General features: G+C 34.4%; 7 protein-coding genes and 1 pseudogene across 18 annotated transcripts; 3 read left to right on the top strand and 5 right to left on the bottom strand.

Moving 5' to 3' along the window:
* The first annotated feature begins 1201 nt into the window (after positions 1–1201).
* LOC117908745 (cyclin-T1-5-like) lies at positions 1202–19925 on the top strand. Of its 9 annotated transcripts, none has more exons than XM_034822443.1 (10): positions 1202–1296; positions 2548–2617; positions 2806–2857; positions 3230–3291; positions 4329–4651; positions 14953–15034; positions 17110–17244; positions 17818–17993; positions 18075–18226; positions 18470–19925. In XM_034822443.1, exons 5-10 carry the CDS (start codon positions 4425–4427, stop codon positions 19567–19569), a joined length of 1872 nt encoding a protein of 623 aa, XP_034678334.1. In that variant the 5' UTR covers positions 1202–1296; positions 2548–2617; positions 2806–2857; positions 3230–3291; positions 4329–4424; the 3' UTR covers positions 19570–19925. The 9 variants fall into 9 exon arrangements, with proteins under 9 accessions (XP_034678334.1, XP_034678329.1, XP_034678337.1 ...); XM_034822438.1 differs by having other exon boundaries at positions 2803–2857; XM_034822446.1 differs by lacking the exon at positions 1202–1296 and adding an exon at positions 1345–1540 and having other exon boundaries at positions 3233–3291.
* A 569-nt stretch (positions 19926–20494) lies between these two features.
* LOC117909181 (peptidyl-prolyl cis-trans isomerase CYP59-like) lies at positions 20495–39226 on the bottom strand. 3 transcript variants are annotated; one of them, XM_034823091.1, is made up of 16 exons: positions 39090–39226; positions 36695–36736; positions 33191–33403; positions 31804–31908; positions 31377–31494; positions 31182–31232; positions 29788–29879; positions 29588–29687; positions 25490–25612; positions 25303–25380; positions 25072–25118; positions 24927–24982; positions 24294–24334; positions 22029–22134; positions 21544–21679; positions 20495–21477 (listed from the first exon to the last, which is right to left on the bottom strand). In XM_034823091.1, exons 3-16 carry the CDS (start codon positions 33286–33288, stop codon positions 20751–20753), a joined length of 1878 nt encoding a protein of 625 aa, XP_034678982.1. In that variant the 5' UTR covers positions 33289–33403; positions 36695–36736; positions 39090–39226; the 3' UTR covers positions 20495–20750. The 3 variants fall into 3 exon arrangements, with proteins under 3 accessions (XP_034678982.1, XP_034678984.1, XP_034678983.1); XM_034823093.1 differs by having other exon boundaries at positions 21544–21673; XM_034823092.1 differs by lacking the exons at positions 36695–36736; positions 39090–39226 and having other exon boundaries at positions 33191–33447.
* Positions 39227–40714: 1488 nt separating this feature from the next.
* On the top strand, positions 40715–50569 carry LOC117909529 (uncharacterized protein At4g15545-like). Its single transcript, XM_034823570.1, has 10 exons — positions 40715–41521; positions 42611–42679; positions 47375–47428; positions 47589–47652; positions 47799–47873; positions 47969–48226; positions 48449–48494; positions 48590–48668; positions 48770–48902; positions 50103–50569. Exons 1-9 carry the CDS (start codon positions 41231–41233, stop codon positions 48860–48862), a joined length of 1029 nt encoding a protein of 342 aa, XP_034679461.1. The 5' UTR covers positions 40715–41230; the 3' UTR covers positions 48863–48902; positions 50103–50569.
* Positions 50570–51308: 739 nt separating this feature from the next.
* LOC117909530 (probable disease resistance protein At5g47260) lies at positions 51309–52883 on the bottom strand. The gene is made up of 2 exons (XM_034823571.1): positions 51832–52883; positions 51309–51435 (listed from the first exon to the last, which is right to left on the bottom strand). Exon 1 carries the CDS (start codon positions 52792–52794, stop codon positions 51934–51936), a length of 861 nt encoding a protein of 286 aa, XP_034679462.1. The 5' UTR covers positions 52795–52883; the 3' UTR covers positions 51309–51435; positions 51832–51933.
* On the bottom strand, positions 52827–54722 carry LOC117908352 (probable disease resistance protein At5g63020). Its single transcript, XM_034821939.1, has 2 exons — positions 52900–54722; positions 52827–52832 (listed from the first exon to the last, which is right to left on the bottom strand). Exons 1-2 carry the CDS (start codon positions 54715–54717, stop codon positions 52827–52829), a joined length of 1824 nt encoding a protein of 607 aa, XP_034677830.1. The 5' UTR covers positions 54718–54722.
* Positions 54723–65815: 11093 nt separating this feature from the next.
* On the bottom strand, positions 65816–69608 carry LOC117908532 (probable disease resistance protein At5g63020). Of its 2 annotated transcripts, none has more exons than XM_034822167.1 (2): positions 66786–69608; positions 65816–66006 (listed from the first exon to the last, which is right to left on the bottom strand). In XM_034822167.1, exons 1-2 carry the CDS (start codon positions 69471–69473, stop codon positions 65926–65928), a joined length of 2769 nt encoding a protein of 922 aa, XP_034678058.1. In that variant the 5' UTR covers positions 69474–69608; the 3' UTR covers positions 65816–65925. The 2 variants fall into 2 exon arrangements, with proteins under 2 accessions (XP_034678058.1, XP_034678059.1); XM_034822168.1 differs by having other exon boundaries at positions 65816–66011; positions 66786–69607.
* Positions 69512–93123, bottom strand: LOC117908350 (probable disease resistance protein At5g63020). The gene is made up of 5 exons (XM_034821938.1): positions 93040–93123; positions 92485–92583; positions 92305–92356; positions 74697–77232; positions 69512–69596 (listed from the first exon to the last, which is right to left on the bottom strand). Exons 1-5 carry the CDS (start codon positions 93121–93123, stop codon positions 69512–69514), a joined length of 2856 nt encoding a protein of 951 aa, XP_034677829.1.
* Positions 93122–106534, top strand: LOC117909535 (annotated as a pseudogene).
* Positions 106535–113716: the final 7182 nt, after the last annotated feature.

Genomic DNA, 113716 nt, shown 5'->3' with positions numbered 1-113716 from the left:
CAATTTTTGCCCGACCCTAAACTCTTAAACCTTAATAGGACAAGTTTTAAATGATAAACGAGTTAAAGGAGGGTTTGACAAAAAAATTTTAAACCTGTGTTGGGTTTGTGATGAATTCGGGATTATTATATTATCCTGTTTCACCCCTTTATATATAAAATTAATAAAAAAAAATTTCAATTTAATATATTTTTCATTTTTTTTACCACATATATAAAATTAAAACAATTATTATCTATCTTGGAATAGAGATATTTTTTAAGAATAGGGGACTTAACCCATTATCATCATTAACTCTTCCAATCATTAATACCTTCATAAAAATTAAACCTCATTGTCATTCCTAACTCTTCTAATCATTAATTCAATGATACCTCCTCCTTCATAAAAATTAAATCTCTATTTTTCCTTTTAAATAAAAACCAATTCTTAGTTTTGCCTCTTATAGTAATTACAATGTGCTACATTTTCACCATATTAATTTCTCTTTTAAAGTCCTTTTTTTTTATTTTATATATATATATATATATATATTAGATATTTTTATATTTAAAAATTAAAATCAAATATATTAGTTCATATATATATATATAATTTTTTTTTCTTTAATAGAATTATTCGATATAGTCTAAAACAAGAAATGAAACGAGAATGAACAATAAGGATCTGTATGATAACTTTTTTCAAGAACAATTTTTATTATTAAAAAAAGAAATATGTTTGACAATTAAAAATTATTTTTTATTTACATGGTATTTTTATAAAATATTTTTTAATTGTTTTATATTATTTTCATTTATTTTATGAATATTGTTTTAAAAAATAATTACACAAATATGTGAAATAATTAAAAATAAAACATTAAACATAAAAAATAGTTTTCAAATATTAAAAATAAGTTAAAAATATTTTAGGTTTTAAATAAACTTTTGTTTCACAAAAATCAAATAACAATTTTTAAAAATTATTCTTAAAAATTAATTTTCATAACTGTTTTAAAAAATAATTATCAAACATATGAGCTTCTTTATTTTGATATAAATAAAATGAAAAAAAAAAAAGCAATATTTTCCCATATATGATTATTACCCGATTCAACTCAACTCGAGCTCAATCCAAACCGGTCCGACCCTAATAGGATCCTATCCAAGTCAAGACTGGATTTTTTTAATTTTTACGTATTTTTGGAACGGGCAGTCTCTTTTACATTCAATAAAACCCTAAAAATTGAGGTAAGAGAAAGAGCCCTTTTCCTTCTGATATCCCTCTCTCTCTCTCTCTCTCCAGTGTCGAAAGGTGAGTCTCTCTCTCTTCTTCGCTTTTCTGATTCAATTCCCATTTGCTTTTCTCTCTTCCATCCCATTTATTTTCTTCAATTTGTCGTCTTTCTTCTTTCTTTGATTTCCTTTCTTTTCAATTTTGTATTTTCAATCTATCCCCCGTTTGGTTCTCGAGAAAATTGGGGGCAGAAAATGGAAACGAGAAAACCCTTTTTGCCATTATGATTTTTGGGTTTCCAATCCTGGAAAGCGAAGCTCGAGTAAGTTTTTATTTCTTCTTTCTGTTCTTTTTTTTCCCGCAATTTCCCAGCAGCCAAACGCCCCCGTCGTTTTACCTAATTTCACTCGGATAGTTGTTTTAAGTTCATTTTTTTTCGATTCAATTTCCAGTTGCTGTTCTCTTTCAATTACATTCGTTTTTCTTCTTCTTTCTTTGGTTATCAATCTCTTCCCGTTTGGTTCTCGAGAAAATCGGGGCAGAAAAGGGAAACAAGAAAACCCTTCTTTTCAATTCTGATTTATGCGTTTCCAATCTTCAAAAGTGAAGCTCGAGTAAGTTTTGATTTCTTTTTTCTGCTCTTTTTTTCCTGAATTTTCACAGCAGCAAAGGCCCCGGTCGTTTTACCCAATTTCACTCGAGTAGTTGTTTTAAGTTTGGCTCTTTTCGACTCAATCGCTATTTGCTTTTCTCTTTCATTCGCATTTTTTTTTTCTTTTCTTTTTCAATTATCGATCTATATGCGTTCGGTTCTCGAGAAAATTGGGGGCAGAAAAGCGAAAGGAGGAAACCCTTACCAATTCTGATTTTTGGGTTTCAATCTTCGAAATGGAAGCCCGAGTAAGCCTTTATTTCTTCTTTCTGTTCTGTTTTTCTTGCACTTTCTCAGCAGCCAAACTCCCCGGTGCGTTTCCCCAATTTCACTCGTATAGTTGTACTGAGTTCGGTTCTTTTCGATTCAAATTCCCATTGTCCTCTTCCTTTCACTCTTCTTATTTTCCTTGAATTCTTCTTTTTTATTTCTTTACTTCTCAATTACTAATCCCCTGCTATCGGGCAAATTTTAACTTCTTTGCTCTCTTTTTTTTTTTCCTGCACTTTCTCCGCAGCCAAACGCACCCCCTGCCCCCTTCCCCTTTTCGTTTTCCTTTTTTCAAAACCAAATTTTACTGAATTTTATTTTCTTCTTTCTTTTTTTTTTTCCTACGCTTTCTTATCTGCCAAACGCAAGTTAATTTTAAATTTATTTGTTGTAATTATCTCTTGCAGGAAATGTGTAGATAATTGTAGTTTGGACCATTGAGGTTAGTCTCTGAAAATTACTAAGAGGAGGAATCAGGTAGGAAATTTCAGCTGATCATAAAGTTTTTATTATTTGTTTAAGTACATTTACTTTCTTTCCTGTTAATTCTCTTGGATTTGGGTCCTTTTCTATATCCTCTGTTTGTTTCTAGGAAAATTTTAGATTCCTCATCAACCAAACGCAAAACAATGTATCTAACTTTTCTTGTTGTTTTTGTTTAGCAGGAAAAAGGGTAGATATTGAATTTTTGAAATGAGAGCGGAGAGCTGCAAACAGGTGTGAATTTACAGCTAACTATGCAAATTTTGAATTTTTTAAAGTTCTTGTTTTTTTAGTACATTTACTTTTTCTTTGGTTTATGCTCTTGGATTTGAATTCTTTAACTTGCATTTCAATTCCTTTTTTCCCCTTGTCCTCTGGTTGGTTTTCTAGGAAAATGGGAGAGAAAAAAAGGAAAGAAAACCCTTCTTTTCAATTTTACTTTTTTGGTTCTAAATCTTAGAAAGCAGAACTTGAAAAAAATTTATTTATTTTTTTTTCCCATGTGTTCTCAGCAACCAATCATGGATGCATCTAATCAATCTCAGCCAAGTAGTATATTTCATCTGTTTATGGTTTTATTTATTTATATATTTCTTTATTTTTCAGCAGGAAGAGTGTAGATATTGCATTTTTGGTACATTGAGGAAGTAGTGTATAAGCAGCATCTGGTATGAAATTATAGCTAATCACAAAAATTTATGATTGAATTTTTTTATTTATTTTTTTGAATATATAATTTTTAGTAGTTTGAAGTAAAATTTTTAATACTGGCATTTACTATTAGACAGTTTCTTTATTTAAAAAAGGGAAGGGCTGTACATGATTAAGAACAAGATAGTAGTTGATTAAGAAAAAGATAGTAGTTGGGCAAATATATCCTATTAGATCACTGGTATTTATGCAACACAACCTAATGAAATAATGATGTTTTGATATGGTTGATAATCTTTCCCCTTGAGTCTCATTATTTTATGAAATGTGGTCTACTATTCTTTTGCCATTGATATGCACTAGATTTATTGTGTACTTTTTAAGTGTTAGACATTACAAAGGTGATCAACAGCTTTTAGCAAGCAGTTAAAGCTACTCTTTACGGGAGATAATCTAATAAAGTTGTTTATGATGGATGCATTTTGTGATGTTTTCCCCACATAATTTAGCACTGTGTCTCCTTAATTGAGAATGAATAATATTTAAGGCCAATCAAAATTCAAATGCTTAAGTTAAAATTGAATTAGTCTAATTGGAATTTAGATTTAGAAGGTAGTTTTGATAGAGACTCTAAAGTAGGGTGGCCAATGCAGTTGGAACATGAATCTCGTTCTTCAGGGATGTTGAGGTTGCCTATTTTCTGAGTTCAAAGCTAGTACTTGGGAAGCCTTTTTCTTTTCTGACTTGGTAGATTCAGTTTTTATCCCAAATCTAGGACAATGCTATATGTTCTCCTGAAGATGTTCTCTTGAAGGCATACAGGCTGTTATGACTGGATAAGGTGCATGAGAAGCTACTGAATTATCACAGGAGAAGAAGATTCAGAATTTGACTTTTAAGGGCTTGGCTTTTGAAGTTCCGGTTTTGAACAGTCTTGGATGCCTTGCTAAAGCTTTTTACTTCTGTGTGATCTCATGTTATTTTTATCTGGGATACATAAAGAATCATCAGTAGAGTCCTTTGTTTCTGACTTATCTTGCTTGTCCTCTGACAGGGGGCTACTTGGTGGATGGTGAAGCAATCATTCAATCAGTGAATAATATAGACCATCTGTACCAACTTTAGATAAATTTGGTGGGAAGAGGTTCATATGGCTGGTCTGTTGCCTGGCGATCCGTCACATCATGGAATGTATGAAGGTGGGTCTTACAAATTTCCTCAGGACAAACCAGAGGAAGGTGGCCGTTGGTACTTATCTAGGAAGGAAATTGAAGAAAATTCCCCTTCCAAGCGTGATGGAATTGATTTGAAAAAAGAGACTTACCTACGCAAGTCATACTGTACATTTCTACAGGATTTGGGCATGAGGCTCAAAGTGTAAGTCATGAACTTGTCAAGCATTGTCTGAATTGCCATGCCTTACCCTGTTTCTTTGGTTACATGCAATAACTCTCATTGTTTACCATTTCAGTACTTTTAATGTTTGTTTCAAAATAGTCATATGGTCACTGAGCTTAAAGTGTAGGTTACTTTTATGTATATGAAGTGAATGTTATTTTCCAGGGTTAGGGTCTTGCATGTGTCCTTGTTCTCCTTGCTCAATTACTCTTTCAAATTTGCAATGATATATTTTTTAAATCCCTTTCAATAGAAAAACATTGTAGATACCTGCTTGTTGGATTCTATTTGATTTTTGGTCTGTTTAAGTTCTAATTTGCAAGTCCGTGATAAAGTAATGTGTTGTGGAGCACGCTATGCTTATTTGGTGTATTTGGAAGGAACAAATAAGGTGTGCTTCTGAATACATATATTGTTTCTGTTGAGAGAGGGAAAGGAGAGTCAATGCCAACAATGATACATTGTTGTCTCTATTGAGAGAGAGGAGGGAGGGGTGGAGAGGGGTTTGGGTTCATTGTTGTCAGGTTTGCTTTTGTGGAGCTGGTTCTTTAATGTTTAGAAGTGAGTACAGTTAACATGCTAGTTAGATAAGCAGAGACTTATCTTTTTCATCCCCTTTTAGATCCAATGTTGAGAATTTTATCACGAAAAGAACAAAAAACGAGACTTGGAGGATGAAAAATCTGTTTGTTTGAATCCAGAGAGACAGAGAGCAATTGTACAGTACTAAAACACACAAACTACATCCACATAAATCAGGAAAGAAACTGAAGTGGGAAAGTAATCGCCAAAGAAATCTCTGGTGTCGAGCTTCTCTCTTGGTCAGCTTATTATAAAACAGGGAAAGTACTTAAATGCATATTTATTAGTATATATTTAACATAGGAAATCATCTTAAAACCAGGTTCTAGTTTTTGTTTTACTCAAATGAATCAAAATTTGCTTTCTCTACTGGCTGGCTGCAACAGAGTCCATGTCATAGCTTGGGAACTATGGAAATCCCTTCTTTTTTTTTGCCTTTTGTTGTTCCCCCCTTTTTCTTTCCTGAGTCTTTTTGTGTGGTTTGGGGGGTTTTGTAAAATATTCTTCTTGCTGTAAGTTTCCAATTTTAAAATCAAATTGTTTCTGCGGTATCCATCTTTAAAATTTTTTAAAGCTTTTAAACACATGGGTCACTTTGACTTTCTGGTTTCAAATGGTGATGCAACTTTGCTATGTATTAGGAAGAAACATGCTTTATGAATTCAAATGATTTTAAACTTCTATGATGTGGAACAACATGGATTATCTTTTGAAGACTTACAAGAGGAGAAAGGTTAGGTCGAATGTGCAAGTCTTAATTTGGGAAACCAATGAGGATTTAACTTTCTCATGAGACTTAACATAGTTAATTTAGGTCGAGTCTATTGGTAAATTCCTAGTTTAGTTAGCGATTAACTTTGTTAAGTTTTTGTTTCTTTTAGCCGTCTTATGCTAAGAAAGTATTTTTTTTTTTTTTGAAGTTTTTAAATAAGATTCCTATTATGCTGAGGGTATGAAGTTTTTCCCCATTCATGAGATTTGGGGAACTAGAGCTCCTATGAGGATTTTTATTCATAAATTTTTTTTGTGTGGAAGGTTGTGAGGTAAAATCTTAACCATATATCTCATCAAAATAAATCTTAACTCATGTGCAGTTTTACAAAGGTTGTGGGGTAAAAAAAAGTATTCATTTTTTTTTTTTTTTTTTTTTAAGTTTTCAAATTAGATTCCTATTATGCTGAGGGTATGAAGTTTTTCCCCATTCATGAGATTTGGGGAACTAGAGCTCCTATGAGGATTTTTATTTATATATATTTTTTTTGTGTGGAAGGTTGTGGGGTAAAATCTTAACCTATCTCATAAAAAAAAAAAAAAATCTTAACCATATACCTTCTCATGAGTAGAGGTTGGTCAAGCATGTGCAGTTTTATAAAGGTAGCAAGGATTCAGCAAATAACATTCTGATTCTCTGCAACGGGACCGGACATTGCAAGATTTTTCATTGAAGTTTTTTGGGCTGCAGTGGTTTTTTTACAAAATCAACCATGGGATGTCTGTTTGGTTGAAGGTGCAAGGCTTGGATAAGCGGAGGAGGAAAGTTTGATGAATGACTCTCCTTTGCTTATTTTGATGCATATGGAGATAATATAACTAACGAACATTTAATAAAGAAGATCATGCAAATCAAAAGCTAAAGGAGACCCTTATAAAGTTCCTCTTGGGAGTAGCTTAGGGTCTCACTTAGTTGGGCTAATTGTACATTGTTGGAGTTAATAGATTGTCTGAATTGTGGATCGGCTCAACAGGAAGGGTTGGAAGTTGTCGAGTAGGTATTATTTATGTAAAGGAGAGGACAAAACCGTGGATCATATCCTCTTCATTGTTCCAAAGCAATCATATTAAGATAGTTAATTTATGCTTTGTTTGGTGTTCAGTCTATGATGCTCTCCTCAGGCAGAGCCGTCTTTCTAAGTTGGCATGAACCCTTTGTAGGGAAGAAGAGGAAGAAAGCATGGAAAGCAACTCTTTTATGTTTATTATGGATCATCTGAAAGGAGAGAAACAAAAGAGCTTTTCGAAAATACCAAAAATACATACCAAGTAATTAAACAATCTTTATGTACATTTGTTGAGGGGAATGGGTTAGGGTGCACATATGAGAGTGTTCCTAGTCACTATTGGAATTTATTGATTGGTTGAACTCTAAGTAAGGCGAGGGTCTTGTTTCTTGTGTTCCCTCTTTCTCATTTAGCCTTTGATGCCTTGTACACATCATGTATACTTTTATGCACCCTTTTGGTGGGGTGCTTGTAATGCAATTGTTTTTTATTCAAAAAAAAATAAAAAAAATAAAAAGTCTTGAATTGCGGACTGAAGGTCTTGCTTTTGTTGTTCCTAGGTGGGCATGTGTTTTGTTCTTTCTTTAGTGCCTCTTGTATACCCCCATGTGTATATTTGGGTGCACCTCCCTTTTGTTAGGTGCCTTTTATATGAATTTTTTGTCCATCCTATCAAAAATAGAAATGAAAAAAAATAAAAAATTATTAATAATAATGCTAATAATAATATTCTTTCTTTGTATCCATTTCTAAAATTTGAAGAAATATAATGAGTTAGGAAAGTTATCCTAGTAGGAAAGAGAATCATAAGAATCTATATATACCTATGTAGTTTTTAAAGTAAAAACAAAAAGTTGAAAATTTTAATTAGGACTTTTCAGCATCTATTATGGCTCTTTGGAGGTTGTGATTATCTTCTCCCATGTGATTTTTAGGAAACCCTAGGTGTGATTGCATAGAAACCTTGGTATAATTGTCAAAGTTTTTTTTTTTTTCCTTGTCTTGTATCCTTTTTTATTTTAATCTTTTATAATCTTTCATCTCATTCTACAACTTAAGGAACTTTTGTTGTGTTCAAATGTAAAGATCTTGCATCTTGAGTTCATTTTACTTAATTAACTAATGTTTCACCTGGAATCCGGGTCAAATATCTTATAAGAGACAATACTTTAGTTTTGAAGCCACCAAGTTTATTGCCTTGGGAATGGCTTCTATTTGGTCAAGTCTCAGAATTTGAAATATTCAAAAATTACACACAAGGTTTAAAAATTTTGAAGTAAATTTCTATATATGTCAAAACTTATTATTGTGTGTTCTATGCATCATCCAATTATCTAACCATGTTCAAATTGCTTTACCATACTATTTTATTAAGGGGTAACCCCATATGAATATGCAACAAATTGCTCAAATACCTATATTAAGATTGAAATAGTAATTGGATGATGTTCATTTTTTTTTTATCAGGGATGATGTTCAGATCTTGAATACTGCCAAAATAGTTAACTAATATATTTATCTTTGTTGGCCCATGAAGTGAGTTGATCCCAATTGAGGGATTTGCTAATGTGGAGAACCAAGCTAGGGTTCTAGATTGTAGGGTGGTGGTACCCTCCCCACCAATTGTACAGGCCTTCTGTTGGGAGCCCCTTTTAAGATCTTCATGGTTTGGGATGTGGTGGAAGGAAGATTTCAGAAACAACTTATTGTATGAAAGAGACTTCACCTATCAAAAGGCAGAGGGCTGATTTCAATCGAAAGCACTTTTTCTAGCTTTCCTATTTGCTTCATGTCATTATTTGTAATCTCAAGAAAAGTAAGCTTAAAGTTTGAAAAGATCCAAAGTGTGATTTCCTTTATAGAAGGGATTGCTTTGGTGAAAAAGTTCCATTTGGTGAATTGTTCTACAATTTGTATGTACAAGTGGAAGCGGGGCTTGGTATGAGAAGTCTATTCAATCTTAACAAGGCTCGACTCTACTCTGTAGATGGTGTTTGAGATTTGGTATTGAGAGGGACTCCTTTTGGAAGAGAGTGATTACAAGGAAGTATGGGGAGGGTATGAAGTGGGAGTGTGAAAGGCTATTAGAAATGGGTGAGAGGCCTTTGATAGTAGAATCGGTTTTAAGGTCAGGAATGGACGAAGGGTGAAAATTTGAAAGGATAGGTAGTGTGGTGACCTTCCTCTAGGCGAGGCTTTTTCCTACATTGTTTGCTTTAGGCACTATTAAAGATTCATGGGTAGTTGAAGTGTGGATGCAAGGATAGGAGGGGGGTTGTTTGATGTTTAACACAACAAATCCATGACTAGGAGCTAAATTGGGTGGAGGCTTCTTCTAAGAGATTGCAAGCACTAACAATTTGCAGGGACTTTGAGGATACAATGGTTTAGCCGAACATGAAGTGTGGAAATTTTCAGTTGAATTTCTCTACTCCTTATCTAGGGGTAGAGTGGAGGCTTTTCCTTCTAATATTGTTTGAAATCCTTGGATTCCATTGAAAGTCAACTTTTTTTGCTTGGAAAGCCACATGGGGAAGGATATTGACTTTGATTAACTTAACATGAAGGAATGGAAGATGTCAATTAGATGCTAGATGTGCTAAGGAGAATAAGAAATGGTTGATTACATTCTTGGTCACTATTGGAAAATAGCCATCTTGTGGTGGCTAATTTACACTCTTTTTGGAATGTACCGAGTGATTGCTTTCCTCAGTAAGGAATGTCTTCTTGAGCTGTCATAGATCCGTTGTTGAGAAAAATAGAAAGGAAGTTTAGACAATTGTTCCCTTATGCTTATTTTGAACCATATGGAAGGAGAGAAATAGAAGGGCTTTTGATAATGTAGAAAACACGGATAAAGCACTCAAAAGATCTTTTTTGTTTAATTTTTTAGATTGGGTTAAGAGTGTATATAAGAGATTACTCTATATTCATGATGAACTTTATTGATTGGTTGAGCTCTAAGTAATACGAAGGAAACATGGATAAAGCACTCAAAAGATCTTTTATGTTTAATTTTTTAGATTGGGTTAAGAGTGTATATAAGAGATTACTCTATATTCATGATGAACTTTATTGATTGGTTGAGCTCTAAGTAATACGAAGGAAACATGGATAAAGCACTCAAAAGATCTTTTATGTTTAATTTTTTAGATTGGGTTAAGAGTGTATATAAGAGATTACTCTATATTCATGATGAACTTTATTGATTGGTTGAGCTCTAAGTAATACGAAGGAAACATGGATAAAGCACTCAAAAGATCTTTTATGTTTAATTTTTTAGATTGGGTTAAGAGTGTATATAAGAGATTACTCTATATTCATGATGAACTTTATTGATTGGTTGAACTCTATGTAATACGAAGGATGCATTTTGTGTATCCCTTTGCTTTAGTTGGCCTTTTGACGCCTTTGTATATGTCGTGTTTGTTTCCATGCGCCCTTTTGTGTAGGCGTTGTTAATATATTAAAATTTTCCTATTCAAAAAAGTATTCTCAATCTCACCTTGTCAATAGACATGTGAGTCACAATAGGATATTTACAGCATGTTATAAATGCACCATTATTCCACCTTTATGGTTTCTAAATGAATCAAATTTGCATTTTTTTTTTCCTTTTGTGTATTGTCTTTAGAAAATGCTTTAAGGTAAATGTTAAAATTTAAATATTCATTTTTTTTGTGCTCCCCTTATGAAAATATCTTCTCTTCGTGATACTTGAATCCAATGGCATTTTGCTACTTTATTCCTTTTGCAAAATTCAAAAGATAGCTCTATCTCGATTCTTGAAAGCATATCCTCAAGTGATTGGACCATTTTCAAAGGTTTGAAGACTCCGATTTCTGTATCCATGGCCCATATTTATGCTTAAGCACACATACATACATACATTATATCTGTGTGTGTGTGCGCGTGCGCGCGCATTCTACTTGTTCATTCCCCTTGGTTGTAGTTCAACAATATTAACTTCTAGCAATGAACCAAAGGTCTTGAATTTGAGCTCTCTCAATATTTAAGGTTGGAATGAACGCCACTTTGTTGTTGAGGTGGATTCCTTGTTACCCCAGAAAAAAACAAACAAACAAACAAAGACAAACGAAAACACATTCTTCTTGTGCATGCTCAATGATTTCTTTTCTGTGTGTCAGTTGGAACTCGTTAAAATTTTCAGTATATTAGTAATGAGTGGCAATTTTTTTGAAACTCTACAGTAATTAGTAAATTTAAAATTTTAGAATGTTTATCTTGCTGGTTTTAGTTATGAATTAATGCTATAAAATGTCTTTTCCATGTCAGAAAAAACAAAAAGAGAAAGAAAGAAGTTTTCTTGTTTAAAAAGGCATCTAACCTCTAGTCTTTAGTTCTTTGTGAATGAAGGATGTGATGGATGCATTTGTCTGTGATGTAATGACAAGGCACAATGTCCTACTTCACTTTAGCTCTAGTCTTGGTATCTTTCTTGAAATTGGTTAAATATTACTGTGTTCCATTATTTCAATATGTGCATATCTTCCATGTATGTCTGCATATTTCTTTTACCTATATTTTCCAACATGTAATTGTATTTCAGAATACATAATAGCAAAAAATTGGAAATGATTCACAGTATGGTATACAAATTGATAGTAATGATTCATGATAGGGAAAATAGCTGATTAAAAAGCACAATTTAGTAGCTGTACAGACTTTGATACAGGCAAAACTTTTTGCATTAGAAAATAATACTCAAAACTGTTGGATGCATATGATGAGCTAGCCATCTCACCAACAACTAAGCAAATAATCATAATTACATAATTGAAACTGGGAGCCCAAGGATTTATCAAACGTTCATCCATGTTTCTTTGTTAGTGATTATCATAAAACTTGAATTCATGACAAAGAGCAATTGCCCAAGATTGGAGAAAGTGTCCAATACCTCCATGGCATCATGTCAATGCTGACATGATACCTATGCTAGCTCCTACTATTTGTCACATTAGCATTTTCTGATTAGATGTCAAAAATTTGTAGTAGTTTTCCATTGAAGGATAACTTTAAAATTTATATTACGTACTATATTATTTTAATATATATATATATATATATACATAGATATTTTCTGTTACATGGAATCAAACCTGAAGTCTCCTGGATACCCACCATAACCCTTACCACTTGAGCTAGGCCTAAAGGACATATTACCGATTGCAAAGTTATCTTAGTTATTCTTAAGTCAAGATAACTTTCTCCTTGCCATATCTTCTAGACATTTTTGGGCAATCCTTTCTAGTAAATCCTTCTGAATGAATTCTCTTTGGCAAGAAAGAACTTTCTTTGGTTCATTGCCAAGCCCGTCTAGCAAGAAAGAGTTTCCTTTATTAATTGTCATAACCAAGTAACGTATTGTTATGTTTAAACACCCTCACTAATCCTCTTTTGTAGACCCTTTCTAGTGAACCTTCTTTAGGGAGAGACATAATGTTCTTGGAACTTTTTTATTCTTTTCTGATAGCTGAGGGCTAGAACTATCATTCATTGGTATTCTTTTCAGGTCATAAAAACTTTGATGGAAATGTTAGTGAGGAAGAAGTGATAGGGAATCTATTAATATCTGGATTCCTGTTATTGTACATCGCTCAAGGGTCATGGGTCATAGGAGATTTGTTGTAGAGACATATCCTTCTCATTTCTTTCTCTTCACATAAAGAGAGACTCTAATAAATGCAGTAGTTTATAGATGGTTCTACTAGCCCATCGTCGTTATTGAGAATGGGGAAGAGTTTGATAATGAGTAAATGGAGTGATTTCCATTCACATAGTACCTATTAATATTGAGGGTGGTGCGTTGCCAGAAATTCACTGGAGAAGGTAGGAAGAGAAAATGGTTGCATTTTTTTAAATGAAAAACCTTCACATTTTTTAATATTTATATTCACCTAACTTATGACAAGTGACAAAACATGAATAGATATATCAGCATCCAGAGATAAGCACTGGATACTTTCTCCTTAAATTGAACTTTGAATCACAAGATGCAGAAGAATGACCCTTCACAATAGAGAAATAAAAATGTTGAGTTCAGGCCACCAAAATGTTTTTTTATTTTTGGGGTAAGAAATAAAAAGCTTGTTAGGGGGTTCATATGTGGAAAGCTATCAGACTAGGAAGCGCCTCTGTTGAATACACATATCACAATAGAGAATAGTTTCCTCACAATGTTTTGGTTTGACTTCTGGTGTGCGATGTGTCTGCTTAAAGACTCTTTTTCAGAACTATTTGGGTTTGTTTTACACAAAGATGCTTTGGTAGTGGATATTTGGGAGTGGGTGGAGATCTTACGCGTTTTCCAATAAGGAAGATTTGGGCTCCTTGGGTGCCTTCTAGAGTCAGTATGCCTACTATAGGAAATTTAATTCCTATATACTAGGAATTGTACTAATGTTTGAATTCCATCAATACCATACATGCTCTAATTTGCCTCTGTTTGGATAAGAAACTTTAGTTGGCGAGTATAAAGGTCAAAGGAAACAAGAAAGGAGTGAAGATGCAAATAATGCGTTAATTGCATTTCTATTGTTACTTGGGACTATTAGTCAATTGAAGAGGTTCAGGGTTTTGGTTGAGAGGAGGCATTGTTTTTACTAACTTCGATAAAATGAAGACATATATGAACAAAGCTTCAATACTTGATAGAGTTTTCCTTATACAAATTTTCTTCTTTATTTTGCCAGAATGTAGTGTTGATACTAGGATGCTTGTTTATTCCTGCTTACTAATTGGTCTATTCTTCATATGTTTCCATTTTAAAATTCTGTAAGTTTTATTTTTTATTAGAATCTGAAACTCTGAGAATCCTGATGATTTTTGGTCCTCCCTGTAGTCTCTGAACTATATCTCTGAGAGGTTATTGTGTCAGCATCATTTAGCTGTCTTCTGTTGAACAGTTTGCTGTTAATGGATTTAGAGAGCAAATCTGAAATTGAAAATTCATGTTTTTGAGGGTGAAATTGTACTTACATAATTGAAAGCAGACAATTTGGCAGGGGTGGATTATCATATTACAATATTTCACAAACCCTAGGGGAGGTCAATGATAATGTTAGATATCTCCTATGGACATTTCCAATGTTTACTCTTGGCCTTCTAAGTTTAACATTTAGAGGCTCTTGGCTTGTAATTTATATTGAATTATCATTATTATTTTATTTTATTTTATTTTTTTTAATAGGAAACGACAAAGGAATATATTGATAAAAAGAAGGTACAATTAGAAGGATGAGGAATCCTCCCACCAAAGAGAAACAAGACTACAAGTAATCAAATATAAGAAAATACAAAGAGAGAATAAGCAAACACTCTAGTTACACACCGCTAACCAATCAAGTTGTAACACGTTAAGAGGTATCCCTTAAAAACCTTAGAACAAAAAGCCCAAAAAGAAGCAAGAAAACGAATAGAATCCCAAAGATACTCTGAATTTCTTGCTTTATCCTCAAAAATCCTTGCATTTCTTTCCCGCCACACCACCCACATTAACGCGATGCACGCGTCTTGCCATAAAACAATCCCTCTCTTAGAAGATCCAAAACCATTAAAATTAGTAGATAACATGTCAGAGATGCTCCTTGGGGAAACCCAATCCGTCTTTGCTAATTGAAATAATCTGTTGTGCCACAACCCCATCGTCAAAGAGCAATGGAGGAAAAGGTGATCTACTGTTTCTCCATGCTTCATGCACAACTTACATATGTCGGGACTAAGTGCTTTGTGGGGTCTTCAAATTATTATCATTATTATTCATCTATATTTTGCTTTCTACTGAAGAATATACATATAGATTTCCTACTGTTTTATTATTTTTTTTATGCCTCAAACATGAGCAAATAGTTTATAATTGTTTTTCCAGCATCACTGTGATTATGAACATTTTAATTGCAGGCCCCAGGTAACAATTGCTACAGCAATCATATTTTGTCACCGTTTCTTCCTTCGTCAATCCCATGCAAAGAATGACAGAAGGGTGAGTCTATTTGATTCTTTTACAAATTATATCAATTTTCTATCTGATTGATATTTCCAGCTGGATGTGACCAATAATTAGAAAGGTCATAGATCATATGGAAAATGTTCCGAAAGAAAAAGCTGCTTATAACTGGTTTCTATTGAATTTTTTGCCAAGTGGATCCGAGTCATAGCAGTTTCATCTCTCCTTTCCCTTTCCTTTTTTTTTTTTTTCTTTCTTTGTTTGAATCCTCCCGTGAGCTATACTGCAACCTGAGCACGCAATGCATGTTATGCCTTTTGCATTCCAGTAGAATTGAAGCCATAAACTCAATGTTGTATGGGGGTACTAACATAATTGAACGAGAAAATTCGAAGTAGATTTATTGATCAAACTAGAAAACCTGGAGATAATTGGGTTGTTGGTCATATTTTGTTTAACTAGCATCTAATTGGATGAGTTTTATTAATTTTTAATTTTTATTTGATGAGTAATAGAAAAAGCTTATTAAATTATCGAAAGGGGATGTCCCTAGAATACAGGGTGTTAGACAGAGAACTGTCAAAAACAGGAGCAAAAAAAGAAAAAGAAAGTCGAAAATTAGCAAAAAGGAAAAACCTGGTCAGTTATCAACATCCACTGGAACCACTCAGCCCAAACCGCCCTAGCAATGAAGTCAACAAGAGAAATATTTCCCTTCCCTAAAGGCATCCATAGACCATAAGAGCCAAGAGTTAAGAAAAATATGTTTGCGCCTCAAAAGTAGAAAGATATCTTCAAAAAATCTCTAATTCCCTTGCCTTCCAAACACAGAAAAAAAACATAACTGGTTGTCCTCCAAAAATTCCTCTTACCGACAAAGCTTCCTCTCCACAGCATCATATAAAATATAGTAGATTTGAAGCCAAGAAATCCTCACACTAGAAGCATATTGCTATGAGATGCCTACACTTATGTAATGGATCCTCACACTTGAACAGGTTCAAAGCCCCCATATTGCTATCATTCTAACATTACATGACTGAATCCCCAATCCGTTGCTTTCTATGCAGTGACAGTATAAATATCCACTAGTTATTGTTGCCAGATACAGTTGCAATTGAAATCTCTTTTAATTTGAGAACATGAGAAGCAAATTATTGTGTGGTGGGATCAATATCTCAACATAAACCAAGCCCTCTTTTGTGGGTAATAGGCGGAAAAAGGTGTGGCGGACAGCTTCTCTTTGCTTATTTTGGATCATTTGGAAGGAAAGAAACAGAAGAGCCTTCGAGACTACAACAACTTATATTGGGAAAAGCCATTGGTAATGAAGACAAAAGTGCCATGAAATGAGAAAGAACCTATAAGCCTTTCTTTAATGAATTTTATACAATGTTATCCATCTTTCCGCACAAACACGCTTTGCATAAGTGGAAGCCTGAAAATTCCCACCTCTTGAATGTCCCAATTATGTGATTACCTAAAAAAGAACACAGATTCCTTTGGTGAAATATATACTCCCTCCGGTAATTAGCCACCAAACTTTCTTTAAATTGATAAAGCATAAATGGTTGAATCTTCAAATTCACCTCCTCACACACCACCTATCAAGCAAGAGCCTAATCCTCCTCCTCCCATCCCAGTAGAGAAAGAAATGAACCTCCCATCCCAGTAGAGAAAGAAATGAACTCTTGAGAAATATCCCAATTTCAAGCTTGGTTCCAACCCCAGTGATTCTCCCAAGCAACAAGCATCATTGTGCATGACAGGCAGTGCATATGACTTGGTTTCCTTTCTTGAATATGATGCTTCTAATCTTTGCCTCAATCTAATTTGAGTCTTGCTTGCCCAACATGTGGCCTGTACATGTATATCTTCCTCTGTCATGTTATTATGCTTGATGGACTATATGTTTCTAATTTTTTGTGTTAATGATTCAATGGATGTTGTACAATGCAAATAAATACACGAGCACACATGCACACACACACAGTTTTTGCTTGGTTTTGCAAAATCTTTATCCTGCACTGAAAAATGGAAATATTTACTTGAGATATGGCTTTATGCAAGCAGTCAGTTTCAGTGCTTAATTCTACTCCTATGTCTTGCAGACAATTGCAACAGTGTGTATGTTTCTTGCGGGGAAGGTTGAAGAAACTCCCCGTCCGTTAAAAGATGTTATCCTTGTTTCTTATGAAATCATTAATAAAAAGGATCCTGCTGCAGTTCAAAGGATAAAGCAAAAGGTACTTCTTCTCTAAATGGTATGCCTCATATGAGGCACTTGGCTACTTTGTTCAGATTTTTCTTGATGATATTTCTCTTAGTTGAGCCTGTTTGTTTCTTCATGATCTATGATAGTTCCATCTCCAATTTGAATTGCACAATGAAACCCCACCTGTTTATTGTTTGGAAAACTTCAATCGAATGAAATGAATTGTTTGTTGCTGAGATTATGTATGTATGTATGCATGTGTATATACAGATATGTGTGTGTGTGACAATGTTATAAACATACCAAGGGGAAATTATCTAAATAAATAAATAAACATGCCAAAGGGATGGTGACCCCCTTGTTATGTCTCTAGCTATTAGTCTCCTAGATTTAAATTCTACTCACTTCGGTTATCTTGATCATTCTGTTCCATTTTAGCTTCTTCTTTTGGTTTTCTCAAGAATTAACTGATTAGTACTGGGATGTCTTTTTGCATCATCATTTCTCAAGGAAATGCTTCATTGTCATTGTTTGAAGGTGGTGGTGGTGGTTTTATTTTTTTCCCCTTCCATGTTTCTTCATATGTTTTTCATCTATCATGCAGGAGGTATATGAACAGCAGAAGGAATTAATTTTACTTGGAGAGAGGGTTGTACTTGCTACACTTGGTTTTGATCTTAATGTGCACCATCCATATAAACCCCTTGTAGAGGCAATAAAGAAATTCAAGGTTGCTCAAAATGCCCTTGCTCAAGTTGCATGGAATTTTGTCAATGATGGGTATGATGGGTTGCTTCTTTTTTTTATGCACGTTATTGTTCTTTCTTCCTTCTCTTCTTGACCTGGGGAAGCGGCATGCAGACTGCGGACATCTCTTTGCTTGCAATTTAAGCCCCACCACATTGCAGCAGGTGCAATTTTCCTTGCTGCCAAGTTCCTCAAAGTAAAGCTCCCATCAGATGGTGAGAAGGTCTGGTGGCAGGAGTTCGATGTCACCCCACGCCAATTAGAGGGTTGGTTTCCTCTCTTATTTTCTGTAGCAGCATTATAGACCTATGATGACAGAGTGCCTTCCCTTTTCTCTTTTTATATGATAAATATATTCATTATCAAATAAAATGGGCAATCTGCAACATAGACCCTTTTTGTGGGGAAGGGAGGGTGATGAAAAGATCCCACAGTGATTAATTGTTTTGGAACTACTTTATGAATATTTATATCACCCTTTAATGGTGGCCATTTGTTTCTTTTAGAGGAGGTCAGTAATCAAATGTTGGAGCTCTACGAACAAAATCGAGTGCCACCTTCTCAAGGCAGTGAAGTTGAAGGAAGTGTTGGAGGTGGGGCTGCTCATCGGGCCACATCAAAAGCTCCAGCTGCTAATGAAGAATATGTAATGAGTAATGCTCATGGTGGGGGAACTCCATTGAAACCTGCAACCTCAAAGCCAGTAGCATCTAAGCCAGCATCTGATCAGCCATATGTTGATAATATTAGTGGACCTTCAAGAACCAGCCAAAATCGAAGTAATGACTATGGAAGCACAGAGATGAGAAGTACTTCAGACCACAAGGCTGATGGAGAATCAAGTGATTATCATGAACATGAACCATCACTTTACCAGGAGAACTTGGGGGAAGGTCAAAATGCATCAAGGCATGGGTCAGAGGGGCCTGGTGAAGATGATCAAGAAAGGACTGGTGGGAGAAGTGAAGCAAGAGAAGCAGGGGAATTGAAGGACAAGTACCATGGTCGAAATCTGGAATATAGAGATGGCCTGCTCGGCCAATCACCCCAGGAAGCTATTAAAAAGATTGATAAAGACAAGGTAAAGGCTGCACTGGAGAAAAGAAGGAAAACTCGTGGTGACATGACTAGAAAAACAGACCTGATGGATGAGGATGATCTTATCGAGAGAGAACTGGAAGATGGTATCGAGTTGGCCGTTGAGACTGAGAAAACCAAGCGGGAGAGGAGGCAAAGCTGGCCCAAACCCTCCAACAGGCCAGAACATGAGAGCTCACACCATGGGAAGCATCAAGATGATGAAGATGGACACCACCAAGGACTGAAACCCCTGTCATCACGAGGATCGGATTTGGAGAATGTGGAGGAAGGTGAGGTATCTGCATTTGATGACGCTGACCGAGCATTTCGATCACCCAAGTCAAGCAGTCGAAAGAGGAAACCGGGAAGCTCACCAGAAAAACTCTCAGATGGAAAGCAGCGGCATGATTATATGCCTGGCTCCCACCACCATAACCATCATGATTTCCCAGAAGATCGGAACAGACTCGGCCGGCTTGGTTACTCAGAGAGGGATCACAAAAGGCATGCACAGGAAAATCATGTCTGAAGCATGTTTCCTGCTTGCTGGAGCATGTCTTGGTATCACAAATAACCTCAGGGGTCCTCTACACACATGAGAGCATAAACTGGGATTTATTGGTATGCTCATAAACCCTTCTAAAACCCTGAGGTTTTTCAAAAGTAATTTGGTAGTTGTTATTGACTTCTATGCTCAGAAAATGACTCTATGAGTATTAAAACCTTGGAACTCTTTCTGGGTTTTTTTTTCCTCTCTTTTTTGGAACCAACTATCCATATATGCCTCCACAGGTTCCCTTCATTTTCATAGGGAAATTTGTAAAAACTGAACAATTGTTGTTAAAGTTATAATATGCATTCATAATGCAAGGTCCATTTTCCCCTGATCACCTTCTTAGATGGTTCCGGGTTGCTGCTGCTTCTAGTGATGGGTATATGATCAAGTTGCGGATTAACATACCCTTGATCACCTTCTGCTTTTTGGTTCTTATATGGTTTGTTCTCGTTTGAAATATTTTGCCTAGAGCTTTGATCATATCAATTGGCTATGTTACATGCCTATTGAAGTGAATACTGTTACCTTAAACTCTTTAAGGCCTTTCAGATTTGGGGATTTGTTCCCAACTTTGAAGTACCTTCTGCAAATACAGTTTCAGGAGCTTTTGGTGAACACGTGTTTCTCTCTATGTGAGGGCTCTCCTCTGTGCATCTGTATTTTTTACTTACGGATGAGGGAACCCTTCGCCTATGTCTGATTCCAGAAGATATTGTGGAAAGAAAATATGCTAAAGAAATGATTCTCTTGTTATAATTAAAATTTATTAGACATTTTGTATTTTTAAATTATTTAATTTTTATATAGAAGACTTGAGTAAAATAAATTTTTAAAAGTATATATTTCTTAGAACAATTGAAAACTGTTTTTTAAGAACTAGTTTTTAAAAAAACAGTTGTTGAAATCAAACAATCCCCTACTTTTTCCCTCTATTAATTCCCACAAAACAACCTTCAATGTAGATTGTTACAAAGGCTTTGCCTAACAAAATGTTAACAAACTTGGGCATTGTTTCAAACAAAGAATGCCATATGAGGGATAAAAACCTGAGCTATCCACTATCATTTGATACCAAAGTCCTCAAATAAGAAGGTAACAAACACCAAAACCAGGTTTCATGCACGTTTTTATCACAACCATTCGTCATCTAGAGCTCACCTCCGGTCACCTCGGCGCCTTCTATCACGATCATCATTGCTTTCCGTGCTATGCCTTTTATGACCACCTCGCTCTTCCCTCCTTCCTCCATTGCCATCACCATCAGCACTTCTCTTTCTGTAGCTTGGCTCGTCCCTCTTGTCCCTTCTGTCTTCATCAGCTTTTGTCTTTCTGTGATCTCTGTCATCCCTCCTATCCCTACGCCCATCATTGTCAGCGCTTCTCTTTCTGTAATCTCTGCCATCCCTTCCATCTCCATGGTCATCATCATCTGTATCTCTCTTTCTATAATCCCCAACATCCCTTCTATCTACATGCCTATCACCATCTGCATTTCTCTTTCTGTGGTCCCGTTCGTCTCTCCCATCCCTCCTCTCTCTATGGCTATCACTATCTGCATTTCTCTTTCTATAGTCCCGCTCATCTCTATCTCTTTTTCCTTCGTCTTGCCTCTCTCTATGTTTTTCTCTGTCAATTCTCTCTTCATGATGATATGGGTCTCTTCTGCTCCCACTCAAGCGACTTGCTCTACTTTCTTGGCCCTTGTCACTCTGCCTATGCCTATCATCAGAGTCTTTCTTGTCATGGTCCCTGCGTTTCCAGTCTTCTGAACCTCGCCTGTTCAGTTTTTCTTTCTCAATTCGGTCTTCAGGTCCATGGTCCTGGCGTCTCTTTTCTCCTTTCGGACTTTCTGAGGTGTCTTCATCAAAAACCATTTCATACCTACAACAGACATTTTACTGTAAGAGAGAGAGAGAGAGACTTATGGCTGCATGCAAGGTTACTAACCTAGAGTTATTATCTCCACCATGCTGAGTGTTGTTGTCTTTTAAGATGTATTTTGGAGGTTGTTGTTGCTTGGTGGGGCTCCCAGTACAATCCTTGGCAATGTGGTCGACTGCACCACATTTGAAGCAACCTGTTCCTACAGCCAATAAGAAATTGAATATTAACAGAATCACTAAGAGCATGGAAAAAAGTTACAATATGAGAAGTTATCTTGGAACTTTTATCTAAATTTTAGCAAAGATCAATTCTGAGGCATGTAGCAAACAACAGAAATCTTTATATAGGAACAGAAACCCAACATCATGAGCATTTTGGCCAAAAGAGGTGATAACTATTGCAGCATGTCGTCAAGAAAATTACAGCATGGCCATATATGAAAATGAACGGAAACAAACAAAATAAAACAATACAAGTACAAGTTGTTATGATGTTGCAACCAACAGCCATATTACTATGCCCTCTGCAGAGCAGCAGTGGTCTTTTACCTTTGCCTGTTTGGTGATCTCTGCGCCTGTATTGGGACCACAGTTTTGAAACACTTTGACTGAAATCCACATGTATTCTCCGGTCATCAATTAACGCATTATCCATCTGACTCAAAAAATTAGGTAACTTACGTTAAGCAAGTTAAGCGTTGCCACAGCCAGACAAAAACATTCAATGGATTTTTTACATGCTTCATGACAAAGAAGTTGTTTAGTTGAGAACGGTGTAATTAGATCTGAAATACACATTCTAAAAAATGGAATGCAGTTAAGCATAAAAATTTGAATCATAACAAGGAAGTTGTCTAGTTGAGAACGGTGTAATTAGATCTTAAATACACAGGTTATAAAAAATGGAATACAGTTAAGCATAAAAATTTGAATTTAAGGAAAAAATAATAACAATTCAAGAATACATGTGGCCTGTCCACACTGATGATACATTTCTAATTTCTAGAGTGCAGAAGAATGGCCTAGGATTTTGATACGGAAACAAAAGCAATATCTTTTTATATGACTAGTCATTCAAGTTTTCACTGATGAAATGCCAAATCTTATGATTCCAGGCAAGTACAGAAGTACTTCCATAGGAACTCTGGCACTTGAACATGATGCACTAAGCAGGAGCAAGCAAGCTTGTCAATTCAGCCAAACATTCATCTGTTGGGGATAAAGATCTGATGGGAAGGTTTTCATTTGGTATTAACAAACAATATTTCATAATTGCAAATGAAACTTCTTGATAAGCAATCATGAAAGAAGATTTCAAGGCTCTAGTGTAGAATTTTTGGAGGAAAGCTAGGCTGGCTAAGGATTTTGAATGTGTTTTATTATCCTTTGTCTGTAAGGTTGATGCAGTGCGAGAAGTTAGAATCACTACCGACCCCACAACACCCGATAAAGAGAATTGTTTTTTCATTAATAAAAAATTGTGAAATGGATATTTTGGTGAAAATGTAGATAAATATTCACCACAATAATTTACTCAGAGACAGGAAAAGTTTAAAGACGCATGTCCCTACAAATGCCACCTATACCCATTTGTACCAGGTCTCAAAACCAATGAAGAAAATTCATTTTCAAATTTGTTGCATGAGTAAAAGCCCATAGATGATGCATGATAGAAGAAGTAACTCATTTGGAATATGACGAAAATAGAAATGACTTTTGACAAATGCAAGTCAAAGAGAAGGGCAATTTACCATTACTTGTAAGAGCTAAATTAAGCCTTTAAATACTTGTTATTCTTGCAGGATCCAATTAATTGATCATTCTATTAAAAATCATATGTATAGGACACATCAAGCCAACCTGAAGTGATTACATAAGGCTTCAGCAAGAAGTACGGCACATATTGCCTATTCCTGGGCAAGTAATGAGGCACAGTTGAAGATAGAATTGCGACTGAGGTTCATTTGTTTGGGTCCTTGGTTTCCTACTAAAATGACTTTTTTGGGTATGGATGGTGATGATCTAATTTGTGCATAATCTTTAAGGAAGTAGCATATTTTGTTGATTATCTATTTCTATATTACAAAGTGGCTTCCAAAGTGTGGGCCAGCAGCACATTCTCTTCTTTGGCATCAGTTAATCCATCCATGTCCCATGTCCATAAACAGACCAATTTACTCACTTATACCCCATTTTCAAGCAAATAGTTCCTGTATCTATACCATCCTTTGGTGTGCCCTTTTTTAGGCACTGTTAATATCTATCCACTTTTTGCCTATTAAAAAAAAAAAATCTACATCATCCTAACCTAGGCTATAATCTTAACCTAAAAACTAACATCCAAAGTCCTACTCTTCAAGTTTCAGCTGCATGAGAAGAGTAGAACACTGCAGTGACAAGAAGGATCCCAGTACAAAGTGCCTCTAAGGCTTGGCTCGGGCAATAAGGAATTGGGATGGGAAATGAGGAGGTTCTAAGTTCAATTCCATGCTTATATGAAAAAATAAAAATAGAGAAAAAAATTCAGTAAAAGGATGATTAGTGTGTGAATTTCAATTCCATGCTTATATAAAAAAATAAAAATAAAGAAAAGAAATCCAGTAAAAAGATGATATATGTTTGTGAATACCCAAGTTAGTTGAACTGCAAGAAGAAAAATAAACTTGTGTGTGTGCATGTGTGAGTGACCCAAGTTAGTTTAAATTGCAGGAAGAAGAAAAATAAACTTGCCTGAGGATTATATACATAAAGTAATCATACAAGAGTAGCAAGACAGGCAGACAGAGAATAGGGAACAAAATATAGTTCCAGTACCTTAAAATATGCTTGTTCACATGCCTCATCGGTCTCAAATTCTGCCACAACAAAATATAGCCAACAAAAATCAAGTTAGATCACCTGAATTATGGCCATATATCAAGAAGGAGAAACGATTAAGCATGTCTATGATCATATGAACATCAATATATTATATATAAACTAGAGAAAAAAACCCAAATAAAGAAAGGGAAAAAATCTTGATACCCAAGATTATGTTATAAGTATGGCAGCTAGTGGTCTACTAGAGGTAATACCCACACCCATGGTCCAAGTCTTCCTAGGAGCTAGGAAAACATCTTCAACCTCTAACTACTGAATATTAACAAGCTAACAACGCACCACTTTCAGCAGGAAAAGAAAAGGAAAGAAGTTATGATTTCCATTGGATAGAGGAAAATTTTTGTGAAATTTTGTTTAAGTACCACTTCAATCACTTCTGGTAGAAATGTCACAAGTAAGGTCCAACACATTCTCCCCACATCTGTTTCAATCTGCATTTCAATTTCTTCAATGGGATGGAAAGCATAGTTACCAATATGAGTGCATTATGCTTTCTTGTTCATGTTAACTTGGGGGAGGGGGGTGGCGGTGTGTGGGGGGTTGGGGGGTAAAAGCGATTGTGCTCACCAATGAAAGCATAGCATAAACTGTCTCCAGTCTTGAAATCACGGATAATTTCCGCCCTGTCATGATTTATTGATGATGAGAAACATGTCTAGCACATTAAGAAATGGAAAAAGGAACAAGACCGTAGAAATATTTATAAACTTACGATATCACAGTTCCAAAACGTGAAAATATGGTATGCAAGTCCTCATCCTGCAGAAAAAAGTGAAAAACAAATAAAAAAGTGAACCTTAAGATGACAAAGCACAGTTACAAGTGATAGGAGTAGTACTTCACATCTAATCTTAGAAATTAGAATAGAAGACAGTAAGATCTTGAGAGCTATAGCCATAGAAGGCATCCCTATAAATGCTATGATAAGAGAAAAAGCACTCACTTCAGTAACTGGATTCAGTTTACAAACAAATAGCACATTGTCAGGAGGCTTTATCTCAGCATCAGGAATGTCCCCAATCTGTGATGCACATAAGACAACTATGATGATCTATGTCATATAGACTGAAGATTACATTCTAATTTGGATATTAAATACTGGAACAAATATAAATGTAGCAGATGCTTACACTCTCAAGTACAACTGCACGAGAATGTGCCTCTTTTGAACGGATAAGCTCCTCAAGCTCCGATGTATCTAATTGCTCATCCAGGGGAACCCAATCATCTTCAAGTCGCACATCATCATCAACCTAAGTAGAGAGTTTAGAAGACATGAGTATGAAGAGAAATCTCTGGCCAAGAAAGCACAATTCTTTTTTTACTAGGAACAAACACTACGTTGATAATAAGTACAATAAGGATGAGCAACGCTTCAAGCTAGTAGTACAAAGTCATAGCAAACACAAAACACAAAAACAGAACAGAAGTTCCATCACAAAGCAGCGTGAAAGCCCTTTCAAAGGGCACCCACTGCAAAGCCCATTGACAGCAAACTAACCCGCTGCTGCTTAGCCAACTGAGATATCCAAGTAAAAAGAGCAACCCCAATCCTCTAGCACTATCAATGATTTTTTGCAACAAATAATCTAACCTCCACATACCTCAGCAAGGATGCCCTATTACAGTCAAGAACCCAGGAAACATCACAAATGTGACTTGAAACTTGACCAGGTAGATTCAATTTGCAACTGAATTTTCAACATGGAAGTGTCGTAATAAGTTGCAGGATTGAACCTATTTTCCTGAAACCATCACAATTAAACCAAGTTCTTTTTTCAATCGCAATTGTCATCCTGTACCCAGCCTGCCATTCCTGACTAAGAAATGGGACAAAGGTCAACCTTCTTTTTCCATTTTTTTTAATTCTTAAACACTTCCTAAGTTCATCTCTCACCTATCAAAAAAAAAAAATTGTATCCTATGCATAACAAACTTTTCTGTAACTTATTCCATTTTTTTTCGATTGATTTTGCCACTTACATCATGCATTGCTCGTCTTATTTTTCTTTTTCCTTTTTTTATGAGAAACAACAGTATAGTATATTGAAGTAAGTAAAAATAAGAACAAAGAAGGATGAGAAATCCTCCAAAAAATACACAAAAGAAAGCAAGAACCTCCAAGTTCAAGAATTTATACAACTATGAGGTTCCACAAGCTATGTCCCAAGTGGGAATATACAAAAGTAATCTATCCTTACTAGCCCACACCTTTGGAACTAGACACCAACATCCAATCAAGTTGGATCAAATTAAGGGGGAACACCTTCAAAAGTTGTGGTGCATGATGCCCAAAAGGAAGCTAAGAAATGAATTATTTCCAGGGACCCTCTGAAGTTCTCGCTTTGTCCTAAAAAATCTTATCATTTCTCTCCCGCCACACAATCCACATCAGCCCAAGACAAGCAAACTGCCGCAACACCTTGCCTCTACTGGAATTTCTCAATCCTCCATATGAAATAATCATCATGTCACATATAGTCCTAGAAGGAACCCAATCCATATGAGCCAAGCTAAATAGTCTGTGCCAAAGCCCCAAACTTAAAGGGCAATGTAAGAAGATATAATCTACCGTTTCACCACTCTCCATACACAACAAACAAAACATCAAGACTGAGGGCTTTGTAGGATCTTCTCGGCAGTAACATGTCATTGGTGTTTACCTTCTTGAGTGTCACTAACCAAGCAAAGGATTTTACCTTAAATGGGGCTAGGGATTTTCAAACAAAATCAATATGGAATGATGGAGTTTGATTGATATGGTTGAATAAGACTGAAAAGAACGACTTTACTATGAATAAACCTGAAGAAGACAGGGACCAAGCTCTTGAGTCATGACCAAATGGAGATAAGTGCAAGTGTGAAATAGAGAACATGAGTCTTTCAAGATCTTCTATCTCGAGATCCGAAAGATTGCGATAGAAGTTTAGATTTCAAGAGAAAGGATTAGAGGACCTAAGAATTGATGAGATAGTGAGGTTTTAAATTGTGACAATTCTGAATAGACCTAGGAATTAAGAGCACAAAGGTCGATCCCCTCACCACAATTCTTCCCAGAACCGAATTCTTGACCCATCTCCCATCCCCATCCGAGTGTATTTGGAAAGACCTATGCAATGGCCTTCCAAGGACAACGATGTGACAACCCAACTGCGGTGTTCGCATCCCCCCATTGGTATGTGTCCCATAAATGCTTAGGATAACCTAATGCCAGAGAGCGTACCTTTCCTCAAGATACCTCCAAAGCCACTTCCTTAATAAAGCATGATTCCTTACAAAAATTTTCCCAAACCCTAATCCCCTTTGCCCCTTAGCCTTACACACTAAGTCTCAACTAACAAAATTGTCTTTCTCATGCTCCTCAAACCCTGACCCTAGAAAATCTCTTTGCAATTTCTCAATTTTCAATGCCACTAAAGAAGGAATCTTGAACATGGAAGGAAAATAGCTAGGGATATGAGATAAGCACGAGTTAATAAGAGTTATCCTCCCACCTAAAGACAAAAAGGCTTTTTTCTACCCATCCAATCTTTGCAAAACTCTCTCAATCACCGAATCCTAGAATACACCTGCCTTTGAGATCCCCCAATGGAAGTCCCAAGTAAGGAATAGGCACTCCAACACCTTGCAATCAAGGACCAAAGCCATTCTATCGAGTTGATCTAGATCAACATTGATGCCAAAGAGGGTACTCTTCTCTAGATTGACATTAAGTCCATAAATATGCCCAAACACTACCAAAACTATCTTACGAGTTTCCAATTCTTTTAGAGAAACTCTTGAAAAAAATATGGTGGCATCTGCAAATTGCAAGTGGGAAATAGTAGTCCCACTCCTTCCAACCCCAAATCCTTCCAGTAACCCACTCTCCACAGCCCTCAACATCAATCTACTTAGCACATCGACTATAATGGTAAAGAGAAATGGAGATAAAGGATCTTCTTGTCTCAATCCTCTAGAAGCTTTAACCCACCTTTTGGCATTACCATTTACTAGAACTGCAAAAGAGACAAAGGACAAACTACCTCTCATCCAAGTCCTCCATTTAGATCTAAACCCTTCCTTTCAAGTGCATGGTCTAGAAAGCCCCAGTCCATGTGGTCATAAGCTTTTTCAAAACCCAAATAATCAAAACCCCACCTGAAGCCCCACAAGCTTGAAGGAAGGCCAAATCCTTATTCCTAACTGACCAAACACTCCCCACAAACCTCCCTTTTTGTTTCTTGGAACATCACAATTTTTGGATTCTCCTTTCACAAAAAATCTTTAATCACCCTTCTTCTATTTCTGGATCCCAATCCTCGAGTATTCCAATTGATGATCCTCATAACAAGACTTCTCTATCCCTAACCTCCAACCAACGGCTCCTAGTTAACCAAGGAAGGCTTGTACTTTTGCCCAACATACACCTTATCCATCACTGTTGTTCTATTAATTCCCAAAGGTGTGATGTTCTGGTGACACTTGACTAACTTGATGTTCATAGAGGACATAATCAAGAGGGCCTTGGCCACTTTACTGGGGGGAAGGCCCTCTAAGAAAAAACCTTATGAAGCAGGCCAATCTGTTTCTGGGCTACGAGACTCATTAGGGATGCTAGTCACAGTCCTAAAGAAGGCACTACCCTCAGACACTTGGTTCAGGCAAGCTAAATGAGACTCCACGGCTTCAGGAATGGGACTGCCAACACCATGCCCATGCAGCACACCGTCCTCATTTGCTTGTCTTATTAAACGCTACCAACTATTGGATAGACCACTCATATTAGCCAGCTTATGCTGAGCCAATGAAAAATAAACTGTAAGGTTTCAAATCAACTCAGTACCATTAACTTCCAATTTCAGGCTTCAAATACTGTTTGAACCACGTCAAAAAAATATTAAATGTATGATGAGAATGCATTTCTAATGAGATGAACTAAAACATATCCATTGATCATGGACCACCTTGAACCACACTAAAAAATTAGGTACTATTTGGAAACTGAATGAAATGAAATGATAAGAATTTGGTTCATGTACCCTTTAATATCCTTTCAATTCTTCACACTTGCTATAAGAAAGAGGTCATTTCAACATTAACCATTTTGAGAACTTCAGTGATTGTATATTTTCACATGGGAAACATGTTCTTTCAAGTGCTATTGAAATTGATTATCAATCATTTTAACTGAGTTTCAACATGCCTCATAAATAAATACATAAATAAAACCTTGCATTAATGATTACCTCATCCTTTGACTTTCCTTCTGGAGAAGCGTCAGGAATTAACTCAGTGAGCTGGGAAGGATCATCAAAAGGATCATCCAATATATAAGTGTGTTTGATTCTGTCAAAATAGGAGGGATTTTTAGTTCATGTCGCATATGATAGAATACGAAAGGAGAAAAAATATCATTAAATTAAATATAAACAAAAGTGAAACAAACCGGATATTTTTATATGGTCTCCCTTTATCATCCACATAAGCTTCATTTATCCTCGTTAGTGTCTCAAGCCCTTCTGCAACCTCACCAAAAACCTACAGTGGTAAACAATAAGATTTCATTAAATTTACTAGAAGAAAGGGATTCTCCTTGGAAGAATAAGAATGATCAAAGTTACAACTTTACATTTTCCATCAAAACCATAATAGTTTCCAACTAAAGTCTACTCTCTTATTTTTCAAAAACTGGTAAATGGTCAGCCCACAAAGAAACCATGTAGAACATAAAAGTTTGTAGAAACGGCTGACCATTCCCAAAATCATCTCATTGAAGTCCTTCAATAGTCCTGTATAAAATTCCAAAACACAAATAGTAGTGGATAGCTTTCCTAATATCCCCATAATATAACCATCCCAAAGATGAGAGCATTAAAAGGGTAACACTCACATTCTGCAGTATATAAATAGAGTAAAATCATCTTAATTTCCTGTAGATGATACGATTATCTATGATAATACTAATGACGATAATGGTAATAGTGATAGTTATAGTAATAATAATAGTATTGATGGTAACAGTAATAGTGATAGTAATAGAAATAATAATCATAATAACAACAATAATTCTTTGCAAGACAATAGGCCAACAATCTAGAAACTCTCAACACCATCATCTAGATTTCTTTTCCTTTTTTTTTTTTTTTTTTCCTTTTTATCATAAATAACCATTTCACTGCATTGAAAGAGTAAGTACATTCAAAACACCTTAAATCTATACTAAGGCACTGCAAACAGGGTGACCAAAATGAACATTTTACATTGACATTCCAAATCCAGGAATTCTCCCTGCTTATGGTATAAAGAAGGGAACTCACTTGCTGTAAGCCTGTAACCACTTTTATAATCTTTAGAGCGATGGTTAGTCATGAAATTTCATTTATTAGGGAAGCAATCATATAGCAGGTAGAAGGGATTATATCATCATCCAACTCTGAATCCTACCTCACTGAAAATCACAATAAAGCACAAAATATACAAGATGTAATGTACATGTGTTTGTCTATCACATGTCATCTCTTTCATCCTTCCACTTCTCAAAAATGTAGAGAATGAGTCCAAGATGCTGGTAGCCAAACTGAGAACCAACCACAAGCTCTTCAAATAACACCATTCAAAAATACAAATCACTAGAACAATAACTGAAAATAGCCTCAGACAGAAATAGTCTCTTGAAATCCATAAGGTGAATAATATAAGTAACAAATGTTGCAAGGATCCCATCAGGACAATCATGAATTAGAACAAGGGAATTGAGACGTGCATCCCTTCAAGGGTTGATATAACAAATATCATTCAGGAATCATTTGATAATGAAAAATCATGGATGAGGAGACTTACAGTATGCTTTCCATCCAGGTAGTCTAGATCATCACGCAGCGTGAAATAGAACTGAAAACAACAGCAGTTTCATGAGTTCTTAACATAACTTCAGAAACATCTACAAATAGGATAAATAGGATACAAGAGGAAAAATGACTTGGAAATTTTTTATTTATGTGGGAACATTTAACAATAAACATGAGCCAATTATACCTGAGAAGCATTAAGATTCTCTCCTGCACTAGCCATGGCAACAGTTCCTGTTTTTGAATGCTTTAAATCCAGATGGACCTCATCATTGAAAAAGCGAGCTTGATCACCATATAGAAATCTGAAAAATAACACATGAGCATTTGAGATTGTGTAGAACCAATTTTACTCACAGAAGTAAACAAAAAGGGAGCAATAAAACAGGGGAAAACAAAAACTTCAAGGATAGAAACAATATGATGCTTTTATTTGAGATAGATTGGTGCAAAACACATCATATCTAGAACCAAATCACTATCAGATGAAACTGAGCAATACAGCACAAAAAATAGTTCAGAGCTATCAATGGAAAATATAGGATTGTGCAACTTCCTCCGTAAGAAATGTAGTGATATTCATCTCATCAACCAGAATATGCAAAGTTTCTTACTTGTAGATAGAATCACCACCAGTCCCCGTTGCAGTCGGGTCACCAGTCTGTGCCGTAAAATCCTTCTGAACCATGTGAAACAGACAACCATTGTAATATTTGATCCTGCATTGCCCACAATCCCAAAAGTCATGATACTGAACCAAAACAATATACATCCAAAGATCATACATATCAGAGTAATTGAGAGTCTCCTCTAGAACACACAACACACAAATATGAGATACTCTTGACTCTGCTAAAGGATTACTAGGGATATCATTATGTCTTTCTGCTAAACAGTTCTAAGAGTATCATTTTTCGGTATATAAAGTTTTACTAATTTTTTCCTACTTGATGTGGCAGCCAATATGATAGCTCTCTAATTTATCTTGTGCTAAATTGAGAAACACGGAAGCTGGAAAAATAAGTAGGTAAGCATAACACTTGCACCAATTAGACACAAAAAAAAAAAAAAAACCTAACTCTACACAAATTTGACACAAACGATAAATTTTCATGTTTTCTTGTGTTATTGATAGACTTTTCTTTTTACTGTCATTAAACAACCAACAGATAGGCACATAAAGAATAATATTTATGCTCTACAAATAAGATAAATGAAATATTTTCTGATGCATTGTCATCTATAATGTTTATACTAGTTCAGCATTTGAAACTCACAACCAAAGTTGTGTTTTTCCATCTAAACCGATTTGAGCATTGGTGGTAAAAGGACAGAACAAGACACCTTCAAGTTTAATGCCAAGGTCCAAGTTAAAATTTTCTTTCTTCATAAATCAAAAACAAAAATAAAAACAGAAAAACACACACGCAAGCCATTTAAAAAAAAAAAAATCATTTCTTGTCCTCCATTTTCAAAGCAAAACACCGCAGACTGAAGATTTTATTAAACCAAATCAGGACACCCACAACAATACTCCGTTTGGCAGCTGAGAAAAATTTACATCCCATGTTTCTCATTCTTTGGGATCCTGGAAAACAAAAGCTTACATTCAGACTGAAACAAATTCAACTACTAAGGTTAGATGATTATGATTCACCGATTTTCAAGGGGGGTTGAAAAATTACAACCCCCACAGTTCCCATTTTTTCCTGTCATTTTCTCAGCAACCACACAGAGCAGAACAATGCCACGGAAGTTTCAGGAAAACCCAAAAAAAAAAAAAAAAAGCCCTAGCGACTAAAACAACACAAGGGAATGAATGAAAGCACATCGTACAACAGGATTCGAACAAACAACTATTCCAATTCGAATAATCACTCTCAGTTGTAATCCAAAAACACCCATAAATTAGCCTAATGTTTTATAAAGGCATAAGAAAAACGAGTGTTTGGGTGCCCAGAAAATGAACAGACATGAAGGAAAAGGGGAAAGCAAGCGTACTTGCAGAGCTTTAAGAAGTTCTTGGAGGTGAGAGGACAGCGATCTGTGTACAAATCCACCACTATGTCCCCCAAACTCGTCACTATCAACACTGACATTGTCTATCTCTTCTCCCTTCTTCAATATTCGCGACCTGACCCAGTATTGCTTCGAGCTATAAAATAGATATGGAAAGGAGCAGAGGCGATGCTACTGTGAATTTCGAGTCCGACCCTGTTTGGCAGGCAAGAAAAATGTGTAGGAAAAGGAATCAGTGATAATAAAATCCAAATTCTGTTGTAATGACTAATAATGTTGTTTGTTTTCGTAATTCGGATGAATTACATCTAGGCCCTTATTTTTTACGATAATTGCATAGGCACCTCCTCTAATTTCTAAAATTACACTAACACTCTTTGAACACTGGTCAAACTTCAAATACATCCCTTGTTGTTATCTTGCCATGTATCCGACAACATAGTTGAATTTATGAAAAATGCTAGAAACGTTCTTATTACAGCAATAACAATAAATTAAAACAGCTTTTCTTTTCTTTGGCAATTTTTTTTTTTATCTTTTTTAACTTTTTCTTCCTCCGTCTCGAAAGATAAAAATAAAATATTTTCCGGGAAAATCTTTTCCTTTAAGGAAAACGTTTCCAACTCTAAAAATGTGATTTTCTTGATTTTTTTTGGTCTATAGACCTTAAATTCCAAATGTTACAAAAAAAAAAAAAAACTCACATCTCCTCAAATTTATATTCTCATTATCATAGACATGTTTTTGCATGTTGTTCCTATAATCGATGTAATCAATTTTGAAGTTGACAAGGGATTTTTACTAGAAGTTTAAGGGTTTTTTAGCATGTATTTTGGTTAAATTCAAGTTCATAACTTTTGGAAGTAAGCCTTAAGGATTTAGATTTTGAAATTAATAATATCATTTTGGGAGGAGAGCAAAGGTTGAGACCTCTAAAAGTTCCTTTCAGTGTTTTTAAAATGCGTTTTTAGACTAAAAAATATTTTTTAAGAAAAATCAGGTGCGTTTAGTAATAATTCTATAAAATGTTTTTAATCTTTATAATATTTAAAAGATAAAAAATTTTAAGTGTTAAAAAATCTAAAAACACTTCTTAAAATCACTACCAAATAAACTCGTAAAGTTTAGAAAACACTTTTTAAAATCACTTATAGTATTGAAAAATCATTCAAATGTTTTTCGGATAAATACATTCAAATGTTAAAAATACTTTGTAGAATCACTCCCAAATACATTCTTTAAAGTGTGATTAATAATGATGATAGTAAATTTTTCTAATCTTTTTAATAGTTTAAAATTTTTATCGTTAAAGTGTTACAAGTGTTAAAAATACTTTCTATAATTATTATCAGAACTCGTTTGATAGTAATTTTAAGAAACGTTTTTAATATTTTTAATACCTCAATTTTTTTTATTTAAATATTAAAAATATTAAAAACATTTTTCAAAATCACTTTTAAACGCACTCTCAAACATTTAAGCTCTTGATCTTTTAAGTGACACCATGTGTAGTTGGAGAAACATAAATCCTTTAAAAGACATCCCTTTGTCACAAACACGAGGGCGACTCTTGTCCTCTCATTCTTCAATTTCTTGTTTTCAAAACCATCCAAAATAACATAATTCCTTAGAACATGCCCAAAAGCATGAACATCATCCAACAAAAGCCCCTTTCTCAATTTGGTTGCTAACACTAATGTCTCCACTCCTACGCATCTAATAACAATCCAAAAATCCAAATTAACTTGTTAAGACTCTTAATTAGAAATCTACTAGAAACAAGGGATTAAGGACTCATCTTTAATCGGTTTTAGAACGCTAAAATTGAAAATACAATTTTATAGTTATCAATATCAATCTTAAATAGCATTTGAATATATTTAAGAAAGGAATTCTTCAAAATTGATTTTAGGTAACAAATAGATCAAATTAAATGTATTTAGAACATGTTTAACAGTGATTCTAGTAAAAATGTTTTTAATTGGAAATGTTTCCTCTTGTAGTGTTTATGTGAAAAACACTTTTAATATTAGTAAATTATCAAAAAGGACATACAATTTTAATTACAAAAAATAGTATGATAAACAAAAAAAAACTTTTCATTATAACAAATTATATAAACATCAATCTTAAAAGAATAATATACATTTATATTGTTAAAAAAAAACTAAAAATAATCTCTCTTTTTTATGATTTAAATAAAATTTTGAAAAATGTTTACAAAAAGAATTGGATTAATAAATAAATATCAATCATGATATAACAAATTATTTGATTATATATTAGTTTAAAATTAATAATTTTTTATAACTATTTTAAAACTTTAAAAAATATTTACAAAAAACATCTAATTCAATAAAAAAGAACATTGAATAAAAGATAATTTTCAAAGTAAAACAATATATAATTACCTATTAATTTCTATAAAAAAAAACATTTTCTAATTAAAAATAAATAAGAAGACAAATGTTTTCATAGCCAAAAAGAGGAAAAATTATATTCTTAGAGTCATAATCAAACATCAATGTCAGATAATTTCCTCCCCCAACAGAACTCAACTTCAAGGCCTGAGGATCTCTGCTTTCAGAACCTTGAGATAGGCTCTAGATTGCATTTCTTAGACCAACAGACCCATAAAGAAGAAACCATATTTCCATCAGATGGCGGAATAAAACCTTCTAGGAATCCGATGCAGGTACTCAATCAAACCCATGTAGATATGGTTTAAATTTTTATACCAGTAACTAATTGAATGCAGCTGGAGAAACATTAGAGAAAATATAATAGATAAACTTTTTAGGAAATTAATTTAAAGAGGGTATTTTTCCCAAATGGGGATGATCTTAGTGTTATCTGATGTACAACTAAAGAATATTACTTGTTACCACTTAGCAGTTTTGGCCTGTCTATCTAATATTATTCGATAATAATTAATGATGCATGGTTAGTGTCACAGTTTACCCCCAATTTTGCACAAAAATGAAAAAATGCCCCTTGTTCCCATCCATGACATTACTATTATTTTTTCAATAACTCAATCCTAGAATGCCTTGACCTTCCTCTTGTTTTTGTACCAAAAATCAGCATTTACAAATGTAGTCTTTAGGTTCTGCTACCATGTGTCATTTCATCTTTTTTGTTGTATGATTTTTTCTGTATGTGCTCAAAATAAGTGGACCATTAAATAGATTGCTCATCCACAAAAAGGTTATCTTTAGGAAAATGCATGTCTAATGCCATTTAGAGTGTATATTCATAGACTTCTGAGGTCATATGGTTCATAACTAGGAAACAAAGATATACTTTTATATTGATGGTATTATTATTATATGAAAAAAAATTATTTTTGACAAGCCTAATTTCACAGATTGATTAACAAATTTCTCTAGCTTGAAGAAAATGTTGCTCCAATGGCTCTAGGACTAGCAACTTTTGTACTTGTTTTTCTCATTATGTTGTTTATACCTTGGGTACCACCATGTTTACCTTAAGTTTGCCTGCAAAGGGAGGTTTCCACAGCAGCAACCCCTGAATATCATACAAACTTCAAATCTGAATCCATTTCTATAAGACTAGTTACCATTAAAAAAACAAGAAAACAAGAAACAAACAAACATGTTGATGTTCAGAAAGGTTTGAAGCATCATACAAACACAATCACAGCAAGCATATAACTACATTGCAGTCAAAAGCAAATCAATCATATGGTTTTACTAATTGAAAGCAGGTCCCCTCACCAGAAACAGAACATTAAGTAAATGATTATTTGAACACAATCATTCAAGTTTATTGCAAGCGTGTAAAGGAGTTTCCCGTGCAATGATCAATAACAGCAGAGAATGGCAAGATAAAATGTCCGTACTGCAGCCAATTAAATAAATCCCAAATATATACTACTCATTACATGGTGTGTCAGTCTCAAATAACACAAAGCCCGCTCTTTTGCATTCAATCTCAAATACCTAAATAATAGTTACACAATCATCTTCATGTCAAAAATACAAAGCAGGGCCTCTGTTTCCTGCAATATTTACGATTCATCTAAGCTTTTGACCTCCTGAACTCAAACCAAATCTCATAATGATTGAAGAGTAAACTATCATGTGTATGATTGGCAACATACTCAAGTCCTAAACTTGCAAGCCTCTTTGTGCACTCCTCTCCTCCCAAACGTGAGCAGAACTTTTTATTTTTGACAATAGAATTGAGATCTTGTTTCTCTTGGAAATGAGTCTAAGACCTGAGCAGACCCCTGCCGACAAATAGCAGACCACTATAAAATAGGCATAGAACTCATGGTCAGGCTCAGATAAGACTCTTCATGGTCTAGAACACCAAAGCAAGGGGGCAACTTCCTATTAGGCAACTTATTAAAGTCAAGACTCTTCAAAGGCCATAGATACGATTAGAGGTTATACCAGAAAGGTCTAGGACATCAATTACAGACTCCAAACTTTTTTCAAATCACTAGAAGCAACTTTACTAGAAGTAACTTTTAATTGCTTGTCGATCATCCATTTCCAATTATTTTAATTTTTTATACACTTCAAATTCCTGCGCACTATTCTAGTTTCTTTACTTTTCTGCACATTTACCTTTCTACTAGTTTAACCTATTATCAAATAGCTTAAATTAGATTTGGCTCTCTAATTTGCACAACCCTTGATAAAGTGAAATTATTGAAGCCCTCTTAGGTAAGTTAGGCAAAGTGTATAGGAGAGGGTTCCCCATTTTTTACCATCACCGGGCATGATCAACCCACATGGTTCAAAGCTCAAATTCTCTAGTTCTAGGCTAATACATTTTCTCAGGATCGCATATGCACTATGTTCATTTGGGAACGAGATTGACTTGGCCAATTTTAGGACTCATCATCTTTAAATTGAAAATTGACCAAGAAATTATTTCAGACCTTATTTTAGCCCGGTGAACTAGTGGCGCTAGTTTAATCAAGGTGATGGCAACAAAGACATGTGGTTGGAGTCAATACAAATAAAACAAGATAAGTTGCAGCCAAAGTCCGCCCATTGTGAAAGAAATAAATTTTCAAAGGAATATATATATATATATATATATATATATATATATATATATATATATTCCCTTTTCATTTACATGTCTTTCCTCTCTTGTGTACTCCCTTGGTAGATATGATTCAAGTTAAATGAAGGTATAGAGACATGGAGAAGGCCACTAAGGTCACCAAGTAAAAACATAAATAGCAAGATGAAAGGACAAGCTTGAATTATGGCGGGACCTATTCCTACATTTTCATTTCTAAAATGCTAAATGCAAATAAATAAATAAAAATGCTAGCAGTGGATATTTATCTTGGAGATGATTCTCTAGTACCCATATGGAATTTTATTTATTTTTGAAATAATAATAATAATAATAATAATGTGAAGAATAAAAATCACAAAATTAAAGACAAATAAACAGCAATGAGACAACAACCATATCAAACGGGCTTTAAATAACAAGATATCACCAAACAAAGTTTTTCTTCCTTAAAAAAGAAACGGACCTGCAACACTTGAACTCAAAAACCCTAAATAGAGCAATTGCATATGTGAACTAGAATAGAGGGAGGATGAGAGTTTTAGAGAGAGAAGTACTGGGAAATGAGACTCGACTGCTCTATTGAAAAATAGATCTAAAACTGTTAAGGCTTGGAAGTAATTCCTGTAAACACATTTGAGGATTTACAGATTTTATTGATACTTGATAGCACTTGTTCATATCACTCAATGAAACCATTTCATTTTCTCATACTTTCCTCCTAATCAAACAATCCTAAAACCCAAAACCCTAACTAACATTTCAAGACAATCAGACATTAAAAAAAAGGAAAAGAAAAACAAGAAAAGAACAGAGTCACCTTCGATCAGATCAATGATGTCGAATGAAAGTGGAGCGTCTTTCCTACTTTGTAGTCTCGGATGGAGAGCGATCGAGGAGGAGAATGAAGGAGAGAGGCATGAGCGAAAGGGAAGGGGAGGTATCGGAATCACTTGGGGCATTTTTGGATTATTCCAAAATTTTTGAAGGGTTTTTTTAAAAAAATGTTTGTCAAGTTTTTTTCAAATTTATCAAACATCTTTCCACTAGAATCACTGCCAACATACTCTTCTGTTTGATGTGATTTTAGTTAAAAAAGTGTTTTTGAAAAAAAAAAATTAGGTGTTTGAAAAAATTCATGAAACACTTTTAAATATGTGATAAATCACTTATAATATTGAAAGATCGTTTGTAATATTTTATGAAAAAATATTTGATAATGGGTTCTTTTAAAAACACTTCCGATACAATACTTTCACTAAAAACATTTCAAGTAAAAATACTATCAAACACACTTTTTAAAATTATGTTTGATTGTGTTTTTACTTGAAATGTTTTTTAATAGAAGTATTTTCTTTAGAAGTGTTTATAAAAAAATCATTATGAAAGTGTTTCCTTAAAACCATTATAAGCAATTTTTTTAGCAATATAAATGATTTTTCATATTTTCATAAAATTTGGCAAATAACTAATTTTTCTCAAAAACACTTTTTAAACTAAAACATTTATAAAAATCACTATCAAACGAACTCTTAACTATTTTAGTGAATCAAAATATAATCAAATATTGTTAACACTGGTATTATATCTTAAAAAAATTATACTCTTCCCTAAAGTTTCAATCAAACTAAATCCTAAAACCAAATCAAGTTATTTAATCACAAATTTGGTTCAAAACAACTTATTTAAAATAATGGTTACAAATTTCAATGAAAAAAACAAAAAATTGAAATTGAAAAACAAAAAGTATCCAAGTGATCACTTAATGAATTATTTATACTTGAAATTGAAAATTTAAGGTTATGTTCCTTTATGGGAAAATTTAAGGAATAGAAATGAAGCAAACTTTTATTTAGATGTCTATAGAAAAATTAAGGGGGAACAATGGTTAAGAAATAGGTATGTTTGATAACTGGTTTTTATAATAGTTTTTCGTCTCCCAAATAAAATTTGAAAAACACATTTGATAACTATAAAAATATTTTCTATTTATTTTTAAATAAAATATGTTAGTTACTTTCATTTGTTTTTTAAAAGCTCTTTCAAAAAATAATTATACAAATATATATAATAATTAAAACTAAAACTCTAAACATGAAAATTATTTTAAAAACACATTTAAAAATATATTAAAAATATTTTAGATTCAATTTTTTATTTTATTTTATAAAACATTAAATAATAATTTAAAAAATTATATTTTTAGAACTATTTTAAAAAATAGTTATCAAACAAATTCATATTTTTCACAAGTCTTAATAACGAAGGGTAAAATTTGTTAATACGTTTTTTTTTATCTATTTAAATATTTTTTAATCTATTTTTATAATATTTAAATATAAGAAAATATTTTTTCTTATTATACATAAGAATTGAAGAATCAATTCGTAACCTTAAACTTGAAGTTTGATACCTTGGTATCTAAGCCTTCAAAATTCCATTGGTGTCTAAGAGAATTCCATATTTCACCTCTAGATCTCATTTTCACGCTCATTGTTTTGAAGTCGCGTTTGGAGGGAAAAGGAAACCCAAAAATTTCAAAACCCTAACAACAGTTGCAACACAAAAATATTCAAACACATTTTCCCACAGAGAGAGAACGAAAGCGAAAGAAAAACAAAGCAGTTATTTATTGCTTTTCATCCTAAATCCATCTAATTCCCCTTTCTGTTCCCGAAACCCAAATCACTATTTGGATTTTCCGAACTTGAGAGAGACGAGAAAAATATAAAATTTTGATCAAACACATTGTTTCAGTGAGTGAAATAATAGAAAAATTTAGGGCGCGTTTTTTTTTTTCTTCCTATTTTTGGACCAAGCCCTTGTTCTTAGAGAGTGAAAAGAACAGGAAAATTTGGGGTTTTTGAACTGTACAACAAATTTTCAGAAGAGGCTGAGGGAAGTTAGGGTTTTGAGAGAAATTGTGAGGAATTTTGGGGCTTTTATTTTGGAGAATCAGGTATGTCGCAGAACAGCAATTACAACTCCGGAAGTGGGCCGGACTTCAATATAACGGATGACATATTAGCTGTGATTCCGACGGACCCGTACGATCAGCTGGATCTGGCTCGGAAGATCACATCCATGGCGATCGCATCGCGAGTATCGAAGCTGGAGTCGGAGGTTGGTAGGCTGCGGCAGATGATGTATGAGAAGGATCGGGTGGCATTCGATCTCGAAGAGAAGGTGTCGCAACTTGAGAGGGCGTATCAGGAGAGCGAGTCGCGGTTGAAGATGGTTATCGACGAAAATGTATGTATCTGAGGTTGTTTGGTTTGCGAGAAAAATGGAGGAAAAGGAAACAGAAAATTGAAGCTTGAATTTTTATGGTTGGGTTATTTTGGGTTTTATAACAATTGAAAAAATAGAGAGATTAAATTAGTTAAACAAAGAGTTGAGTTGGGTTTAGTTGATTGAAACTTTTTATTCTGTCAGCTTCCCAAATAATGGACGAATGCTTGAATTCACTGAATATTTCCGCATCCAAAAGATAACAGTTCTTTCTTTTTTACCGATTTTGTGTTTTATCCTCTGTTTGGTTGCTGGGAAAAGTGTAGGACAGAAGTAAAATATTAATTTTTTTTTGAAATTTTCACGGTTTAGGTTATTTTGATCTATACAAGTGAAAAATAAAATCTGAAATCAATTAAAATGATAATTCAGTTGGGTTATGTTAAGTTCCATAATGATGGAAAGGTGGACCAAATGAAAAAGATTCTTACTTTTTCTGGTGATTTGTATTTAACTCTCTGTTTGGTTGCTAAGAAAGCAGAGGGAAAGGAAACAAATGAAAATTTGAATTTTTATGTTTAGGTTAGTTTGGTTTCTACAAAATGGGAAAACCTTGAATCAATTTAAAACAAAAATTTGGTTTGGTCCAGTTGAGTGGAGGTTTTTGCCTTTGTTATGTTCAAATGATGGAAATTGTATGATTCTATAATTTAATTTGTTTATTGCTTATTCCATTTTTCTCAGCAACCAAATAGAAAATTTAGATTTTTTTTCTTCGATTTATGTTGTTTTACTCTTTTGTTGAATTGCTGAGAAAACTGAGAAAAATAAGACAAAATTGAAAATTTGAATCTTGTGATTCATGTTGTTCTGGTATTCAACAAATGAGAGGCTCAATTAAGTTGAATCAAATTATCAAATGGTTGTGTGGAGGATTTTTTGTTGTTTTGAGCCCTGAATGCTGATTTTTTTTTTTAAATTCAAAGTGATATAAATTTATAAGATTCCTTCTCTTTCATTACATCTTCTCAGTGACCTTGTGGAGCATTAATTCTCTTTTCTTCTTATGATTGTTGATTTGTTGTTGTTTATTATTGTTTTCAATTGAAGACAAGGCTTTCAAAGGAGCGAGACTCATTGGCGATGACTGCAAAGAAAATGGGCCGTGATCTGGCTAAGGTGGGATTTCACCTTTCACAACTGTAGGCTTTTGAAAATTCCATTGAAAATGATTTGGATGAGATTTTAGGCTCACATACTCTAAAATAATGTTATTAAATTTGATTTTCTTGATTGCTAAATTCTTTTATCTCTCTTTATAGATATATGCATATGTCTATAATAAAAATAGGCTTCTGACCTTGAACTTTGTAAAGCATTATTCTTTTTATTGTCCTTTGGATTAGCTGTTCTTATGAGTTCAAAATGTATCTAAGTCTAGTTCTTGTGCCTGAAACTTTTGATTTCTATCATCCCTCTTGCCTTCTGATATAGTAAACAGTCTGTTTCAGAGAGAAAAAAAAATCGCTACTTAGGAAACACAGATACACAATTTTAAGTGCTATGGTTTTTTGTCAACCTTTAACATGCAAACTGAAATATTTATCAATTATTGGGTATGGTCTCCTCAAAAGTTATAAATTTTAGCATCCATAAACCTGTGATGACTTTGGTCTTGGTAGAAATGAAGTTAGAAGAGGAAAACTACAAGTTCATGTTGTCCTCCATTAAATGTTTTATGAGTGTTGGAAGATGCATGCCAGAAAAATTGAGCTACAACAGGATATAATTCTGGAAGCTGATTCTTTGTACAGAATATTGAAATCTTGGAAAACCCTTATGTTTGCATTCAGGTGCTTAAAGTGCTGCCCAGCACTAAAAGAAGCACGTTCGATCATTTTTCTAATAATGTGTGGATAAGCTGAAGTATTATGCACATTCGTAGAAAGCATGTGGTTTGGAAGCTAGTTTCTTGTCACAAAACGTTCTTTCAACGTGCAACAGGATTAAAGCAGATAAATGAAACTGGGATAGAGAAAGAAAAACCCCCCAATTTAAGGCAATTTTTAGATTCACCAACTTCAGGTAACATGCCTTGTACAGAGTAGGGCTGCAATCTAGAGTGAAACATGCAATAACAGTAGCCATGGACAGAACTGTAGAAGTTAGAAATGATGATGCTTGGCCCTGTGAATTTGAAAGAGGAAGATCATGTTAAGATTAAGAAAAGATGATTGTTAATTTGTTAGATGGGTAGGAACTGGAGAAGGTAGAAAGATGCTTATCAAGAGAAAGGGTTCAAAGCAGTCTTTGGATCCTCTTGATTGCAGATTGTGTGGTGTGAAGGTAGTGTACAATCATGCTAACAATTTTCGGCTTGAGCTGACAAAGGAATTGAAGAAGGGAAAAGGACAAGAAACAATATGAAAGATAAATGAGGGCAAAGGAGAAGTAAGAAGAAGATGATGCTACTAAGCAATTTTTTTGTCATTCCAAGAAAACTCCCTAATTAAAACTAGTTTTGTTTTTTGTGGATGATAGTTAGCATTGGCAATTAGTCATGTTATTGTTAAAAGAAATTGCTCATCCTGTTAGTGATGTGTTTATTATCCTGTCATTTTATGCAAACTAAGAATTAGGTGTTTCAGGCTCTGATCATCCTGTAAATATTAAAAACATTATTTTCAATGCAATTGCGTGGGGAAAGCCTAGTCTGGATCCAGTTCACTTATCTATAGGTCAAGTTCAAGTGATTCATAAAATTCTCAATTGAACCCTTTTAATTTGAGCAAATTGGTGGGTTTGGTGGATTATTTCCAGCCTTAGAGAGGGTGTCTGATGAGGATGAATCTCTAAGATATACATCAAGAAAAGGAATTTGTATTAGTTGCAATTAGAGTCAGATTACTATTACTTAGAATTAAATTAGAATTAGTATTAATTGGAATTAAATTAGGATTAGTGTTTGTTGGATGTTATAATTAGAATTAGAGTCATAATAGGTTATTAGAATCTTAGTAAACTTTGGATTTCTTAGAGAAGCCTATAAATAAGGCTAATTGATGTAAATTAAAGGAATGAATTGATTGATATTAATAATGTTATGTTTTTTTCATCACAAATGTTGCAATTCTCAATGATGAGACTCCATTCATTTTTTTCTAGGTGAGATTCCTAAAAGATTTTAGTGAAACTCTTAAGGTTTCCATCTTTTCTTTGATGTTTCTTTTTTTTCTCTACTTTTTTATTTTTATTTTTTAATTTTTTCTCCACCATAAACTTTATTCCTTGTTCCTCTTTTGTTGTCTTACATCAGCGCTCCTTCTGTTGTCCCAAAATGTGAAGGAGAGAATATATTATTAGATTTGTAAGGTTGCTCTTGATATAGTTTTCTTTTTTGCTATCAATATATATATATATAAAATTCTTAGATTTCCATCAGTGTACATTCTTATATCACCATATTCCATCAGGTAAATTATGATAATTTGCCTTCCTTTCTGCTATGGATCTCCTTTATTCTTTTATGATTCAAAACAAATTAAGTCATTGCATTGAAATCAATAAGTGCAAGAAGTGTGGGATATCCTTTTAAGCTTTACAAAAACCTAAGAAAAGTACATTTCTTCTAAGGAAGCAAAACAAATTGCACATCTTAATAAGGTAGCGGAACCAAATACAATCCTAAACCATGTTGCACAGTAGGGCGAGTGAGCGGTGTGGTTGTATCATGTCCACTACAAAGAATATTTGGCCTCATTTAGGTAACCTATTGTTTTTGGTTTTTTTTTGTTAGAAGTTGAAGCTAATGCCAAAGCATAATCTCAAAGAGACAATCTTAGTATAATAAAGTTTGGTTAAATATAAAACTACCTACCTATCAAAAAATTAAATATTAAACAATACATTGTTCTTTGACGATGGGGTTATGACACATTATTTCAGTTAGCCAAGACGGATTGGGTTCCCCCGAGGAGCATTTCCGACATGTTGTCCATCAATTACAATGGTTTTGGTTTATCTAAGAGAGGGACAATTTTGTGGCAAGTTGCGTGCATAGCTATAATTTGGGTTGTGTGGCGGAAAAGAAACGCGAGGATTTTTGAGGATAAAGCAAGGAATTTAGAGAATTTTTGGGATTCTATTCATTTCTTTGCTTCTCTTTGGGCTTTTTGTTCCAAGGTCTTTAAGGGGACTCCCCTTATTGTGTTACCACTTGATTGGCTAGCGGCGTGTAATTCCTTTGGGTTGGTCTAGTCTAGAGAGTTTGTTCGTTATTACATTGTATTTTCTTGTTTTTGTATTCTTGTAGTTTAGTTTTCTTTGGTGGGAGGATTCCTCATCCTTCTCTTGTACTTATTTTTTCTATTAATATATTCCTTTGTCGTTTCCTATTAAAAAAAAATAAAAAATTAAATATTAAACAACTTCCTGCATAAGATAAAAAAGTTCTTCTACAAGAAGCAACATTATCTTGGCTTTCATATTAAACTTTTTTTTTTTTTAAATAAAAAATTCTTTTGGTAAAACTACAAACACATCTAGAAGCTCTTATTGAATAAATGTGATGCCTTGGAGATACAACTCAAGTCATTGGTGATGTCAATGATCTAGTGAAGTCATAGATCATGTTTCCATTTTACATACCCATTTCTTTTGGTCATCCATGAAATAAAAATAGTGGAGTCACTCTCAACCTATAAATCAAAAAGACTTATAGCTTTGCTTGCAAAAACCTTCTAAAAGATTTTGTTTCCCCACCTCGATGCTATACCTTCTCTCTTTGGTTTAGAAAAAGCTCTTAGCACCATATTGCATTGATCTCTAGCCATTTCTCCAATTCAAAGTTGTTCTTGGTTAGCCAAGCAATAACAATCAAAATTTAACCTTGTAGAGCTCACTAGAGGTGGAAACCCTCGGGTTAAGGATCTTCTATGTTGTTTTTAAATTACGACATTCTCTCCTCTCCTTCTCTTGTAGCTTAGAAGTCACCCTTTTTAGTATGATGATATCAACTTTGGATGGAATTTGACAATTTCATGATTTAAAATCTTTTAATATGGTGATGGTTCTTTCACTTCTAGATTCTTATTTGTCCATGTACATGTTCAAATTTGACTTGTACTTTCTTTAATCTTAACGCTATCTTGAAAAAGAAATCAAGGCTGACTATTTGGTGAGTGCCAAAAGTTCAACAAACCATTCTTAAGACCTGATATAGGTCTATCTTTGACCTTTGGTTTTATTACTTTGAGTGGATTTTTTTGATAACTGAGGAACCTACTTTGTGTGGATTTTTGTTTTTTTATGATGAGATATCCAGTCAATACCTTACCTTGAAATTCTAAAACCATTCTTCCACCGTGGTAGGCTCCAACAAATGACAATACTTCATTGAACTGTGGCTCACCTAAGTCATCATAGACAGTATGATGTGTTTTCGTGCATCACATTCTTCCACCATGGTACACTCCAACAAATCACATACTTTCTTGAACTGTGGCTCACCTAAGTCATCATAGACGGTATGATGTGTTTTCCTGTGTCACTAGCAAATATAGAACTCCAAATACTGCAACTAAAGGACTCAAAAACTGACAAGAACATATTTCTTTCCCTTGAACAACAAGCTGTGGTCCTTGAAGCCTAGTTTTATACTTCCAAAGAGGGTATATCTTTTCTAAACAAATTGTAGTTACTATCACCCCTCTGTATCTCCCTGTTTCATTCCCTTCTTTTGTTACAAAGATTATTAGTCTTTTTGTATGCTACTACCAATTTTCTGTAGTGCTGATACCATCTCTTATTTTTTAGTGCTTATGATATTTCTTTGGAACAAAACTAACATGTAAGTTTTTATTTTTTAAATATTAGTTGGAGACATTCAAGAGGCAACTGATGCAGTCATTAAGTGATGATAATTCATCTGTAAGGATTCCATGTTTTCCAAATTTTGTTCATTTTCCTTCTGAAAACTTTTTTGCTGTTCTTCTGCCATAAAAATTTCTGTATGGTTCTTAGAGGCCTTCTGTTCTGACTGGGATTTTCATTAGAAAACTAATTAGTTATTATGTTTTTGTTACAACAGCAAACTGAGACTGTTGATATTGGGACCTGTGACCAGTCAATTCCTAAGGCCTATCCTGATATAGGTACTTATAATCTTGTTGAGCACTCCACTGAATCTGTGTTTTGTTATAATGTGATGGTTTCTACCTGTCTCTTGTCTGCATTCTTGGAACATAGTTTTTTTATATTGCCTGCTTTTGATGGTCAATTGACATTTTTAACATAATAGATGATGGAACAAATAGCTATGTGGTGAATCAACCTCTTAGTGGCTTTACAGAATATAGAAACTCTACTGATGAAGGTATTTGAACCCGTGTCTTCTTTTTGTTGAGCTTTATTCATGCACATTATACTTCTTGTCTATATTGAATATTAAGCTGATTGTTTGGCCTGCAGCTTCGAGGCTTGCAGTGCAAAGATTTTCTGTGACCCCATATATCACACCGCGCTTCACTCCAAGTGGAACCCCAAAAATCTTTTCTACAGGTGGGTCCCCAAGAGGTTATTCTGCTGTAGCATCTCCAAATAAAACTTCTGGTGCCACATCTCCCACAAAATCCCAATATGATGGACGGGGTGCACTATCGTCTTGGTATCCCTCGAGTCAGCAGTCATCTGCAGCTAACTCTCCCCCTCGTGCACGTCCCCTACCAGGTTCAGAAAAGTTATTACTATTCAGTTCAATTTTAAGAATTATAATTATTTTGTGAATTACTGCATGTCCTGCAAACCGACAAGGCGAAGTTTTCAAAAATCAATATCTGTAGTTTGGTCAGTTATGATTGATTGTATTCTCCTACATAGTTTGTTCCTTCCTCGCATTTTTAATATTCCTTTCCCTATCTAATGTACTTCTGCTGTGTTTTCCTTTTTCAGCACGAACTCCTCGAATTGATGGCAAGGAGTTCTTCCGTCAAGCCAGGCAAGATCCAAATGCTCAATTGACATATTTACTGCTTTTTATCTGTAGTACTGGGCTTCTTAACAAAATATGTTTTGGATAAATTTGTAATCCAGGAGCCGTCTGTCCTATGAACAGTTCAGTGCGTTTCTAGCTAACATTAAGGAATTAAATGCTCAAAAGCAATCACGAGAGGTAAATAGTGGTTAAAGTCTTCAGCTATTTTTTAGATTGATGCAGTTAGTATGTTGTGCTTTGAAGACTAAGTCAACATGTTTGTATGTCGTCTATTTCAGGAAACTTTAAGGAAAGCAGAAGAGATATTTGGGACAGATAACAAGGATCTTTACCTATCATTTCAAGGATTGCTTAACCGCAACCCACACTAGAGAATAAATTTTCTTTGTTGGAAAATTTTCATGACAACAGGTATTTCGATCTCCAGCTACCCTCTGAGTGTCTGTGTCTCCATGTGTGTGGGTTGGGTGGTGGTTTGCAAACACCAAGGATTAAAATATTGGAAACTGCAGAAATAGGGGTGGTGGGATTTTACTAAAAATATCAGATGGAAGTTTGGACAAATGATATTGATGGGATGAAAAATTAATCAAAACTGATAAAAATATTGGAAAAGCATTTAAGAAATGATAAAACAAGCAACAATACACATATTGAATTTTGTTTGAAGACAATCTGTGACATTGAACAATAATATGCAATACTTGAAAACACATTTAACATTAAAATGATGATGTACTTAGTTTGGATGTATTTGAGAATATAAACAAATTATGATATATGTATAATTATTTTTTAATCCATGTTGGGTGAACAAAGTTACAAAGCTTTGGTTGGCTTGAGCCTTTAAACTTCATTTCAATTGTGAAAAATTTGATGGAAAGTATAAGAAAAAGAAAATGAATGGGAAAAGTGGAAGAACGGAAATATTAAAGGAAAATAAAAAATAGATTTAAACTTGATAAATATTTTTACATGCTTTTCCAAACCTACTTTTTTTTTTCTCTCTCTTCTATACAAAGAATGAATAATTTAAAAATAGTTAAATAATTTTCATTGTATTTGATTTGCCTTTGCAATTTCTATGGTAAACCAAACAAGAGAATTTAGATTCCTTCCTTTTTTTTTTTTTCCCCTTTTCCTAGTACTTTTCATGATCCAACTAGAGCTTTATGCTGTGTTTGGTTCCCGAAAAGTACTGAGGAAAGAAAAAAAATGCTAAAGAAGATGGTTTTAGTTTTAGTATGAAAAATATAAAAGAAAGTCAAATATAATTAAAATTAGTAAGAAATATATATATGTGTGTGTGTGTGTGCGTATAAATTGTTTAATCTTTATATAAAAGGATTAAATAAGTAAAATGAGTTTATAAAGTGGTATATAAAAATAATTTTTCGATTATAAATTTATTTTTTATTTTCCTTTACTTTCTCTTTATTTTCTTTCCCTTGTATTTTCCCTAAACTTTGTGAGAATTAAACATAGCCTTAGGATTTGCTATATTGCATTTATTTTATTTGTGGTCCTTCAAAGACTAGCAAAATTTTGAGTTGATCTGCATAGAACACTGACTGACCAACCCTCTCTCACACAACTGCTTTTGTTTGTCAGGTTGTGGATGTAACTCGATCCCAGCTGCTTTAAGTGGATAGTCCCTGCATCACTCTGTGCCATATGATCGACTGAAATGCAATCAAAATGCACTTGAGCATCCTAGAATTCAGCAACCTAGAACAGGGTTTATGTAGGTATAATTGTGCCTGATTCCATTCAGGTATGCTGTATAAATGACCGTGCCCATATTTCCAATGCTTGCTTCTGATAAAAAAAGAAAAAATCCAATGCTTGCTGCTGCTAATGAGTTGTAATTGTACCTGTGAGATTTTCATTTCTTGAACTGAACTTGCACATAAAGTGTGAGTTCTCTCTGGTGCATCTGAACTGTTTTATGAACACATTGTGTGTGCTGGATGAATGGGTGATTGATGTGGGCCTGTGTTTTAGAAACTCTTCATGGTTTTTAAGATCTTCATCCTTTGATTTATAGCATTATGGATGCTGTTTTTCAGTTTTCATTATATTAATACTGTGTGATGCTTTATTTTCATCCAAAAGTCTCTTCATTGTGTCTAGTTGACTTAGATAGTGAAGCTTTTCCTTCTTATTGTCTTTTGATAACTTGTACCCATGAATAAGGTCCTTATTCATACAATAATATAGACAGGAATTGTTGTTTTCGTTTCCTCCAATGGTTTAGTAGTTGGGATTTAACAACATTATGGTAGGCAGCATTTTCTTGTTTGTGGGGTGTAGATTTTGACCTGGGGGGAAGGGTATGTTGCATGGTTTCAGATATGCGAATGTGTCTACATGTCTGATCCTTCGCAAGTATCAATTTTAGCATGGGGATATCAACACTGCGACATGATAAAAGGAAAAGAAAACGAAATCTCCATCTTGGGTAAAAAAGATGGTGGGTTAGTTGCAATTGATCTTTGAGGGAAATAATTCTTTTGTGAGACTTGTTAACATAAAGCTTGGATATATGTAGTTAAAAGAGCCTTGAAGATAACCGAGAAGGTCATAGCCAAGGAATAGATTATGGAGATTAGTTTGGTTGGGTTTGAGGAAGGTGAAATGAGGGTGATAATAACCATGGGTGTTAGGGTGCTTTCTGCACTCTCTTCTGCCATGGCTACCAAGGAAAACTCAGAACAGATATTGGCCATGTGAGCATGTTGGCTGAAACATCTACTATTACTACTGTATGGCAATATCAGAGAGGCATCAAATTTAATAGCATACATGTCTCTTATAGACGTAACGAAACAAAAGATTCCACTGCATATTTCAGAGGTTTACATGCAACACACAAACAACATGCCAGTACAGTTAGGGTTCCTCATAACATCCAACATCCATGATCAATCCTTGAAAACTAGTCCTGCAGAAACAACACAACTGCCAGTCAGTTTGTAATTGCCAATATCGACAACGACCAGTTTAGTCTTTGTACTGGCATCCTAATCATTTTATATGAACTACAATCTCAACTGGAAGCTGAAAATTTTGTGTATATATGAATATGCAAGTTTTCTAGAGGAAACTTCATCTAGAAGACCAAAAACTTCTGGAGAACAATCTAAAGTTCAACGCATAAAAGCAACATAAAAAGAGCTTGGACAATATTTTGCCTTTCATCTGTAATTTATTTGTCAAATTTGCAGCATTTGTAACTGTTTAATTGAAAAAGTAAACAAGGGAAATTGTTAATAAAGAATGCAGCGTTTGCACTCATTCCATTAGCTAAAGAATAGGAAAGGAAATGAGAGGAAAATACCCTGAGAAGGAGGCCAGCAGCTGCCAGGAAAGAGATGCTTGTGCAGAGACTTTTCGCGGCCGGTGCGTCTGATAGCATGTCCAGCATCATCTCCTTCCTTGATCAATAACCATATCCTAAGACCTGATAGAGATCCATGTATTCTGAAGGCATGAAAAATGGACTGAAACTCTGCTTAATGGATTCATCCTCCCACTGCAACCCTTCCCACCAATTTTGTTCTGCTTGGATTTTCTTTAAACTGTTCTTTCCAGTGTTGGAATCAAATGGGAGCTTCCTCAGGCTTTCGCAGGAATGAACATAAATCATTGTCAGGGAAGGAAGAGGCAAGACCCAGTTGCAGATGCTCTTCAGCTTTGGCAGACCCTCCAATTGCAGAGTTGTGAGTCTTGAGAATAACCCTGAATTCTCTTCTCCGACTGAAGCTCTACCGCCTCCATCATCGTCACCGATCACTTCTTCCATTGATTTACAAGCGCTGACAGCAAGCAATTGAAGACATGGAGCATAAATAAGCCATGTCAAGTTGAGCAATTTGGAGCAAGAAATAATGTGTACTTCATGAAGCTTGCAGAACTCTGAAAGAACCACGCTATATCTTGATATAAATTCTTGCTTCCCTTCGTCTTTCTCATTAATTTTCACTTCTTTCAGATCGTTACAACTACTTATCTGAAGCGTCTCCAGGTGCACCATTGTTTGAACACATGCAGGCGATAGTTCGAGTGAGGTCATTTTGCTGCAGCATTGAAGGTGTAGCTTTCTTATGCAGCTCTGCAACTTATAGGAGCTCAATAATTTTTTGACAGAGACATTGCTATGTAGAATGATAGAGATTTCATTTATGTACTCCAAGCTTTCCAACTCCTGCAATAAAGCTTTTTTACCACCACAGAGAATATTTTCTTCACAAATCCGATCAAAGAGGCTAATCTCGTCTGAATGGTGGCTGCCACCATGCATGCTGAACAATTGCAAGGATGAAAGATCCGATATCAATCCTGGAGTGATTTCTTTGACAGGCGTAAAATTCAGTATCAAATACCTTAATTTTTTCAATCCTTGAACAATACCCCACAGTGCGCATATATTTGTAAATGACATGTTAAGATATTCCAGGTTAGCTAATTGATTAACCTGCCAACACCTGTCCAGGCGATAATTATATGACAAGTCAAGAACTCGTACCAAATGCATTTTTTGGAAGAACCCAGGTGGAATTTCTTCCAGGAGGCTTCTTCTCACAAACAAAGTCTCAAGATTAGGGAAAGAGATCCACTTTTGGAATCCATGTACTCTACGATCAAACGATGATAGTGTACCAATATCCCACAACGATATCATCTGTGCCTCCCTCCATGCTGCAAACTCCCGATCACTGACCAACCAAGCTCGTTCTTTTACCACAACCTTTTTCTTATTCTCCCCAGTTTTCGTAGTTAACCATAAAGCCATGTCGCGGATCATATCATGCATCTTAACATGTTTTTCAGATTCACCACTCTCCAACAAACATGCCACCTTTAGGCTTTCGATAGCATCATATCCTTCGTTCCGTGCTCTTTGGATGTCATAAGATTCAATCAAAAACCCCTCCCCAATCCAAAGTTCTATAAGTTCATCTTCCAAAATTTCATAATCGGATGGGAACATAGAACAATATCGAAAGCAGGATTTGATGGTATCATTGTATAAGCTATCGTAACTGAATGCTAGAATGGGAAACACTTTATCCTCCATACCTGCAAATGTTGATGGATAAGTCCTTAATACTTGTACTGCTCGATCCCACCTCTGGGGAGTCTTCTTGTCAACCATTGCTCGGCCGATGGTGATGAGCGCAAGCGGCAGACCTTTGCACTCTTTCACGATTTCTTTGGCAAGTGTTGGTATCTGTGGATGAGAATTAAAAGTATCCTCCCCCACCTTTAGCCGAAACAAAGCAAGGGCTTCATCTGATGCCAAACACTCTACCTTGACATGCTTATGAGCTTCCATCACATGGCACACATCTTCTGATCTGGTTGTAAATATCAATTTGGACATGTTATCTTCACCATTGGGATGAGGAACCCCCACTTCAGTGAGATCAAGACGCTCCCATACATCATCTAACAGTAGTACAAACTTTTTTGTTTTCAAGATGTTGAATATTTTCTGTCCTTTCTCATCTCTGCTTCTATTTTCCCATTCGTAACGAGGAACCTCTAGTCTGTTCAGGATGACTTCCTGAACCTTCTCAGCTTTAGCCGGTTTCGACACAACAACCCAGATCACTACATCAAATTCAAGCTTTGTTTTGAGGAACTCGTTGTTGATCTTCTTCATGAGGGTAGTTTTCCCCACACCCCCCATTCCATACAATCCGATAATTCCCACCTTTTCATCTTCCAGCCATCTCCATATCTCGCCAAACATCAAATTTAAGCCGACAGACTTCTCCATAGGCTTCTCATCCACCGGAGCTGAAGGCAATATATCTGCCACGACATCAAAGTGTCCTTTGTTCTTTAGCTCAGAGACAGCTGGGATTTTTTCCCTTGCCATCTTCCCAATCTTGTAGCTGGACCGACAGTTCCTGGTACAGCAATTCCTGAGGCATTTCTTCTGAATTTCTTCATCACCTTTTTCCAGGATTTCGTTCACTTCTCTCTCCAGGGCTTCTAAACTATTGAGCCAGCCATCCACTTCATTTCTCCGCTTCATCTGGTGTTTCTCTGCATATTCGACCCTTCTCTTGACATCTTCACCTACATTCTTTAGTTCCTCCATTTCGATTCTCAAAGAGCATAGGTTTTCTTGCAGATCAATGACGTAGGAAGAGTGCTTGGAAGCGCAACTCCACAAGCGAGTGGCGACATCCATGACTGGGGTCACACAATCCATTAATTCTTTCTGGGAGATCACACAAACAAGAGGTGAAATCCAATCAAAGATCAGAGAAATAACAGATGATAAGTTGCAAGAGTACTTAGCTCCTTTAATGTTCGGAAAACCAAATCGGAGACCACCGATGACTTTTTCAGAATTCCATTAATTCTTCCATAATGGTTGACTCAAAACACAATTTACAATTGGAGGACAGCTGGTACTTGGTTTAAGTTCCGTTAAGTTTGAATCCTAACAAAAATTTTCAATTAGGTGATCACTTGAACGTCAACTTTAGTGAGCCCCCATGTCCTGGATGAATGGCTTTTACAAAAAATATAAGCATGAGAGTTGACATTTAATAGGGTTTATGAGAGTTCAAAGGAAGGAGGGTTCCTTCTTTGCTTCCTGTTGCCAACTTTGTTGAACCTCCATGTGTTGACTTTTGGCCAAAATGTAAGCTATGAGAGTTGACTTTAATGTGGTTTTTATGAGAATTTCGAGGAAGAGGAAGGACAGTTCCGTCCATTTCTGTACTCGTTTAAGAAAAATATAATGGAAATGGAGTTTTAAGTTAAAATAATGAATTTGAAAAAAAAAAAAAAAAAAAAAATCCTCAGGCTAAACTTCAAACCAAAATAATTCCTAAACTAATGTATTTCAACCGCTTGGATATCCACGTGGACATATATATATATATTTGATTTTTTTGGTTACAAAACTATAGTTACTAACTACATTTAAAATTTTTTTTTAAACATAAAACCATAATCGGTAATTATGACTTTAAATTTAAACTTAAAACTATAGTCATCAACTATAACTCTAGTTTCAAATGATCAAAACTGTAGTCACCAACTACGGTTTTGATCATTTGAAAAAAAAAAAAATTGAATACCATATTTACCAATTTTGGTTTTATAACATAGATATTCATGTTAATAAGATGAACTAATTTGAGAATTATTTTGAGAATCAAATTATTTTATATAATTTTTATTTTAAAGAAATAATTTTTTCCCAAAACTCATGGAAATGATGAGAGTAAGGAGTTGACCAATATGTAATTGCTTTGCACACATCCATAAATAAAATAATTTGGTTGGTATCACATGGAGATGTAGATAATCCCACAATGGAATTTGGGTTAAACTGGAGTCTAAGGCATTGCCCTGATAAATTAAATTGATTTATTATTAAGTAAATTATAAAAGAGAGAAGTTAGCAGTGGTTTGATGCCAAGCTTTGATATTAAATTGTAGTTTCTAAGTGAAAAATGATCAAAGTTGACTCATAGAGTAGACTACTATATTCATTATAATGAGTTACCACTGAAACTAAATAATGTCAACCTTGTTAGGAAGTGAACTTTAGTTTGAAAAGTTCCCAAAAATTACTTTCTATTGGGTTAGTTAATTAAAATAATTTTGAATAATTAAGTTTTAAAAAGTTCAAAAATAATTGTTATTAGGAGTTTCTATTTTATTAGATCGAAGTATCCATAAATGAAGAGTCATATAGTAATTATGAAATAAGTAATTGAAGAGACAATGAATTTCTTTTGATTTTTCTCCTAGTAGTTATCTTTCTTTATATAATTGTTTATTTGTATTTTGTCCTCTTACTTTTAACAAATTGATATCAAAGGCATAAGAAAAAAAAATGACAAGTTCAAGTTTTTCAATTCAACAAAAGCTTTGCTTGATTCACAAGATATATGAGAGGTTGTAAAGAAAAACTGCAATGAACCACAAGATGAAACCAATATGTTCTAAAATCAAATAATTTTTTTTTGAAAGATGTAAGGAAGAAAGACAAGAGAACTCTTACCATCATCTATTATGTAGTGGATGAAGGTACCTTTGAGAAGATTTCATGTGCAGCTACTACCAAGGAAGTATAAGAGATGAAAAAAACTCATGTAAATAAGTTGACATAGTAAAAAAAAAGTTTGGTTTCAAATTCTTTGATGGTAATTTTATGTTTTGAATATGAAAGAATCATAATTGATCTTTGATTAATTTTCAAGAATATTGATGATTGTTAGTAAAGAAAATGATGAAAGTTTGAATGATAATCATATCACTAAAAAGGGTACATTGACCTTTAGATTCGATGTTTGATTATATTGTTGTTTTCAATTATTATGACTAATAATAATTACCTTAGGGGATTATTGAGATCCTTGAGGGAGAATCATTGGGCAAGAGTTAGGATGAACTTTTGTAGGACACCATCGTTGTGACATGTAATGATAATGTCATCAACATAGATAAGTAGATAGACCATGATACCACCAATATTGAGGACAAATAGTGATGTGTTAGCATGAGAGTTGGTAAAGCTAGAGTTGATAAGAAATTGATGGAACTCATGATACCAAGCTCATGGTGCTTGCTTGAGACCATAGATAGCTTTACAAAGTTTGCACACATGATCAGGATGATCACGATCAATGAATAATTGTGGTTGAGCCATGAAAACATCTTTAGATAAGTGGCTTTGAAGAAAAGCATTGTTAACATCAAGTTGGTGGAGTGACTAATCACAGTTGACCACAATATTGAGAACAAGACGTATAGTAGTGGGTTTGACAATAGGATTGAAATAAGAGAAAAGAAGAAAATAGAGAAAATATAATAAAGTATTTGAAATCATCAAATGAATGAACGTGAGAGGTCACACATCAGAAAATATTATTTCAAGAGGTTGAGAAGAAATAATTGAAAAAAATAAAGAATGACAATTTGTGGTTTTTATTGCATTGACAAGTATTACAATTAAAGGATAAAGATAGAGGACTTGATAAGTCTAAATTAAAGCTATTAACAATGTGCCTAAGAATGGAAGATGATGGATGTCCTAATCTATGATGCCACTAGGATGAAGTGATTTTGATACTTGAGAAAGTAATTAAAGGAGAAGATTTGACAGAGAAAATCGGCCACTCATACACACCTTCTTTAGTCCGACCCTACAAAAGGATTGCCCTCATGTCTGGATCTTTCACATGAAAAGTAAAGGGTGAGAATGTAATTAATGCAACATTAGATTTGCAAAATTGAGGTATAGAAATAAGGTTCTTTTTCATGGTAGAAACATAAATGACATTATTTTAAACAAATGTATGAAAGGGTGTAGAGAGAGAGGTGGAACCAGTATGGGTGATGGGAAGACCCATGCCATCATCAATCACAATGTCTTTGGAGCTGTCATAATGAATAACTTTTAGAGGTGACATGGTGCGATACTCCACTATCAATAAGCCAATTGAGAGTGTAGGAGTTATTTAAGGAAGCAAAGTTGGCATGAGGTTGCCATTGTGCCTGAGGGCGAGGTTGCCATCATGTATGTAGATGTGATTTCTATGGTGGTGATGTTGCGTGGCTAGAGTCAGGGTCGATGTTGGCGGTATTATTTGATAGGTGGGGCAACGTTTGGTGGTATGACCTTGTACACTACAAGCTTGACAGTAGTTAAGATAAGGCCTAGGAGGTGGTTGATTACCATATGGAATAGTGAAGTTGGTGTTTGTTGCGAACATTGGAGCTTGATTGGATGAGATTGGTTGGCTTATGAATAAAATCGATCGATCGACATTGCTTAGCTAAGGTTTCCATGTGAAGGTGTGAAAGAGAAGGAAAGGAAGAGAGAGACAATCCTAGGAAAATATTACTTTGATACCATAATGATGTAAGAGAATTTTTGGAAATTATAACATTACGTTCTTATTAATGATGATGAATATTTATATACAAGTACATTCGAATTCTATTATAATTCAAACTCTATCTTTTTCTCTAATTCAAACTAATAGTAGACTTCTACTTTAATTCAAACTCTATATTTTACTCCAATTCAAACTAATAATAAATAGATAAATATTAATAATTATTTTAAGGATAAACATTTAAATTGTTTATTTTCTCTTTTAGTTTTAGTTTCAAACACGATAGCTTAAGAAGATATGATTCAAAGAATGACATTGACATTCTTTATTAGGAATGAGAAATGAATAAGAGAAAATATGAGAAAAGTATTGTTCTCATTCATTCTAAATGACTGACTTTAGTATATTATATATAGGAGGCTGGAAAAAAAAAAGGAACACAAACAGATCAGTAACGAATAGACTAGCAAACTGATAAAAAACATAGACTTCCATGAGACTAATGAATTTCCAAGAAAGACACAAAAACCAGTAACATATTTCCCGGTGTTTGGATAGGCAGCCCAACCAGAGTCCGCAAAAGCCTTTAATTAGACAGAAAAAGTGTATAGATAAAGAAATGTTTAGATAAAAAACACCTTGACCAGGAGTAGCCTTAATATATTGCAATATATGTTGAGCCACTTGCAGGTGGGGTAGTTGAGGTTTGCTAGGAAATTGATTTAACCCATTTATAGGATAGGAGAGATCAGGTTTGGTGATATTCAAATAAAGCAATCTTCCAATTAGCCTTCTGTACATGGTAGGATCATCAAGGAGCCCCCCTTCTTCTTATGACAATTTAAGGTTCACTTCCATAGGAGTTGTTGCAGGCTTACATCCAAGAGAACCAACATTTGACAATAATTTTAAGGCATATTGTCGCTGATTGATGAAGATGTCCCTAGCAGACCGTGCTATCTCTAATTCTAAAAAATATTTCAAATCTCCTAAGTCTTTGAGCTCAAATTGGTTATCAAGAGAGCACTTTAACTTGTCAAGTTCTTCTTTATTGTTGCTGGCTATGATTATGTTGTCTACATACACAAAGAGGGCAATAAAAGTTGAGCCATAAGTCTTGATAAAAAGAGAATGATTTGAGGCAGATTTTAGAAAACCTTCTTGAAGCAAGGCAGTGGAGAATTTTGAAAACCATTGCTGAGAGGCTTGCTTAAGTCCATAGAGGGACTTATGCAAGCGACAAACAGTGTTGGTTTGTAAATTTGCCTCTTCATGGACATAACCGGGTGGAAAAGACATGTAAACTTCTTCAGATAAATCTCTATGTAGAAAAATGTTATTAACATCAAGTTGAGAGAGATACCAACCATGCGAGGCAACAAGAGCAAGCAGAACTTTGACAGTATTGACAACGAGAGAAAAAGATCAATAAAATCCACCCATTCTTGTTGAGTGAAGCCCTTTACCACCAAGCAAGCTTTATACTTTTCAATAGAGCCATTTGCCTTATATTTGATTTTGTACACCCATTTACAACTAGTGAGACGTTTTCCTGAAGGCAAACTGGTAAGAGACCATGTAGAATTAACTTTCAGAGCTTGGAGCTTAGTGCGCATAGCATCCTGCCACTCAGGAATAAGAGCAACTTTGGAATAAATGGTAGACTCAGAATGAGATGAAATGGAAAGGGCAAAGGATTTGTATGGGAAAGAGAGTTTGTCATAAGAGAGAAATAGGATAAGCACTGTGAGGAGGGGAAGTATGTAGATTAGGGTGTGCGGCCAAGTAATAGTGATAGTCCTGGAGGTTATTAGGTGGCTTGGAAGTCCGATGAGGACGTTGTTTACATGAATGAGAAGGGTAATAAATGGTTATTGGAAGAGAATCACTTGAAGCATAGGAGGACATATCAGAGATGAATCGTGGAAGTACTCGATCAGAAAAGATGGCTAAAGGAGTGTCCGAGCATGGTGTGTGTTGGAAAGGAAAAATAATCCTGTGAAATGCAACGTTGCACGAGATAAAAACTGTGAGTGGAAATGTCGAGAAGCTTATAACCCTTATAACCAAAAGGATATCCAAGAAAGGCAGCAACTAAAGACTTAGGAGAGAACTTGTTACGCTAACTTAATAATGTTGAAGCATAACAAAGGCATCTAAAAGACCGAAGATGACCATATGAAGGTTTCTTTTGATAAAGTAACTCAAAAAGACATTTGTTGGATAACAGTGGCAAAAGGGTCCTATTGATCAAGTATACTGTTGTGAGAACACAATCTCCCCAATAACAAAGTGGAATATTAGATTGAAAACATATATAAAGCACGGGCCATATTAAGAAAATGTTGATGCTTTTGTTCAACCACGAAGTTTTGTTCAAGTGTTTCAACACAGGAATGAAAATGAGTGACCCCTTTAGATTTGAAAAATTCGATAAAAGAGAACTTATGTACATTGTCAAATCGAAAATATTTTATTGAAACTCCCAATTGAGTCTTAACCATAGAAAGATTAAAAAGTGGGCAGAATGGTTTTAACATTAGATTTGGACCGTAAGAGATAAACCTAAGTAGTACGCGTGCAATCATCAATAATGGTAAAAAAAAATAATGATATGCTTCATTAGTAGCAACATAGAAAGCACCTTAAAGATCACAGTGAATTAATTGAAAAAGTGAATCTGACAATGAATTATGTGAGACAAAAGACAAACGACATTGCTTAGCTAAATGGAAAATAGAACAATGATGGGATGTAGTAAGATCACCAGAAATACGCAAGTCTTTAGAAAGAACTTGAAGTTTCACATAAGAAGGATGCCTAAGTCTGTAATGCCAAATTTCATTGTGGGACAAGTTGACACAATTACAAACAACTTTTACAACTGGTAAATGAGAACAAAAATTCCCTAATTCCATGAGATAAAGATTGCACTGGCGTCTACCCATCCCAATCGTTTGGTCCCGTGAATGGTCCTGGATAAAAAAGTGATCAGGGAAAAAATTAAAGGAACAGTGGAGGGAACGAGTGAGGGTGCTAACAGAAAGGAGATTAAAATTGAAGTGTGACACGTACAAGACATTTTCAAGTGTAAGATGTGTTATTAACTTGACTGATCCAATACGAGTAATGGGAATAGTATAACCAATGGGAAGCATGACAGAAGAATTGGAAGTGGGTGAGGAAGATCAAATAGAGACAAAGTGCAACAGGCGTGATGAGTGCTCTCGTGTCAATTAGCCAACAAGAAGACGATAGTGATTGCGAAGAAAAGGAAGAATTAGAAGAAAATGAGGAAATACCCATGAAGCTGGAAACTAAAGGTTGTGGCTATTGTTTTTCACTAGTCGAGGCAGGAAAGCTATGCCCAAATTGCAAGCTAAGTAAGGAAATTAGCTGATGATAAAGTGCTAGAGTTAGAGCACTCAGAGAGGAAACTTCGCCAAGTCTAGAAGCCATGGATGAAGGCCCGTCGTGTGAGACCATGGTCGTTTGGCTCGGTGTAGGCTGAGATTTGGGCTTAAACTTGTAACCAGGTGGTTAGCCATGGATCTTATAACACTTATCAATAGTGTCGCCCAATAGCCCACAATGTGTACACAAGGGTCTCTCACATTTGGGCTCAACAACAGAATTAATAACTGAAGGAGGTTGATTTTTGGCATTGAACGCTATGGGTTCCGGTGGTGGCAGAATTCCAAATTTGATATTCCGTAGTCGTTCTTCTTGCACGACTAGAGCAAATGTCTTAGCTATGGGTGGTATGGGATCCATCATCAATATTTGTGCTCGTACTTGAGAGTAAGAATCGTTGAGACCTATGAGAAATTTTATAACGTGATCCATTTGTCGGGACTCCATCCAAGTTTTCATTCCTCCACAATTGCAAACAAGAACAGGTTGAAAGTCTTTTAAGTTCATCCCATAGAATTTTAAGGCGTGTGTAGTAGGTGGTAACATCTTGCTCACCTTGAGATAAAACTATAAGAAGCTTCTGTATCTAGAAGATGCGTGGGAGATTGGTCTAGTGAAACCGATCATGGAGATCTCACCAAACCTCCACAACGGTGTCAATGTAGAGCAAGCTGTCGACGATTCTTTACTCACGACGTTAAGGATCCAGGAAATGACTATACTATTACAGCGAGACCATGTGCCAAAGAGAAGATCTGAGTTTGTTTTTCGCATTAAGAGCCATGGACATGGCTCGACTCCAAGTGTTATAATTGCTGCCTGTCGGATGATGAGAAACAAGACCGACAGCTGGATGATTCCCATTGTCAAGAAAATAAGGACTCCTGTAGTTGTCCATTTGAGATTGATCGGAGTGGGTAGAATCCAAAGTACCAAACCGGTTTGATGAACCAGTGGTAGATCCTCTTCTTGCCATCATCAGAGAAAAAAAAATGAGGCAGTAAGGAACCCAAAATTTGGTCTGATACCATATTAGGAATGAGATAGGAATAAGAGAAAATATGAGAAAAATATTGTTCTCATTCATTCTAAAAGACTGACTTTAGTACTATATATAGGAGGCTCGGACAAAAACATATCAGTAACGAACAGAGTGACAAACTGATAGTGAAGATTCCGATTACTAATATTCTTGGATTGATTGTATGAATTTATACAGGTTATACATACCAATTATTGCACAAATTAAATATTATATGTACCAAAAGTACGTTATGAATTCAGATGAGTTAGCTAAGGGATTGCTTGCTTTTCTAAGTGTTATTACATCTTCCACATGGGATGAATTTGAGATGGAAAATCACTTGTAATGTGTTTTATGTATTTCATTTCCTTTATTGAAAGGAGCTTGGCCTTGAGTCTTCAATAAGAGGAGGAGAGGAGTTCAAGAGCACAAAAGAAAACAACAAAATTTTCAAAAAATAAAAATAAATTAATGGATAGGAAAACAAAAAGAAATGTATAAATAATGATTAAAAAAAAAACAAAAAAAAAAAAAAAAAGAAAAAGAAAAAGGAAAGAAATTGTCAAATTTGAGAAAAATGATCAAAAAAGAAAATAGGGCAAATGGATTATGAGGTAGTTTTTTATTTTTTTATTTTTTTTTGTTGTGAGATTAATTTGAATGCTTAAAACTTGATTGGAAATTGAAATTTGTAGAGAAGATAAAATTTTAGAGATTAAGAGAGCTCGCCAAATCCTCTATAAAGGCAACCAAAATTGATCTATAGAGTTTGAAGTGTACCTTCTGAGTAGTGGAGAGTTGAGAGAAGAGTAAAGAAGGGCGTCCTTGGATAGGGGTATCAGGAATCACGCAGGATATTTTCGGTAGGTTTAAAATTTTTTAAAGTGTTTTTTCAAAGAATCACTTTTCAATGATTGAAAAGTGCTTTCCTAAAAATCAGTGAAAAGTGCTTTTCAGATATTGAAAAGTGATTTTCATATTTTGAAAATCTTGCAAAATGCCTATTTTTCATAAAATAAAAAATTTCCTTAAAAATATTTTTAATGTTGGAAATAGGTTTTAGAATTATTATAAAACGGTTATGTGAATGATAGTGTTTCTACTCCAAACGTTTTAAGTGGAAGTGTTTTATTTAAGACTATATTTGATTTGCGGAAAGTACTAGGGGAAAAAATGTTGAAGAAAATAATTTTCTTATATTTGGTTTTATTATGGAAAATACGATAGAAAATCAAATATAATTAAAATTATTAAGAAATTCGTATATTTTTTAATTATTTAATGTTCATGTAAAAGATTTAAATATGTGAAAAAAAAGTATAAAATAATAAATAAAAATAACTCACTTTGAATCTATTTTTTTTTATTATTTTTCTTCATTTTTTATTTTCATCTACTTTTCTTCTATATTTTCTTTTCTTTTCATTTTTTCTCAAACTTTTGGGGAACTAAACATAACCTAAAAGTGCTTTTAGGAGAATCACATATGAGGTGTTTATCCAGAAAATACTATAAGTGATTTTTCAATACTACAAGTGATATTTTAGGTTTTTAAAAGTGTTTCCTAAATTTTGTCAAATACCTAATTTTTTTTTCAAAACACTTTTTAGGTTAGAAACACTTACTAGAATCACTGTTAAACGGACTTTACATTTCAATTTGCTCTTTGAGTCAACATTAAATCATAAGCCAACACAATCATGTGCGGACAACATCAAATCCTAAACATGCTAAATTTAGAGGTTAAGATAATTCATAAGCCAACTACAATATTGGAATTATTCCTCTAATCATCATTTTCAAAGAAGAGACATCCTTTCAAACCTAACACTCTCCATAGTTTGTTAGCCACCTTACTGCTAAATGAAATCATAGTGAAATGAAAAAAATAAATTAACTAAAGATTAATGCTTTTAGAATTAGATTGGTCATTAAACCGAAAAAATTATTGGTTTACAAGTCACAGATTGGATTGGTGGTTGAACCGGTGACGTAATAAATATATATTTATATATTATATAAAATTAAAATTAATTATAAAGAATTAAGATTAAAAAAATAATAATAATTCATTGTTTATATTTGATGTTATCAAATGGCAAGGATAAATAAAAATATATTAATATATTAAATTTTATTCAATAAAACACATATAATATTTTAAAGAAAAATTATAATATTTAATTTTATCTATATGTAGTATATCTTATTATTTTATATTTTATTTATAAATTATATAAAATTAAATTATTTATAAAAAAATTAAGATTAAAAAGTAATAATAATTCATTCTCTATATTTGATGTTATCAAATTAAATAGTAAGAATAAATATAAATATATTAATATTTTACATTTCATTAAGTAAATCACATATGTTATCTTAAAGAAAAAAGATATGTCCAAAATTGTATATCTTATTATTTTATAAATTTTAAAATATTATATTATTTTCATAAATATTATTATGCAAAAGTGTGATTATTTAACGGTTGTAAACAATAAAAATTTTCATTACTTTACTATTTTTTGTTTTACAATAATGACTAACATGATGCTTCCAAATCTTAATGGTTTTAATGAATCTTTTATAACCTGAGGTCCAAGGGTCGAGTCTTTGGGCAAACAATTTTTTCCACTCCCTACACAAATCCCACATCGGAAAGTGACAAGCTATGTAACAGAAATCATAGCTTCGTGGCTATAAATGAACACTGATGCAGTAAACAAAAGCTTATGGGCAAGAAGTAAAAGGCCCAATGAGGCATGATCTCTTATCCTCATGGTTTAGAAGCAATAAGTCCAATTATAAGGTAGTCAAATTTTTAAAAATTTTGGAAAAAACGAGCGTAAGTAGTTCTTGGAGAACTGTCCAATTCATGTGGATTGATAGTCGGTTCAATTCTAATTTGATTCAAGAACAATTTAATTAAGGTGGTTGGATATTCGTCCGATTTTTAAAACTATACTAAAGACAATATCAAACCCTACAAACTAAAACCTTAGATATGCAATATATGAACAAAAGGCTATCATAAATTTGAGTTTTTCTTGTTGATACAATTGACACACCACAAACATGCAAACTCACAAATAAGAAATACTCAATAAGAAATATGTCAGTACATAATCAAACATCCACGTGGCCGAAAGGAGGTTGTAAGAATCTTGAAATACATCTGGGGAATCTTGAAATATGTCTGTCCTACAAAAATAAATAAATAAATAAATAAATAACAATCATAACCACAATTGATTATTTTGCTTATTACTATTATTAAAAGTTTTCTTGTAATTAAAATATAAGGGAAAGAAAATAAAAAGAAAAAATAGAAAAAAAGAAAAAAAAAAGAAAAGCTAAATTTAAAATTAATAAATTATTTTCATATGTTTCTTTAAATTCATTTAATTTATTTTAACTCTTTGAAATAAAGATTAAATAACTCGAAAACGTATATTTTTTTTAACTAATTTTAATTATATTTAATATAATTTTATTTTTATTTTTTTTATGATACAATCAAACATAAGAAAATCATTTTCCTTAATATTTTTGTTTATTTCTTTAGTACTTTTCGGAAACGAAACATAACATTAGAGTTTTTGATTATATATGATATAGACAAAGTAAAATCGTTGTAAATTAATCGCCTAATGAACTTGATAACCAAATGCATTATGGATTCAAAACCTATAATATTCTAAATATAAATTATGGATAAAAAAATATTACATAAAATACAAACCGCATATATGAGCTAGACGATATTACCTTCTTGCAAATATGTCTTTGGATGAATGAGATCACATGCTCAAAACTATTATTCTAAAATATTTGAAAATTTAAAATAATATTTTTAGAGACCGACTCAAACAATCACAATGCACATTTTGTCTCGGCCATATTAATAATATAAATTAAAAATTAAAAATATAATTATTTATAAAAAGGAAGGAAAAAAAAAGAAAAAGAAATTACCTGTAATGGGATGAATGGGAACTCTAGTCTTTTTGAGCTTTGCGTTGTTCGAAAATATGGAGTGAGACTGTGCATAATGGTTTTGTCCTCCCACTCCAAGCCATCCCACCATTCTTGTTCTCCAATGATTTTCTCTAAATTCTTACTAGTTCCAGTGTCGGAATCAAATGGCAGCTTCCTTATTCTTGGACACCCAAGCACAGTGATTTCTCTCAAGGAAGGAAAGGACTGCCGCCATCTACATATACTCCTTAGTTTTGGTAGATTAATCAAAGTGAGAGATACCAGTCTTGAAAAAAGGTCGAAATTCAGTTCAAGTTCTGAAACTTCGCTCTTTTCGATTTCAACCACTTCTTCCAATGACCCACAGTCATCAATCGATAGAAACTTAAGGTTTGGAGCATAAATAAGCCAGGTCAAGTTCAACAATTTACTACACCAAGATATAGATACATGACAAAGGTGGTACAAGCAATACCCGTGCCTTGGGAATTTTGAATGCAGCACCTCCTTTTCCAAACTGATTTGCACATCTTTAAATGCGTGACAGAAGGATATATGAAGCGTCTCTATGTAAGGGGATAGTTGGACCAAGTTCAGACTCTTGCAGTTAAATAATCGTAGCCGTCTTGTGGAGCTCTGCAACTTGTGGGAGTTGAATAAGGCTTGGGCGGAGAAGACAGTTGTAAGGTCAATGGATATATCATTAATGTATTCCAACTGCTCTAAATCCTCTAAAAGGGTTCTATGATCTCCCTTATAGGGTGAGTTGAACATACTGAACAATTGCAGAGAGGAAAGGACTGATAGCATTTGTGATGGAAGTGGTTGAAGTGAATTCATATTATCCAATATCAAGTACTTCAGATTTTTCAAATTTTTGAGCTCCACCGGTATGTTTTCTATACTTGTTCTTGACAAATTAAGGTATTGCAAATTAACTAAGTTGCCGATCTCCACAGGTAATTCAATAAGTTCGTAATTGTTTGACAAGTCCAAAACTCTAATGATAGGCATGTATGCAAAGAAACCACTTGGAAACGACTTGATGCACTTACCTGATGCAGAAAAGGTCTCAATATTGGGGAAACATGGCGGTTCCCTAAGTTCTTCAATTCTACTTTCCCATAATGATATCCTCTGTGTCTCATTCCATTTCTCAACTTCATGTGCTCTAATCAATCCAACTTGGTCTTTTACCACAAATTTGTTCTTCTTCTTCCCATTCTCAGATGCTAACCATAGCGCCATATCACGAATAACATCATGCATCTTCAAATATTCTTGTTTTTGGGATCTGCCATTTTCCAAAAGACACACGTCCTTTAACCTTTCGATAATTTCTTCTCCTTGATTTCTTGCTGCTTGTATGCCGTCATATTCATCCAGAAACCCCTCTCCGAGCCAAAGTTCGATAAGATGTTGAGGAGAGATTTCATAATCCTCCGGAAATAAAGAGCAATACAGGAAACAAGATTTGACAGCTTCATCAGGTAGGCTATCGTAACTGAATGCCAAAACTGGAAACAAACTATCCCCCATACCTGGAAACTTTGCCGGATAATTCTTCAACATTTTTATTTTTTTCTCCCAGTCTTCAGGTGTTCTTGCCCCTGCCATTGCCCGACCGATGATAATGAGAGCAAGCGGCAGGCCTTTGCACTCTCCGACAACAATTTCCGATAGCTTTAGTATATCTGGATGAGAATTTAAAGTGTCTTCTCCTACCTTGGCCCAAAACAAAGTAAGGGCTTCCTCCCAAGCCAAGCACTCCACTTTAATGCTCTTCTGAGCTTCCATATCTCGACACACATCTGCAGATCTTGTTGTGAATACTATTTTGGACATATTCCCAAAAGTCGAAAGGGGAATTCCCACCTTCAAGAGATCAAGGGGCTCCCATATATCATCTAACAAGAGCACAAATTTCTTGGTTTTCAGGACAGCGAATATTTCTGCAGCCTTTTCATCCTCGCTCCTATTTTTCCATCTACCATCTGGAATCTCCAATTTATTCCGAAGTGTTTCATGGACCCTTTGCAAGTTTGTTGGTTTGGAGACGACAACCCAGATCACAACATCAAAATCATGGCTAGGTTGAAGGAACTTGTTGTTGATTTTCTTCAAGAGAGCGGTTTTCCCCACACCCCCCATTCCGTATATTCCAATAGTTCTGATTTGTTCATCTTGGAGCCATCTCCAGACCTCAAGAAAAGGTGAATCTAAGCCTACAGTCTTTTCCAAAGGCCTCTCAATCACCGGAGGACTAGGCAAAGGGACAGCTACCTCGTGGAAATGATTTGCTTTGCTTCGTAGTGCAGCCACAGCACGAATCTTTCTAGATACCCTCTTCCCAAGCTTGTAACTGGCGTAAGAGTCTCTGGGACAACAGGTTCCGAGACATTTATTCTGGACTTCTTCATCACCTTCTTCCAATATTTCCTTAATTTCTTTTTCCATGGCTTCTACACTGCGGATCCAGCCTTCCACTGCACGAGTACGCTTCTTCTGAAGTTTCTCTTCACTTTCCACCCTTTCAATCACATCTTCATAAACGCTCCTGAGTTCCTCCATTGCAGTTCTCAAGATTTTGAGATTTCGGGGGAGACGGCGGATGTAAACAATACGCTCGGCAGTGCAAGTCCATAAGCGAGTGGCAACATCCAAGATTGGAGTCACACAATCCATGGCCAAGACAAGGGTTAGAATTGAAAGCAAAGAGGAAATCAGAATAGTAAAACAGTTGATGGGTCTGAGAGGTCAGGGGTGAAGAATGCCGGAGAAAAGTAACCATGGAAAATCAGAGATGCGCTGAATATATAATAATGTCAAATGTTTAATTTCATACGCATTATTTTTAGGTCAGGCCCCACCAGGGCCAGCACTAACGTTTTTCCCTTTCTCCTAGTGTTTTTGTCAAGTTCAGTACAGGGGATACTTGGACCAGGTTCATACACTTCTTGTTAAATATCTAGCCATCTCCACTATTTGAAATGGAAGTGGTTGAAGTGAATTCATGTTATGTGTCAGCATAATTTTTTCAAATTCTTGAGCTCCACTGCGAAGTTTTCTATCCTTTGAATTAAGATATTAGATATTCAATAGAATATCAGCTCCCTGTTTTCAACCATAAGACTCAGAAATCAAAGGTTGAATTTTTTTTTTTAAATTCTTATTCAATAATAAGCTCATTGCTTTCAATGTTTTGAAAATTGGATCGGATCGATTGGTCAATTGGTGGACTTTTCAATTCTGTCCTCCCTATTAAACCGTTGGGCGATTAATTGAACCGATTACAAGCCGTCCGAACCAGTGATTGGACGGCGAACCGTAAAAATAAAAAATAAAATTAGGTTCTGTAAAATACAATGAGAAAGCAAGCAAATGGTGAGCCGATTTTGTGGACTGTTTATTGAATTTGTTGTTTTGTTTTTTTGCTTCGTTGTATGTTGTCTCACTTTGGTCCCTTCTAGATGACTGCAAATTTTCAACAATTTCTAATTTTCTACATTAATTTTCTGGCCTAATACCAACCCCAGGTCAAATGTTAGTGATTGATTAAGGTAAAAAAGTCAATTATTTAGTAAAGCAGTAATGCAATCGTGACAGGGAAATGATAACTTCAAGCCTTCTCAGTGTTGTAGCATTTTCGTAGCCAATAAAATAAATGAAATAAAAATTAAGTAACGTGGCAGATGTATACCGCATGATGTTGTCAAGCCACTCTATGCTATAGCTATGGACTTCCTTTTCGATGGCTTCTCAACTTTTCAAGCAGCCCCCCTACAAAAACCCTTTCAAACTTGAGATTATAAAACTGATCCAACCACTACCCACCATATTTAATTCATTACTTCATATAATAAGAAACTAAGATGATGTTTATTTTTTTAGCTTTTTATTAAAGGTAATTTATTTTTAGATTTTAAATAATTTTTATTTTTATTTTTTATGACTTATTATAAAGTTAATTTCTCTTTATCTTCTAATATTTAATATAAATAAAATATTATAAAAACAAATAATTTAATATTTAATATTATTAAATATTAAAATTCTATTTAAAATTAAGTAAAAAAACAAATATCACCTAAGATTTTTTAACAATTATTTAATTATTGCCTTGTAAATATTCAAGCTTTCGTGGGGAAAAAGAAGGGAAAAATTCCACATGAAATGAATAGTTCAGTCCCTGCTCTTCTTTCATTAAATTGGGTCCAACCAGTGGACTTTTCGTTCTTCGAGCGATTGAAGAGTGAACCGTTTGGACCAGCGGTTCCACATGAATCGAACGGTTCGATCCCTGGTCTTCTTTTATTAAATGGGCCCAATTTAAAACCAACTTTCCTTCTTTTTTTATTCCAAGAGGCCCAAATTAAATGGTAAAAGGCAAAAGCCTAGCCCAAGGGCCTTTTTTTTTCTTATCCAGATCTGGTGTGGGGGGGTAAGTTATGTATATAAGGCCCCTGGAGGATTTGAGTTGTAGACCTCTAACTGAGAGAGAAAGACATGGACTGCCACTTAGCTGCATACACTTTGTTGCTTAACACGACAAATGAAAAAAAATGTATATGTTTCTAAAAAGATTTATAATATTAAATAAAATAATATAATATTTTATAAAATTATAAAATTAGTTAAAATTTGATAATCAATTTTTCTTTCCTTTTGAATATATTCACATTTAAATGTTATACATATTTCATTTAGTAAAATTCAAAATATCAATGTATTTATACTTATATTTAATAATATCAAAATAAAAATTAATATTATTGATTTTTAATTTATATATATATATATATATATATATATATATATATATTATTTTTTTTGTTATTTTAAATTTTAATAATATATAAACTATATATTTATGACATCACTGATTCTACTGAAATTCAACTGCTAATTGGACCACTGAATTATAATCGATAACTTTTTCGATTCAATGACTGATACGTTTATGAAAACATTAAATATTTTTTGGGTTAAGACCCCACCACTTGTGGCATTTTTTCTTGTTTTCTTCTTCGGTATGAAGAGTAAGGGATCCTTCACCACTACTATGATTTCCTCTTTTCCATTAATGCCGATCTTTTCTTTCAATGCACATATAAATACATTTCGAATTTTTGGGTACAACAATTCCAATGTAGAGTTTGGATATACTGGTTTGTAACTTTAAGACTGAGTACTGCATATATATCTTGAAGGTGGGCAGATGAGATCGGTTAATCTTAATTTGCTCAAAAGCATATTGCATATATAATTAATTTGTGCACATTATTCATTTTCTCTTGGCATGATAAGATTCATTTTCTTGGATTTGTGAAACTTCCCATCTATTTATCACATTCAATTCTCTCTCATCAATTATCAAAACAAGACAAATTGGCTTTGTAAGTGCATTTTTGTGTTGACAATCTAGGTCAAAATTCTAATTGTGTCTCTTAACTCATACTTTCCAAATTTTCCCTTGAACACTTGTCTTTTCCAAATTGTTCATGTTCGAAGATGAGTAGAGGAGCTGGTAAGTGCATTTGAGGTGTTGGATAATGGTAAATATTAATCAACTATATATGTTTTAAACTCTTATCATTTTATTAAAAAATGGAGTGGTTGCTTAAGGAGTTCAAAACATAGTGTTTATATATTTTGAATCGATTTTTGAGCGAACTTAAGGGTAATAGTCTCTGTTGTACCCAGTTCTTTTATTCTTCTTTGATCAATCAAATTCAATCACATCTACATCCTTCATCTTTTTCCAAATCATTCTCAATCATTGGATGAGTTTTAAAACCCTAGTACTTAAACTTTCTTTCCAACAGTAATGAGGACAACTGTGAAAGTGAGAGACCTTGTTTTTAAGTTTTAAGTTTTTCTTATCAAATCAAGGAGTGTTTTCTTTGTGAGAAAATCAATTTTGAGTGATAAATCTTTATTCCAAATGGATTGATTCATTGTGCTTTTCATCTTAGCTCTCATATTGCTCTAATATTTAACATATTGGGGTAAAACCTAAGTTTCTTCTTGTGCGACTCAAGAAAAGGTCAAGATCAAAGCTTGGAGTAGATTCTAAATATTTTTCGGAAAAAGAAAGGTGGAAACTAAAGCTTGAACGTTTTAGGCAAGTGGTGCGGGAGAAGATAGAAGGCTTGGGGTAGGTAAAACCTTGTACTTAACTAATATTTTTTCATAGTGAATTATTTGATTGCTTGAGGCCTATGACTTCTTTATCTTTTCAAAGGTTTTTCACGTTAGGGAAATTGGTGTCATTGTCAAGGGGCATGTGAAAATAAATGTTTGTGTTGATGCAATATCTTATATATCATATTTGGGGAGTGCTATTTTATTTGCATGTGACTTGCATTGAATAACTCGTTTGGGAGAGTGTTGGTGTATCAATTGTTGTTTGTGATTTGCTTGTTTGTTTATAATGTTGGAAAAAAAAGATTAATTCATAAAGGAAAAACAGGGGAATCGTGAAATGGGTAAGCATTCTTTTTAATCTAAATACCTATTATTTATTGGCTTGAGCTCTTTGGGATTTGTCTTTGGTTATTGGGTTAGAGATGTATATTGCTTTCAGTTTCAGCTTGCTTTGCAGTGCCCATGGGCTTGTTTGTTGGTATATAGATTTTATTGACTTGGGCCTATTGGTGGGCTTTTAGTTGAGCTTTCATTTGATTTATTTGGGCATGGACAATTTAATGGGCCTTCATTTGACATATTTGGACATGGATGGTTTAATTTGCATATAGGGCATTGCTTTAGACTTGGCTTCTTAGATTCATTTTGTTTTATTATTTTGTTCATATGTGCATGCAGTAGTTTGATTTTATAAAAATGAATTTTCAGTTATCAAACTTACCAAAAATAAAAATAAAAATCTAGAATAATTTTTAAATAAAACCATAAAAATGATGTTTTTGTAAATAAAATTGTAAAAAGCATTTTTACTTTCTTAATAAAAATAGTGAAGTATGTGTTATAAATAAATTTGGATTGGGATTTACTTTTTACAAATAAAATTATAAAAATCATTTTTTAAATAAAAATTGTGAAAGTCTTTCTCTTGTAAATAGAAGTGGAATTGAGATATTTTTATTATAAAAATTAATTTTTCTAATTAAAAATTGTAAAAATTACTTTCATATAATTAAAGTCAAGTTGGAACTTTTTCTTTGAACAAAATTGCATCCAATAATTCTTTTTCTAAAAAATGTAAATAAAAATTATTTCATTGTAAATAAGTTACTTTAAAGGTTTTTTTGTAAATAAAAAGTAAATCAAATATTTTTTTATAAATAAATTGAAATTTCCTGATTTAAATAAAATAAATTGAAATCATTGAATTGGAAATCACTTTTTTTTTTTTTTAATATACATATTCACTCTTGAATTCTTTTACAAATGTGTTGTAGTTTAGAAAGAAAGTAAATAAGTTCTCTTCAATTCTTTTAAATGAAAGGTGTTCTATTTTAGAAATAATTAGTTTAATACATTAATTTGTGTCTTTTTCTTATTCATTATCTTGTATATTTTGTAATCTACCTTTATCATGTCCCCATTTTTTACATTGTACCTTATTCATTTGCCAAGTATCTATTAATTAACTAATAAAATGTCAAATTTTCTTTTACTTGCTTATTAGAAATCATATTTATTTGGGTTTAGAGGATGTTAGGGTTTATCATCGTACTTTTTTGATAGATAACATAACCTCCAAATCCATTCTTATTCGTAGACTAATTTGTTTTTCAAATAAGGAGTTGCATAGACTTTTTTTTTTAAATGAATAAAATAAGCGATTATTTCAACTTTTCAAAAGTCAAAATTTCACGATAAAATAGAGCTTTGCCATCGAGTGAGGACACACATGAAAAAAATATGGGTCTACAAAATGGGGACTTCCTGGAATATATATATATATATATATATATTCTAGGAAATTGTAGAGGCCTTCTATATATTCTCCTTAGATTTGGTAGACAAGACAAATGGAGAGACACGAGTCTTGAGAATAGGCCTAACTCTTGCTGAATTTCTGAAACTCCATTCTTTTTATCTTCTACCACTTCTTCCATTGAATCACAGAAACTAACATTAAGGAATTGAAGGCGTATAGCATAAATAAGCCAGGTTAAGTTCAACAATTTTGGACAATGACATATCGCTACATGACTAAGATAGCAGAAGTTTTGGTGCTTTGCCATGTTTGATTGGACCACATTATATGCTGCAAATCCCCCACCCCTTTCCTTTTCCACAATGATTTTCACATCTTCCAAGTCATCACATATGTTTATTTCAAGTTTCTGCAGATAAGGGTACACATTGAGTGAGCTCAGGTGGTTGCAGGATTCTACATGTAGCCGATTTATGCCCCTTAGTAACTTGTGAGAGTTCAGTAATTTTTTTACAGGAGTGACACTTCTAAGTGTGATGAATATCTCGTTCAGGTGTTCCAAGCTCTCTAACTCCTGTAATAAGGCACTGCAATCTCCAATGGTGGCTCCAGAATTGTAAAAACTGAACGATTCCAAAGATGAAAGACTTGATATCATTTGATGTGGAATTGTTTTAAGCCCAAGCATGTCATCCAATACCAAGCACCTCAGTTTTGTCAATTTCTTAAGCTCCATTGGTAGCTCTTTTATTCCCGTGAGTGATAAATTAAGATACTGCAATGTAACCAATTCACCAATCTCCACAGGTAACTCCGTCAGTTCATAGTTTTCTACCAAGGCCAGCACTCTTATGACAGGCATATATCTAAAGAACCCACTTAGAAATGGCTTCATCAATCCACCCACTGACAACAGAGTCTCAAGATTAGGAAAAGGTGGTGGTGCCATGCATTCTTCGATACCACTATTCCAAACTGATATCCTTTGTGCGTTCTTCCATTTTGTAATTTCATGGCCTTTAATCAATTCAACTTGCTCTTTTACCACAAATTTGTTCTTCTTCTTCCCATTTTCACAAGCTATCCACAAAGCCATATCACGAATGACATCATGCATTTTCACACGTCCGTGAGATTCACCAGACGTCAACAGGCATGCAAGCTTTAATTTTTCCATAATATTTTCTCCTTTAGCATTTGCTTCACAAACGTCGTCGTACTCGTCCAGAAAGCCCTCCCCCATCCAAAGTTGTGTGAGTTGATTACAAGGGATTTCATAATCCTCGGGGAATATAGAGCAGTAAAGGAAGCATGATTTGACGGTGTCCTCACATAAATTATCATAACTGAATGCTAAAAGTGGAAATAGACGATCCCCCATACCTGGAAATTCTGATGGATAGCGCTTCCAGATTTGTATTTTTTTCTCCCATTCCTCCGGTGTTTTCATTTCGGCCATTGCTCTTCCAACTGTAATGAGGGCAAGTGGAAGGCCTTTGCACTCTTTGACAAAAATCTCCGCAAGCTTTTGTATATCTGGATGAGAATTTAAGGTGTCTTCTCCTACCTTGGTCCGAAACAAAGAAAAAGCTTCCTCCCATGCCAAGCACTCAACTTCAATGCTTTTAGCTCCCATGTCGTGGCACACAGTTGAAAACCGTGTTGTAAATATTACTTTGGACTTATTTTGATCATTCAAAGGAGGAATCCCCACTTCCAAAAGATCAAGCTGCTTCCATATATCATCTAACAAGAGCACAAATTTCTTTGTTTGCAAGAAACTGATTATTTCTTCAGCCCTTTCATGCACGCTCCTATCTTTCCATTTGTATTCAGCAATCTCCAACTTATTGAGAATGGTTTCCTGGACCTTTTCCACGTTCCCTTGTTGGGACACAACAACCCAAATGACTACATCGACTTCATAGCCTGTTTGGAGGAACTCGTTGTTGATTCTCTTCAAGAGGGTGGTTTTCCCCACACCCCCCATTCCATATATTCCCATACTTCCCACTTTGTCATCTTGGAGGAAGCTCCAGACCTCCCGAAGCAACAAATCTAAGCCAACGGTCTTTTCCGAAGGCCTCAGGATCACGGGAGGACTAGGCAAAGTTTCAGCCACCACACTGAGATCTAAGCCCTCCCTATTCTTTAAAGCCACAACATCCATCTTTTCACGTACCTTCTTCCCAATCTTGTAGCTGGCACGGCAGTTTTTGGGACAACAGGTTCCCAGACATTTCCTCTGGATTTCTTCATCACCTTCCGCCAGTGTTTCCTTCACTTCTTTTTCAATGGCTTCTACATTGCGGAGCCAGCCATCTACCACACGAGTACGCTTCTTCTGAAGTTTCTCTTCACGTTCCACCTTGTCCTTCACATCTTCATAGACATTCTGGAGTTTCTCCATTGCATTCCTCAAAAAGATGAGATTTTCTGGGAGCTCCCGGACATAAACAGCCCGCTTGTCAGTGCAATCCCATAAACGGGTGGCAATATCCAAGATTGGGCTAATACAATCCACGAAGAAAACAAGAACTGAAATTGAAGCAAAGCAGAGATCAGGATAAGAAAACAGGTGAGAGGATTTCCGTTTTTGTTTACAAAATCCAATTCATTTGTAGAAATATTATACTTCTTGAGTGGCATAAAGCTGTGATGGGCATGCTGTTGGGCTTTGTGGAGCCTAGTTTTGTTTGATCTGGTTTGACGACCCGACCCGAATAATATTGCATGGCTTTTTAATGGGAGATTTATTGAGGCCTGTTGGGCCCGTTTAGCCCATTGTGAAACCACCTTTTATAATTAGGGTTTTTTAGTATGATGGGGTTGCCGTGTTATATATATAGAGAGAATATTATAACCGCTAGGTTGTACTCCGTATTATTCCCTGATAATAGTGATATCCCTGCAACTCCGTGGACATAGGCAAATTGCCGAACCATGTAAATACTGTCTTGTGCGTGTGATTGTTTTTCTTTAGAGTGTGTTTTCTCTAATTTTTTGTTTCTCACGGGTTGGGAATTCGGCTTAATTCCCTACAACTGGTATCAGAGCCTAGGGTTAGGTTTGAGTGGGAACAATGGCAGAGGAAGCAGGAAAGGCGTCTGGAATAGAAAAGTTTGATGGCACAGACTTTGCGTATTGGAGGATGCAGATTGAAGATTATCTCTATGGGAAGAAATTGCATCTGCCTCTTTTGGGGACAAAACCTGAGAGTATGAAGGCTGAGGAATGGGCGCTTCTTGACAGACAGGTTCTAGGAGTTATTAGGTTAACTCTGTCTAGGTCTGTTGCACACAATGTTGTAAAGGAGAAGACCACAGCAGATCTGATGAAGGCTTTGTCCGGTATGTATGAAAAGCCGTCCGCAAACAATAAGGTGCATCTGATGAAGAAATTGTTCAATTTGAAGATGGCAGAGAATGCATCAGTAGCACAACATCTGAATGAATTTAATACAATCACAAATCAATTGTCGTCTGTAGAAATTGATTTTGATGATGAGATTCGTGCTCTGATCGTCTTGGCTTCTTTGCCAAACAGTTGGGAGGCAATGAGGATGGCAGTAAGCAATTCTACGGGAAAGGAAAAGCTCAAGTACAATGATATACGAGATTTAATTCTGGCTGAGGTGATTCGCCAAAGAGATGCAGGTGAAACCTTAGGATATGGTTCTGCCCTAAACCTTGAGACAAGAGGCAGAGGTAATAACAGAAATTCAAATCAGGGTAGATCAAATTCCAGAAATTCTAATCGGAACAGAAGCAAATCTAGATCAAGCCAACAAGTACAATGCTGGAATTGTGGGAAAACAGGTCACTTTAAAAGGCAATGCAAAAAGCCTAAGAAGAAGAATGAAGATGATTCTGCTAATGCTGTAACAGAAGAGGTACAGGATGCATTACTTCTTGCAGTAGACAGTCCACTTGATGATTGGGTTTTGGATTTAGGAGCTTCGTTTCATACCACTCCACATCGAGAAATCATACAGAATTATGTTGCAGGTGATTTTGGTAAGGTGTATTTGGCTGATGGTTCAGCCTTGGATATTGTGGGTCTGGGAGACGTTCGGATATCGTTGCCCAATGGGTCTGTTTGGTTACTAGAGAAGGTTCGACATATTCCTGACCTGAGGAGGAATCTGATTTCTATTGGACAACTTGATGATGAAGGACATGCAATACTATTTGTTGGTGGTACTTGGAAGGTTACAAAGGGAGCTAGGGTATTGGCTCGTGGAAAGAAGACTGGCACTCTGTATATGACCTCATGTCCAAGAGACACAATTGCAGTTGCTGATGCAAGTACTGATACAAGCCTATGGCACCGCAGACTTGGTCACATGAGTGAGAAAGGGATGAAGATGTTGCTGTCAAAAGGAAAACTATCAAAATTGAAGTCCATTGATTTTGACATGTGTGAAAGTTGCATCTTAGGAAAGCAAAAAAAGGTGAGCTTCTTGAAAACTGGCAGGACACCGAAGGCTGAAAAATTGGAACTAGTACACACTGATTTGTGGGGGCCTTCTCCGGTTGCATCCCTAGGAGGTTCAAGGTACTACATCACTTTTATTGATGACTCAAGTAGAAAGGTATGGGTTTATTTTCTGAAAAATAAATCTGATGTATTTGAAACTTTTAAGAAGTGGAAGGCCATTGTTGAGACAGAAACAGGTTTGAAAGTAAAATGTTTGAGGTCAGATAATGGAGGAGAGTACATAGATGGAGGGTTCAGTGAGTATTGTGCTGCATAGGGAATTAGGATGGAGAAGACCATTCGTGGGACACCACAGCAGAATGGTGTGGCTGAGCGCATGAACAAAACTCTCAATGAGCATGCTAGAAGTATGAGGTTGCATGCTGGACTACCAAAAACTTTTTGGGCTGATGCTGTTAGCACTGTAGCTTACCTGATAAACCGAGGACCATCAGTTCCCATGGAGTTCAGACTTCCTGAGGAGGTTTGGAGCGGTAAAGAGGTGAAGTTTTCACATTTAAAAGTTTTTGGTTGTGTTTCTTATGTTCATATTGATTCTAATGCTCGTAGTAAACTTGATGCAAAGTCAAAAATATGTTTTTTCATTGGCTATGGTGATGAGAAATTTGGCTATAGGTTTTGGGATGAACAAAACAGGAAAATCATCAGAAGTAGAAATGTGATATTTAATGAACAGGTTATGTACAAGGACAGGTCAACTGTAGTGTCAGATGTTACAGAGATAGATCAAAAGAAATCTGAGTTTGTCAACTTAGATGAATTGACTGAAAGTACTGTCTAGAAGGGAGGTGAAGAAGATAAGGAGAATGTAAATTCACAGGTAGATTTGAGTATACCTGTAGCTGAAGTTCGCAGATCTTCCAGGAACATTAGACCTCCGCAGCGTTATTCACCTGTTTTAAATTATCTCCTGTTGACTGATGGTGGTGAGCCAGAGTGTTATGATGAAGCCTTGCAAGATCAGAATTCAAGCAAGTGGGAGTTAGCCATGAAGGATGAGATGGATTCCTTGTTAGGGAATTAGACATGGGAATTGACTGAATTGCCAGTAGGAAAGAAGGCTTTGCACAACAAGTGAGTATACAGAATAAAGAATGAACATGATGGTAGCAAACGTTACAAGGCCAGATTAGTTGTTAAAAGGTTCCAGTAGAAGGAGGGCATTGACTACACAGAGATATTTTCTCCAGTTGTGAAAATGTCAACAATCAGACTTGTACTGGGAATGGTGGCTGCAGAAAACTTACATCTTGAGTAGTTAGATGTGAAGACAGCATTCCTTCATGGTGACTTGGAGGAAGACCTTTACATGATTCAGCCAGAAGGGTTCGTTGTTCAGGGACAAGAGAATCTAGTCTGCAAACTGAGAAAAAGCTTGTATGGCCTTAAACAAGCTCCTAGACAGTGGTACAAGAAGTTTGATAGTTTTATGCATAGAATTGGGTTCAAGAGATGTGAAGCTGATCATTGTTGCTATATTAAGTCTTTTAACAATTCTTACATCATATTACTGTTGTATGTGGATGATATGCTTATTGCAGGGTTTGACATTGAGGAGATTAATAATCTGAAGAAGCAATTGTCTAAACAATTTGCACTGAAGGATTTGGGAGCTGCAAAGCAAATCCTTGGTATGAGAATCATTAGAGACAAGGCTAATGGTACATTGAAGCTTTCACAGTCAGAGTATGTGAAGAAAGTTCTCAGCAGGTTCAATATGAATGAAGCTAAACCAGTGAGCACACCCTTGGGGAGTCATTTCAAACTAAGCAAAGAACAGTTACCGAAGACAAAAGAAGAAAGGGACCATATGAGCAAGGTGCTTTATGCCTTAGCTATTGGCAGCTTGATGTATGCTATGGTGTGTACAAGGCCAGACATTTCACATGCATTGGGAGTTGTGAGCAGATTCATGAGTAGGCCTGGAAAGCAGCATTGGGAGGCAGTCAAGTGGATTTTAAGATATCTGAAGGGTTCATTAGATACATGTCTTTGCTTCACAGGTGCAAGTTTGAAATTACAGGGTTATGTAGATGCTGATTTTACTGGTGATATTGATAGTAGAAAGAGTATTACTGGGTTTGTTTTTACTCTAGGTGGTACAGCTATATCATGGGCTTCAAATCTACAGAAGATTGTTACTTTGTCTACTACAGAAGCTGAGTATGTTGCAGCAACTGAAGCTGGAAAGGAGATGATTTGGCTACATGGTTTCTTAGATGAATTGGGTGAGAAGCAGGAGATGGGCATTCTACACAGTGACAGTCAGAGTGCAATTTTTTTTGCCAAAAATTCGGCTTTTCATTCAAAGTTGAAGCATATACAAACAAAATACCACTTTATCCGTTATCTTGTTGAAGATAAACTGGTAATACTTGAGAAGATTTGTGGATCAAGAAGCCGGCAGACATGTTGACTAAGGGTGTCACTATTGAGAAGTTGAAGCTGTGCACAGCTTCAATTGGTCTTCTAGCTTGAGGACAGGAGGATGAGTTGTAGGGATGAGGGATTGTTTCTTGGAGGATAACGATTTGATGTTGGTGATTGGACTAGTCTCCAAGTGGGAGATTTGTTGGGCTTTGTGTAGCCTAGTTTTGTTTGATCTGGTTTGATGACCCGACCCGAATAATATTGCATGGCTTTTTACTGGGAGATTTATTGAGGCTTGTTGGGCCCGTTTAGCCCATTGTGGAACCACATTTTGTAATTAGGGTTTTTTAGTATGGTGGGGTTGCCGTGTTATATATATATAGAGAATATTATAATCGCTAGGTTGTACTCCGTATTCTTCCCTGATAATAGTGATATCCCTGCAACTCCGTGGATGTAGGCAAATTGCCGAACCATGTAAATACTGTCTTGTGCGTGTGATTGTTTTTCTTTGGCGTGTGTTTTCTCTAATTTTTTGTTTCTCACGGGTTGGGAATTCGGTTTAATTCCCTACACATGCGACATGGACATAGGGTGAATAAAAACAATTCACAATAGAATATATAACTCATAACAACTATGAGTATAATTCTAATATTTGAGAGCCCAAAGAACGATTCCAATTAAGAGAAAGTAATTAATAATAATTTATCTTTGTATGTTTATAAGCAATTGTGTTTCCCAAAGATCAGTTCAGGCTTGGCAGTCCATGCACTCCCATAAGCTACTACAGTATCCAAGAAGAGATCAAGATAAAAATTGCGCTTATGGCTTTGCTTTAGAAAACCTGAAGAGTTGATCTATACAGACCAGACATTTGTGACATTGTCACATGCAACCTCAGTTAGTGCACCAAAAGATCTGAAGCCGTGAGCATCTAAGGAGTTGTCCTACTCCTTCACTTCATCATGGTATAAAGAAAACACAAAGGATAACTCAAAGAAAGGGAAGAAATCTTTTTTTAAGAAAAATAAAATAGGGTTATAAATTTAAATTATTGCAATTTGAGTGTTTTAATTATGGAGGGGAAGAACAATTTGTAACAGATTGTGCTACTCAAAATAAAAAAAAATAAAAAAAGAAAGAAAAAAAGAAAAAAAGAAAAGGGAAATGAATAAGAAAGCAATGCAAGTGATTTGGTGTGAATCCAGGATCATTGACCATGACTCCACAGGTTCAATGCAAGCAAAGATAACAATAATCTTGTTGCCTTCTTTGTCACACTACCTTCATCCCTTAAAATTGCGAGTCCTATTGAATTAAGTGATGAGAATCAAAGAGAGATTGATAACCTCCAAGAGGCATATAATATGAAACAAAATATGAGAATATGAAATTAAGGAAGACTTTGAATAAAAGAAACTCTCACAATTAAACTTTAAATTCATGTAAATCTCATAAAATTAATTTGGATAATAAAGTCAATGAACCAAAAATTGAAAATCAAAACTTTCGAGAAAAAGTTAAGTTACTTGAATCTGAATATCCTCTCGTCTTTGAAAAGAATAAATCATTAAATTTAGAGTTAGAAGGATTAAAAAATAATTTAGTAGTCAAAATGAAGTGCTTCACCCTACTTCAAAATTTTTAAATGAAATGATTAAAAATGGGGAAGCCTTTGGAGATAAAAGAAATTTAGGTTATATAAGTAAGCCTGAAACTCTCATGGGTGGAAATATTTCTTCTAGGAAATCAACCTCAAAATAAGCCCCTAAAGTACACTATTTGTAGTAGAGCAAACATGAAAATATCGGTAATCACGGATATATCGGTACTTCGATTTTACGGATATATCGAATACATCGGAGATATATCGGCGGATATTTTGAAAAAAAATATAAAAAAAATTCATAAAAATGTAATTAAAAGTATAATGATATTTTTAAGTTGTTTTATTAAATAATTTGATATGTGTATAATATGATTTATCATATTTGATAATAATATCGTATACATCGATAAAAATATGAATTTTACAAGTGTACATTTATTATTAAATTACATCTAATATTATGATATTTGATTATAATATGTCTAATTTTAAAATTAAAATTATGATCCATTTAATTCAATTGTATTAAACAATATAAAATAAATTATGATATATGTATAATTTTTTAATATTTAATTAATTATTAATAATATTAAAAACATTATTAAGAAAATTACATAATTTTCATATTTTTGGTAATCAATTAAAATAAAATTTTGCATTTAATTATAAAATAATTATAATTAATTTGCTTTTTAAAATATTGTTTTAATATTTTCTTTATATAATGAGTTTAACTATATATATTGTATAACAAATTTTGAATCTTAGGAAGGGTAGATCATACACTAACTCTAAGAAAGGAAGGAGTCATGTAGGCACATCTTCAAAAGTCAAGTGATTAATTGTGGGCTAAGAAAAGTGACCTTAGGTATGGCGTAGGTGAGTGCTCTGGACATATGATGGGAGATGAGCCATTTTTCACCACTTTTAAAGAGTTCAATGGTGGTATGGTGACTTTGGGGCATGGTGTTACCGCTCTTGTTGGGGGCAAAGGTTCCGTTAGCTTACCCAAATGTCCTAAGAGTAATTAAGTTCTTTATGTTGAAGGACCAAAAAACCAACTTGATAATTACAAGCCAAATTTGTAACAAGAAGATTGGTATCGAGTTTAATTTCTCAAGACAAGTGTGAGCTAGATAATGATGAGGGAAAGCGTTTCCTTGCTGGGTATTGGACTTTATGTAATTGTTATGTAGTGCAATCCCATAAGCGGGTAGCAATATCCAAGATTAGGCTTATACAATCCATGGCGAAAACAAGAGTTGGAAATGAAGCAAAGAAGAGATCAGGATAAGAAAATAGGTGAGAGGATTTCCAGTGGGACAGGTGAAGATGAACATAGGGTTAACGTTTTTGTTTACAAAATCCAAGAGTTATGACACCCGTTATGATGAAAATAATAAAGAAATAAATTTGTTGTCCAAAGCATTTTTTAAGAAAAGTGTGTTTTTATACCCTTATACCAAAAAAACCATAAAATAAGAATTTTAATTTATAAAATAAAATTTCAAATAACTATTTAAAAATAGTTATTTATTTTATACACTTTTACCTTTGATAATTTAAGTATTATCTTTTGATAATTTAAGTATTATATTTTAATAATATAAGTACTATCTTTAACCATCTTAGGTACCACGTTTAATTTATGAGTGCATGAAATTTAAATTATTTTTAAAACTATTTTATAATTATTTTTACTTGAGTGTGTGGAAATATGAAAAATATTTTTTTTTTTGGTTGAAAAATTGGAAGCCTTGAAGAATATTTCCATTTATTAAACTTAAGTCTCCCATCTTTCAAGCTTTCAAGATCCTTCTTGAAAGTATGTATTTATTGGGTATCACAGAGGTACGAGACTCAACGGCATCAAACCTAATAAGGGTTTCGAGGGATTTATCAAGAAGTACAAGAGAGTGTTATATCGAGAATATGAAAGAAGAGTGTAGGTTCTACTCATATAAGATAGTAGAGAATAGATCCATTTGATTAGGTAATTCCATGTACTTTCCCATAATTAGTGATATGTGGTTTTTTACATCTAGGGTTTCTTTGTAGTTTTCCATGTTACATCTCCTATCAAAGTGTGTGATTAAATATGAGATGCATGATTATAATTGATTATTTGGAATTAAAAAAAATCAATTTTGATGTAAAAAAAATCATTTTTTAATCATAGAAGTGTAATTATGATTTGGTATCTTGAGTTTTTATATGTTATTCACATGTGACTATGAGTCCTCACGCCTGCTGGTGGCGTAGCATTTGCATCAAAGTACCAACCATGTTATTTAATTTCAAATTGACATAGAGACTATATGGAAAATACAGTGAACATTATTTTTATCATTATTCTATAACGAGTGACCATTCATAATTATATTTATGTAAATATAGATTCTTAATTTATATTGATAGGTTGGTGAAACAATTGATGGGGCAACGAAGAGTCTTGTATATAGAAGACTAAAATCATAAATGAGGAGTTAAAAAAATTTCATTTACAATAATTTAGTGCTACAACTTTTATAACCCCATCATTATGAGATTTAATTTATATACAAAGTTTATGTCTAATGGAGGAAGATGAAAAAATGTAACCCACGCAATTACTTGAATGTATTCAAGTTGGTAACCAATCATTATATATTAATTTATACACAATGTTGGTAAATAATGACTATAATTCTCATGTGGTCTTTGATAGGAAGACTAAAAGTTATAAACCTTTTCTATAAAGTTAAGGTCCCAAGTCACACTTTCATTCTTATGCTTTTGGTTGTTTTAGATATAATAACATACACCACACAAGTGACCCATCCATTATATAAGAGTAGTAAGTTAAAAATCTTGACTAAAAATAATTAACAAGGTGAATTAGACTCGCATCAGAAGTGTTATTAGTATCATGGATCAAGTAAGTATGTGCTTATCATTTTATAATTTCTTTAGTGCTTATATCTATTATATTTTATGCATCCAAATTGTTTTTCTAAAATAATTATTTTTGTATAAAGTTTTGTTAACAATTGAACCAATTTTGGATTATGCGACATATTTACCAATTTTTAGTTATTACCTGATCTTATGGATAACTAAAATATATATGTATATGAATGATATATCAACATATATTTTCAATATTTTATAATTTTAATTATATTTATTGCATGATTTTATGAAAGTTACAAATTTATTATTAGTAATTTAGAAATGTGATTATGGGAATCTTAAGAGATAGTTTTGTCTAGTATACATGTTTATTTACTTGTTTGTGATTGATCATGCTAATATGTTGTTCAATGAAAGAACTATAATATGATCCTTATGTTCATGATTAATGTGATTGTTGTAGTTATATTATTGTAAAGCATGGTGTTATATAGTGTCATGACATACAAATAACTTTATGAATTAAATTTTATTATGTAGCAATGAATCCTATATCTATTACAAGTTATTTGTCTGACATTGAATAATTAAGAGGACAAATTTTATAAAATGAACTAATTGAAATTATTTGGCTGTATGGATTTAAACTATTCTTTCAGAGAGCTTACACTCACACAACCTACTTTTGAAAGTACTAATGAATAAAAGACTTTATATGAAAAAGAACGCTCTAATTGCATGAGTTAAATGATTATGGAAAGTTCAATCATGGCCCGGCAACTCATAGAGCAATCCTAGATTCAAATAACACAATGAACTATTAAGATATTATTAGAGTATTTTAGCTGTTTTATTGATAGGAGGTCGTGCCACTTGGTATTTGAAACACTATAAATAGGTTAGTTGTTAGTTATAGGAGTGCTTTTTGTCACTTTGGAGATTATTTAGAACTTGAATTTTTCCTTCTTAGATCTCTCAGTATATTTTCTATCATTTTCTTAGTTGTCAAACATGATGAAGAAGTCATTCCTTGCTATTATTAGTGGCTAAACCTTTCTTCACCAGAAAGAAAATTGCCTTTAATGAAGATCAACACAATAATGCATCAATTCACATATATCTATTTTAGGGAAGGAAATGGTAGGCTCTTTCATATATAATATACTCCTTTGCTTTGATAGTTTAAACCGATTAAGGTAGAGTAGTCCGTCCTGAGAATACACCCAAATCTTGTTTTATTTCTGAATCACCAATGGCTTCCTCTTCTATCACTTCTTTTAGTGAACAACAGAACACAATCCGTAGGGAATGAAGGCTTGGAGCATCGATAAGAAATGTCAAGTTCAACAACTCATGACAGCACTCTAGCTCGACTTCACAAAGGCTGTAGAAGCATTGATGCTTTGGGAATTTTGAGTGAACCATATTATATGATTCAAATCCTTTTGTCCCCGCCATTTTCAACTTTGATTTTTTTTTAGTCTGTGAGAGTTGAGTAATGTTAGGGCAGAAAAGGGTAGCTTCAAGGCTAATGGAAATTTCATTGATGTATTCCAAGCACTCTAACTTGTTTAAAAGGGCTTTATGGTCTCCTTTATAACCCGAATAAGAAAGAAGACTGAACAATTGTAAATTAACAATTGCAATTTAAGGTTGACATCAAGGAGTAAGCCTAAGACTGTTTAGGCTATAAATTTGGCATTAGTTCAAGAAGGAAACCCAAAATTATATTAGTTAAAATTTGGTGTTGATATAGAAAGTAAGCCTAAGATTGTTTTTGACTCGAGATTAGTATGACTCGAATCATATAAGTGAATTTTTTACTTAACTTCTCTCAAAATTGATTAGATGTCAAATGAGATAACTAAATCCTTAAACCTACTACTGATGTAATATTTGGAGTATGTTTGATAATAATTTTAACTAGGAAGTGTTTCTAATTTTTTAACGCTTTAAAACTTTTATTTTTCAAGTATAGGAAATATTAGAAACATTTTCTAAAATTATTATCAAACACATTCTAATTTTTGATATTATACAATTTTATAGATCATAAGTTTTTATCCAATATGCTTTGAGATTGAAAGTGTTTTCATAGAATAAACATGAAGAGAGCCTGTGAAAAATATATGCTTAATGCTTGTTTGTTTACTTTTTCATTATTTTTTTTTTAAGTTTTAAAGTTTTGGATGGTTTTTTTATTTTTATTTTACTAACAAGTTGTGGTTAGGTGTCTACTTGTTGTTTTGTATCTATAATTAAATATTCAACAATATTATTTTATTTTCGAAGGCCTATATATCACTTTCATGTTGGTCAATATATTGATCATGACCCTAGTGCTATTATAACACTTATAATGTTAATATAATAATTAGGCTATTAATTAACTAACAAGTTGTGGTTAGTTCAATTGTTGGTTTGTAGGTTTTCAGGCTTATTTAGATAATAAATTAGGAAAACTACTGAACTTCTTATTTTCAATATTGGTGGCTTCAAGGAGATATTGACAAATATTTTGTTAAAAATAAGAATATTTATCAAAATTTTAAAAATATTAATTAAATAAAAATTTGTTAAAATATGAGTGCCTTGCTTATAAAACATAAATAAATAATATCGAGAAATGTAAGACTCACATTTTAAAACTAAATAAGAATATAAATCTTGCTATGTATTTCCTGTCTTCTATCTTAATTCCTAATTAATATAAAGTCTTTTTTTTTGTAAGAATATTGTATAGCATATAACTCATCCCTTCAAAAGTAAATAAAATGATCCCTACAAACTTAACCCTACTCAAACTTATCCTCCAAATTCCAAAAATCCCTAAAATTTTATAAATTTTCTGAAACTTATCCCTAATCAAATGACGTTATATTGAATATATTTAATTTACTTTAGACACATAAGTGATAATGATAGAGAAGACTAAATATATTATAAATATATAATTTATTATTTTGAACATACTTTAATGGTTCCCAAAATTTTAAAACATCAAGTAACAAACCTAACTCTACTCAAACGTATAAAATCCCTAAAATTTCAAAAATACTTAAAATTTCAAAAATTCTTTAAGGTTCATCCTTAATCAAATATCACTACATTAAATATATCTAATTCACTTAAAACACATGATTGATAATAATATAGTAAACTAAAAAAAAAAATATATATGTGCAATTTATTATTTTGAACACACTTCAATAGGTTTGAAATTTTAAAAAATATTAAGTAACAAGCCTAACTATAATCAAACATTATTGTATAACATCACTATAAATTTGAAAAGTTTATAGAACATGAAGACTATACAGACGGGCTTAGTAGATTCACTTTCCTCTTCCATTGGCAATTGAGATATTTGTTTTTTGGTCATCATTTTAAACCTTTTTAGCTTATCACTCTTCAATAAACCCATATTATGCTTCATGCTTGAAGATAAAAAATTACATAACTTAAAATAAAAATAAATAAATAAATAAATAAATAAATAAATAAAAATCTAAATCAACTGCTTGAAGATAGAACATGAGATAACTTTACAAAATATATATATAAGAGAGGGAATGAGAAATGAACGGTTTTTCTATACGTTTTGTGCATCTAAAAGAGAATGAAGTAGAAAAAGAAAAGTTATATGTTAGAAGGGCATAAAAAGAAAAGGGTATTTTTTATCCTACGAGAGTTATTTTCATTTTTATGTCTTTTAAAATTGTGGGTTACTTTTTCGAATAAGGGTATTATTGTAATCATTTTAACCAAAAAAAATCCTATATTATTATAATATTAGATTTTCTTATCAAATAACAACAATTGTTAGAAATATCTTTGTGAATATTATGAGACGTAAGAAAAAGATAAATTTATGAAAACTATCAGTGATAGATAGATATTTAAGAAAGGATGGACATCAAGGACTTGTAGTTTAGAATGTAGATATGAGGTGCTAGGAAATGTGTTAAGGAAACATGAGATGTGCCAACAGTTATATCTAGATTTTATTATTCATAATATTTTTCAATGTATAGTGAAGTCATTATCTCTAATTCATGGACATAGGCATGGTTTACTAAACCCTTTTGTATATAAATTATTTATCCTTTATGTTTTTTCATTGAACCTTCAGCTTACATAATAAATGGTATCAAAGTTAAATTGAAAAATTATAGATGTGACAAAGATGAAGATTGAATCAATGAAATTTGATTTAAGATAGAATATTATATAAAATATTTCTTATATTTATATATCATTCTAAGATTATATTTTTTTATTAAATAAGGAAATTGTTAAGATATCTATTAAAGACTTGTTGTTTCAACGATATAGATATAAAGAATAGAAAAATATGGGAGGTTTCAAGATCCTTTTATAAAAAAACAAATTACTTCTCATAAAATAAATTAGAAAAATCTAAATTATTTAATTATAAATTATATTTATTTTTAGCATAAGTAAAATTTTGGGAAAGTTGTGTTTTCATGGGCCAATATGGTAATAATATTGTTTTTGGAACCCAAGTTTGTGAAATGGGAAAAACATTTGTTAATATGGAAACTTATATCAGTTTCATGCACTCTGAGCCGGTTGTTTTTTTTCTACCGAAATTGCCCCTCCAGGTATCCAGGTCAGCAGCCCATCTCAGCACGTGAAGGTAGTACTTGAGGTGCGTTAAGGTAGTACCTGAGGTACATTAAGGTAGTACCTGAAGACCATTAAGGTAGTACCTTATGTGCATTAAGGTAGTACCTGAAATTTCTTATAATTACATAAGGTACCGTTGGAGTAACCTATGAGAACATAACAATGTCATGCTGCAATAGGTAATGAAATTAACTAATAAAAATTTGAAGCCACAAAATGGCTACATTTCTCGCAGGTGCGTTAAGGTAGTACCTGAGGTACATTAAGGTAGTACCTTAAGACCATTAAGGTAGTACCTTATGTGCATTAAGGTAGTACCTGAAATTTCTTATGATTACATAAGGTACCGTTGGAGTAACCTATGAGAACATAACAATGTCATGCTGCAATAAGTAATGAAATTAACTAATAAAAATCTGAAGCCACAAAATGGTTACATTTCTCGCAGGTGCGTTAAGGTAGTACCTGAGGTACATTAAGGTAGTACCTGAAGACCATTAAGGTAGTACCTTATGTGCATTAAGGTAGTACATGAAATTTGTTATGATTACATACGCCACCGATGGAGTAACCTATGAGAACATAACAATGTCATGCTGCAATGTGTAATGAAATGAACTAATTGTGTCTTAAGTCACACAACAACAACATTTCTCAAATATGCACTAAGATAGTACCTGATGTACATTAATGTAGTACCTCAAGCCCATTAAGGTAGTACATGTTTTGCATTAAGGTAGTACCTGATGCGATGAAACAATTCTGTCTTCGTTGACAAAAGATGTACACTACAAATTCCAACAAACATTACAAATTCACAAACACTACCAACAATTTCTACTAACCAACACATAATTTATGCATTTTAATCGCCAATATATGATATTGCCTAATTATATTCATCAATTATTACCATCAGTCTAAAATCTGAATAAATACACAAGTTTTCCACCCAATTTCTAAATATGTCCACAACATTTTCCATTTCATGAGTCTCCAATACACAAAAATATTGAGATCGAACAGCCGCTCATACGATCCAAAATCGACATTCGCCTCAACCTATGCCCTCACCAATGGAGGAAAAATTGCAAATACAACAACCACTCGAAAATCACTCTTTTGCTCCAGTTTAAACAAAAAAAATATTAAAAAAACAACCCTAAATACAAATTAATTACCTTCACATTTGATGTGAAGGTTACAGAAAAATGTGATCCAATGAGAAGAACACGAGATTCTTCTTCATGAACCCAATATATCAGAGTTGTCGCTTCCATTCCGGTTTGCTTTCCTAAACCAAATTTTCAGTCAACACGTACCCTCCTCAAGCCGTCTTCTTAACTCGACTCAGGTTCTTCACAATTACCACAAGCAACAAAAATTTCGATTCAGGTTTTCAAATGTGTGAAATTTTGCAAATTTTCACACCCTCTTCGATCCGAAGGGGTGACGAAATTGGGATGATCGGGTTCAAATGGTTAGGACTTTGAGAGGAGAAGGGGCTGAAGATAGAAAACTAGATTGGAGTTTGGGATTAAAGGCTTCAGAAATTAAATGAGAGAAATTGTTGAAAAATATACAAGATTCTCTGCTTCGCCTCGGTGACGGAGTGAAGACAGATGAGAGGAATGGCTGCAAAAATGAGAGAGAGGGAAGAAAGAACGGCTGAACGCTAGGGTTTTCTTGTGGGAACCTCTGCTTCGCCTCCGTGACAGAGTGTAGAAAGATGAGAGGAGTAGAAAGATGAGAGGAATGGGTACCTGGAGGGGCAAGCTCGGTAGAAAAAACACAGCCAGCTCAGAGTGCATGAAATTGATATAAGTTTCCACATTAACAGATGTTTTTCCCATTTCACAAACCTGGGTTCCAAAAACAATATTATTACCATATTGGCCCATGAAAACACAACTTTCCCTAAAATTTTCAAAAAATTTTAAATAATTAAAAGCAGTAAAGAGAGGGCATGGTGGGTATGCAAAATTTTCCAACCCACCTCGACCTATTAAATTTATTTACACCATTCAACCTACTGTTTTACATATTTAAAAAAACTTCTTACTGTGTGAGAGCTTATTCATCCCACAAAACTTCATTAGTCATTTAATAAATTGGAGATCTATTATTTTCTGAGTGTTAACTATCAAGTATTTTAAGAGACAATTTTTGCTGGTCAAAGTGTTTTAAAAAAGAAAAGAAAATGTTAGGTTTCGTTCAAATCCAGCTGTTCATAGTTTATCATTCAGAAGTCAATGTACATGCCCCAAAGCTTTTGGGTTTTCGGGTTTACTAAACAAAAACATTGTCTTTATTCAAACCTCTATCTCTGCCTCTGCAACCCATCTATAGTTTTCTTCTCCTCTTCTCTTCTCTGCTTCAATTCCAACTCTTGCCTTCGCCATGGACCTTGTGAGCCCAATCTTCAATATTGCCTCTCGCTTGTGGGATTGTACTGCCAAGCGTGCTGTTTACATCCGCGAGCTCCCAGAAAATCTCAACTCTATAAGAACTGCAATGGAGGACCTCAAGAATGTCTATGAAGATGTGAAGGAAAACGTGGACCGTGAAGAGAAACTTCAGAAGAAACGCACCCATGCAGTGGATGGTTGGATCCAGAGTGTAGAAGCCATGGAAAAAGAAGTGAATGATTTGTTGGCAAAAGGTGATGAAGAAATCCAGAAGAATGTCTCAGCGCCTGCTGTCCCTAAAACTGCCGTGCCAGCTACAAGATTGGGAAGATGGTATGCGAAAAGATGGTGTGGCTGAACTACAGAGCAAAGCAAATTTCAGTGTGGTGGCTGAACCTCTGCCCAGTCCTCCCGTGATCGAGAGGCCTCTGGACTGTAGGGAATTAAACCGAATCCCCAACCCGTGAGAAACAAAAATTAGAGAAAACACACGCCAAAGAAAAAAAATCACATGCACAAGACAGTATTTACGTGGTTCGGCAATTTGCCTACGTCCACGGAGTTGCAGGGATATCACTATTATCAGGGAGAATACAGAGTACTGTTGGAAATGAGTTTGAAAAAATAATAATTGAGCAACTTGGGGCTTAATTAAAAGTGTGACCCACACTCCGAAAATGTCGGGACCACACACCAACGCGTTCTCCTCCGCGAGGAGTATAACGTGGTATATTTATTTGTTCAAATCCATTAAGTATTGAATGAGAAAATTGACTCCATAGTCACCCGCTTGAAATGGTATATTAAACAGGTACGTGTCTATTCCGAATAGGTTTATACCTATTCTAAACAGACACCAGGAAGACTATAAATAGACTTTCTACCCCGGCATTAATTTCGATTTTTTTTTCCGAATATTTCTCTCTCTCTTCTTTGCATCCTTTGTCAGTTCGAGTACAAAACACAAGTTGTGTTCGTGGTGTTCTACAGATTGAAGTGCTGCATCTGTAGAACTGAAAATCCGTTCTATCTTGGGAGACATTTATTCACTACCTTGAGCACCAGAGAGGGAATAAAGTTGTCTTAAAGAAACAGTGTTGTCACTGGGCTCGGATTCATAGAATTAAAGTAAGTTCTGTAATTTCATTTATTTTATGTTTACTTAAAAGTATAAACTGTAAAAAGTTTTTATTACCTACAAGTACAACCTAGTGGCTACAATATTCTCTCTATATATATAACACGACAACCCCACTACAATTTTAAGACAACTTTATTAAATAAAAACTTTTTGTAGTTTATACTTCGGTGAATATTATATTCTTAAGGTTCAAATCAGATTGTGTTTCTGCATTTGAAAACTTAAATATTCTATTCATCTATTATTTTTTTTAAAATCAGAATTTTGTATTCTGAATTTTCTGCACTTCTGTTTTTGTAATAGAAATCAAATGGCATCTTCAAGCAATATTCCTACAATGAATTTGACTCATGGAGAAAAACCAGAGAAATTCAATGGGAATGAGTTCAAACGTTGGCAACAAAAGATGCTCTTCTACCTCACCACATTGAACTTGGCAAGGTTCCTTCATGAAGAATGTCCCATACTTGAAGAAGGAGAAACCAACAAGGAAAAGGTTGCTGCTGTGGATGCATGGAAGCATTCTGATTTCTTATGCAGAAATTATGTGCTTAATGGCTTAGACAATACACTTTACAATGTGTATTGTTCACTCAAGACAGCAAAGGAACTATGGGATTCACTTGACAAGAAATACAAAACCGAGGATGCTGGCATGAAGAAATTCATAGTCGGCAAATTTCTTGATTTCAAAATGATCGATTCCAAAACAGTTATAAGTCAAGTTCAAGAACTACAAGTAATTCTTCATGAAATCCATTCTGAAGGAATGAGTCTTAGTGACTCATTTCAAGTGGCTGCTGTGATTGAAAAATTACCACCACTATGGAAGGACTTCAAGAATTATCTCAAGCACAAACGCAAAGAGATGAATCTTGAAGAATTAATTGTGAGGTTAAGGATTGAGGAGGACAACCGAAAATCTGAAAAGAAGGGAAATAATTCAATGGAGGCTAAAGCCAATGTTATTGAACAAGGACCAAAAACTAACAAGAAACAAAAGCATGGTGATCAAAATCAGAATCAAGGATCAAATGCGGCGAAGAAATTCAAAGGCAAATGTTATAATTGTGGCAAAACTGGTCACAAGCCTAATGATTGCCGTAAGCCAAAGAAGGAAAAGAAACCCCAAGCTAATGTGACAGAATTTGATAAACTTTCAAATGATGTCTCCGAGATGAATCTTTTCGCTGTTGTATCCGAATGCAATATTGTAGGAAACACCAAGGAATGGTGGGTGGACACTGGGGCTACTCGTCACATATGTTCCAACAAGTGGATGTTTTCAACTTACAAACCCATAGAGCAAAATGAAGAATTATTCATGGGTAACTCTTCTAGTTCCAAAGTTGAAGGCCGTGGGAAGGTGATTCTGAAAATGACTTCTGGCAAAGAACTCACTTTAAATGATGTGCTTCATGTGCCAGACATTCGCAAGAACTTGGTTTCTGGATCTTTGCTTAGCAAAAATGGTTTCAAATTAGTGTTTGTGTCTGATAAGTTTGTACTTACAAAGAATGAGATGTTTGTAGGAAAGGGCTATCTTAGTGATGGGCTCTTTAAGATGAATGTAATGACTGTTGTTCCTAAGTCTATTAATAATAATAAGATTGATTCTTCTGCTTACTTGCTTGAGTCTTCTAATATTTGGCATGGTAGATTAGGACATGTTAATTATGATACTCTACGTAGATTAATTCACTTAGATTATCTACCTAAATTTAATATTGATCCTTATCATAAATGTGAAACTTGTGTAGAATCTAAATTAACAAAAGTACCTTTTCATTCAGTTGAAAGAAGTACTGAACCTCTAGACTTAATTCACAATGATATTTGTGATTTAAAGTTTGTGCAAACGAGAGGTGGGAAAAAGTATTTTATTACTTTTATCGATGATTGCACTAGATACTGTTATGTATATTTGCTTAAAAGCAAAGATGAGGCAATTGAAATGTTTAAACATTATAAAAATGAAGTTGAGAATCAACTTAGCAAAAAGATTAAGGCAATAAGAAGTGATAGAGGTGGTGAATATGAATCCCCTTTCGAGGAGTTCTGTTTAGAACATGGAATCATTCACCAAACTACCGCACCATATTCTCCTCAATCTAATGGGATTGCTGAAAAAAATAGAACATTGAAAGAAATGATGAATGCTATGTTGTTAAGTTCTGGTTTACCCCAGAATTTGTGGGGGGAAGCTTTGTTTTCCGCCAATTATATTCTTAACAAAATGCCTCATAAGAAAACACTTAAAACACCTTATGAATTATGGAAAGGTCACAAGCCTTGCTATAAATATCTAAAAGTGTGGGGGTGTTTGGCAAAGGTGGAGGTTCCTAAACCTAAAAAGGTTAAAATGGGACCTAAAACCATTGATTTTATATTCATTGGTTATGCTAATAATAGTAGTGCATATCGTTTTCTTGTTTATAAGTCCGAGATTCCTGATGTGCATGTTAATACAATTATAGAATCAAGGAATGCTGCATTCTTTGAAACTATTTTTCCATATAACAGGCCATCTGAAACAAGTACACAAAAGAGGACTCATGATATTACTTTTGGTAATAATCAATTAGAAGTAAATCAAGAATCAAAAGAAAAACAAGTTGACGAAGAAACTAGACGTGGAAAAAGGGCAAGAAAGTCAACTTCGTTTGGCCCAGATTTTCTAACATATTTGTTAGAAAATGATCCTCAAACGTTCAAAGAAGCTATGTCCTCCTCTGAAGCTTCATATTGGAAAGAAGCAATTAATAGTGAAATTGAATCTATTCTGCAAAACCATACTTGGGAACTAGTGGATCTTCCACCAGGTACCAAAACATTGGGATGTAAGTGGATTTTCAAAAGGAAAATGAAGGCAGATGGTTCAATTGATAAATATAAAGCAAGACTTGTTGCCAAAGGGTACAAGCAAAGGGAAGGATTGGATTATTTTGACACTTATTCACCAGTTAGCCGAATAACTTCTATTTGTATGTTAATTGCTATAGCATCAATAAACAATCTTGAAATACATCAAATGGATGTTAAAACGGCATTTTTGAACGGTGAATTAGATGAAGAAATATATATGGATCAACCTGAAGGGTTTATAACTCTTGGACAAGAGAGGAAAGTGTGTAAGCTTGTTAAATCCTTATATGGATTAAAGCAAGCACCTAAACAATGGCATGAGAAATTTGACAATGCAATGATATCAAATGGATTCAATATTAATGAATGTGATAAATGCGTTTATGTAAAAAACACTCAAAAAGGATATGTCATTGTATGTCTATATGTTGATGACATGTTAATTATTGGTAGTGATACCAATATGATAAAAATGACTAAACAAATGCTATCCAGTAGATTTGATATGAAAGATCTAGGTGTGGCAGATATAATTTTGGGAATTAAGGTCTCAAAAACTTCTGATGGTCTTATACTTTCTCAATCTCATTACATTGAGAAAATACTTGAGAAATTCAAGAAGTACGATATAAGACCAAAGAAGACACCTATGGATGTAAATCTTCATCTTTTTAAGAATACTGGCATAGGAAAATCTCAATTAGAATATTCTCGTATAATTGGCAGTCTAATGTATGTGATGAACTGCACTCAACCTGATATAGCATACTCCGTTAGTAAGCTAAGTCGATTTACGAGTAATCCCGGAGAAAATCATTGGAAATCAATAATACGAGTTTTGGGATACCTTAAATATACTCAAAATTATGGACTGCATTTCACAAGATATCCAGCTGTACTTGAAGGATACAGTGATGCTAATTGGATATTTGACTCAAAAGACTCAAAATCCACAAGTGGATATGTGTTTACACTTGGAGGTGCAGCCGTGTTGTGGAAATCCTCAAAACAAACTTGTATAGCTCGATCTACAATGGAATCAGAATTCATTGCAATAGATAAAGCTGGAGAAGAAGCTGAATGGCTACGAAATTTCTTAGAGGATATTCCAAATTGGTCAAAACCTGTGCCTGCTATTTGCATCCATTGTGATAGCCAATCAGCAATTGGAAGAGCACAAAGTCATAACTATAACGGTAAGTCACGTCACATACAACGTCGACATAATACTGTTAGGCAATTGCTCTCAGATGGAATTATCTCAATTGACTATGTTAGGTCAAAAGATAATATTGCGGATCCGCTTACAAAAGGTTTAACTAGAGAGTAAGTAGAAAGTTCATCAAAGGGAATGGGTCTAAAGCCTATGAAATAAACCAAGGGTCATCATAGTGGCAACCCAACCTAGCTGACTGGAGATCCCAAGATCTAGGTTCAAAGGGCAAATTGAACTATGTAGAACTCAGAACGCACTGCGGAGATACTTACTCCAAACCATTCCTATGATGAGACAGTGCATATCTGCCGCGAGAATCAGGATAAGATACGCTTTTAATGATTTCTATAGCTTATGAAATTGTGTCATAAGTGGGATATTGCAGGATATTCTTAATAGAAATCACCTACGTGAGTAAGAAGGGGGCCACTTCTATGAGAATTATGAAAGGCTAAATTCTCTAACATACTCACGGAACCAAGAGGTGTTCAAGGCCAAAATGAACACAAACGTGAGAACCAACTGTGTTAGAAATGGTACTGCGTGATTCTATTGTCTTGGTTTACACCAACGGCTGGCAATTCAAAGACAACGTCTATTGACTGGCCAAGTAAATCCGATAGTCTTCACTAGGGCAAGTTCAAGACCAATGGTCACTTAGTCTGAAGTGGTAACTTTTCATTTGTACTTGAACTAGTGTCTGCATATTCATTTTGCATGTTGTAAAGCCAATTTTACATTCATGTGGGGGATTGTTAGAAATGAGTTTGAAAAAAATAATAATTGAGCAACTTGGGGCTTAATTAAAAGTGTGACCCACACTCCGCGCGTTCTCCTCCGCGAGGAGTATAACGTGGTATATTTATTTGTTCAAATCCATTAAGTATTGAATAAGAAAATTGACTCCAAAGTCACCCACTTGAAATGGTATATTAAACAGGTACGTGTCTATTCCGAATAGGTTTATACCTATTCTAAACAGACACCAAGAAGACTATAAATAGACTTTCTACCCCGGCATTAATTTCAATTTTTTTTTCCGAATATTTCTCTCTCTCTTCTTTGCATCCTTTGTCAGTCCGAGTACAAAACACAAGTTGTGTTCGTGGTGTTCTACAGATTGAAGTGCTGCATCTGTAGAACTGAAAATCCGTTCTATCTTGGGAGACATTTATTCACTACCTTGAGCACCAGAGAGGGAATAAAGTTGTCTTAAAGAAACAGTGTTGTCACTGGGCTCGGATTCATAGAATTAAAGTAAGTTCTGTAATTTCATTTATTTTATGTTTACTTAAAGTATAAACTATAAAAAGTTTTTATTGCCTACAAGTACAACCTAGTGGCTACAATATTCTCTCTATATATATAACACGGCAACCCCACCATACTAAAAAACCCTAATTACAAAAGGTGGTTCCACAATGGGCTAAATGAGCCCAACAGGCCTCAATAAATCTCCCATTAAAAAGCCATGCAATATTATTCGGGTCGGGTCATCAAATTAGATCAAACAAAACTAGGCTCCACAAAGCCCAACAAATCTCCCACTTGGAGACTAGTCTAATCACCAACATCAAACCGCTATCCTCTAAGAAACAATCCCTCATCCCTACAACTCATCCTCCTGTCCTTAAGCTAGAAGACCAATTGAAGCTGCGCACAACTTCAACTTCTCAATAGTGACACCTTTAGTCAATATGTCTACATGGTTCTTAGATCCACAAATCTTCTCAAGTATTACCAGTTTATCCTCAACAAGATAACGGACAAAGTGGTATTTTGTTTGTAAATGTTTCGACTTTGAATGAAAAGCTGAATTTTTGGCAAGAAAAATAGCATTCTGACTGTCACTGTGTAGAATGCCCATCTCCTGCTTCTTACCCAATTCATCTAAGAAACCATGTAGCCAAATCACCTCCTTTCCAGCTTCAGTTGCTGCAACATACTCAGCTTCTGTAGTAGACAAAGTAACAATCTTCTGTAGATTTGAAGTCCATGATATAGCTGTACCACCTAGAGTAAAAACGAACCCAGTAGTACTCTTTCTACTATCAATATCACCAGCAAAATCAGCATCTACATAACCATGCAGTTTCAAACTTGCACCTGTGAAGCAAAGACATGTATCTAATGAACCCTTCAGTTATCTTAAAATCCACTTGACTGCCTCCCAATGCTACTTTCCAAGCTTACTCATGAATCTGCTCACAACTCCCACTGCATGTGCAATGTCTGGCCTTGTACACACCATAGCATACATCAAGCTGCCAATAGCTGAGGCATAGGGCACCTTGCTCATATGGTCCCTTTCTTCTTCTATCTTCGGTGACTGTTTTTTGCTTAGTTTGAAATGACTACCCAAGGGTGTGCTCACTGGTTTAGGTTCATTCATGTTGAACCTGCTGAGAACTTTCTTCATATACTCTGACTGTGAAAGCTTCAATGTACCATTAGCCTTGTCTGTAATGATTCTCATGCCAAGGATTTGCTTTGCAGCTCCCAAATCCTTCATTGCAAACTGTTTGGACAATTGCTTCTTCAGATTATTAATCTTCTCAATGTCAGACCCTGCAATAAGCATATCATCCACATACAACAGTAATATGATGTAAGAATTGTCAAAGGACTTAACATAGCAACAGTGACCAGCTTCACATCTCTTGAACCCAATTCTATGCATAAAATTGTCAAACTTCTTGTACCAATGTCTAGGAGCTTGTTTAAGGCCATACGAGCTCTTTCTTAGTTTGCAAACTAGATTCTCTTGTCCCTGAACAATGAACCCTTCTGGCTGAATCATGTAAAGGTCTTCCTCCAAGTCACCATGAAGGAATGCTGTCTTCACATCTAACTGCTCAAGATGTAAGTTTTCTGCAGCCACCATTCCCAGTACAAGTCTGATTGTTGACATTTTCACAACTGGAGAAAATATCTCTCTGTAGTCAATGCCCTCATTCTACTGGAACCCTTTAACAACTAATCTGGCCTTGTAACGTTTGCTACCATCATGTTCGTTCTTTATTCTGTATACTCACTTGTTGTGCAAAGCCTTCTTTCCTACTGGCAATTCAGTCAATTCCCATGTCTGATTCCCTAACAAGGAATCCATCTCATCCTTCATGGCTAACTCCCACTTGCTTGAATTCTGATCTTGCAAGGCTTCATCATAACACTCTGGCTCACCACCATCAGTCAACAGGAGATAATTTAAAACAGGTGAATAACGCTGTGGAGGTCTAATGTTCCTGGAAGATTTGCGAACTTCAGCTGCAGGTATACTCAAATCTACCTGTGAATTTACATTCTTCTTATCTTCTTCACCCCCTTTTTGGACAGTACTTTCAGTCAATTCATCTAAGTTGACAAACTCTGATTTCTTTTGATCTATCTCTGTAACATCTGACACTACAGTTGACCTGTCCTTGTACATAACCTGTTTATTAAATATCACATTTCTACTTCTGATGATTTTCCTATTTTGTTCATCCCAAAACCTATAGCCAAATTTCTTATCACCATAGCCAATGAAAAAACATATTTTTGACTTTGCATCAGGTTTACTACGAGCATCAGAATCAATATGAACATAATATACACAACCAAAAACTTTTAAATGTGAAAACTTCACCTCTTTACCGCTCCAAACCTCCTCAGGAAGTCTGAACTCCATGGGAACTGATGGTCCTCGGTTTATCAGGTAAGCTGCAGTGCTAACAGCATCAGCCCAAAAAGTTTTTGGTAGTCCAGCATGCAACCTCATACTTCTAGCACGCTCATTGAGAGTTCTGTTCATGCGCTCAGCCACACCATTCTGCTGTGGTGTCCCAGGAATGGTCTTCTCCATCCTAATTCCCTGTGTAGCACAATACTCACTGAACCCTCCATCTATGTACTTTCCTCCATTATTTGACCTCAAACATTTTGCTTTCAAACCTGTTTCTGTCTCAACCATGGCCTTCCACTTCTTAAAAGTTTCAAATACATTAGATTTATTTTTCAAAAAATAAACCCATACCTTTCTACTTGAGTCATCAATAAAAGTGATGTAGTACCTTGAACCTCCTAGGGATGCAACCGAAGAAGGCCCCCACAAATCAGTTTGTACTAGTTCCAATTTTTCAATCTTCGGTGTCCTGCCAGTTTTCAAGAAGCTCACCTTTTTTTGCTTTCCCAAGATGCAACTTTCACACATGTCAAAATCAATGGACTTCAATTCTGGTAGTTTTCCTTTTGACAATAACATCTTCATCCTTTTCTCACTCATGTGACCAAGTCTGCGGTGCCATAGGCTTGTATCAGTACTTGCATCAGCAACTGCAATTGTGTCTCTTGGACATGAGGTCATATACAGAGTGCTAGTCTTCTTTCCACGAGCTAATACCCTAGCTCCCTTTGTAACCTTCCAAGTACCACTAACAAATAGTATTGCATGTCCTTCATCATCAAGTTGTCCAACAGAAGTCAGATTCCTCTTCAGGTCAGGAATATATCGAACCTTCTCCAGTAACCAAACAGACCCATTGGGCAACGATATCTGGACGTCTCCTAGACCCACAACATCCAAGGCTGAACCATCAGCCAAATACGCCTTACCAAAATCACCTACAACATAATTCTATATGATTTCTCGGTGTGGAGTGGTATGAAACGAAGCTCCTGAATCCAAAACCCAATCATCAAGTGCACTGTCTACTATAAGAAGTAATGCATCCTGTACCTTTTTTGTTACAACATTAGCAGAATCATCTTCATTCTTCTTCTTAGGGCTTTTGCATTGCCTTTTAAAGTGACCTGTTTTCCCACAATTCCAGCATTATACTTGTTGGCCTGATCTAGATTTGCTTCTGTTCCGATTAGAATTTCTGGAATTTGATCTACCTCGATTTGAATTTCTATCATTACCTTTGCCTCTTGTCTCAAGGTTTAGGGTAGAACCAGATCCTGAGGTTTCACATGCATCTCTTCGGCGAATCTCCTCAGCCAGAATTAAATCTCGTATATCATTGTACTTGAGCTTTTCCTTTCCCGTAGAATTGCTTATTGCCATCCTCATTGCCTCCCAACTGTTTGGAAAAGAAGCCAAGATGATCAGAGTACGAATCTCATCATCAAAATGAATTTCTATAGATGACAATTGATTTGTGATTGTATTAAATTCATTCAGATGTTGTGCTACTGATGCATTCTCTGCCATCTTCAAATTGAACAATTTCTTCATCAGATGCACCTTATTGTTTGCGGACGACTTTTCATACATACCGGACAAAGCCTTCATCAAATCTGCTGTGGTCTTCTCCTTTACAACATTATGTGTAATAGACCTAGACAGAGTTAACCTAATAACTCCTAGAACCTGTCTGTCAAGAAGCGCCCATTCCTCAGCCTTCATACTCTCAGGTTTTGTCCCCAAAAGAGGCAGATGCAATTTCCTCCCATAGAGATAATCTTCAATCTGCATCCTCCAATACGCAAAGTCTGTGCCATCAAACTTTTCTATTCTAGACGCCTTTCCTGCTTTCTCTGCCATTGCTCCCACTTAAACCTAACCCTAGGCTTTGATACCAGTTGTAGGGAATTAAACCAAATTCCCAACCCGTGAGAAACAAAAATTAGAGAAAACACGTGTCAAAGAAAAAAAATCACACGCACAAGACAGTATTTACGTGGTTCGGCAATTTGCCTACGTCCACGGAGTTGCAGGAATATCACTATTATCAGGGAAGAATACAGAGTACAACTTAGTGGCTACAATATTCTCTCTATATATATAACACGACAACCCCACCATACTAAAAAACCCTAATTACAAAAGGTGGTTCCACAATGGGCTAAACGAGCCCAACAGGCCTTAATAAATCTCCCATTACAAAGCCATGCAATATTATTCGGGTCGGGTCGTCAAACCGGATCAAACAAAACTAGGCTCCACAAAGCCCAACATGGATAAGACGGTGGGCTTAGATTCATTGTTTGACAACGTTTGGATGCAACTCCAGGATGACAAAGTAAGAAGTGTTGGATTATATGGCATGGGGGGTGTGGGCAAAACCACCCTCTTGAACAGGATCAACAATGAGTTCCTCAAATCTAGGGTTGGGTTTGACACAATGATTTGGGTGACTGTGTCCAGACCAGCAAATGTGGAAAAGGTTCAGCAAGTTCTTTTCAATAAATTGGAGATTCCTAGTAACAACTGGGAAGGTAGAAGTGAAGATGAAAGGAAATAAGCAATATTCAATGTCTTGAAGATGAAGAAAATTTTCGCCTTATTAGATGATATATGGGAGCCTCTTTATCTCTTTTCAGTGGGAATTCCTCCTGTAAATGATGGAAATAAGTCCAAGGTGGTATTTACAACCCGATTTTCAACTGTGTGCCGAGATATGGGAGCTAAGGGCATTGAAGTGAAGTGCTTAGCATGGGAGGAAGCATTTGCTCTGTTTCAGGCATATGTAGGAGAAGACACTATATATTCTCATCCACATATACCAAAGCTGGTGGAGATTGCTACCAAAGAGTGCGACGGCCTCCCACTTGCCCTCATCACCATTGGATGAGCAATGACAGGAACAAAAAGGCCTGAGGAATGGGAGAAAAAAAATACAAATGTTGAAGAATTATCCAGCAAAGTTTCCAGGTGTGGAGAATCATTTGTTTTTACGTTTAGCGTTCAGTTATGATAGCCTACAAGATGAAACAATCAAATCATGTTTCCTGTATTACTATTTATTTCCGGAGGATTATAATATCAATTGTGATGAACTTATACAACTATAGATTGGAGAGGGGTTTTTAGATGAATACGGTGACATAAAAAAAGCAAGAAATGGAGGAGAAGAAGTTATTGCAAGTTTAAATCATGCATGCCTATTGGGGATTACTGTTATTGATAATATATGGACCCAAGCAAGATGTGTGAAGATGCATGATGTCATCCGTGATATGGCTTTGTGGTTAGCTTGTCAAAATGGGAATAAGAGGCAAAACAAATTTGTTGTTGTAGATAAAGGTGAATTGGTTAATGCTCAAGAAGTTGAAAAATGGAAAGGAACACAAAGGTTATCATTAGTCAGTGCTAGTTTTGAAGAACTCATGGAACCATCATCTTTTTCTAATCTTCAAACTTTGTTGGTATTTGTTAATTGGATGTAACCATTATCATTTCCAAGTGGATTCTTCTCATATATGCCTATTATAATAGTTCTGGACTTTTTAGACCATGATAATTTAATTGATTTGCCTATAGAAATTGGCAAATTATTTACTTTACAATATCTTAATTTGTCTGGTACAAGGATAAGAACGTTACCAATGGAACTCAGGAATTTTAAAAAAGTGAGGTGTTTGTTATTGGATGACTTGTTTGAGTTTGAAATTCCATCTCAAATCATATAAGATCTTTCATCCTTGCAATTGTTTAGTGTTATGGATTCCGATAAAGCTACCCACGGAGATTGTAGAGCCTTATTAGATGAGCTAGAGGGGTTGAAATGCATGGGAGAAGTATCCATTAGTCTTGATAGTGTTCTTGCCATCCAAACATTATTGAACTCCCACAAGTTACAAAGGTGCTTGAAATGCTTAGACGTACACAACTGCTGGGATATGGACTTCAACTATTTTTTCCTTATTTGGAGGAGTTTGAGATTAGAAATTGTTCAAATTTGGAAGATGTGACGTTCAATTTGGAAAAGGAAGTCCATTCAACATTCCCAAGGCATCAATACTTATACCATCTTGCTCATGTAAGGATAGTATCTTGTGAAAATTTGATGAAATTGACATGTCTTATTTATACTCCAAATCTTAATTCTCTATTCATTGAGAACTGTGACTCTTTGGAAGAAGTGATAGAAGTTGACGAGTCTGGAGTTTCAGAAATTGAATCTGACTTGGGCCTGTTTTCAAGACTTACTCATCTCCATTTGCGGATTCTACAAAAGCTAAGGAGTATATGCGGATGGAGCTTACTCTTTCCTTTCTTAAAGGTGATTCATGTGGTTAGATGTCCGAATTTGAGGAAACTACCTTTTGATTCCAACATCAGGATTAGTAAGAATTTAGAGGAAATCGAGGGAGAAGGAGAATGGTGGGAAGATTAGAGTGGGAGGATCAAACCATTATGCACAACCTCAGTCCATATTTCAAGCCTCTATAGTGGTCTTTTGCTTCCTCTTATGCATGTCCAGGTACTTTCATTTTCCTTTCTTATTATTTTATTTTATTTATTTTTCATATTTTTATTTCTATTGTTAATATTTTGTAGTATAAAATGCATTTATTGGATATATAAGGCAACTAATTAGTTGCTAAATTTGGTTATTTACGATGATGTTGGTTTGATTTTTGTAAACAATGTTTGATATAGAAGCGTTAGTATGGTTTTCACAAAAACAAAATTCCTTTTGCAAGATTTGACATTAATCTTTTGAAATATTTTAATTATGGAAATTCCTTTACTTAAATGAGTTTTTCTTAGTTGTAAACTCCTCAAGGATTCTCATTAATTCAAAGTTCCCTTTGTTTTGTTAAATCCAAATTAATTTACCATTTAGATATTCCTTAGATTTTTGTTATTACTAAAATCTGTTTACATCATTTTTTGACACTTCAGATAATATAGTTTTTCCCCAATGTTGGTTAAAAAAATTGTAAGTACTGCAAATTAAATCATTTAAATTTTAGAAATTTAGGAAATATAAATTATCTGCAAGAAAATTTAATTTGCATCCCTAGTTCAAGTATTAATCATACTTAAATAAGCAAATTAATTTTCTTCTATTTTTTTAGAGCTTTATTGTTATTATTATGTTTTTATTTTTATTATTTTTTTTTGCAGGCTAAATTTTTGGGGAGATATTGAAGATCTTTGAGAAATTTCCAATTACCCAAAACCATGTCAAATGTTGATTGTGTAATGTCATATTTTCTATTTGTATGTGCTATGAGTAAACTCTAAATTATGATGGCATGTTTTTTTTTGTTGTGTACCATGTAATCTTAATGTATTGTTGTCATCTTAATGTGTTCTTATTTAATTATATGCATCTAAGAACTATTAATCTCAATGTTTTGTTCTCATCTCTTTTCTTCTTCATTTTATATAAGCTCTTATTTAAATAGAAAAGTACACAAAATTGGGTTTAGTTTTAAATATAATCTTTGTCTTTACCATTCATTTAGATTTAAACAAAAAACTAGGAAGGAATTTCCCTTATTTGGTATGACATCAAAGTATTTTCAAAACCTTTGCTTTTATGGTTGAATAGGGAGGTTCAGAAATTTTTTATTAAACCTAGGAGGCCAAGACATTTTCTTGTTCTATCTTTTCTTTTACTTCCATAATCAAAAGTGGGTGTGAAAAAAAATTGACATAAAAAACATCTAACTCAAACTATAGAAAAATTAAACTTAGGGTGAATTGAACAAAACACTATAATTAGGGGAATTCCATAGGTAAATTAGAAAACTCAGGTTCTTTGAACAAAACTCAAGCATAATTTTTGTCTTTCACCAAATCATGAAAGTAATGAAATTTAATGTCAATGTGTTTGTTTTTTCCATGAAAAATAGGATTCTCGGTCAATGCAATTGTTTCTTTGATTACTAAGAAAAACTCCCACACAAGATTAAATGCATAGCTTGAAGTACTTTTTCGCTTTTCCACATCACCTATAATACCATCTATGTATCTAACAAGCTCGATCTTATTATCATATGCATAAAAAATACCATCACTTTGCGTACCTTTAATGTATCATATGATATATTTTACTGCTTGCAAGTGAGATTGACATGGAGACTCCATGAATTTGCTTACAAGTCTAACTCTAAATAGAATATTTGATCTTGTAAAAGTCAAATACCATAAACTCTTAATCATTCTAATTCAAAAATTTGTAGGATCAACCAACTCACTTGAGTTATTTTTTCCCAATTTTAGTCTTTCTTCAACTAGAGTTAGAATAAGATTGCATGATTTGATTTTGAATATTTTAAGAATATCTCTTGTTTACTTTTTATGAAAAATAAAAAATACGTTTCTCTACTTAATTACTCAAAATCCAAGAAAATAGGATATCAATCCCATATTTGTTATCTCAAATTGACTAATCATCATTTCTTTGAATTCTGTAATCAACTTCAAATTATTGGCAGTGGTAATTAAATCATCCACATATAAACACATAATAAGAATGTCACCCTGCAAATTAGATTTGACATATAAACTGAGTTCATAAAGACATTTTTGAAACCCATTCTTCATGAAATAAGTGTCAATGCATGTGTACCATGTTATTGGTGCTTGCTTCAATCCATATATATAAGGTATTTTTTAACTTATAAACCTTTTTTTCTTCATTTTTTTTTAATCATATATATCCCTAAGGTTGTTCAAAATAAATGAAAAATTTTCCAATTGTTTTGTGTAGCAAGAGGGATAATCATACGAATAGTGTCAATTCTAGCAATAAGTGCAAACATCTCAAAATAATCAATACCTAGTTTTTTCTAGTAACCTTTTGCCACCATCTTGCGTTGAAGCGGTCCACTTTTGATCCATTGTCTTGTACTTGGTTTTGTAGATTGTAATGGACTTCTTTGAATTAGGGAGATTAGTGGGTTCCCATGTATTATTTTTCTCAACTACATGAATTTCTTTATCCATAACTTTAAACCAACAATCATCTTGAGCAGCTCCCTCATAACTTAATAGATCACAATATACAAATAAAACAAAATTCATCAATTCTTCACTTGTTAGGTCACTATCATCATCAACCATGTTATCTTGCAAGCATGCAAGTAAAACAAATGTTTATCCTTTATCCACTGTTGTTGTCGGGGGAAAACGATTTGTACCTCCTTTGCATAGACTATGAGAGCGTATGATAATACATCTAGAGATGTTATGGGGACATTGATGCTAGACATCCAGGTCGGGCTAGTTACATTTTCGACTTTATTTCAAGTTTTGAAGGTACCCATGCCCATTAACCTACCATAAATCCATAAGGCTAGCACTATACCATTTTCCCTTTGTCAGAAGGTGAATTTTATCCATAATGGTAGAGTCATTGTAGTTCTATCCTCTCATGATGTTGCTCCCTTTTTTAAAACCAATATTAAAGATTAGTCATAATGATAATAACCTATTCTTGACCGAGTTTACTTTTGATGAGATCCACACCATCAAAATGTCTTATTATCCTACTAGAGATTAAACTTGTTTTGGTTAAGTTATGCTTATATTAGCTAGGTTGGGTGGGTCAAAATTGAGTTGTGTAAGGCGGTGTTGGATAAAATTCGCCTACAATGTGTTATTATTTATTTATTTTTATAAAAAAATATCTCTATATATCTATATCCAAATTTAAATAGTAAAATTATTACATGTATATCAAAGAGCAAGACAAAGATCAAACAATATTCATTAAGGATAACAGTTGACAATCAGAAGAAAAAACTCATATGTAGGGCCCTTACCAAAGCCCAATTGATTTTGTATGAATTAATCCCACAAATTCCATTATTTTGAAATTATGAAAATCATATTCATACTTATTTAAAATTAAGAAAATAGAGTATTATTTGAAAATTGAAGAAAATTTGTGAAAGTGCTTATTTGAAGGGAAATGTAGCAAATTAATTAAAAACGAGATTTTTTTTTTTTTTTTTACCTAAAACCCTAATAAATGATGAAAAGTTGTAGAATTAAAAATGTTTGAAAACTGGAGTGGAATTAAAATTATTTGAAAGAAAACTAGAGTTTTGAAAATTGAAATTTTAAAAATTAAATTCAAAAATTGGAATTTTTAAAAAAATTTGAAAATGAGAGTTTTGAAAATTAAAATTTGAAGAATTATTTGAGAATGAAGTTTTTTTAAAAAAAATTAAATTTGAGAATTGGAATTTTGGAAAATTATTTGAAAATGGAAGTTTTGAAAATTGGAATTTTTGGAAATTATTTGAAAATGGAAGTTTTGAAAACTGGAATTTTGAAGTATTATTTGAGAATGGAAATTTTAAGGAAAATTAAACTTTGATATCAAAATATGAAGAATTAAAAAAAAAAATGAGACGTGGTCGTTGGGATTGCATGCCAAAGGTGGTCGTGCATAAGTGTGGGCCCAGGGTGCAAAAGTGTAGGTTTTGTTGGTGGTGAGTTGATCCGGCATATATATATATATATATATATATATTCCAACAGCTTGCCAACTTGGGATGTCCTAAAATTGCTGGAAGATTGCCATGAGGACCATGTGAAAGCAGGGTCCTGAGGTTTAAAAGGTGGCAGAAAGCATGAGAAGGGGTACTGGTATCGGGACCCTTATAGCAATTTCAAGATTTTGACTGATTGGAAGTCCCGTCAAGAGGAAGCTGAAGAATATGCAAGCTATCTCTCAAGTTAAAGTTAGGAATTATGAAATGGCATATTTGGTGCAATTCCACTAAAGCAGCATGCATATAATAATCCAATTGTCTCCCTTTGCCATATAGGCTTACTCAAACACCTTTTGCTCTCCTTGTCTGTGGGAATTTAAATATGAAAATAAATCTGGAGGGGGTGGTGCATCACTCTCTAATGGAACAACATGTATTTTCGGTGCAAATGAAATTTGGATAATGACTAACACATGCTTCAAGCCTCTCCGCTAAGCTCAATCGAGTGCCCAATTGAACCTACTCTGAGGATGTGCTTGTTCTCAACTTCCCCTATTATTCTCGGACCTAAATGAACAGTTGAAATTAAGCACTAAACCCGTTTTGCCTAGGATATCTACATGATACAGTTTAGTGACTAGCGTGTGATCTTCTCAAATTCACATTCTGAAAAACATGCTAACTTTGACCGTCCCATACCCAGTTTTATTTGCTCCCATATATAAAGGATTTGAACCGTGCAAGTCATGATCTTCCACATGCCAAACGAACCCACTCAACATCTCTAAAATGGTAACTGCCACACATATGAATGAATCCATGTTGTTGCATTTTCTTTCATAGGGGTCGGTGCTAGTGGCAGTAGGGAGTAATCTAGATTGGCTGAAGCTAAGGACCGAAGCTGGGTGGTGTTCCAGGGGTGATTGGTGGGCATTGTGACATGGGGTAAGCTGACAGTGGTGGTTCCGCTGTTGGAGATAAGTTGAAGAAGGTGGGTATGGTGATAAGCTTAGTAGGTATGGTGATAAGCTTAGTAGGTATTAAAGATGGGAAAATGCTGAGCTTGCCATGGAGTGACAAGCTGAAGGTGATGCACACGGTATGGAAGATAAATGGTGGGGTAAATAGGAAGTGGGCAGTGATGTGAATATAAAGAAAGCTTGGCAGCAAACTGGAAAGGGGTTGGCCACACCCATGCATGGTGATCACATGCGTGTGGGGTTCATGGGTAAGTAGAAATCGGAGACTTGGATGGAGGCTTTGGAGCTATTTTGGATGAATTGTGTGGAAACTTTGGGTGGCTATACTGGTATAGTTCTCATGCACATGGGTAGGAAAGGTGACCAAGCACGAGTACATTATGTACCAAAACCAAGAGACGACATTAGCAGGTGGTTTTTTGGGCTGTTGAGGATATCTAACTGCCAAAGGTAAAGCCATGGAGCCACTGCTGTTGATAGTTATGTTTATATCATCTTGCTCTTGAGTGAATCAGCTAGCTTCACGATGATACTTCGCCTCACAAGGAACTTCTGTGGATCATCAACAACATTCTTTACAGCCTTGATTGTGACATTTGGAGCCACGTGTCACAGACTTAGTCTTTTCCTAAGCTCGTGTGGTACTTAGACAAATTAAGACACTTGATCTTGCTAAGTCAACCTTACTCTCAATGCTTAGCTTGCTAGGCAAAAATGCTCACGACTCGAAAGCTTTAGAAGGCCTAGTAGATGACTTTTAAAGAATGGAAGCTTTTATTGCTCAATGAAGCTTTACAAGTGCTTTAGGAACTCACTTGCTTGGTTAGGAAGTGGTTGGGTGGTGTCTTGGCCAAATGAGGCCCTCACTTATTTATAAGCACCAGTGGAACTCTCTAAAACGTTGGAGGGTTCCTTACAATTCAAGAATAATCTAGAACATCCTACACAATTCTATGTACAACCCTATGTACAAGAATATACAAGAGATCTCTAGATTTCTCTAGAAAGTCTTGGACTCCTCTCATGCCTTCCACCATAGTGTAGAGATGTGTGGACATCTCTAGGCATCTCTAGAACCTTCCACACTCCTCCCACTAATGGCTTAGTATAGATGGCTTCAGGAGTCTCCAGAAGCTTCCCTCATCTGTATAAGCCCATGGGGAGGGTTATTTGAAGCATCTTGTGACACTCTCCCCCACCTATGACGTCGACGTCCTTGTCGTTGCCTCTTTCTGAAACCTCTTGATGTGTTTCCAGAACCTTCTCAAGGCATCCACATGTTCCCAGCTTACCTGCCTCTTAGGTAGTCATTTCCATCGGACTAGATACTCTATCATAGGAGGGACCCTTTGTTTCTTGGTGACCTATTCAGCTAGGATATTCTTCACCTCCTTCTCTTGTGAGGCTTTGGATGGATGTAGACACTTGCACTTTCGATGCTTGGAGTGTTGTTTCCTCTTACCTAGAGAGTTCACATTTTCCTTGGTGACCTTGTCCATGTGTGTGCGGGCTACCTTAACTCACTCCACTTTTGCCTCATTTACTTACGTCCTTGATAGTAAGGAGGTCTTAGGCATACTAGGCTTTGGGTTGAATTGGAGGGCACTTGGTAGCTGCATAGAGCCCATATGTGCTTCGTCCTCCTGTTCTCTTTCCTTGATCATGGCACTGAGCGCCTTCCTTTTTGGACAATCCCGTGCCCAATGTGGACTGTCACATAGGAGGCATTTGATTTTAGGCGTAAACTCCTTCCTTTCCACCTTACCCCTTTCTTCCTAGATGTTAGGCGTCTTGCCTGATCCCATTCTAGGAGCATTATGGTCCTTTGAAACCTCGTCTCCCCCACTCGTGGCATGGCTATCCTCCAAAGACTTAACCTTAGAGGAGTCTCCCCTCTTGTAATTTGTTAAAGACTCTACTACTGCCATAGCAGTGGGTAAGTCTTGAACACCTCGACGCCTTAATTCCTGCTCGACCCACCCTTGCATGTTATCCATGAAGTTGAATAACAACTCCTCCTCAGTCATATTAGGAATCTCAAGCATGAGCGAAGAGAATTCCTTGACATAGTTGCGTATCGAGCCTGTGTGCTTGAGACACCTTATGTTTTTCATAGCCAGGTAAGCCATGTCCTCGGGGTAGAACTGCTTCTTAATCTCCCTCTTGAAATCTTCCCATGTCTCTATGGTGCAAATGCCTTTCTCCATATTTGCAAACCTT

The sequence above is a fragment of the Vitis riparia genome, chromosome 19 (genome assembly GCF_004353265.1).
Source record: "Vitis riparia cultivar Riparia Gloire de Montpellier isolate 1030 chromosome 19, EGFV_Vit.rip_1.0, whole genome shotgun sequence".
In the NCBI taxonomy this organism is placed as follows: Eukaryota; Viridiplantae; Streptophyta; class Magnoliopsida; order Vitales; family Vitaceae; genus Vitis; species Vitis riparia.
Note: the sequence above shows the minus strand (reverse complement) of the source record. Positions and strands in the feature narration are given on the sequence as shown.

Bases quoted from the DNA above. Each gene is read 5' to 3' on its own strand.
- LOC117908350 (XM_034821938.1), bottom strand. From the start codon at position 93,123: ATGGCGAAGGCAAGAGTTGGAATTGAAGCAGAGAAGAGAAGAGGAGAA. The intron at 92,357-92,484 runs GTACCCATTCCT...TCATTTTTGCAG, and splicing joins TACCGAGCTTGCCCCTCCAG to CCATTCCTCTCATCTGTCTT. The intron at 77,233-92,304 runs GTATATTTTTCA...CTTCAATTTCAG, and splicing joins GAGGCGAAGCAGAGAATCTT to TTCTTGTTTTCTTCGTGGAT.
- LOC117909181 (XM_034823091.1), bottom strand. From the start codon at position 33,288: ATGTCAGTGTTGATAGTGACGAGTTTGGGGGACATAGTGGTGGATTTG. The intron at 29,688-29,787 runs GTTTGTTTCACT...CTATTTTGACAG, and splicing joins AGACCATATAAAAATATCCG to AATCAAACACACTTATATAT. The intron at 21,680-22,028 runs GTAAAAGACCAC...TATTGGCTGTAG, and splicing joins AGATCACCAAACAGGCAAAG to GAACAGGTTGCTTCAAATGT.
- LOC117909530 (XM_034823571.1), bottom strand. From the start codon at position 52,794: ATGCATGGTGGCAGCCACCATTCAGACGAGATTAGCCTCTTTGATCGG.
- LOC117908745 (XM_034822443.1), top strand. From the start codon at position 4,425: ATGGCTGGTCTGTTGCCTGGCGATCCGTCACATCATGGAATGTATGAA. The intron at 4,652-14,952 runs GTAAGTCATGAA...TTTTAATTGCAG, and splicing joins TTGGGCATGAGGCTCAAAGT to GCCCCAGGTAACAATTGCTA. The intron at 18,227-18,469 runs GTTGGTTTCCTC...TTCTTTTAGAGG, and splicing joins CACCCCACGCCAATTAGAGG to AGGTCAGTAATCAAATGTTG.
- LOC117908532 (XM_034822167.1), bottom strand. From the start codon at position 69,473: ATGGATTGTGTGACTCCAATCTTGGATGTTGCCACTCGCTTATGGACT. The intron at 66,007-66,785 runs GTAATTTCTTTT...TTTGTAGGACAG, and splicing joins TCCCATTCATCCCATTACAG to ACATATTTCAAGATTCCCCA.
- LOC117909529 (XM_034823570.1), top strand. From the start codon at position 41,231: ATGTCGCAGAACAGCAATTACAACTCCGGAAGTGGGCCGGACTTCAAT. The intron at 47,874-47,968 runs GTATTTGAACCC...TTTGGCCTGCAG, and splicing joins TAGAAACTCTACTGATGAAG to CTTCGAGGCTTGCAGTGCAA. The intron at 48,227-48,448 runs GTTCAGAAAAGT...TTCCTTTTTCAG, and splicing joins TCGTGCACGTCCCCTACCAG to CACGAACTCCTCGAATTGAT.
- LOC117908352 (XM_034821939.1), bottom strand. From the start codon at position 54,717: ATGGATTGTGTGACCCCAGTCATGGATGTCGCCACTCGCTTGTGGAGT.